Here is a 144,179-nt window from a genome sequence, read left to right on the forward strand (position 1 = left end):
AATTAAAACGCAGTGATATTTATACAATAAAAAAACATGACCATACGGCGAAAAAAGAATGTGTTAAAGGATTTTGTTACATAAAGACGGAGGTTAAAAGGCTCTTGCTTCCTTCGTCATTGTGGACATTCAGCTAACCACAGTTCAACCACAATCGAACGTGTTCACTCCGATTGGCTATTGCAATCGTAAAAGAAATAACACGGTATAGATCAGGGGGTCAAAGTGGCCACACATTAGCGGGAAAGGTGGGCTTGCTGTATCTCTTAAACAAGTGTTGTGTTTCAATGAAGTCACGCTCAGTCTCTTGACATGAGATGATGGAATAATTAGTTTTGAAAAGCCAAACAAAGGAATAAAAGGAATGAAACAATGCAATATCCTAATGCACCCGGCTCTCAGAAGAAGTATCTGATATCTCAGCACAATGGAGATTGGAGCACTAGGTAATAACTCTGAGCAGTTAGGCAGACTAACCACAGTCTTCAGAAAGAAACCACATAACAGGGAATGGAATGTTGAGAGGAGGCCGCATAATTATTCATGATAGATAACTGTATTAAAAATCAAATATAAAATATTGAGGGCATTACGATGCTGGCACTTGATAAAACAAGAGCATTGTATTGCTAGATCTAAGTTACTGTCTTAAAAATTGGCTTTAAAGTAAAAGAGCTGCAGCCAGAGTATATGGAAATCTGTTACTGCTTGAAATATGAATTGTAATAGCGCAGGGATGCAAACACCAATCACGCGGCACAATATAAATAATGTAGGATGAATATTTAAACCAAAGGGATTTTTTTTTCTTTTTAAAAAAAACAAAAACCTGAGTTGATGCCAGGGTTCTCGTAAAGTACTCATGAAAATGTATTTTATCTGCCGCAATCCATTTATAATGCACTGACGGCGGCTGCTCCTTAAGTGACTGGACTTGAAAAATAGATCTCACTTTTCTTTTTTTCTCTCAAAGGCTCATTCAAACACTGGCGTCCATTTTGGACAGACGCAGTGACAGCCATTTGTTTGTTGGTCCAAGGCTAGGAGGGTACATTTTTATTCTACTTAAAAGGACATATTGATTTTTAATTTTCTTTCATTTTATTCTTCCAGGGCTAGTGGAGGCTGCAAATGCAATTAATCTGGGCGGAAATGGAAAATGTTTCACTTGTTGGAACTAAACGAATATGGATGGCCTTATTAAGATTTGGTAGCCAAAATGTCCCTTTAGAGTAGGGCTGGGCAATAAGCGGTCCTCCAGCAGCTGTGGGACTACACATTCCAGCATGCACTGCTACAGTTTTGTTATCAGGGCCTGCTAAAACAGTGGGGGTCATTCCGAGTTGTTCACTCATTGCCGATTTTCGCAACGGAGCGATTAAGGCAAAAATGCGCATGCGCATGGTACGCAGTGCGCATGCGCTAAGTATTTTGGCACAAAACTTAGTAGATTTACTCACGTCCGAACGAAGAATTTTCATTGTTGAAGTGATCGGAGTGTGATTGACAGGAAGTGGGTGTTTCTGTGCGGAAACTGACCGTTTTCTGGGAGTGAGCGGAAAAACGCAGGCATGCCAGGATAAAACGCAGGAGTGTCTGGAGAAACAGGGGAGTGGCTGGCCGAACGCAGGGCGTGTTTGTGACGTCAAACCAGGAACGAAACGGGCTGAGCTGATCACAATGTAGGAGTAACTCTCGAGCTACTCAGAAACTGCTAAGAAAGTTCTATTCGCAATTCTGCTAATCTTCCGTTCGCAATTCTGCTAAGCTAAGATACACTCACAGAGGGCGGCGGCCTAGCGTGCGCAATGCTGCTAAAATCTGCTAGCGAGCGAACAACTCGGAATGAGGGCCAGTGTCAGGGTATGCTGGGATGTGTAGTTCAACAGCAGCTGGAGGGCCGCTTATTGCTCACTCCTGCTTTAACGTACTGTGGGGTTAATTCAAGGTTGCTTGCAAAAGCAAAATCTTCCTCTAATGGGCAAAACCATGTGCACTGTGGGGGGGTGGATGTAACATGTGCGGAGAGAGTTAGATTTGATGGGTTATATTGTTTCTGTGCAGGGTAAATACTGGCTGCTTTATTTTTACACTGCAATTTAGATTTCAGTTTGAACACACCACACCCTAATCTAACTCTCTGCACATGTTACATCTGCCCCACCTGCAGTGCACATGGGGGGTAATTCAGACTGGATCGTTGCAGCGGCAGCGATCGCAGTCTGAATTACTTTGTGGAGTGCCCACACGAAGCGGCCGCACTGCGCGTGCGCACCCCGGGAGCCCAGTGCAATGCTATCAGCATCTCACTGGCTGCGATCGCCTCTGCCTAATTGATAGGCAGAGGCGGTTGCGGGATGGGAGGGAGCGTGCCAACGGCGTTAGGATGTCGTTGGCGGGGTGCAGTCCGGACAACGGAGGACTGTCCGGACCATTGGGAGGGTGTGCTGCGGCGGCTGCGTGACGTCACATGCAGCCGCTGCGACCCGGAACGTGGCGGCTAGCTCTCTGCCAGCGCGCAGGAGCTGCACAGGTAGGGAGCTACTCGCCAGGTACAAAAGCATCGCCACCGTGCGATGCTTTTATACCTGTGCGGGGGAGGCGTGGCCTGACATGCGGGGCGGACTAGCCCTGTGCTGGGTGTCGTCGCGCCCCCCCCCCCCCCCCCCCGCATGCCAGAGTAAATGATCGTAGATGTGCTAAATTTAGCACATCTACGATCAACTCTGAATTACCCCCTTGGTTTTCCCATTAGAGGAAGATTTGTTTTGCGATCACCCTTGAATTAGGCCCTGTATGTATAAAAATGCAGCTAAAAAGAAGGCTTCAGTGGCTGTATTTTCCTGAGTGTGTCTGAAACTTGATGTCCCAAAGATCTCAGAAATGCCGCATTCATCATCAAAGTTTTCTAAATCTGCACCAGGCCTGTGGTAGCTGCAGAGATGTACAGCTTACAAAGGCATCCCTTAAGGGCCGCGTCTCAGTTAAATTTAGAAACATCTCTAAGTCTGTAAGGTTTTATTTCTTGAAATGTCCCTATTTTTCAATATAAGATTGAAATGTCCCTATTTTTAGTTGCCTGCCTTAATTTCTGCAATTCATAACATCTATTCCTGTTTTCCGAGATTATAAGTAGCCAAATATTGGAGGAACATGCAATGAAGTATAAATACATGCAATAACGAGATGTGCGCCGGACCGTTTTTGCTGGATTTGGATTCAGCTCTAATTAGTCGTCCGGCTTTGGGTTTTGATTTGCCAAACTGCTGTGATGGATTTACCTTTTTTTTTTTAAATTGACAAAAAAAAACTAAAATCACAGAATTTGGGCGATTTTTTGTTCCTAGAGTATTATTAACCTCCGTAACATAAATTTTTCAGTCATTTCCAGTCAATTGTGGCCACCTCACAGCTCACAATATTGTCCTAAGGCTGCAGCGAGCTGGCTGGTTACTAAGCAACAGAGCAGCGGCACAAAGTAACACACGGCAGTTTACAGCACATCTAAGAAACATTTCCACACAGCAGTGGCAGAAATGACAAGTGGTGCATGACTGGTGGAAGCAGCTGCAGCGCTAGTATTTGGTTGCTCTTCTCTAAACTGATCGTTATGCATTTTTCAATTTGCAGATCACTGCGTGGATCAAAGGGCTTATAGATGTATGTGAACAAAGTGCAATGTAAAGCACGCCAAACAGTACAATTTACGCAGAGTACAGCACAACGGGGGTCATTTCGAGTTGATCGCTCGCTAGCAGTTTTTAGCAGCCATGCAAACGCTATGCCGCCGCCCACTGGGAGTGTATTTTAGCTCAGCAGAAATGCGAACGTTTTTATCGCAGAGCGCCTGCAAAAAATTTTTGTGTAGTTTCAGAGTAGCTCAAAACCTACTCAGCGCTTGCGATCACTTCAGACTATTCAGTTCCGGATTTGACTTCACACACCCGCCCAGCGTTCGCCCAGCTACGCCTGCGTTTTCCCTGGCACGCCTGTGTTTTTCCGAACACTCCCTGAAAACGGTCAGTTGCCACCCAGAAACGCCCACTTCATGTCAATCACTCTGCGGTAACCAGTGCGATTGAAATGCATCGCTAGACCCTGTACAAAACTGCATCGTTCGTTGTGCCCGTACTTCGTGCGTGTGCATTGCGCCGCATACACATGCGCAGAACTGCCATTTTTAGACTGATCACTGCGCTGCGAACAAATGCGGCTAGCGATCAATTCGGAATGACCACCAACATACAGCAGCGTGCCCCTATACACAGTCAGAAATATAGTGCACACCCACTTGTGAGTCTGGAGTCTCTGGACACAGCACAGTCAATACAGCAGAGTACAGCGCAGCATACAGCAGCGTGCCCCTATATACGGTTTCCATAATATAGAGAGACAATGTCTAGGTCGACAGTCAATAGGTTGACCCCATATTGTCGACATCCATTAGGTCGACACTGACAAAAGATCAACATGGACAAAAGGTCAACCCATGAAAGGTCGCCCCTATAAAAGGTCATCAGGTATAAAAGGTCGTCAGGTTCAAATGGTCAACATGGCAATGGTAGACGCACATATGACGACTCAACTTTGTAAGGGTTTTTTGCATTTTTTACACCTTATTCATACTTTACCATCCACTTGCACTAGGATTGGGAATAGTAACCTGTGCCGAGCGCAGCGGTAGTGGAGTGAGGCACCTTGCCTGCAGCATGGTGAGCAAAGCAAGCATGTGGTACACTAATTGGGGTTCCCTGTGCTCTGACGATGAAAATGACATAAAAAAAAATGTGTTGTCAACCTTCTTTGTGTTGACCATTTCCCGGGTGGACCTTTTCACGTGCTGACCTTTTGTACCTGTCAACCTTTTGTCCATTTTGACCTTTTGTCAGTGTCAACCTAATACATGTCGACCGTATGAGGTTGACCTAATGACTGTCGACCAAGACATTGTAGATCTTCTATACCACACCCCCATATACAGTCACCTATATAGAACAGCCAGAACAGCAGAGTAAAGTGCAGCATACAGAAGCGTGCCCCCTATGCACAGTCACTTATACAGCACAGCCAGAACAGCAGAGTGTAGCGCAGCATACAGCAGCGTGCCCCCTATACACAGTCACTTATACAGCACAGCCAGTACAGCAGAGTATAGTGCAGCATACAGCAGTGTGCCCCCTATGCACAGTCACTTATACAGCACAGCCAGTACAGCAGAGTATAGTGCAGCATACAGCAGCGTGCCCCCTATACACAGTCACTTATACAGCACAGCCAGTACAGCAGAGTATAGTGCAGTATACAGCAGCGTGCCCCCTATGCACAGTCACTTATACAGCACAGCCAGTACAGCAGAGTATAGTGAAGCACACAGCAGCGTGCCCCCTATACACAGTCACTTATACAGTGCAGTCAGTACAGCAGAGTATAGTGCAGCATACAGAAGCGTGCCCCCTATACACAGTCACTTATACAGCACAACCAGTACAGCAGAGAATAGCGCAGCATACAGCAGCGTGCCCCCTATACATAGTGACTTATACAGCACAGCCAGTACAGCAGAGTATAGCGCAGCATACAGCAGTGTGCCCCTATACACAGTCACTTATACAGCACAGCCAGTACAGCAGAGTATAGTGCAGCATACAGCAGCGTGCACCCTATACATAGTGACTTATACAGCACATCCAGTACAGCAGAGAATAGTGCAGCATACAGCAGCGTGCACTCTATGCACAGTCACTTATACAGCACAGCCAGTACAGCAGAGTATAGCACAGCATACAGCAGCGTGCCTCCTATACAAAGTCACTTATACATAGAAACATAGAATTTGTCGGCAGATAAGAACCACTTGGCCCATCTAGTCTGCCCCTATTTTTTTTTTACCATAATTTTATCTCATACCTTATTTGATTCTTCTTTCTTTGTAAGGATATTCATATGCCTATCCTAAGCATGTTTAAACTGCTCTACTGTCTTAGCCTCTACCACCTCTGATGGGAGGCTATTCCACTTGTCCACTACCCTTTCTGTGAAGTAATTTTTCCTCAAATTTCCCCTGAACCTACCCCCCTCCAGTCTCAGTGCATGTCCTCGTGTCCTATTGCTTCTCTTCATTTGGAGAATGTTTCCCTCCTGGACTTTGTTAAAACCCTTGATATATTTGAAACTTTCTATCATGTCCCCCCTTTCCCTTCTCTGCTCCAAACTATACATATTGGGATTTCTTAGTCTTTCTGGGAATGTTGTGTGATGTAGGCCATGCACCATTTTAGTTGCCCTTCTTTGTACAGTCTCTAATGTATTAATATCCTTTTGAAGATATGGCCTCCAGAATTGAACACAGTATTCTAGATGAGGACGTACCAATGACCTATACAGAGGCATTATTACTTCTTTCTTTCTGCTGCTGATTCCTCTCCCAATGCTGCCCATCATCTGACTAGCCTTCCTCATTGCTTTGTTACATTGCTTACCTGCCTTTAAGTCACCTGAAATAGTGACTCCTAGATCCCTTTCCTTCTCAGGGGATATGGTCGACATGTATAAGGTTGACATTGACAAAAGGTCAACATGGACAAAAGGTTGACAGGCACTAAAGGTCAACATGTGAAAAGGCCCACCCAGGAAATGGTCAACACAAAATACAGCGCAGTCAGTACAGCAGAGTATAGCGCAGCATACAGCAGCGTGCCCTCTATACACAGTCACTTATACAGCATAGCCAGTACAGCAGAGCACAGTGCAGCATACAGCAGCTTGCCCCCTATACACAGTCACCTATACAGCACAGCAGAGTATAGCGCAGCATACAGCAGCGTGCCCCCTATACACAGTCACTTACACAGCACAGCCAGTACAGCAGTGTATAGCATGCAATATAGCAGCGTGTATCAAGTCCAGCTATAATCCGACGCTGGTAGGACGATGGTCGGCCTTGACGTGGGATCTGAGTCTCGGGTGGACTCGGATCCCCAGTGGAATCCAGAGCACTCATCTCTAGCAATACCATAATTCAATTCAGTAAACATCACATGATGGGGAGAGTAGAATTATGAGGTCCACAGAGACAGTGGGCCCGAGGCAGAACTAGTAAGAGGTGGGCCCAGGTGCAAAAATATGATTTTGGGGCCCCTGTGATGTGTGCCAAAAATGGCCGCAGTGTCTCCCTGACATGCTCCCAACACAGCAACATATTCCCCATATGCCCCCTCTGTGTGCCCTAAATGCCCTCAGCATCTCCATCACATGCCCCGTGTGCCCCCATACACTGCACTACAATATATCTCCCTATACGCTGAACTGCATCACTACAATATATCCCCCTATATGCAGCACTACATGCCCCCTATGCGCTTCACTACACCACTATACTACATCCCCCTATGTGCTGCACTACAGTACATCCCTCCTATGCGCTGCACTGCTCTCATCCCACTATGTGCTGTACTGCACTACATCCCCCTATACACTGAACTACATACTGCACTACATCTCCCTATACACTGCACTACACTCCTCCTATGCGCTGAACTGCACTCATACCCCTATGCACTGCACTACATTCCCCTATACACTGTAATACATCACTACATTACATCTCCCTATACGCTGAACTTCATCACTACACTACATCCCCCAATACACTGAACTACATACTGTACTAGACTACATCCCTCAATACACTGCACTGCATCCCTCCTATGCGCTGCACTGCTCTCATCCCACTATGCGCTGTACTGCACTACATCCCCCTATACACTGAACTACATCACTACATTAAATCCCCCTATACACCGCACTACATCCCTCCCATGCACTGCACTCATCCCCCTATGGACTGCACTACACTATATCCCCCTATAAGCTGTACTACATCACTACAGTACATCCACCTATACACTGCACTACATCACTACAGTTCAACCCTCCTATACGCTGAACTTCATCACTACACTACATCCCCCTATACACTGCACTACATCCCTCCTCTGGATGCACTACTTCACTACACTACATCCCCCTATATGCTGCACTACATCCCTTACACACTACACTACATCTCCTATACGCTACACTATATCCCCGCTATATGCAGCACTACATGCCCCCTATGCGCTTCACTACACCACTATACTACATCCCCCTATGTGCTGCACTACAGTACATCCCTCCTATGCGCTGCACTGCTCTCATCCCACTATGCGCTGTACTGCACTACATCCCCCTATACACTGAACTACATACTGCACTACATCTCCCTATACACTGCACTACACTCCTCCTATGCGCTGCACTGCACTCATAACCCTATGCACTGCACTACATTCCCCTATACACTGTAATACGTCACTACATTACATCTCCCTATACGCTGAACTTCATCACTACACTACATCCCCCAATACACTGACCTATACATACTGTACTACACTACATCCCTCAATACACTGCACTACATCCCTCCTATGCGCTGCACTGCTTTCATCCCACTATGCGCTGTACTGCACTACATCCCCCTATACACTGAACTACATCACTACATTAAATCCCCCTATACACCGCACTACATCCCTCCCATGCACTGCACTGCACTCATCCCCTTATGGACTGCACTACACTATATCCCCCTATAAGCTGTACTACATCACTACAGTACATCCACCTATACACTAGAGATGAGCGCCTGAAATTTTTCGGGTTTTGTGTTTTGGTTTTGGGTTCGGTTCCGCGGCCGTGTTTTGGGTTCGAACGCGTTTTGGCAAAACCTCACCGAATTATTTTTGTCGGATTCGGGTGTGTTTTGGATTCGGGTGTTTTTTTCAAAAAACCCTAAAAAACAGCTTAAATCATAGAATTTGGGGGTAATTTTGATCCCAAAGTATTATTAACCTCAAAAAACATAATTTACACTCATTTTCAGCCTATTCTGAACACATCACACCTCACAATATTATTTTTAGTCCTAAAATTTGCACCGAGGTCGCTGTGTGAGTAAGATAAGCGACCCTAGTGGCCGACACAAACACCGGGCCCATCTAGGAGTGGCACTGCAGTGTCACGCAGGATGTCCCTTCCAAAAAACCCTCCCCAAACAGCACATGACGCAAAGAAAAAAAGAGGCGCAATGAGGTAGCTGACTGTGTGAGAAAGATAAGCGACCCTAGTGGCCGACACAAACACCGGGCCCATCTAGGAGTGGCACTGCAGTGTCACGCAGGATGTCCCTTCCAAAAAACCCTCCCCAAACAGCACATGACGCAAAGAAAAAAAGAGGCGCAATGAGGTAGCTGTGTGAGAAAGATAAGCGACCCTAGTGGCCGACACAAACACCGGGCCCATCTAGGAGTGGCACTGCAGTGTCACGCAGGATGTCCCTTCCAAAAAACCCTCCCCAAACAGCACATGACGCAAAGAAAAAAAGAGGCGCAATGAGGTAGCTGTGTGAGTAAGATTAGCGACCCTAGTGGCCGACACAAACACCGGGCCCATCTAGGAGTGGCACTGCAGTGTCACGCAGGATGGCCCTTCCAAAAAACCCTCCCCAAACAGCACATGACGCAAAGAAAAAAAGAGGCGCAATGAGGTAGCTGACTGTGTGAGTAAGATTAGCGACCCTAGTGGCCGACACAAACACCGGGCACATCTAGGAGTGGCACTGCAGTGTCACGCAGGATGTCCCTTCCAAAAAACCCTCCCCAAACAGCACATGACGCAAAGAAAAAAAGAGGCGCAATGAGGTAGCTGACTGTGTGAGAAAGATAAGCGACCCTAGTGGCCGACACAAACACCGGGCCCATCTAGGAGTGGCACTGCAGTGTCACGCAGGATGTCCCTTCCAAAAAACCCTCCCCAATCAGCACATGATGCAAAGAAAAAGAAAAGAAAAAAGAGGTGCAAGATGGAATTATCCTTGGGCCCTCCCACCCACCCTTATGTTGTATAAACAAAACAGGACATGCACACTTTAACCAACCCATCATTTCAGTGACAGGGTCTGCCACACGACTGTGACTGATATGACGGGTTGGTTTGGACCCCCCCCAAAAAAGAAGCAATTAATCTCTCCTTGCACAAACTGGCTCTACAGAGGCAAGATGTCCACCTCATCTTCACCCTCCGATATATCACCGTGTACATCCCCCTCCTCACAGATTATCAATTCGTCCCCACTGGAATCCACCATCTCAGCTCCCTGTGTACTTTGTGGAGGCAATTGCTGCTGGTCAATGTCTCCGCGGAGGAATTGATTATAATTCATTTTAATGAACATCATCTTCTCCACATTTTCTGGATGCAACCTCGTACGCCGATTGCTGACAAGGTGAGCGGCGGCACTAAACACTCTTTCGGAGTACACACTTGTGGGAGGGCAACTTAGGTAGAATAAAGCCAGTTTGTGCAAGGGCCTCCAAATTGCCTCTTTTTCCTGCCAGTATAAGTACGGACTGTGTGACGTGCCTACTTGGATGCGGTCACTCATATAATCCTCCACCATTCTATCAATGTTGAGAGAATCATATGCAGTGACAGTAGACGACATGTCCGTAATCGTTGTCAGGTCCTTCAGTCCGGACCAGATGTCAGCATCAGCAGTCGCTCCAGACTGCCCTGCATCACCGCCAGCGGGTGGGCTCGGAATTCTGAGCCTTTTCCTCGCACCCCCAGTTGCGGGAGAATGTGAAGGAGGAGATGTTGACAGGTCGCGTTCCGCTTGACTTGACAATTTTGTCACCAGCAGGTCTTTCAACCCCAGCAGACCTGTGTCTGCCGGAAAGAGAGATCCAAGGTAGGCTTTAAATCTAGGATCGAGCACGGTGGCCAAAATGTAGTGCTCTGATTTCAACAGATTGACCACCCGTGAATCCTTGTTAAGCGAATTAAGGGCTGCATCCACAAGTCCCACATGCCTAGCGGAATCGCTCCGTGTTAGCTCCTTCTTCAATGCCTCCAGCTTCTTCTGCAAAAGCCTGATGAGGGGAATGACCTGACTCAGGCTGGCAGTGTCTGAACTGACTTCACGTGTGGCAAGTTCAAAGGGCATCAGAACCTTGCACAACGTTGAAATCATTCTCCACTGCACTTGAGACAGGTGCATTCCATCTCCTATATCGTGCTCAATTGTATAGGCTTGAATGGCCTTTTGCTGCTCCTCCAACCTCTGAAGCATATAGAGGGTTGAATTCCACCTCGTTACCACTTCTTGCTTCAGATGATGGCAGGGCAGGTTCAGTAGTTTTTGGTGGTGCTCCAGTCTTCTGTACGTGGTGCCTGTACGCCGAAAGTGTCCCGCAATTTTTCTGGCCACCGACAGCATCTCTTGCACGCCCCTGTCGTTTTGTAAAAAATTCTGCACCACCAAATTCAAGGTATGTGCAAAACATGGGACGTGCTGGAATTTGCCCATATTTAATGCACACACAATATTGCTGGCGTTGTCCGATGCCACAAATCCACAGGAGAGTCCAATTGGGGTAAGCCATTCCGCGATGATCTTCCTCAGTTGCCGTAAGAGGTTTTCAGCTGTGTGCGTATTCTGGAAAGCGGTGATACAAAGCGTAGCCTGCCTAGGAAAGAGTTGGCGTTTGCGAGATGCTGCTACTGGTGCCGCCGCTGCTGTTCTTGCGGCGGGAGTCCATACATCTACCCAGTGGGCTGTCACAGTCATATAGTCCTGACCCTGCCCTGCTCCACTTGTCCACATGTCCGTGGTTAAGTGGACATTGGGTACAACTGCATTTTTTAGGACACTGGTGAGTCTTTTTCTGACGTCCGTGTACATTCTCGGTATCGCCTGCCTAGAGAAGTGGAACCTAGATGGTATTTGGTAACGGGGGCACACTGCCTCAATAAATTGTCTAGTTCCCTGTGAACTAACGGCGGATACCGGACGCACGTCTAACACCAACATAGTTGTCAAGGACTCAGTTATCCGCTTTGCAGTAGGATGACTGCTGTGATATTTCATCTTCCTCGCAAAGGACTGTTGAACAGTCAATTGCTTACTGGAAGTAGTACAAGTGGGCTTAAGACTTCCCCTCTGGGATGACCATCGACTCCCAGCGGCAACAACAGCAGCGCCAGCAGCAGTAGGCGTTACACGCAAGGATGCATCGGAGGAATCCCAGGCAGGAGAGGACTCGTCAGACTTGCCAGTGACATGGCCTGCAGGACTATTGGCATTCCTGGGGAAGGAGGAAATTGACACTGAGGGAGTTGGTGGGGTGGTTTGCGTGAGCTTGGTTACAAGAGGAAGGGATTTACTGGTCAGTGGACTGCTTCCGCTGTCACCCAAAGTTTTTGAACTTGTCACTGACTTATTATGAATGCGCTGCAGGTGACGTATAAGGGAGGATGTTCCGAGGTGGTTAACGTCCTTACCCCTACTTATTACAGCTTGACAAAGGGAACACACGGCTTGACACCTGTTGTCCGCATTTCTGGTGAAATACCTCCACACCGAAGAGCTGATTTTTTTGGTATTTTCACCTGGCATGTCAACGGCCATATTCCTCCCACGGACAACAGGTGTCTCCCCGGGTGCCTGACTTAAACAAACCACCTCACCATCAGAATCCTCCTGGTCAATTTCCTCCCCAGCGCCAGCAACACCCATATCCTCCTCATCCTGGTGTACTTCAACACTGACATCTTCAATCTGACTATCAGGAACTGGACTGCGGGTGCTCCTTCCAGCACTTGCAGGGGGCATGCAAATAGTGGAAGGCGCATGCTCTTCACGTCCAGTGTTGGGAAGGTCAGGCATCGCAAACGACACAATTGGACTCTCCTTGTGGATTTGGGATTTCAAAGAACGCACAGTTCTTTGCGGTGCTTTTGCCAGCTTGAGTCTTTTCAGTTTTCTAGCGAGAGGCTGAGTGCTTCCATCCTCATGTGAAGCTGAACCACTAGCCATGAACATAGGCCAGGGCCTCAGCCGTTCCTTGCCACTCCGTGTGGTAAATGGCATATTGGCAAGTTTACGCTTCTCCGACGACAATTTTATTTTAGGTTTTGGAGTCCTTTTTTTTCTGATATTTGGTGTTTTGGATTTGACATGCTCTGTACTATGACATTGGGCATCGGCCTTGGCAGACGACGTTGCTGGCATTTCATCGTCTCGGCCATGACTAGTGGCAGCAGCTTCAGCACGAGGTGGAAGTGGATCTTGATCTTTCCCTAATTTTGGAACCTCAACTTTTTTGTTCTCCATATTTTATAGGCAGAACTAAAAGGCACCTCAGGTAAACAATGGAGATGGATGGATTGGATACTAGTATACAATTATGGACGGACTGCCACGGTTAGGTGGTATAAAAAAACCACGGTTAGGTGGTATATATTATAATAATAATACAATTATGGATGGACGGACTGCCTGCCGACTGCCGACACAGAGGTAGCCACAGCCGTGAACTACCGCACTGTACACTGGTTGATAAAGAGATAGTAGTATACTCGTAACAACTAGTATGACACTATGACGACGGTATAAAGAATGAAAAAAAAACCACGGTTAGGTGGTATATATTATAATAATAATACAATTATGGATGGACGGACTGCCTGCCGACTGCCGACACAGAGGTAGCCACAGCCGTGAACTACCGCACTGTACACTGGTTGATAAAGAGATAGTAGTATACTCGTAACAACTAGTATGACACTATGACGACGGTATAAAGAATGAAAAAAAAACCACGGTTAGGTGGTATATATTATAATAATAATACAATTATGGATGGACGGACTGCCTGCCGACTGCCGACACAGAGGTAGCCACAGCCGTGAACTACCGCACTGTACACTGGTTGATAAAGAGATAGTAGTATACTCGTAACAACTAGTATGACACTATGACGGTATAAAGAATGGAAAAAAAACCACGGTTAGGTGGTATATATTATAATAATAATACAATTATGGATGGACGGACTGCCTGCCGACTGCCGACACAGAGGTAGCCACAGCCGTGAACTACCGCACTGTACACTGGTTGATAAAGAGATAGTAGTATACTCGTAACAACTAGTATGACACTATGACGACGGTATAAAGAAAGAAAAAAAAATACCACGGTTAGGTGGTATATATTGTAATACAATTATGGATGGACGGACTGCCTGCCGAGTTCCGACTGCCGACACAGAGGTAGCCACAGCCGTGAACTACCGCACTGTACACTGGTTGATAAAGAGATAGTAGTATACTCGTAACAACTAGTATGACACTATGACGACGGTATAAAGAATGAAAAAAAAACCACGGTTAGGTGGTATATATTATAATAATAATACAATTATGGATGGACGGACTGCCTGCCGACTGCCGACACAGAGGTAGCCACAGCCGTGAACTACCGCACTGTACACTGGTTGATAAAGAGATAGTAGTATACTCGTAACAACTAGTATGACACTATGACGGTATAAAGAATGAAAAAAAAAACACGGTTAGGTGGTATATATTATAATAATAATACAATTATGGATGGACGGACTGCCTGCCGACTGCCGACACAGAGGTAGCCACAGCCGTGAACTACCGCACTGTACACTGGTTGATAAAGAGATAGTAGTATACTCGTAACAACTAGTATGACACTATGACGGTATAAAGAATGAAAAATAAACCACGGTTAGGTGGTATATATTATAATAATAATACAATTATGGATGGACGGACTGCCTGCCGACTGCCGACACAGAGGTAGCCACAGCCGTGAACTACCGCACTGTACACTGGTTGATAAAGAGATAGTAGTATACTCGTAACAACTAGTATGACACTATGACGACGGTATAAAGAATGAAAAAAAAACCACGGTTAGGTGGTATATATTATAATAATAATACAATTATGGATGGACGGACTGCCTGCCGACTGCCGACACAGAGGTAGCCACAGCCGTGAACTACCGCACTGTACACTGGTTGATAAAGAGATAGTAGTATACTCGTAACAACTAGTATGACACTATGACGACGGTATAAAGAATGAAAAAAAAACCACGGTTAGGTGGTATATATTATAATAATAATACAATTATGGATGGACGGACTGCCTGCCGACTGCCGACACAGAGGTAGCCACAGCCGTGAACTACCGCACTGTACACTGGTTGATAAAGAGATAGTAGTATACTCGTAACAACTAGTATGACACTATGACGGTATAAAGAATGGAAAAAAAACCACGGTTAGGTGGTATATATTATAATAATAATACAATTATGGATGGACGGACTGCCTGCCGACTGCCGACACAGAGGTAGCCACAGCCGTGAACTACCGCACTGTACACTGGTTGATAAAGAGATAGTAGTATACTCGTAACAACTAGTATGACACTATGACGACGGTATAAAGAAAGAAAAAAAAATACCACGGTTAGGTGGTATATATTGTAATACAATTATGGATGGACGGACTGCCTGCCGAGTTCCGACTGCCGACACAGAGGTAGCCACAGCCGTGAACTACCGCACTGTACTGTGTCTGCTGCTAATATAGACTGGTTGATAAAGAGATAGTATACAATACATACAACAATATACTACTATACTGGTGGTCAGGCACTGGTCACCACTAGTCACACTGGCAGTGGCACTCCTGCAGCAAAAGTGTGCACTGTTTAATTTTAAATTAATATAATATTATGTACTCCTGGGGGCTCCTGCTATAACAACCTGCAGTGCTCCCCAGTCTCCCCCACAATTATTATAAGCTTTGCCTTTTATACATTGATGTGCAGCACACTGGGCTGAGCTGAGTGCACACAGACTGAGTCACACTGTGTGACTGGCTGCTGCTGTGTATCGTTTTTTTTCAGGCAGAGAACGGATATAGCAGAGAACGGATATATTATATTAAAATAAATAAAAGTTAACTAACAACAACTGCACTGGTCACTGTGGTAAACTCTGTCTGACTCTGCACAATCTCTCTCTCTCTTCTAATCTAATTTCTAATGGAGAGGACGCCAGCCACGTCCTCTCCCTATCAATCTCAATGCACGTGTGAAAATGGCGGCGACGCGCGGCTCCTTATATAGAATCCGAGTCTCGCGAGAATCCGACAGCGTCATGATGACGTTCGGGCGCGCTCGGGTTAACCGAGCAAGGCGGGAGGATCCGAGTCTGCTCGGACCCGTGAAAAAAACATGAAGTTCGTGCGGGTTCGGTTTCAGAGAAACCGAACCCGCTCATCTCTACTATACACTGCACTACATCACTACAGTTCAACCCTCCTATACGCTGAACTTCATCACTACACTACATCCCCCTATACACTGCACTACATCCCTCCTCTGGATGCACTACTTCACTACACTACATCCCCCTATATGCTGCACTACATCCCTTACACACTACACTACATCACTACACTACATCTCCTATACGCTACACTATATCCCCGCTATATGCTGTACTCAGAGGCGTCACTTGGGTTGGTGTCACCCGGTGTGGTAACTCATGGTGTCACCCCCTATGGACCATACGGCGCGTGCTCGCAAAGTAAGATGCAATCGCATCCATCTTATGCGAACACCTCTGCCTGATTTGACAGGCAGAGGAGTTCACAGGGTGGCGATGCAGCGTTGTGGAGTTATCAACTCGCCATTGTAGGGGAATGCCGTCATAAATGGAGATGAGTTCGGGGCGGCCATGTGACATCACACGCGGACGCTGCGATTGGAAACATGGCGGCGTGCTACCCTAAATCATCGATGCGATCACAATTGTATTGCGATTGCATCACTGGCCGCCAATAGCACACAGAATGAGCCAAAATTCACATTATGCCACACGGAATGTGCCAAAATTCACATTATGCCACATGGAATGAGCCAAAATGAGGCAGCAATTCAGGGACAGGGAGAGTGACAGAGGGACAGGGAGAGTGACAGAGGGACATAGGGACAGGGAGAGTGACATCAGGGACATAGGGACAGGGAGAGCGACAGCAGGGACAGGGAGATAGACAGCAGGGACATAGGGACAGGGAGAGTGACAGAGAGAGGGCCAGCAACGAAATACAGAAGGGAGAGAGAAAGGCAGCAGTGGAAGATTACCTTATCAGCAGCGGCAGTGTGGAGGAGGCAGGTGATTGGCGGCGTAGCATTTGTTACTTTTAACAAATTACAAAATACACTGGTACTTTATGGCCTTTTTTTACTCACAGAGGGATGGGGTAAAAACTAGAGATGAGCGCCGGAAATTTTTCGGGTTTTGTGTTTTGGTTTTGGGTTCGGTTCCGCGGCCGTGTTTTGGGTTCGACCGCGTTTTGGCAAAACCTCACCAAATTTTTTTTGTCGGATTCGGGTGTGTTTTGGATTCGGGTGTTTTTTTCAAAAAACACTAAAAAACAGCTTAAATCATAGAATTTGGGGGTCATTTTGATCCCAAAGTATTATTAACCTCAAAAACCATAACTTCCACTCATTTTCAGTCTATTCTGAATACCTCACACCTCACAATATTATTTTTAGTCCTAAAATTTGCACCGAGGTCGCTGGATGACTAAGCTAAGCGACCCTAGTGGCCGACACAAACACCTGGCCCATCTAGGAGTGGCACTGCAGTGTCACGCAGGATGGCCCTTCCAAAAAACACTCCCCAAACAGCACATGACGCAAAGAAAAAAAGAGGCGCAATGAGGCAGCTGTGTGAGTAAGATAAGCGACCCTAGTGGCCGACACAAACACCGGGCCCATCTAGGAGTGGCACTGCAGTGTCACGCAGGATGGCCCTTCCAAAAAACACTCCCCAAACAGCACATGACGCAAAGAAAAAAAGAGGCGCAATGAGGTAGCTGTGTGAGTAAGCTAAGCGACCCTAGTGGCCGACACAAACACCTGGCCCATCTAGGAGTGGCACTGCAGTGTCACGCAGGATGGCCCTTCCAAAAAACACTCCCCAAACAGCACATGACGCAAAGAAGAAAAAAAGAGGCGCAATGAGGTAGCTGTGTGAGTAAGATAAGCGACCCTAGTGGCCGACACAAACACCGGGCCCATCTAGGAGTGGCACTGCAGTGTCACGCAGGATGGCCCTTCCAAAAAACACTCCCCAAACAGCACATGACGCAAATAAAAATGAAAGAAAAAAGAGGTGCAAGATGGAATTGTCCTTGGGCCCTCCCACCCACCCTTATGTTGTATAAACAGGACATGCACACTTTAACCAACCCATCATTTCAGTGACAGGGTCTGCCACACGACTGTGACTGATATGACGGGTTGGTTTGGACCCCCACCGAAAAAGAAGCAATTAATCTCTCCTTGCACAAACTGGCTCTACAGAGGCAAGATGTCCACCTCATCATCATCCTCCGATATATCACCGTGTACATCCCGCTCCTCACAGATTATCAATTCGTCCCCACTGGAATCCACCATCTCAGCTCCCTGTGTACTTTGTGGAGGCAATTGCTGCTGGTCAATGTCTCCACGGAGGAATTGATTATAATTCATTTTAATGAACATCATCTTCTCCACATTTTCTGGAAGTAACCTCGTACGCCGATTGCTGACAAGGTGAGCGGCGGCACTAAACACTCTTTCGGAGTACACACTTGTGGGAGGGCAACTTAGGTAGAATAAAGCCAGTTTGTGCAAGGGCCTCCAAATTGCCTCTTTTTCCTGCCAGTATAAGTACGGACTGTCTGACGTGCCTACTTGGATGCGGTCACTCATATAATCCTCCACCATTCTTTCAATGGTGACAGAATCATATGCAGTGACAGTAGACGACATGTCCGTAATCATTGTCAGGTCCTTCAGTCCGGACCAGATGTCAGCATCAGCAGTCGCTCCAGACTGCCCTGCATCACCGCCAGCGGGTGGGCTCGGAATTCTGAGCCTTTTCCTCGCACCCCCAGTTGCGGGAGAATGTGAAGGAGGAAATGTTGACAGGTCGCGTTCCGCTTGACTTGACAATTTTGTCACCAGCAGGTCTTTGAACCCCAGCAGACTTGTGTCTGCCGGAAAGAGAGATCCAAGGTAGGTTTTAAATCTAGGATCGAGCACGGTGGCCAAAATGTAGTGCTCTGATTTCAACAGATTGACCACCCGTGAATCCTTGTTAAGCGAATTAAGGGCTGCATCCACAAGTCCCACATGCCTAGCGGAATCGCTCCCTTTTAGCTCCTCCTTCAATGCCTCCAGCTTCTTCTGCAAAAGCCTGATGAGGGGAATGACCTGACTCAGGCTGGCAGTGTCTGAACTGACTTCACGTGTGGCAAGTTCAAAAGGTTGCAGAACCTTGCACAACGTTGAAATCATTCTCCACTGCGCTTGAGACAGGTACATTCCACCTCCTATATCGTGCTCAATTGTATAGGCTTGAATGGCCTTTTGCTGCTCCTCCAACCTCTGAAGCATATAGAGGGTTGAATTCCACCTCGTTACCACTTCTTGCTTCAGATGATGGCAGGGCAGGTTCAGGCGTTTTTGGTGGTGCTCCAGTTTTCTGTACGTGGTGCCTGTACGCCGAAAGTGTCCCGCAATTCTTCTGGCCACCGACAGCATCTCTTGCACGCCCCTCTCGTTTTTTAAAAAATTCTGCACCACCAAATTCAAGGTATGTGCAAAACATGGGACGTGCTGGAATTTGCCCATATTTAATGCACACACAATATTGCTGGCGTTGTCCGATGCCACAAATCCACAGGAGAGTCCAATTGGGGTAAGCCATTCCGCGATGATCTTCCTCAGTTGCCGTAAGAGGTTTTCAGCTGTGTGCGTATTCTGGAAACCGGTGATACAAAGCGTAGCCTGCCTAGGAAAGAGTTGGCGTTTGCGAGATGCTGCTACTGGTGCCGCCGCTGCTGTTCTTGCGGCGGGAGTCCATACATCTACCCAGTGGGCTGTCACAGTCATATAGTCCTGACCCTGCCCTGCTCCACTTGTCCACATGTCCGTGGTTAAGTGGACATTGGGTACAGCTGCATTTTTTAGGACACTGGTGACTCTTTTTCTGAGGTCTGTGTACATTTTCGGTATCGCCTGCCTAGAGAAATGGAACCTAGATGGTATTTGGTACCGGGGACACAGTACCTCCAACAAGTCTCTAGTTGGCTCTGCAGTAATGATGGATACCGGAACCACGTTTCTCACCACCCAGGATGCCAAGGCCTCAGTTATCCGCTTTGCAGCAGGATGACTGCTGTGATATTTCATCTTCCTCGCAAAGGACTGTTGGACAGTCAATTGCTTGGTGGAAGTAGTAAAAGTGGTCTTACGAGTACGACTTCCCCTCTGGGATGACCATCGACTCCCAGCAGCAACAACAGCAGCGCCAGCAGCAGTAGGCGTTACACGCAAGGATGCATCGGAGGAATCCCAGGCAGGAGAGGACTCGTCAGAATTGCCAGTGACATGGCCTGCAGGACTATTGGCATTCCTGGGGAAGGAGGAAATTGACACTGAGGGAGTTGGTGGGGTGGTTTGCGTGAGCTTGGTTACAAGAGGAAGGGATTTACTGGTCAGTGGACTGCTTCCACTGTCGCCCAAAGTTTTTGAACTTGTCACTGACTTATTATGAATGCGCTGCAGGTGACGTATAAGGGAGGATGTTCCGAGGTGGTTAACGTCCTTACCCCTACTTATTACAGCTTGACAAAGGCAACACACGGCTTGACAAATGTTGTCCGCATTTCTGGTGAAATACTTCCACACCGAAGAGCTGATTTTTTTGGTATTTTCACCAGGCATGTCAACGGCCCTATTCCTCCCACGGACAACAGGTGTCTCCCAGGGTGCCTGACTTAAACAAACCACCTCACCATCAGAATCCTCCTTGTCAATTTCCTCCCCAGCGCCAGCAACACCCATATCCTCCTCATCCTGGTGTACTTCAACACTGACATCTTCAATCTGACTATCAGGAACTGGACTGCGGGTGCTCCTTCCAGCACTTGCAGGGGGCGTGCAAATGGTGGAAGGCGCATGCTCTTCACGTCCAGTGTTGGGAAGGTCAGGCATCGCAACCGACACAATTGGAGTCGGACTCTCCTTGTGGATTTGGGATTTCGAAGAACGCACAGTTCTTTGCGGTGCTACTGCTTTTGCCAGCTTGAGTCTTTTCATTTTTCTAGCGAGAGGCTGAGTGCTTCCATCCTCATGTGAAGCTGAACCACTAGCCATGAACATAGGCCAGGGCCTCAGCCGTTCCTTGCCACTCCGTGTGGTAAATGGCATATTGGCAAGTTTACGCTTCTCCTCCGACAATTTTATTTTAGGTTTTGGAGTCCTTTTTTTACTGATATTTGGTGTTTTGGATTTGACATGCTCTGTACTATGACATTGGGCATCGGCCTTGGCAGACGACGTTGCTGGCATTTCATCGTCTCGGCCATGACTAGTGGCAGCAGCTTCAGCACGAGGTGGAAGTGGATCTTGATCTTTCCCTAATTTTGGAACCTCAACATTTTTGTTCTCCATATTTTAATAGGCACAACTAAAAGGCACCTCAGGTAAACAATGGAGATGGATGGATACTAGTATACTTATGGATGGACTGCCGAGTGCCGACACAGAGGTAGCTACAGCCGTGGACTACCGTACTGTGTCTGCTGCTAATATAGACTGGATCATAATGATATGAAATCAATATATATATGTATATATAATATCACTAGTACTGCAGCCGGACAGGTAGATATATATTTATTAGGTAATGATGACTGATGACGGACCTGCTGGACACTGTCAGCTCAGCAGCACCGCAGACTGCTACAGTAAGCTACTATAGTAGTATGTATCAAGAAGAAAGGAAAAAAAAAAACCACGGGTAGGTGGTATACAATTATGGATGGACTGCCGAGTGCCGACACAGAGGTAGCTACAGCCGTGGACTAACGTACTGTGTCTGCTGCTAATATAGACTGGATGATAATGATATGAAATCAATATATATATGTATATATAATATCACTAGTACTGCAGCCGGACAGGTAGATATATATTTATTAGGTAATGATGACTGATGACGGACCTGCTGGACACTGTCAGCTCAGCAGCACCGCAGACTGCTACAGTAAGCTACTATAGTAGTATGTATCAAGAAGAAAGAAAAAAAAAAACCACGGGTAGGTGGTATACAATTATTGATGGACTGCCGAGTGCCGACACAGAGGTAGCTACAGCCGTGGACTAACGTACTGTGTCTGCTGCTAATATAGACTGGATGATAATGATATGAAATCAATATATATATGTATATATAATATCACTAGTACTGCAGCCGGACAGGTAGATATATATTTATTAGGTAATGATGACTGATGACGGACCTGCTGGACACTCAGCTCAGCAGCACTGCAGACTGCTACAGTAAGCTACTATAGTAGTATGTATCAAGAAGAAAGAAAAAAAAAAACCACGGGTAGGTGGTATACAATTATGGATGGACTGCCGAGTGCCGACACAGAGGTAGCTACAGCCGTGGACTAACGTACTGTGTCTGCTGCTAATATAGACTGGATGATAATGATATGAAATCAATATATATATGTATATATAATATCACTAGTACTGCAGCCGGACAGGTATATATATTTATTATGTAATGACTGATGATGGACCTGCTGGACACTGTCAGCTCAGCAGCACCGCAGACTGCTACAGTAAGCTACTATAGTAGTATGTATAAAGAAGAAAGAAAAAAAAAAAAACACGGGTAGGTGGTATACAATTATAATATTATATATATATTAATTATATACAATTATATATATATATATATATATATATATTAATTAAACTGGTGGTGATTATTAAACTGGTGGTCAGGTCACTGGTCACACTATCAGCAACTTGCAAGTAGTACTCCTAAGCATACAATCACAATATATATTATACTGGTGTGGCACTCTGGCAGCAAAAGTGTGCACTGTACGTTATATGTAGTATGTACTCCTGAGTCCTGAGTCCTGCTCTCAGACTCTAACTGCTCCCCACTGTCAGTGTCTCCCCCACAAGTCAGATAATACAATACAGTCACACTATCTATCACTTCACTTCAGCAAGTACTAGTAGTAGTAGTACTCCTCCTAATGCTCCCCAAAATTACTACTGTGTCTCTCTCTAGTGAGACTGTCTCACTCTCTTCTCGAATCTCTATAAACGGAGAGGACGCCAGCCACGTCCTCTCCCTATGAATCTCAATGCACGTGTGAAAAATGGCGGCGACGCGCGGCTCCTTATATAGAATCCGAGCCTCGCGAGAATCCGACAGCGTGATGATGACGTTCGGGCGCGCTCGGGTTAACCGAGCAAGGCGGGAAGATCCGAGTCGCTCGGACCCGTGTAAAAAAACATGAAGTTCGGGCGGGTTCGGATTCCGAGGAACCGAACCCGCTCATCTCTAGTAAAAACGGGAGGACTAGCATGGCATCCAGGGCAGCGGAAGGCTAAAGTAAAAAATGGGAGCATCCCACTAAATGCAGGAGGGTAGGCAAGTCTGGTATAAACATTTAAAAAAAAAAGTCACATATGGAAAAAAAGACAGAGTAAAATACACATACCTATTAAAACTAAACACTAGAGATGTGCACCGGAAATTTTTCGGGTTTTGTGTTTTGGTTTTGGGTTCGGTTCAGCGGCCGTGTTTTGGGTTCGACCGCGTTTTGGCAAAACCTCACCGATTTTTTTTTGTCGGATTCGGGTGTGTTTTGGATTCGGGTGTTTTTTTCAAAAAACACTAAAAAACAGCTTAAATCATAGAATTTGGGGGTCATTTTGATCCCAAAGTATTATTAACCTCAAAAACCATAATTTACACTCATTTTCAGTCTATTCTGAATACCTCACACCTCACAATATTATTTTTAGTCCTAAAATTTGCACCGAGGTCGCTGGATGACTAAGCTAAGCGACCCTAGGGGCCGACACAAACACCGGGCCCATCTAGGAGTGGCACTGCAGTGTCACGCAGGATGTCCCTTCCAAAAAACCCTCCCCAAACAGCACATGACGCAAAGAAAAAAAGAGGCGCAATGAGGTAGCTGTGTGAGTAAGATAAGCGACCCTAGTGGCCGACACAAACACCGGGCCCATCTAGGAGTGGCACTGCAGTGTCACGCAGGATGTCCCTTCCAAAAAACCCTCCCCAAACAGCACATGACGCAAAGAAAAAAAGAGGCGCAATGAGGTAGCTGTGTGAGTAAGATAAGCGACCCTAGTGGCCGACACAAACACCGAGCCCATCTAGGAGTGGCACTGCAGTGGCACGCAGGATGGCCCTTCCAAAAAACCCTCCCCAAACAGCACATGACGCAAAGAAAAAAAGAGGCGCAATGAGGTAGCTGTGTGAGTAAGATAAGCGACCCTAGTGGCCGACACAAACACCGGGCCCATCTAGGAGTGGCACTGCAGTGTCACGCAGGATGTCCCTTCCAAAAAACCCTCCCCAAACAGCACATGACGCAAAGAAAAAAAGAGGCGCAATGAGGTAGCTGTGTGAGTAAGCTAAGCGACCCTAGTGGCCGACACAAACACCGGGCCCATCTAGGAGTGGCACTGCAGTGTCACGCAGGATGTCCCTTCCAAAAAACCCTCCCCAAACAGCACATGACGCAAAGAAAAAAAGAGGCGCAATGAGGTAGCTGTGTGAGTAAGCTAAGCGACCCTAGTGGCCGACACAAACACCGGGCCCATCTAGGAGTGGCACTGCAGTGTCACGCAGGATGTCCCTTCTAAAAAACCCTCCCCAAACAGCACATGACGCAAAGAAAAAAAGAGGCGCAATGAGGTAGCTGTGTGAGTAAGCTAAGCGACCCTAGTGGCCGACACAAACACCGGGCCCATCTAGGAGTGGCACTGCAGTGTCACGCAGGATGTCCCTTCCAAAAAACCCTCCCCAAACAGCACATGACGCAAAGAAAAAAAGAGGCGCAATGAGGTAGCTGTGTGAGTAAGATAAGCGACCCTAGTGGCCGACACAAACACCGGGCCCATCTAGGAGTGGCACTGCAGTGTCACGCAGGATGGCCCTTCCAAAAAACCCTCCCCAAACAGCACATGACGCAAAGAAAAAAAGAGGCGCAATGAGGTAGCTGTGTGAGTAAGATAAGCGACCCTAGTGGCCGACACAAACACCGGGCCCATCTAGGAGTGGCACTGCAGTGTCACGCAGGATGTCCCTTCCAAAAAACCCTCCCCAAACAGCACATGACGCAAAAAATTAAATTAAGAAAAATTAATTAATTAATTAAATTAAGAAAAATTAAAGAAAAAAGAGGTGCAAGATGGAATTGTCCTTGGGCCCTCCCACCCACCCTTATGTTGTATAAACAGGACATGCACACTTTAACCAACCCATCATTTCAGTGACAGGGTCTGCCACACGACTGTGACTGAAATGACGGGTTGGTTTGGACCCCCACCAAAAAAGAAGCAATTAATCGCTCCTTGCACAAACTGGCTCTACAGAGGCACGATCTCCACCTCATCATCATCCTCCGATATATCACCGTGTACATCCCCCTCCTCACAGATTATCAATTCGTCCCCACTGGAATCCACCATCTCAGCTCCCTGTGTACTTTGTGGAGGCAATTGCTGCTGGTGAATGTCTCCACGGAGGAATTGATTATAATTAATTTTAATGAACATCATCTTCTCCACATTTTCTGGATGTAACCTCGTACGCCGATTGCTGACAAGGTGAGCGGCGGCACTAAACACTCTTTCGGAGTACACACTTGTGGGAGGGCAACTTAGGTAGAATAAAGCCAGTTTGTGCAAGGGCCTCCAAATTGCCTCTTTTTCCTGCCAGTATAAGTACGGACTGTGTGACGTGCCTACTTGGATGCGGTCACTCATATAATCCTCCACCATTCTTTCAATGGTGAGAGAATCATATGCAGTGACAGTAGACGACATGTCCGTAATCGTTGTCAGGTCCTTCAGTCCGGACCAGATGTCAGCATCAGCAGTCGCTCCAGACTGCCCTGCATCACCGCCAGCGGGTGGGCTCGGAATTCTGAGCCTTTTCCTCGCACCCCCAGTTGCGGGAGAATGTGAAGGAGGAGATGTTGACAGGTCGCGTTCCGCTTGACTTGACAATTTTGTCACCAGCAGGCAGAGCCGGCCCTAACCAATATGATGCCCTAGGCAAGATTTTGGCAGGTGCCCCCTATCACCGCTGCTAGTTCTGCAGGAAATGCCTGGCATGAGTCAGCTGACAGCTCTGCTAACGTCGGGTGCCTTTTGTTTATGAAAAATCATCTTATTTCCATTGCTATGTCACTAGGATGCACAAGCAGCTTCTGCTGATTAAAGTGATATGCAGCATGCCTAAATTCTGTGTGTGACTGTGGCTGTATCTGCATACAAAATGCTACATTACAGTGATTTCCAGGAATACATGCAACGTAGCATTTCGTATGCAGATACAGCCGCAGTCACACACAGAATATAGGCATGCCGCATATCATTTTAATCAGCAGAAGCTGTTTGTGCCCCTAGGCATACCAAATGCCCTAGGCATTTGCCTAGTTTGCCTATGCCTAAGGCCGGCTCTGCCAGCAGGTCTTTGAACCCCAGCAGACTTGTGTCTGCCGGCAAGAGAGATCCAAGGTAGGCTTTAAATCTAGGATCGAGCACGGTGGCCAAAATGTAGAGCTCTGATTTCAACAGATTGACCACCCGTGAATCCTTGTTAAGCGAATTAAGGGCTCCATCCACAAGTCCCACATACCTAGCGGAATCGCTCCGTGTTAGCTCCTCCTTCAATGTCTCCAGCTTCTTCTGCAAAAGCCTGATGAGGGGAATGACCTGACTCAGGCTGGCAGTGTCTGAACTGACTTCACGTGTGGCAAGTTCAAAGGGCATCAGAACCTTGCACAATGTTGAAATCATTCTCCACTGCGCTTGAGACAGGTGCATTCCACCTCCTATATCGTGCTCAATTGTATAGGCTTGAATGGCCTTTTGCTGCTCCTCCAACCTCTGAAGCATATAGAGGGTTGAATTCCACCTCGTTACCACTTCTTGCTTCAGATGATGGCAGGGCAGGTTCAGTTGTTTTTGGTGGTGCTCCAGTCTTCTGTACGTGGTGCCTGTACGCCGAAAGTGTCCCGCAATTCTTCTGGCCACCGACAGCATCTCTTGCACGCCCCTGTCATTTTTTAAAAAATTCTGCACCACCAAATTCAAGGTATGTGCAAAACATGGGACGTGCTGGAATTTGCCCATATTTAATGCACACACAATATTGCTGCCGTTGTCCGATGCCACAAATCCACAGGAGAGTCCAATTGGGGTAAGCCATTCCGCGATGATCTTCCTCAGTTGCCGTAAGAGGTTTTCAGCTGTGTGCGTATTCTGGAAAGCGGTGATACAAAGCGTAGCCTGCCTAGGAAAGAGTTGGCGTTTGCGAGATGCTGCTACTGGTGCCGCCGCTGCTGTTCTTGCGGCGGGAGTCCATACATCTACCCAGTGGGCTGTCACAGTCATATAGTCCTGACCCTGCCCTGCTCCACTTGTCCACATGTCCGTGGTTAAGTGGACATTGGGTACAACTGCATTTTTTAGGACACTGGTGAGTCTTTTTCTGAGGTCTGTGTACATTATCGGTATCGCCTGCCTAGAGAAGTGGAACCTAGATGGTATTTGGTAACGGGAGCACACTACCTCAAGAAATTGTCTAGTTCCCTGTGAACTAACGGCGGATACCGGACGCACGTCTAACACCAACATAGTTGTCAAGGCCTCAGTTATCCGCTTTGCAGCAGGATGACTGCTGTGATATTTCATCTTCCTCGCAAAGGACTGTTGGACAGTCAATTGCTTACTGGAAGTAGTACAAGTGGGCTTACGACTTCCCCTCTGGGATGACCATCGACTCCCAGCAGCAACAACAGCAGCGCCAGCAGCAGTAGGCGTTACACGCAAGGATGCATCAGAGGAATCCCAGGCAGGAGAGGAATCGTCAGAATTGCCAGTGACATGGCCTGCAGGACTATTGGCATTCCTGGGGAAGGAGGAAATTGACACTGAGGGAGTTGGTGGGGTGGTTTGCGTGAGCTTGGTTACAAGAGGAAGGGATTTACTGGTCAGTGGACTGCTTCCGCTGTCACCCAAAGTTTTTGAACTTGTCACTGACTTATTATGAATGCGCTGCAGGTGACGTATAAGGGAGGATGTTCCGAGGTGGTTAACGTCCTTACCCCTACTTATTACAGCTTGACAAAGGCAACACACGGCTTGACAAATGTTGTCCGCATTTCTGGTGAAATACTTCCACACCGAAGAGCTGATTTTTTTGGTATTTTGACCAGGCATGTCAATGGCCCTATTCCTCCCACGGACAACAGGTGTCTCCCCGGGTGCCTGACTTAAACAAACCACCTCACCATCAGAATCCTCCTGGTCAATTTCCTCCCCAGCGCCAGCAACACCCATATCCTCCTCATCCTGGTGTACTTCAACACTGACATCTTCAATCTGACTATCAGGAACTGGACTGCGGGTGCTCCTTCCAGCACTTGCAGGGGGCGTGCAAATGGTGGAAGGCGCATGCTCTTCACGTCCAGTGTTGGGAAGGTCAGGCATCGCAACCGACACAATTGGAGTCGGACTCTCCTTGTGGATTTGGGATTTCGAAGAACGCACAGTTCTTTGCGGTGCTTTTGCCAGCTTGAGTCTTTTCATTTTTCTAGCGAGAGGCTGAGTGCTTCCATCCTCATGTGAAGCTGAACCACTAGCCATGAACATAGGCCAGGGCCTCAGCCGTTCCTTGCCACTCCGTGTGGTAAATGGCATATTGGCAAGTTTACGCTTCTCCTCCGACAATTTTATTTTAGATTTTGGAGTCCTTTTTTTACTGATATTTGGTGTTTTGGATTTTACATGCTCTGTACTATGACATTGGGCATCGGCCTTGGCAGACGACGTTGCTGGCATTTCATCGTCTCGGCCATGACTAGTGGCAGCAGCTTCAGCACGAGGTGGAAGTGGATCTTGATCTTTCCCTAATTTTGGAACCTCAACATTTTTGTTCTCCATATTTTAATAGGCACAACTAAAAGGCACCTCAGGTAAACAATGGAGATGGATGGATACTAGTATACAATTATGGATGGACTGCCGAGTGCCGACACAGAGGTAGCTACAGCCGTGGACTACCGTACTGTGTCTGCTGCTAATATAGACTGGATGATAATGAGATGAAATCAATATAATATCACTAGTACTGCAGCCGGACAGGTATGTATATTTATTATGTAATGACTGATGACGGACCTGCTGGACACTGTCAGCTCAGCAGCACCGCAGACTGCTACAGTAAGCTACTATACTATAGTAGTATGTACAAAGAAGAAAGAAAAAAAAAAACCACGGGGAGGTGGTATACAATTATGGATGGACTGCCGAGTGCCGACACAGAGGTAGCTACAGCCGTGGACTAACGTACTGTGTCTGCTGCTAATATAGACTGGATGATAATGAGATGAAATCAATATAATATCACTAGTACTGCAGCCGGACAGGTATGTATATTTATTATGTAATGACTGATGACGGACCTGCTGGACACTGTCAGCTCAGCAGCACCGCAGACTGCTACAGTAAGCTACTATACTATAGTAGTATGTACAAAGAAGAAAGAAAAAAAAAAACCACGGGTAGGTGGTATACAATTATGGATGGACTGCCGAGTGCCGACACAGAGGTAGCTACAGCCGTGGACTACCGTACTGTGTCTGCTGCTAATATAGACTGGATGATAATGAGATGAAATCAATATAATATCACTAGTACTGCAGCCGGACAGGTATGTATATTTATTATGTAATGACTGATGACGGACCTGCTGGACACTGTCAGCTCAGCAGCACCGCAGACTGCTACAGTAAGCTACTATACTATAGTAGTATGTACAAAGAAGAAAGAAGAAAAAAAACCACGGGGAGGTGGTATACAATTATGGATGGACTGCCGAGTGCCGACACAGAGGTAGCTACAGCCGTGGACTAACGTACTGTGTCTGCTGCTAATATAGACTGGATGATAATGAGATGAAATCAATATAATATCACTAGTACTGCAGCCGGACAGGTATGTATATTTATTATGTAATGACTGATGACGGACCTGCTGGACACTGTCAGCTCAGCAGCACCGCAGACTGCTACAGTAAGCTACTATACTATAGTAGTATGTACAAAGAAGAAAGAAAAGAAAAAAAAAACACGGGGAGGTGGTATACAATTATGGATGGACTGCCGAGTGCCGACACAGAGGTAGCTACAGCCGTGGACTAACGTACTGTGTCTGCTGCTAATATAGACTGGATGATAATGAGATGAAATCAATATCTATGTATATATAATATCACTAGTACTGCAGCCGGACAGGTATATATATTTATTATGTAATGACTGATGACGGACCTGCTGGACACTGTCAGCTCAGCAGCACCGCAGACTGCTACAGTAAGCTACTATAGTAGTATGTATAAAGAAGAATGAAAAAAAAAAAACCACGGGTAGGTGGTATACAATATTATATATATATATATATATATATATTATATACAATTATATATATATATATATATATATATTAAACTGGTGGTGGTGATTGATTATTAAACTGGTGGTCAGGTCACTGGTCACACTATCAGCAACTTGCAAGTAGTACTCCTAAGCAGACAATCACAAAATATATTATACTGGTCTGGTGGTCAGTGTGGTCACAATGGCAGTGTGGCACTGACTCTGGCAGCAAAAGTGTGCACTGTACGTTATATGTACTCCTGAGTCCTGCTCTCAGACTCTAACTGCTCCCCACTGTCAGTGTCTCCCCCACAAGTCAGATAATTAATACAGTCACACTATCTAATCTATATCACTTCAGCAAGTAGTAGTAGTATAGTAGTACTCCTCCTAATAATGCTCCCCAAAATTACTACTACTGTGTCTCTCTCTACTGTCTCACTCTCTTCTCTAAACGGAGAGGACGCCAGCCACGTCCTCTCCCTATGAATCTCAATGCACGTGTGAAAATGGCGGCGACGCGCGGCTCCTTATATAGAATCCGAGTCTCGCGATAGAATCCGAGCCTCGCGAGAATCCGACAGCGGGATGATGACGTTCGGGCGCGCTCGGGTTAACCGAGCAAGGCGGGAAGATCCGAGTCGCTCGGACCCGTGTAAAAAAACCTGAAGTTCGGGCGGGTTCGGTTTCCGAGGAACCGAACCCGCTCATCTCTACTAGACACCAGATAAAACAAACAAAATAGTTCAGGCAAAATCCCGGCTCTAACCCCCCCCCCCCCCCCCCCCTCTCTCCTGCTTATAATCGATTCACTCACCATGAGACTATGCACTCTTTCTCTTCAGCCTACTCCTCCTAGCTCCCAGCAGTCCAAACTCAATCTTTCTGCGCCAGGTCACCTCACTCCCCCTCCCAACAGCAAGCAGCTCCCAATGTGCTGGGAAACAGGGGGAGGGATCTGTTGCTGCTGTCGCTGCCGCGCCCGCAGTGCACGAAGTCAGCTCTGCTCAGTGCAGCAACGGTGCCCGCGGTACGAGGCCGGCAATCAAGCTCCGCCCCTCATCGCGTCCGGAGTCGGCGGGGGTGAGGGGGCTTGGTGCCGGGAGGGAGGGTCATGCTGCCGCTGCGGATGTGGATGGGATGGGGGTGCGGGGGTGCAGCCCTTTTAGGTGTCACCCTATTGAAGGGTGACACCTGGGTGCGGGCCGCACCCCCCGCACCCCCCTCATGACGCCACTGGCTGTACTACATTCCCCACAATAACAACAGAACATCCCAGCGGGACCCTCCACATGAACTTACCATGAGAAAGATCTCTTAGCTCCTCTGACCTAGGAACCAGTACCTCAGGAATATTAATAAGGCAGTTCCTGAGTGATGCAACTGGTTCCTAGGAACATTACAGTATGTATCCATGCAAAATGGAGGCCTCCTTTGTGGGTATATAATAGAGATGAGCAGGTTCGGTTCCCTGAGAACCGAACCCAACAACCCCCCCCCCCCACTCCCCCCCCGAACTTCTCTACCAGAGCCCAGATCTGAGTCAGGCACGGGTTTTCCCGCCTGACTCGGAAACCAGGACGAGGCAAACCGTCATCATTCCGCTGTTGCAGGGTTTGGATTCCATATAAGGAGCCGGGCGTCACCACTATTTTCACTCCGACATTGGAGAGTGTAGCGAGAGGACATGTCGCCGTCCTCAGTGTACTTCAGTGTCCTGCATCAGTCCAGTGGTAGTGTCTTGTGCTGCATCAGTCCAGTCATAGTGGTGGTGTCCTCTGCTGCCATATGTCCCGTACTGCTGTATAAGTCCAGTCCAGTGGTGCCGTGTTGTGCTGCATCAGTTCAGTGGTGGTGTATTGTGCTGCATCAGTCCAGTCACAGTGGTGGTGTCCTCTGCTGCCATATGTCCAGTGCTGCTGTATAAGTCCAGTCCATTGCTGTGGTGCTGTGTTGTCCTGCATCAGTCAAGTGGTGGTGTCCCTGTGCTGCTGTATATGTCCAGTGGTACTGCCATATATGTCCAGTGATACTGCCGTGTATGTCCAGCGGTACTGCCGTATAAATCCAGTGATACTGCCGTATATGTCCAGTGGTACTGCGGTGTATGTCCAGCGGTACTGCCATATAAATCCAGTGATACTGCCGTATATGTCCAGTGGTACTGCCATATAATTCCAGTGGTACTGCCGTGTATGTCCAGTGGTACTGCCATATAATTCCAGTGATACTGCCGTATATGTCCAGTGGTACTGCCGTATAAATCCAGTGATACTGCCGTATATGTCCAGTGGTACTGCCATATAATTCCAGTGATACTGCTGTATATGTCCAGGGGTACTGCCGTATAAATCTAATGGTACTAGCGTATAAATCCAGTGACCCTGCCGTATAATTTCAGTGATACTGCCGTATAAATCCAGTCCAGTGGTACTGGCGTATAAGTCATGGGGTACTGCCGTATAAATCCAGACCAGTGGTGCTGTCTTGTGCTGCATCAGTCCAGTGGTGGTGTCTTGTGCTGTCATAAGTCCAGTGGTGGTGTCCTGTGCTGTATATTATGTACTCCAAATAAAAGGGTTAGATACATTACTTATATTATTATCCAAATAATTTTTACAGGGTTTGCCCTGTGTGGTGTAGGGGTACGCTCGCCTGTGCTGCATATTATTATAATAGCTCCAAATAAAAGGGTTATTATTATCCAAATTAATTTTACAGTCTTTGCAGTGTGTGTGTGTGGTTTAGGGGTGCGTCCTCCTGTGCCACCAATATTGTGCGTGTATTACATCTGGGCAAATTCCAGCATGTCCCATGTTGTTTGTGCCGCACACTTGTGTCGCTTAGCTTAGTCATACAGCTACCTCATTGCACCTCTTTTTCGTCTTTGCATCATGTGATGTTTGGGGACAAGTTTTTTTAAGTGCCATCCTGTCTGCCATTGCAGTGCCACTCCTAGATGGACCAGGTGTTTGTGCCGCACACTTGTGTAGCTTAGTTTAGCCATCCAGCTACCTAATTGCACCTCTTTTTCTTCTTTACATCATGTGCTGTTTGGGGCCTATTTTTTAAATCTGCCATCCTGTCTGCCACTGCAGTGCCGCTCCTAGACGGGCCAGGTGTTTGTGCCGCACACTTGTGTCCCTTATCTTAGTCATCCAGCCACCTTGGTGCAACCTTTTGGCCTAAAAACAATATTGTGAGGTTTGAGGTGTTCAAAATAGACTGGAAATGAGTGGAAATGAATGTTATTGAGGTCCATAATACCGTAGGAACAAAATTACCCCCAAATTATGTGATACTGATTTTAGCTGTTTTTATGTGTGTTTTTTCCCCAAAAATCATCCAGATCCAAAACCAAAACATGAAAGGGTGGTTTTGGCAAAACTAATCCAGATCCAAAACACGAGCATGGAACCAGAACCAAAACCAAAACACAAAACATGAAAAGTGCCCGCCGCACATCTCTAGATATATAACAGGTTCATTTTAATTCTTGTTTTCCAACAAAATACAGCAAAAAGTGCACTAGAAATGATTTGCTAATTATTTCATTAAATGAGTGATTTGAAGCTTAAATAATAAAATAAATAAGAACAATAGAGAAAAGACTGAGTTATACATTATTCTGGGATACCTCTGTTACAGAACGCATTTTTATTGGCACAATACATGAAAACCTACGCCCATCAAATTCCTTTCTGATACTTGCACATAAATACACAACACCCACACATTACACACAGCGTTCCAATACAATCACGCTGCAGGGAATTCATTAGTAGTGCTTATCTGCCATTCTGCTCACATATAACATAAAAAGAACAATAACGCTATTGATCAATAGGGACAGTAATTAAGTACAAACTAGCCAGAAAGCAGAAATAAAAGCAACACAAATTAGACAAAGGACTTTTCATGTGCGATGCTCTGTGGTGTTTGTTTCTGATGCACTGAATGTAGGTATGAGGCTTACGTGCGATGGAGGCAGACATTTTGTGGCTGAACCAATATCACACGTATAATGTACTTGTTCTCCTGAACTCCCAGGTGAGTAAACAGGCCTACGACATGCAATGGCTGTATGATACCTTTCGCTGGAGATTGCGTCCCATGGCCCTGTGTCATGCTGCTCGATGTTACAAAATGATTGCCTTCAGTGGAATGTAACCTTCAGCGGAACAGGGTGGGGTCAAGATGACACAATTCAAGGCACCACACCGCCTGCTTTGATTTTCCATCCCCAGAATACCAAAAAGTAAGCATTAAATGTCAGCAGGTGTGATTCATGAGCATTTAGCTGTCAATGATCTAGGAAGCAGTACCTCTGTATATTAGTAAGGCCTCATGAATATTAGTCAGGCCTCATGAAAATTAGTTAGGCCTCATGAATATTTGTCAGGCCTCATGAAAATTAGTCTGGTCTCTCATGAATAATAGTCCAGCCTCATGAATATTGGCATAGCCTCAGGAATATTAGCCTGGCCTCATGAATATTAGTCAGCATCATGAATATTAGTCTGGCCTCATGAATATTAGCCTTGCATCAGGAATATTAGTCAGGCCTCATGAATATTTGTCAGGCCTCATGAAAATTAGTCTGGCCTCTCATGAATAATAGTCTAGCCTCATGAATATTGGCATAGGCTCAGGAATATTAGCCTGGCCTCATGAATATTAGTCAGCATCATGAATATTAGTCTGGCCTCAGGAATATTAGTCAAGCATCATGAATATTAGTCTGGCCTTATGAATATTAGTCAGGCCTTGTGAATATTAGTCTAGCCTCATGGATATTAGTCTGGCCTCATGAATATCAGTCTAGCCTCATGAATATCAGTCTAGCCTCATGCATATTAGTCTGGCCTTAGGAATAGTAGTCTGGCCTAAGGAATAGTAGTCTGGCCTCAGGAATATTAGTCTGGCCTCATGAATATTAGTCTGGCCTCATGAATATTAGTCAGGCAACGTGATGCGACCAGGGCGCACTAGAAGATTCTGCTGATTTATTTAATATGTGACACTTGTATATCTGTGTGTGACTAAGACTCTGAATCTTAATACTGTACGAAATGTTGCAATGCAGCCGCCGTGGATTTTTTCCATGTCAAATTCCGTTGTGCCTCATACACAGATACAGTCGCACACAGATATACATGTGTCGCATATCAAATAAATCAACAGAATCTTTTAGTGCGTACTAGGCGCATTTTGGCAAAAAAGACACCTGATGCTAGCGGAGCTGACAGGACCTGTCAGCTCACCCACGCCAGGCATCTCCCGCTGTGTGGGGTATTGAGGCTAGATGGATGAGGACACATCTGTATGTCTGGTTATTGCTAATAGGATAGACTGTATAATGGTGTACCCCAAAATCTGTAGGTATTTCCCACCATTATGATCTGTACATGTCCTTTTGTCAGTTTTGCTAAATACACTGCATTATGTTTCTGTTTTTTCTTTTCCTTTACCAGTGGGAGAAGCCATTTTGCGAACTGTAGCCTATCAATGAACTAGAAGCTAATGATTTGATAGACTGAATGTGAATGCAGGTTCAGCCCACAAAATGGCTGCCTGTTCTGTGTGCATCTAATAATTTTGCGTGCACAGGGCTACCCATGTCCTGTTCGTAATGTGAGACAACTCATACATGCCTTCCCATGTCGCTCTCTCCACATGAAGCAGACAGCAACAATGGTAAATAAATACAGTCTCACCTTGCCATCTTCTATAACACATTGTCCTGCTGTAATATATATACACTGCTCAAAAAAATAAAGGGAACACTAAAATAACACATCCTAGATCTGAATGAATTAAATATTCTTATTAAATACTTTGTTCTTTACATAGTTGAATGTCCTGACAACAAAATCACACAAAAATGATCAATGGAAATCAAATTTATTAACCCACGGAGGTCTGGATTTGGAGTCTCACTCAAAATTAAAGTGGGAAAACACACTACAGGCTGATCCAACTTTGATGTAATGTCCTTAAAACAAGTCAAAATTAGGCTCAGTAGTGTGTGTGGCCTCCACGTGCCTGTATGACCTCCCTACAACGCCTGGGCATGCTCCTGATGAGGTGGCGGATGGTCTCCTGAGGGATCTCCTCCCAGACCTGGACTAAAGCATCCGCCAACTGCTGGACAGTCTGTGGTGCAACGTGGCATTGGTGGATGGAGCGAGACATGATGTCCCAGATGTGCTCAATTGGATTCAGGTCTGGGGAACGGGCGGGCCAGTCCATAGCATTAATGCCTTCGTCTTGCAGGAACTGCTGACACACTCCAGCCACATGAGGTCTAGCATTGTCTTGCATTAGGAGGAACCCAGGGCCAACCGCACCAGCATATGGTCTCACAAGGGGTCTGAGGATCTCATCTCGGTACCTAATGGCAGTCAGGCTACCTCTGGCGAGCACATGGAGGGCTGTGCGGGCCCCCAAAGAAATGCCACCCCACACCATTACTGACCCACTGCTAAACCGGTCATGCTGGAGGATGTTGCAGGCAGCAGAACGTTCTCCTTGGCGTCTCCAGACTCTGTCACGTCTGTCACATGTGCTCAGTGAGAACCTGCTTTCATCTGTGAAGAGCACAGGGTGCCAGTGGCGAATTTGCCAATCTTGGTGTTCTCTGGCAAATGCCAAATGTCCTGCACGGTGTTGGGCTGTAAGCACAACCCCCACCTGTGGACGTCGGGCCCTCATACCACCCTCATGGAGTCTGTTTCTGATCGTTTGAGTAGACACATGCACATTTGTGGCTTGCTGGAGGTCATTTTGCAGGGCTCTGGCAGTGCTCCTCCTGTTCCTCCTTGCACAAAGGCGGAGGTAGCGGTCCTGCTGCTGGGTTGTTGCCCTCCTACGGCCTCCTCCACGTCTCCTGATGTACTGGCCTGTCTCCTGGTAGCGCCTCCATGCTCTGGACACTACGCTGACAGACACAGCAAACCTTTTTGCCACAGCTCGCACTGATGTGCCATCCTGGATGAGCTGCACTACCTGAGCCACTTGTGTGGGTTGTAGACTCCGTCTCATGCTACCACAAGAGTGAAAGCACCGCCAGCTTTCAAAAGTGACCAAAACATCAGCCAGAAAGCATAGGAGCTGAGAAGTGGTCTGTGGTCACCACCTGCAGAACAACTCCTTTATTGGGGGTGTCTTGCTAATTGCCTATAATTTCCACCTGTTGTCTATTCCATTTGTACAACAGCATGTGAAATTGATTGTCAATCAGTGTTGCTTCCGAAGTGGACAGTTTGATTTCACAGAAGTGTGATTGACTTGGAGTTACATTGTATTGTTTAAGTGTTCCCTTTATTTTTTTGAGCAGTGTATATAGCTGACAAGGCTGCTATGTTGAACATTATCATATTCTATTCATTGTCACTGTCTGTTCGAAGGAACTTAGGGGGTAATTCAGACCTGATCGCTAGGGTGCATTTTTTGCATCCCTGCGATCAGGTAGTGGCCGCCTACAGGTGAGGGTATTATCTTTGTGCTGGTGTGCGATCGCATTCGTTTGTGCAGTTTCTGCACTGCCCAGGACTTACTCAGCCGCTGCGATGATCAGGGCCGGAGCTGACGTCAGAAACCCTCCTTCAAAAATGCCTGGTTGTAGGAGTGACCTGCGTTTTCCCGGACACGCCTACAAAATGGTCAGTTGCCACCCACAAACACCCTCTTCCTGACAATCTCCTTGCGCGATTGCTTTTTTCGCACCATCTCGTTGCTATGCACAGATGCCGGGTCCAGTCGTCCGATGCGCCGGCGCATTGCGGTGCATACGCATGCACAGTTCAGACCTGATCGCAGGCTGTGAGAAAACGCAGCCTAGCAATCAGGTCTGAATCGGCCCCTTATTCCTCAATTTTAGGAATGGGACTAGGGAACTGGCAGCATTGCTTATCTGGATTGGGTTCCCAATGATTGCACTAGAAATTCTGATAACCTCAGTCCTAAAGGATATAAGGAACCCACAGTCACACCTGTATAAGGAAAAAGAAATATTTGGACTTGTTAAAAGCAAGAGGAGACACTGTCTGAACACATTTACTAATAGTCACAGGACATTTATACCACAGAGGGCATGATGTACTAAAAGAAAAATGCAGCAAAATAACCAGTTTGGGGGGTTTTACTTCATTTTCATATGTACTAAGGTCCGGTCACCCGCATACAGATGCAGAGGGTAACGCCAGCTTATGACATTACCCTACAAAATGCCTATGGGCTTCTTTCTGCACCCCGTGCCTATCGGCCCAACACCGCTCACTCCGGGCCCCCTCCCCTGTTTGCTGCCAGCGTCCCGTTGCGCTCCCGGATCCACCAACCCCCTTCTCCCCCACAACACAGCTAGCTGTCCTTACGGCTGTAGGGAGGAGGAACCTGTGACTTCCTGCAGATGTCATCTACTAGGGCTAGGTGGTGGAGGAGACCCTCTCACCCGCAGCTGTTATCACTTTGCGATATTAATCGCATATGTTAGTACATAACATATGCGATTAGTACCAATGCCAATTGTGGCGCAATGTATTCCACCTTCTTTGTACATCCCGCCACAGTGAAGAGTTTATAGTGGGTCTCCACCACTAAAGTTCTCAAGGAGCATCAGTGTGTCATCTAGTGCACTTTATGCTATGAGATCTGGTCCACCCTAGTACCGCTCCTCTGCAAGTATGATTTGGAGACATACAGTATAGGGCTGATTCTCAGTTGCACACAATACGCACGCATTGCCAGTGTTCATGTAGTTGAGCAATTTTTTGCAACTGCGCATGCACAATAATTTATGAAGGTGACGAATGATGATGAGGAGGAGAAATGTGGAGGAGGAACGATGATGAGGAATGTGGAGGAGGAATGATGATGAGGAATAATTACGATGATGAGGAGGAGGAGGGGCTTTACTGTGGTGTAACATGTATAATGGGCTCTGCTGTGTGGCGTAATGTTTAAAAGGAGATCTACTGAGATCTACTGTTTTAAAAGGAGATCTACTGTATGTGTATAAGGGGCTCTGCTGTCTGGAGTGACATGTATAAGGGGCTCTACTGTGTGGTGTCATGTGAATAATGGACACTACTGTGTGGTATAATGTGAATAACGGACACTACTGTGCACTGTAATGTGAATAACGGACATTACTGTGCGGTGTAATGTGAATAACAGACACTACTGTGCTGTGTAATGTAAATAACGGACACTACTGTGCGGTGTAATGTGACTAACAGACTCTACTGTGTGGTGTAATGTGAACAGCGGACACTACTGTGCGGTGTAATGTGAATAACGGACACTACTGTGCAGTGTAATGTGAATAACGGACACTACTGTGGCTGTAATGTGAATAATGGACACTACTGCGCGGTGTAATGTGAATAACAGACACTACTGTGCGGTGTAATGTGAATAACGGACACTACTGTGGCTGTAATGTGAATAATGAACACTACTGTGCGGTGTAATGTGAATAGTAGACACTACTGTGCAGTTTAATGTGAATAACAGACAATACTGTGCGGTATAATGTGAATAACGGACACTACTGTGCGCTGTAATGTGAATAACGGACACTACTGTGGCTGTAATGTGAATAATGGACACTACTGTGCGGTGTAATGTGAGTAACAGACACTACTGTGCGGTGTAATGTGAATAACGGACACTACTGTGCGGTGTAATGTGAATAACGGACACTACTGTGCGGTGTAATGTGAGTAACGGACACTACTGTGCGGTGTAATGTGAATAGCGGACACTACTGTGCGATGTAATGTGAATAACGGACACTACTGTGCGCTGTAATGTGAATAACGGACACTACTGTGCGGTGCAATGTGAATAACGGACACTACTGTGGCTGTAATGTGAATAATGGACACTACTGTGCGGTGTAATGTGAATAGCAGACACTACTGTGCAGTTTAATGTGAATAACAGACACTACTGTGCGGTGTAATGTGAATAACGGACACTGCTGTGCGCTGTAATGTGAATAACGGACACTACTGTGGATGTAATGTGAATAATGGACACAACTGTGCGGTGTAATGTGAAGAACAGATACTACTGTGCGGTGTAATGTGAATAACGGACACTACTGTGAGGTGTAATGTGAATAATGGACACTACTGTGCGGTGTAATGTGAGTAACGGACACTACTGTGCGGTGTAATGTGAATAGCGGACACTACTGTGCGATGTAATGTGAATAACGGACATTACTGTGCGCTGTAATGTGAATAACGGACACTGCGTGTGGTGTAATGTGAATAACGGACACTACTGTGTGGTGTAATGTGACTAACGGACACTACTGTGGCTGTAATGTGAATAATGGACACTACTGTGTGGTGTAATGTGACTAACGGACACTGCGTGTGGTGTAATGTGAATAACGGACACTACTGTGGCTGTAATGTGAATAATGGACACTACTGTGTGGTGTAATGGGAATAACGGACACTACTGTGCGGTGTAATATGAATAACGGACACTACTGTGAGGTGTAATGTGAATAACGGACACTACTGTGCGGTGTAATGTGAATAAAGGACACTGCGTGTGGTGTGATGTGAATTGGTACTATTCTGTGGTCACACCCTTCTCCCGCAATGCCACACCACTGTATTTTTGGCACCCTTTTTTTAATATGTACCAATTTTTTAATACCAATTCTTCTTCTGGCACACGGCACCAAAATGTCTAGTTACGGCTCTGTCCAGAGTGACCCTCACCCCTACCCGCATCCTTCATACACTTACTGGCTGGTGATCTGTATGACACCCCGCACCATCCAACCAGTGTAGCTGAGTGAGTACCACTGTACCGATTAAACCAGTTCCACTGGTTAAGCAACTGGGCTTTTCATAGTTTTACGGCATCTGCTGGTGTGTACTGTACATTTACTCTGCTCCATCCTAAGCCTGTACATTCAAAACATTTTCCAACACAGTTCTCTTGGCATGGGCAGGGAAGGGTTTATAATCACAAGTGCAGATGATTGCAAAGCAAAATAAGGAAAGATTTGCAGGTTGGTGGACTATGCAGAAATTAGGTAACTGAGATTATTAATATTTCATGCTCAGAGCCGTGGAGAAATCACAGGATCATGCTGCAGATGTAGCCTCTGGGCACCCTAAGAGCTCAATAGATAATTCAGGGTTCCTGCAAATGGCCTGTCAGATAATATATAGCAAGTTCACATACCCGTGATAACCGGCATTGAACGCCCGTAGGAAAGGAATTCTCCCGTACAGTGTAGGATTATGTCTATCTTGCACTCAAAGGGTGATGTGTACTCAGTCAGCTTGTAGTCTTTCCACTAATAAAGAAAGATATGGTATATATGTAGTGACATACAACTTTTCAACAATGCAGGGCCGTCTTAACAGCAGTGTAGGTCCCTGGGCAAAGCTATGCAATGGTGCTATTCTGATTGGATAGCACCCTCCTGGATGGAAACAGCCACACCAATAGCAAGTCGCTACATCCCCCACCCATCTCCAGCGGATGTTTGGTCTGGGGGGGTGCTATCCGATCAGATTTTCTACTACACGGATGAGAAGCGGGCAAGCGCTCCGTTGCCCAGTATTGTTAGTACAGATTGGGTGCCCATATTAAAAAGGGATGTTGAGTCTTGAATATGTTTGAGCAATGTGTAGAGAGAGTACAGTGCCCTAGTAATTTCAGCTTACCATCTAAAATGCAGAAAGGTAAGAGAGGGCTGCAACTTGAACTGCCTCATACCGGAAGGCGAAATAATGGGTGGTAGATGAGTGGGAGTACAGGAAAGGGGAGGGAGGCATGGGCGTAGCTACCATAGGTGCAGGCAGTGCAGCTGCTATGGGCCCAGAGCTGAGAGGGCCCATCTTCCCTGTCACAGTTAAATGTGTTATATACAAGGGCGTAGCTACCATAGGTGCAGGGAGTGCAGCTGCTATGGGGCCAGAGCTGAGAGGGCCCATCTTCCCTGTCACAGTTACATGTGTTATATACATGGGCGTAGCTACCATAGGTGCAGGCAGTGCAGCTGCTATGGGGCCCAGAGCTGAGAGGGGCCCACCTTCCCTGCCAAAGTTACATGTGTTATATACATTTTTCACCATTGGGTGGTACGTAGGGGTCCTTTCAAACTTTTTCCTTGGGGCCTGCAATATATCTAGGTATGCCCCTGGACCTGCTCATTATAGGGTGGTATAAAATGAACTGGAGGGCATTTCAATGTTATATAATATGAACCAGGGCACTGTAATGAGGCACAATATGAACGGGGAGCACTATATATCATAATGTGAATTGTGGGTACTGTGCGGCATAATGTGTACTGGCCGCTCTGAAATGTGACATAGGGTGAACTTAAGCACTACTGCGATTCATAAAAGAAACTAGGGCACTACTATGGGCATAACAATAAATAAGGCTCTATTGTGGTTCAGAAAATGAACCAGTGCACTATTATAGGGCATAACATTAACAACTGCTGCAGAGAAGTGTCTCTCTAGAAGCATTGGGACGGGGCCCCTTCAAAATGTTGCTATGGGGCCCACAAAGTTCTGGCTACGCCCCTGGAGGGAGGGCCTCTTCTGAGTGACTCTGACTCATTATGCATCCGGGATCCTGCCCAGTAGAATAGAAAGAAGAGCAGAGCCGAACATGCAGCCCTGCCAGAGGAGGAGGAACTCTCCTTCCCCTCTCCTCCGCACTCAGAATCCGGCTGCGGAGTCTGGGGGTGATTCAGACCTGATCGTAGATGTGCTAAATTTAGCACATCTACGATCAGCTTCCCTGACATGCGGGGGGACACCCAGCAAAGGGCTAGTCCGCCCCGCATGTCAGTCCCTGCCCCGTCGTACAAGTATAAAAGCATTGCACAGCTGTGATGCTTTCGTACTGTAGGAGTAGCTCCCAGCCAGCGCAGCTCCTGTGCGCTGGCAGGGAGCTTGTCGTTGCTGCCCGGGTTGCAGCCAGTGGCGGATTTAGCGGGGGGGCGATTAGGGCGAACGCCCCCCCCCCTACACATACCGGCACCGGGATGGATGGCCGGGTCCCGCCACGGTGCTGGACTGGAGAGCGGTGCAGCACGGCGGGGGAAGGGGAGACGAAGAGTGACAGTGTAGGCGTGCGCACAGGGGATGCCTGGTGCGCACAGGGGATGCCTAATGCGCACAGGCATCCCCGCACACACGCCTGCTGCTGCCGCCGCTTCCCGTCACCTTGACGCTGAAGGAAGGAGAGCGCTGCGTGCGCCTCTCCTGCCCACTGTGTCCCCGTCTCCAGCAGTCATTTTACATGTCTGTGGCTGTCAGCCAATCAGAGCTCACGGACCAGCTCTTGATTGGCTGCCGGCCCGTGAGCTTTGATTGGCTCACAAGCCGGCGCTATATTTCAAATGGCCGCCGGAGACATGGACTCAGTGAAAGGAGGCGCAGTAGAGACACGCGGTGCGCTCGCTCCCCCTCAGCATCAGAGACAGGAATCGGTAGCAGTGGCACTGGCAGCAGGAGGGTAAGCACCACTGGGGGAATATGTATCTGGCACCACTGGGGGCATATGTATCTGGCACCACTGGGGGCATATGTATCTGGCACCACTGGGGGCATTTGTATCTGGCACCACTGGGGGTATTTATATCTTGCACCACTGGGGGCATTTGTATTCTGGCACCACTGGCTGGGGGCATTTGTATTCTGGCACCACTGGGGGCATTTCTATTCTGGCACCACTGGGAGCATTTGTATTCTGGCATGACTGGGAGCATTTGTGTATCTGGCACCACTGGGGGCATTTGTGTATCTGGCACCGCTGGGGGCATTTGTGTATCTGACACCGCTTGGGGCATATGTATCTGGCACCACTGGGGGCATATGTATCTGGCACCACTGGGGGCATATGTATCTGGCACCACTGGGGGCATATGTATCTGGCACCACTGGGGACATATGTATCTGGCACCACTGGGGGCATGTGTATCTGGCACCGCTGGGGGCATTTGTGTATCTGGCACCGCTGGGGGCAAGTGTGTATCTGGCACCATGGGTGGCATTTGAGTATCTGGCACCGCTGGGGTCATTTGTGGATCTGATGTGAATTTCAGCTCATTCTATGTGCTATAATGTAAATTTCGGCTCATTTTGTGTGCTATAATGTGAATTTCGGCTCATGTTGTGTGCTATAATGTGAATTTCGGCTCATTCTGTGTGCTATAATGTGAATTTCGGCTCATTTTGTGTGCTATAATGTGAATTTCGGCTCATTCTGTGTGCTATAATGTGAATTTCGGCTCATACCGTGTTGTATAATGTGAATTTCGGCTCATTCTGTGTGCTATGCAGGAATGGTGATTCGCCAGTCTGTATCACCAGTGCGCAGGGTTCTCTCCACTAACTGGCAACATTTTATTAGTAATGGCAACATTAGGACATTTTAGAAGCGAATGGGAAGGGCATCTCTAAGTGGGAGGAGCTATGATTAGGGGGAGGAGTCATAATTCTTAAACCGCCCCCCCTAAAAGTGAAGTCTAGATCCGCCACTGGTTGCAGCGGCTGCGTGTGACGTCACGCAGCCGTCGCGGCCCCCCCGATCTTTCTGGCTTTACCTGTCTGTCACAGCTATTCCCGAAAACCTGGCCTGTCTACCAACTTCTTGCAAGACGAAGTCACAGTTGTTCTCTAAAACCTGGTTTGTCTGCTGACATCCTGCAAGGCCAAGTTATAGCCATTCCCGCACACCTGGCCTGTCTGCTAACAACCTGCAAGACCAAGCTATAGCCATTCCTGCACACCTGGTCTGTCTACTAACCCTAACCTTTTTTTTCTGAAAAAAGGCTATGGTGTCTGGCCAGAGGTGGCAGTCCATAACGTATCTCCCTCTACATATGGTCAACCGACCGTTCTGTGTTTCAGGACCGACTGCAAAACATCCAGTGCCCTGTAGGCAGGGCCGTAACTAGGGTGGTGCGACATGTGCCACTGCACAGGGCATCGCAAGGCAGGGGGTGTTATTCTGCAGAACCTGACAATTTTCTGTTTTGAACAGTCTCACTTGTAACTTCCTCCTCTTTAATCCCTGGAATCACCTGGCCACCCCCATCTCCTCCTCAGGTCCCTGAGCACCTTCAGTCACACACTCTTTTTTTTAATGGCACACATTTCCAAATGCTCTCATGCTTCCCATATAGCTCCATGAGTAAGGTGTGTGACTGCAATATTGAAGACCATGGGTTTGAATCCTGGGTATGACGGAATTTTGAAATGTGTGCTTTAAATAAAGGAGGATGCGACTGAAGGGCCTGGGTGTGACTGCTAAGAAATGTGTGATTTAAAAGAGCTCTCAAATGAAGTGCATAAATGATTGTATAAGAGGACTGGTGTCCAAATCCATTTTCTTGGGAGTGTTCTGTAAGTATAGGTGTCTTATAAATGTATATACATTCATATGGGAAGAGGTATCATAGCAAATGCTTTCACTGGGATCCAGGTCTCGCATTATGGGCCCAATTCAGTAAGGATTACAGAATTTGCAATCCTTTTGAACGCATGCAAGGCCACCCAGCATGCTGACCGCCGCCTCCCCCTCTTTCCCTCCTCTGCCCGCAACACTCCGTCTCCGCCTAGGAAACGGAGTGTTGCCGCCCCCCCCCCCCCCCCGCGCTCTGCGAACGCACAGAGGCGATCGCATTTTCTGCAGCCTACCCACAGATAATGCGGGCCTACTTTTAGCAATTTTTGTGGTCGATCAAACTTGAATCGATCAAACTTGAATCAACCCCTATGTCCCTGTTCGAAAAATATGCTGGAGTGCGCCATTACTTTTTGTGGCCCAGGGCACCAAAATGTCTAGTTACAGCTCTGCCTGTAGGTGAGAGCGGGTGAATTAGGTAAATGCCTACTTTTACCCCTCTGACCCTGTTTATTCGGTGTCAGTGGGGGCAAGGCAAGTAATGCTGTGTTAGTCTGTAATACGGTCGCTGCGCTGTTTGTAGAGCGCGGGCTCTGCGCCTCTGTCCCAGTAATGTTTGCATATAAATTCTCCTGCCTTATCACTGTTACCTCTGTACATGTAATAAATAAACTACCATGCATTAGCAGTGCTCAAAGACACACACATATACAAACAGGAAGCGGTTCATTTACCGGCTGTCAGGATAACGGCGTTCAGGAATGCCGACGGTGCACCAGGGCTTTTCCCACTCGTGGTAAGTGCAGCGAGCCCACAAGGGGACCCTTAGAGCTCGCCCCGCTGCCGGCATTCTGGCGGGCAGGATGCCGCTGTTGGGATATTGACAGCCGGTATCCCGTCCGCCGATATGACATATGTAATCCATACACACTACACATACACAGCAATGACATAACATCTACTCCGCAGAGCAGAACACTGATAAATTTGGCATGTAAATGAGATGTCTCACAATCTTTTTTTAATTCCTCTTTAATTGAATTAATGTCTCCCTCTGTATTCCTCTCCCTTACATTTAGTACATAGGGTATACAACATATAATGTAAAACATCTTTCTAGGAATTTGATGAATGAGGCTCAATAAAATAGTAATTTTCTGAAATGGGTTCCAAGTGATTTCCAGTCCTGAGGTAATACACAGCAATCAGAGAGCCCCATCTATTTCATTCTCTGACAGTTTCCTTGTATGTTTCCCCTTTTCATAATTTTGCTGGAGATCTTCAGTCCAAAATGATAAGTAACCTGACTTCAGTATGTTGCATTTTAGTGCAGAATAGATTAGACATAATACTAAATCACTGTTCTAAAGTCTAACTATAAAGGACCACTAATGTGTATGATAGAGAGCCAGGGAGGAATGCACCTAGCACTGGAGACTACACCACCTGCATTGCTTATCATAACTTACAGAGAACACATTTCCATAAATCATGATTTATTTATTGGCTTAGCAAATGCAGTCATTCCAAGGACCATTTGTTTTCCTGGTAAAAATTATCTTCAACATTATCTGTGACCCTATTCTAAAAACCGTATAGATGTGTCCTTTTCCACAATGGATTCAGCCGCTCCAAACAGCACCTCTCAGCACGACAGGTTCCGGGCAACTTGGCCGCGCAGTACGTTTTCTTTGCTCAAATTGTGCGTCTTTTTCTCTCAAATAAAACAAGGAGGTGATGAAACTACATTGCTAGCACGCACAGACCACCGGTAACGTTTGTACATCTGTGTGCGACTAAGAGGGTCATTCATATCAGATCGCTGGGCTGCGTTTTTTGCTGTCCTGCGTTCAGATAGACGCTGCCTACAGGGGGAGTGTAAATTTGCCGTGCAAGTGTACGATGCTATGTGTTAGCAGAGCAGATAAAATTAAGTGTGTGCAGTTTCTGCGCAGCCCAGGCAGGGCCGGTTCTAGACCTTGTGGCTCCCAGGGCGAAAGTTTCTATTGGCGCCCCCCCACCCCCCACACACACACACACAGGTGAAATAGAGTTAGTGCGCCTCGCAGGCGCGCACCAAAAATAGGGGCGTGGCTTCATAGGGAAGTTGCGTGGTCAGTTTTGCTCCCTGTAGTTTTGCCCCCAGTAGCTGTTGTGCCCCCAGTACTGCACCCTCAGTAGTTGTGCCCCCAGTAGCTGCTATGCCCGTTGCAGCTGTGTGCCCAGTACTGTGCCCTCAGTAATTGTGCCCCCATTAGTTGTGCCCCCAGTAGCTGTTGTGGCCCCCTGCAGCTGTACTCCTAGTAGTTTTGCCCCCAGTACTGCGCCCTCATTAATTGTGCTTCCATTAGTTGTTGTGCTCCCTGCAGCTGTGCCCTCAGTACTGCGCCCTCATTAGTTTTGCCCCCAGTAGCTGTTGTGCCCCCATTAGTTTTGCCCCCATTACTCTGCCCACCAGTAGCTGTGCCCCTAGTAAAAAAAAAAAAATCAAGAATACTCACCAGCCCCGTTCTTGTTTCCCGACCACTGCTGCCGTCCGTCTTCCGCCGCCGCTCCTCGGATCCAAAGGAGCGCATTGGCTAGGGGTGGGCAATTATTTCAGCTGGGGGTCCGCTTAACACTTCCAGCGAATATTCGAGGGCCACACACAAAATACTCAAAAAGAGATCCCTTTTTACACATTACGGCAGACAGCGTGCCCTTTTTACACATTACGGCAGACAGCGTCCCCTTTTTACACATTACGACAGACAGCATCCCCCTTTTTACACATTACGACAGACAGCGTCCCCTTTTTACACATTACGACAGACAGCACCCCCCTTTTTATACATTACGGCAGACAGCGCCCCCCCCCCCCCCCCCCCGTTTTTATACATTACGGCAGACAGCGCCCCCGTTATACATTACGGCAGACAGCGCCCCCGTTTTTACACATTACGGCAGACAGCACCCCCGTTTTTACACATTACGGCAGACAGCGCCCCCGTTTTTACACATTACGGCAGACAGCGCCCCCGTTTTTATACATTACGGCAGACAGCGCCCCTGTTTTTACACATTACGGCAGACAGCGCCCCCTTTTTTACACATTACGGCAGACAGCACCCCCGTTTTTACACATTACGGCAGACAATGCCCCGTTTTTATAATTACGGCAGACAGCGCCCCCGTTTTTATACATTACGGCAGACAGCGCTCCCGTTTTTACACATTACGGCAGACAGGGCCCCCGTTTTTACACATTACGGCAGACAGTCCCTACCCCCCCTTTCCCCCCCCTCCCCTAAACCCATATTGCAGTTTTTAACTCCCCTCCCTCCCTCCCCACCCCTAAACCTATATAGCAGCTTAATCAGTGATCCAGGGGCTGGCTGGACATGGGGTTTACCTGTTTGTCACAGTGGCAGACAATCCCCGCTGTCCGATGATCTGCGCTACTGCCGGCCGGAGTCACTGCTGATGTGGCCTCTCCTGCTCCCGCTCGCTGCCCGCCGCTTCTCCTCACTGGCCACCGCTTCCTCTCCTCACTGGCCGCCGCTTCTCGGCCGCCGCTCCTGCTCACTGCAGTGCCCGCCCCCCCGTGCCACCCAGCGCATGATAACAGAGGAAATCCCGGTCAGCTGACCCTGTGACGTGACCGGGATTTCCTCAGCGGCGCCGCGTCTGAGAGCAGTGCAATGACAAGCGGCATGTCGGGCCGCTTGTCATTGCACTCTGGTGGGTCACAGCGGGCCCGGCAGGATCGTTCTGCGGGCCGCCTGTTGCCCACCCCTAGCATAGACACTAGAGGTCAATTATGACCCCTAGCGTCTATGACTGTCCTAAACTGCCGTGCGGTGCACGATGACGTCAGGCGCACCGCACGGCAGGCTCCAGTAGCAGGAAAAGGTCCTCTCCGCGAAGAGAAACCAGACGCTACCTCACTGCGTGTCTAGTTTCCCTTTGCGGAGAGGACCTTTTCCTAACCACCGCCGCCATCCGCATCTGGGCACAGTACCGCCGCCGCCATCTGGACACAGTAGCGGCTCTTGCCATGGCGGCGGCGCCCTTGGGACAGCAAAAGTCCTGCTTGCCCGTGGCAAGAGCCGTTACTGAGCCCAGGACTTGCTTATCCAGTGCAATCACATCAGGCTGATCGGGGCCGGAGCTGGACGTCACACAACCTCCCTGAAAACGCTTGAGCACGCCTGCGTATTCCCAAACACTCCCAGTAAACGGTCAGTTACCACTCACAAACGGTCTTTTCCTGTCAATTACCTTGCGAACGCCCATGGAAACGCATTTTTCGAACCAGTCCGCCACTGACCAGCAATGCCCTTTGTTGTTGTCCAAAACACGTGCTCATTGCGATGCATACGCATGCGCATTTAGTACCTGGACGCCCGCTGTGCGTAAACACACAGCAGCAATCAGATCTGAATCACCCCCTGAGTCCGGATCTGTGTGTAAAGGGTTACGATCCCAGCAGCCACGGCTTTTCCTCATGCCAAGTTCCGTGTGCTTCGTCAGTGTAAAACCAATACCTGTGTGGTGAATGTCGCGGCCTAGCGTCTAGTCAGTGGATGACGCTTTTGCTGCATTTGTGCTGAGATTTACGGTGCATACACACTGGGGGGTAAATTTACTAAGATGGGAGTTCTATTTAAGATGGGATGTTGCCCATAGCAACCAATCAGATTCTACTTCTCATTTGTCTAGCACCTTCTAGAAGATAATACCTGGAATCTGATTAGTTGCTTTGGGCAGCATCCCATCTTAAACAGAACTCCCATCTTAGTAAATTTACCCCTGGGTGTTTTTGCCCAGTGTGTATGCGCAGCGATGATCATGAACATGGCTGGCAGGAAAACAGCTCAGGGCATACACACACTGAGCTATTTTCCCCATGCCAGTGATGTTCGTGAGGGAGGTGAAGTAAATTCCACAGTAGGAGACTGTGGAAAGTGCTTTACTCGGCTGTTCAAACAGCACGACGGACTGCGGCGGCCAGCGATGATGTGGGAGCGTGCATCAGCGCCCACCGCTCATCACCCGGCCATACACACTGGCTGAGTTTGAGCTTTCAAAATGGCAGAAGTGAGCTACTGTGAGCTCAAACTCGCCCAGTGTGTAGTGATGAGCACCGGAAATTTTTCGGGTTTTGTGTTTTGGTTTTGGGTTCGGTTCAGCGGCCGTGTTTTGGGTTCGAACGCGTTTTGGCAAAACCTCACCGAATTTTTTTTGTCGGATTCGGGTGTGTTTTGGATTCGGTTTTTTTTTTTCAAAAAACCCTAAAAAACAGCTTAAATCATAGAATTTGGAGGTCATTTTGATCCCAAAGTATTATTAACCTCAATAACCATTATTTCCACTCATTTTCAGTCTATTCTGAACACCTCACACCTCACAATATTATTTTTAGTCCTAAAATTTGCACCGAGGTCGCTGGATGACTAAGCTCAGCGACCCAAGTGGCCGACACAAATACCTGGCCCATCTAGGAGTGGCACTGCAGTGTCACGCAGGATGGCCCTTCCAAAAAACACTCCCCAAACAGCACATGACGCAAAGAAAAAAAGAGGCGCAATGAGGTAGCTGTGTGAGTAAGATAAGCGACCCAAGTGGCCGACACAAACACCTGGCCCATCTAGGAGTGGCACTGCAGTGTCACGCAGGATGTCCCTTCCAAAAAACCCTCCCCAAACAGCACATGACGCAAAGAAAAAAAGAGGCGCAATGAGGTAGCTGTGTGAGTAAGATAAGCGACCCAAGTGGCCGACACAAACACCGGGCCCATCTAGGAGTGGCACTGCAGTGTCACGCAGGATGTCCCTTCCAAAAAACACCCCCCAAACAGCACATGACGCAAAGAAAAATGAAAGAAAAAAGAGGTGCAAGATGGAATTGTCCTTGGGCCCTCCCACCCACCCTTATGTTGTATAAACAGGACATGCACACTTTAACCAACCCATCATTTCAGTGACAGGGTCTGCCACACGACTGTGACTGAAATGACGGGTTGGTTTGGACCCTTACCAAAAAAGAAGCAATTAATCTCTCCTTGCACAAACTGGCTCTACAGAGGCAAGATGTCCACCTCATCATCATCCTCCGATATATCACCGTGTACATCCCCCTCCTCACAGATTATCAATTCGTCCCCACTGGAATCCACCATCTCAGCTCCCTGTGTACTTTGTGGAGGCAATTGCTGCTGGTCAATGTCTCCACGGAGGAATTGATTATAATTCATTTTAATGAACATCATCTTCTCCACATTTTCTGGATGTAACCTCGTACGCCGATTGCTGACAAGGTGAGCGGCGGCACTAAACACTCTTTCGGAGTACACACTTGTGGGAGGGCAACTTAGGTAGAATAAAGCCAGTTTGTGCAAGGGCCTCCAAATTGCCTCTTTTTCCTGCCAGTATAAGTACGGACTGTCTGACGTGCCTACTTGGATGCGGTCACTCATATAATCCTCCACCATTCTTTCAATGGGGAGAGAATCATATGCAGTGACAGTAGACGACATGTCCGTAATCGTTGTCAGGTCCTTCAGTCCGGACCAGATGTCAGCATCAGCAGTCGCTCCAGACTGCCCTGCATCACCGCCAGCGGGTGGGCTCGGAATTCTGAGCCTTTTCCTCGCACCCCCAGTTGCGGGAGAATGTGAAGGAGGAGATGTTGACAGGTCGCGTTCCGCTTGACTTGACAATTTTGTCACCAGCAGTTCTTTGAACCCCAGCAGACTTGTGTCTGCCGGAAAGAGAGATCCAAGGTAGGTTTTAAATCTAGGATCGAGCACGGTGGCCAAAATGTAGTGCTCTGATTTCAACAGATTGACCACCCGTGAATCCTTGTTAAGCGAATTAAGGGCTCCATCCACAAGTCCCACATGCCTAGCGGAATCGCTCTGTGTTAGCTCCTCTTTCAATGTCTCCAGCTTCTTCTGCAAAAGCCTGATGAGGGGAATGACCTGACTCAGGCTGGCAGTGTCTGAACTGACTTCACGTGTGGCAAGTTCAAAAGGTTGCAGAACCTTGCACAACGTTGAAATCATTCTCCACTGCGCTTGAGACAGGTGCATTCCACCTCCTATATCGTGCTCAGTTGTATAGGCTTGAATGGCCTTTTGCTGCTCCTCCAACCTCTGAAGCATATAGAGGGTTGAAGTCCACCTCGTTACCACTTCTTGCTTCAGATGATGGCAGGGCAGGTTCAGGCGTTTTTGGTGGTGCTCCAGTCTTCTGTACGTGGTGCCTGTACGCCGAAAGTGTCCCGCAATTCTTCTGGCCACCGACAGCATCTCTTGCACGCCCCTCTCGTTTTTTAAATAATTCTGCACCACCAAATTCAAGGTATGTGCAAAACATGGGACGTGCTGGAATTTGCCCAGATTTAATGCACACACAATATTGCTGGCGTTGTCCGATGCCACAAATCCACAGGAGAGTCCAATTGGGGTAAGCCATTCTGCGATGATCTTCCTCAGTTGCCGTAAGAGGTTTTTAGCTGTGTGCGTATTCTGGAAAGCAGTGATACAAAGCGTAGCCTGCCTAGGAAAGAGTTGGCGTTTGCGAGATGCTGCTACCGGTGCCGCCGCTGCTGTTCTTGCGGCGGGAGTCCATACATCTACCCAGTGGGCTGTCACAGTCATATAGTCCTGAGCCTGCCCTGCTCCACTTGTCCACATGTCCGTGGTTAAGTGGACATTGGGTACAACTGCATTTTTTAGGACACTGGTGAGTCTTTTTCTGAGGTCTGTGTACATTTTCGGTATCGCCTGCCTAGAGAAATGGAACCTAGATGGTATTTGGTACCGGGGACACAGTACCTCCAACAAGTCTCTAGTTGGCTCTGCAGTAATGATGGATGCCGGAACCACGTTTCTCACCGCCCAGGATGCCAAGGCCTCAGTTATCCGCTTTGCAGCAGGATGACTGCTGTGATATTTCATCTTCCTCGCAAAGGACTGTTGGACAGTCAATTGCTTGGTGGAAGTAGTAAAAGTGGTCTTACGAGTAGTACGACTTCCCCTCTGGGATGACCATCGACTCCCAGCAGCAACAACAGCAGCGCCAGCAGCAGTAGGCGTTACACTCAAGGATGCATCGGAGGAATCCCAGGCAGGAGAGGACTCGTCAGAATTGCCAGTGACATGGCCTGCAGGACTATTGGCATTCCTGCGGAAGGAGGAAATTGACACTGAGGGAGTTGGTGGGGTGGTTTGCGTGAGCTTGGTTACAAGAGGAAGGGATTTACTGGTCAGTGGACTGCTTCCGCTGTCGCCCAAAGTTTTTGAACTTGTCACTGACTTATGATGAATGCGCTGCAGGTGACGTATAAGGGAGGATGTTCCGAGGTGGTTAACGTCCTTACCCCTACTTATTACAGCTTGACAAAGGCAACACACGGCTTGACAAATGTTGTCCGCATTTCTGTTGAAATACTTCCACACCGAAGAGCTGATTTTTTTGGTATTTTCACCAGGCATGTCAATGGCCCTATTCCTCCCACGGACAACAGGTGTCTCCCCGGGTGCCTGACTTAAACAAACCACCTCACCCTCAGAATCCTCCTGGTCAATTTCCTCCCCAGCACCAGCAACACCCATATCCTCCTCATCCTGGTGTACTTCAACACTGACATCTTCAATCTGACTATCAGGAACTGGACTGCGGGTGCTCCTTCCAGCACTTGCAGGGGGCGTGCAAATGGTGGAAGGCGCATGCTCTTCACGTCCAGTGTTGGGAAGGTCAGGCATCGCAAACGACACAATTGGACTCTCCTTGTGGATTTGTGATTTCGAAGAACGCACAGTTCTTTGCTGTGCTTTTGCCAGCTTGAGTCTTTTCATTTTTCTAGCGAGAGGCTGAGTGCTTCCATCCTCATGTGAAGCTGAACCACTAGCAATGAACATAGGCCAGGGCCTCAGCCGTTCCTTGCCACTCCGTGTGGTAAATGGCATATTGGCAAGTTTACGCTTCTCCTCCGACAATTTTATTTTAGATTTTTGAGTCCTTTTTTTACTGATATTTGGTGTTTTGGATTTTACATGCTCTGTACTATGACATTGGGCATCGGCCTTGGCAGACGACGTTGCTGGCATTTCATCGTCTTGGCCATGACTAGTGGCAGCAGCTTCAGCACGAGGTGGAAGTCAATCTTGATCTTTCCCTATTTTTGTTCTCCATATTTTAATAGGCACAACTAAAAGGCACCTCAGGTAAACAATGGAGATGGATGGATACTAGTATACTTATGGATGAACGAGCGACTGCCGACACAGAGGTAGCTACAGCCGTGGACTACCGTACTGCGTCTGCTGCTAATATAGACTGGATGATAATGATATAAAAATATATATATATCACTACTGCAGCCGGACAGGTATATATTATATAATGACGGACCTGCTGGACACTGTCAGCACTGCAGACTCCTAAAGTAAGCTACTAGTATCAAGAAGATAGAAAAAAAAAAAACACCACAGGTAGGTGGTATACAATTATGGATGAACGAGCGACTGCCGACACAGAGGTAGCTACAGCCGTGGACTACCGTACTGCGTCTGCTGCTAATATAGACTGGATGATAATGATATAAAAAATATATATATATATCACTACTGCAGCCGGACAGGTATATATTATATAATGACGGACCTGCTGGACACTGTCAGCACTGCAGACTCCTAAAGTAAGCTACTAGTATCAAGAAGATAGAAAAAAAAAACACCACAGGTAGGTGGTATACAATTATGGATGGACGAGCGACTGCCGACACAGAGGTAGCTACAGCCGTGGACTACCGTACTGCGTCTGCTGCTAATATAGACTGGATGATAATGATATAAAAAATATATATATATCACTACTGCAGCCGGACAGGTATATATTATATAATGACGGACCTGCTGGACACTGTCAGCACTGCAGACTCCTAAAGTAAGCTACTAGTATCAAGAAGATAGAAAAAAAAAAAAACACCACAGGTAGGTGGTATACAATTATGGATGGACGAGCGACTGCCAACACAGAGGTAGCTACAGCCGTGGACTACCGTACTGCGTCTGCTGCTAATATAGACTGGATGATAATGATATAAAAAATATATATATATCACTACTGCAGCCGGACAGGTATATATTATATAATGACGGACCTGCTGGACACTGTCAGCACTGCAGACTCCTAAAGTAAGCTACTAGTATCAAGAAGATAAAAAAAAAAAAAAACACCACAGGTAGGTGGTATACAATTATGGATGGACGAGCGACTGCCGACACAGAGGTAGCTACAGCCGTGGACTACCGTACTGCGTCTGCTGCTAATATAGACTGGATGATAATGATATAAAAAATATATATATATCACTACTGCAGCCGGACAGGTATATATTATATAATGACGGACCTGCTGGACACTGTCAGCACTGCAGACTCCTAAAGTAAGCTACTAGTATCAAGAAGATAGAAAAAAAAAAAAACACCACAGGTAGGTGGTATACAATTATGGATGGACGAGCGACTGCCAACACAGAGGTAGCTACAGCCGTGGACTACCGTACTGCGTCTGCTGCTAATATAGACTGGATGATAATGATATAAAAAATATATATATATCACTACTGCAGCCGGACAGGTATATATTATATAATGACGGACCTGCTGGACACTGTCAGCACTGCAGACTCCTAAAGTAAGCTACTAGTATCAAGAAGATAGAAAAAAAAAAAACACCACAGGTAGGTGGTATACAATTATGGATGGACGAGCGACTGCCGACACAGAGGTAGCTACAGCCGTGGACTACCGTACTGCGTCTGCTGCTAATATAGACTGGATGATAATGATATAAAAAATATATATATATCACTACTGCAGCCGGACAGGTATATATTATATAATGACGGACCTGCTGGACACTGTCAGCACTGCAGACTCCTAAAGTAAGCTACTAGTATCAAGAAGATAGAAAAAAAAAAAAACACCACAGGTAGGTGGTATACAATTATGGATGGACGAGCGACTGCCAACACAGAGGTAGCTACAGCCGTGGACTACCGTACTGCGTCTGCTGCTAATATAGACTGGATGATAATGATATAAAAAATATATATATATCACTACTGCAGCCGGACAGGTATATATTATATAATGACGGACCTGCTGGACACTGTCAGCACTGCAGACTCCTAAAGTAAGCTACTAGTATCAAGAAGATAGAAAAAAAAAAAACACCACAGGTAGGTGGTATACAATTATGGATGGACGAGCGACTGCCGACACAGAGGTAGCTACAGCCGTGGACTACCGTACTGCGTCTGCTGCTAATATAGACTGGATGATAATGATATAAAAAATATATATATATCACTACTGCAGCCGGACAGGTATATATTATATAATGACGGACCTGCTGGACACTGTCAGCACTGCAGACTCCTAAAGTAAGCTACTAGTATCAAGAAGATAGAAAAAAAAAAAAACACCACAGGTAGGTGGTATACAATTATGGATGGACGAGCGACTGCCAACACAGAGGTAGCTACAGCCGTGGACTACCGTACTGCGTCTGCTGCTAATATAGACTGGATGATAATGATATAAAAAATATATATATATCACTACTGCAGCCGGACAGGTATATATTATATAATGACGGACCTGCTGGACACTGTCAGCACTGCAGACTCCTAAAGTAAGCTACTAGTATCAAGAAGATAAAAAAAAAAAACACCACAGGTAGGTGGTATACAATTATGGATGGACGAGCGACTGCCGACACAGAGGTAGCTACAGCCGTGGACTACCGTATTGCGTCTGCTGCTAATATAGACTGGATGATAATGATATAAAAAATATATATATATCACTACTGCAGCCGGACAGGTATATATTATATAATGACGGACCTGCTGGACACTGTCAGCACTGCAGACTCCTAAAGTAAGCTACTAGTATCAAGAAGATAGAAAAAAAAAAAACACCACAGGTAGGTGGTATACAATTATGGATGGACGAGCGACTGCCGACACAGAGGTAGCTACAGCCGTGGACTACCGTACTGCGTCTGCTGCTAATATAGACTGGATGATAATGATATAAAAAATATATATATATCACTACTGCAGCCGGACAGGTATATATTATATAATGACGGACCTGCTGGACACTGTCAGCACTGCAGACTCCTAAAGTAAGCTACTAGTATCAAGAAGATAGAAAAAAAAAAAAACACCACAGGTAGGTGGTATACAATTATGGATGGACGAGCGACTGCCGACACAGAGGTAGCTACAGCCGTGGACTACCGTACTGCGTCTGCTGCTAATATAGACTGGATGATAATGATATAAAAAATATATATATATCACTACTGCAGCCGGACAGGTATATATTATATAATGACGGACCTGCTGGACACTGTCAGCACTGCAGACTCCTAAAGTAAGCTACTAGTATCAAGAAGATAGAAGAAAAAAAAAACATCACAGGTAGGTGGTATACAATTATGGATGGACGAGCGACTGCCGACACAGAGGTAGCTACAGCCGTGGACTACCGTACTGCGTCTGCTGCTAATATAGACTGGATGATAATGATATAAAAAATATATATATATCACTACTGCAGCCGGACAGGTATATATTATATAATGACGGACCTGCTGGACACTGTCAGCACTGCAGACTCCTAAAGTAAGCTACTAGTATCAAGAAGATAAAAAAAAAAAACACCACAGGTAGGTGGTATACAATTATGGATGGACGAGCGACTGCCGACACAGAGGTAGCTACAGCCGTGGACTACCGTACTGCGTCTGCTGCTAATATAGACTGGATGATAATGAAAAAAAATATATATATATATCACTACTGCAGCCGGACAGGTATATATTATATAATGACGGACCTGCTGGACACTGTCAGCACTGCAGACTCCTAAAGTAAGCTACTAGTATCAAGAAGATAGAAAAAAAAAAACACCACAGGTAGGTGGTATACAATTATGGATGGACGAGCGACTGCCGACACAGAGGTAGCTACAGCCGTGGACTACCGTACTGCGTCTGCTGCTAATATAGACTGGATGATAATGATATAAAAAATATATATATATCACTACTGCAGCCGGACAGGTATATATTATATAATGACGGACCTGCTGGACACTGTCAGCACTGCAGACTCCTAAAGTAAGCTACTAGTATCAAGAAGATAGAAAAAAAAAAACACCACAGGTAGGTGGTATACAATTATGGATGGACGAGCGACTGCCGACACAGAGGTAGCTACAGCCGTGGACTACCGTACTGCGTCTGCTGCTAATATAGACTGGATGATAATGATATAAAAAATATATATATATCACTACTGCAGCCGGACAGGTATATATTATATAATGACGGACCTGTTGGACACTGTCAGCACTGCAGACTCCTAAAGTAAGCTACTAGTAGTATCAAGAAGATAGAGAAAAAAAAAAACACCACAGGTAGGTGGTATACAATTATGGATGGACGAGCGACTGCCGACACAGAGGTAGCTACAGCCGTGGACTACCGTACTGCGTCTGCTGCTAATATAGACTGGATGATAATGATATAAAAAATATATATATATCACTACTGCAGCCGGACAGGTATATATTATAATGACGGACCTGCTGGACACTGTCAGCACTGCAGACTCCTATAGTAAGCTACTAGTATCAAGAAGATAGAAAAAAAAAAAACACCACAGGTAGATGGTATACAATTATGGATGGACGAGCGACTGCCGACACAGAGGTAGCTACAGCCGTGGACTACCGTACTGCGTCTGCTGCTAATATAGACTGGATGATAATGATATAAAAAATATATATATATATATCACTACTGCAGCCAGACAGGTATATATTATATAATTAATGACGGACCTGCTGGACACTGTCAGCAGAATGCGTTTATAGAATAAAAACACCACAAGACGAGTGTTTAACTTTTTCAGGCAGACAATCAGAGCCGGCCTTAGGCATAGGCAAACTAGGCAAATGCCTAGGGCATTTGATATGCTTAGGGGCACCAGCAGCTTCTGCTGATTAAAATGATATGCGGCATGCCTATATTCTGTGTGTGACTGCGGCTGTATCTGCATACGAAATGCTACGTTGCAGTGTATTCCTGGAAATCACTGTAATGTAGCATTTTGTATGCAGATACAGCCGCAGTCACACATAGAATACAGGCATGCTGTATATCATTTTAATCAGCAGAAGCTGCATGTGCATCCTAGCCACATAGTAATGCAAATAAGATTCATTTTCATAAACAAAAGGCGCCCAACGTTAGCAGAGCTGCCAGCTGACTCATGCCAGGCATCTCCTGCACAACTAGCGGTGGTGCTAGGGGGCACCAGCCAAAATCTTGCCTAGGGCATCATATTGGTTAGGGCCGGCTCTGCAGACAATCACAGTATACTGGTGGTCAGATAGTGGTCACTGGTCAGTCACACTGGCAGTGGCACTCTGGCAGCAAAAGTGTGCACTGTTAAATAATATGTACTCCTGCTATAACTGCACCCCAGTCTCCCCCACAATTAAGCTGTGTGAGCACTGAGCACTCAGCACAGTCAGATATACATAGATGATGCAGCACACTGAGGCTGAGCACAGATATGGTATACTGTTACTGTGTCACTGTGTATCATTTTTTTTCAGGCAGAGAACGGATTATATTAAATAATAATAAAACTGCACTGGTGGTCACTGGTCAGTCGCTAGTAAACTCTGCACTCTCTGAGTACTCCTAAGCTCCAGTAAATCAAGTGTCTCACTCTCACTCTCTCTCTTCTAATCTAAATGGAGAGGACGCCAGCCACGTCCTCTCCCTATCAATCTCAATGCACGTGTGAAAATGGCGGCGACGCGCGGCTCCTTATATAGAATCCGAGTCTCGCGATAGAATCCGAGCCTCGCGAGAATCCGACAGCGGGATGATGACGTTCGGGCGCGCTTGGGTTAGCCGAGCAAGGCGGGAAGATCCGAGTCTGCCTCGGATCCGTGTAAAAAGGCTGAAGTTCGGGGGGGTTCGGATTCCGAGGAACCGAACCCGCTCATCACTAGTGTGTATGGGCCTTAAGATGCAGAATGCAGTATGCTACTCCTCTCAGAGCGTCTCAGGAGTGTTGGGCATTTCACACTGTATGGTGTAAAGGTGCCCAGTGTATGAGGTCACATCTGTAGCTAATAGTTCTACATACGTATAGGCTTTACCCAGTCCGCTTTATACAGTACATCCTACTCTGCAACTACGTCTTATTCAGCTCTGCCATGGGTGTAGGTAAGGCCTGTTCTTTGAGGTAATTCAGACCTCGGACACAGGGCAGCTAGTGTGGACAGCCGGTAGGATTCCCATAGTGTCTCTTTCCATATTTATATTTATATGAGTAGGTTACCAGGTGTCTTGCAAGAAACCTGCAGCCATACTTCATGAAATTATTGGTCTGGCCCACAAGCCAGGCTTGAAATTTCAGATCTGCCCATTTCTCAGCCTCCCCCACCCACTTCAAAACTAAGGGGTCTATATTTACTAAGCCTCAGGTGGAGATAAAGTTGACGGAGATAAAGTACCGGCCAATCACCTCCTAGCTGCCATGTCACAGGCTGGGTTTAAAATATGACAGTTAGGAGCTGATTGGCTGGTACTTTATCTTCAGCCACTTTATCTCCACCTGAGGCTTAGTAAATAGACCCCTAAGAAACATATAGGCACAGTTGCCTACTTTCTGTCTGCAACCTCTGGGAGAGGGCAGCCAGGTTGGCACAGCACGGATCAGTGCAGGGCGCGGCAAGTCAAAGGAGGCTGTACCGTTAGCGTGGTTTCCCCAATCCCCTCATCGTGATCACACCTCCCGCTGTACAATGCCGAGATTACCAGCATTGCCCAGCAGCGGGGGGGAGGCGTGGCTGCGATGATGCGATTCAGTGCGAAACGCTTAGTCGTCGGCGTTAGTGGTGGGGGTGACCAGGTTCCAGGAGACTTGCCCACTTTACTGAGCAGCCGGGAAGACTACACGATTTTTTCGGGACCCTCCCGGCCATTCCGGGGGAGTAGACAGGTATGCATATGTGTGTATGGGACGTGAAGAATGATAATGAAACAGGTACTGAGGACGCCATTTTATCCGATGCTCGCAGTCGAAAACTTGGGCTGTGTGAGTCTGCAGAGTGCGGTGTGAGCAGGAAGGCTGACCACAAGAAATGGAAATATTTGTTTCCAATACCCCTTTTCCGCCGCCGCTACAAACCCGGGTAATTGCCGTGATGGTATCCGGTCTCTAGGTAAACCACACTTAAGTCGACAGTCATTAGGTCGACCACTATTGGTCAACATGCATTAGGTCGACATGGTTTCTAGGTCGACATGGTCACTAGGTTGACATGTTCTAGGTCGACATGACAAAAGGTCGACATGAGTTTTTCACAATTTTTTCCATTTTTTAAAACTTTTTTATACTTTACGATCCACGTGGACTACGATTGGGAACGGTAACCTGTGCCGAGTGCCGCAATAGTGGGGCAAGGCATCTTGCCCCAAGCATGGCGAGCGAAGCGACCCATGCGAGGAGACATGGTGCACTAATTGGGGTTCCGGGTCACTCTACGAAGAAAAAGACACATTTTTTTTAAAAAAACTCAAGTCGACCTTTTGTCATGTCGACCTTGCTCATGTCAACCTAATGTTTGTGTCTACCTATTTTGGGTGTCGACTTAGTCAGTGTCGACCAATAGTGGTCAACCTAAATGTGGTCGACCCTGTGAACCGCACCGCCATGATAACTCGGGAGCTGCTCAGTGGAAAAGAACCCGGGTCGCGGTGCAGTGTAAACGGGTAAGCCGGGTCGATGCGACCAGATACCCGTTTACTGAATAGGGAGAGCCGGCGCTAGGAGATGATCTCATCTCCTAGCGCCGGCACTGCGCGTGACGGCTGACATCAGTAACCCGTCAATAAGCCGGGTCTTGCCGCCAGTCTGATCAGGGTCTCAGCTGGATTGCATCCGGCTACAAAATCCCAGGTACGACCCAGCAGTTAGATGTAAAAGCGGTATTATTATGACGTTGGATTTTGATTGATTGATGGGTTTATTAATCACTTTGGGGTGGGTGTGTTTATGTTTATTTATAAACAATAGTTTGGGGTAACTCCCCCTCTGTTTCTTCTGGTAATCAATCTGTCTTGCATTCTCTGTTCATTTCATTGTTCTTATGTTCTCCAAGGTGGCTGTAGAACGGCCGCATGTTCTTTTTGATTGGTTACTTTGATTAGCGTGTGCGCTCTCCTATGTTTCTTATTATGGCCAGTCCAATGGTGGTCATTCCGAGTTGATTGCAGCCTGTAACTTTTAGCTGCTGCTGCGATCAATAGTCCACGCCTATGGGGGAGTGTATTTTAGCTTAGCAGGGCTGCGATCGCTTGTGCAGCCCTGCTAAGCAAAAAGAATTTCAAGCAAAACTAGACTAGGCCTGAACATAATCACCCTGTGCGTTGGATCCAGCAATGATGAGCTCGTCTTTGACGTCACTTCTCCGCCCTCCGTTATGCTGGACACGCCTGCGTTATACTCCCCACACCCCAAAAACGGCTCCAAACGGTCCGGATCCGCCTATGTCCTGTCAATCTTCTTTGCGGTCCGTCCTGCGACCGCTTTCTTCTTTAGACGTGACATAACCTGGCAACCTCTGTCGCCGGGCAACGTGGCGCACGTGCACAGCGCCCGCCACGCATGCGCATTCCGCACGCGTTCGCACCGCAGCGATAAACCGCTGCATGCGAACGGGTTGGAATGACCCCCAATGTTCCTGCTGGGAATTTAACACAAGGCCGTCCGGGTGTATTAAGGTTGTTTTGAAGGTGGTGGTGGTGGGGGTAAGTACTATGCTGGGCAGTAACTGATAAGGGGTTTAAGCGTGGGAGTGCGGGGGACGGAGCTGGGGGGGGGTGATCAGTTGTACAGCTGATGGGGGGGCAGCAGTCAGAGCAGGTGATGGAGCTGCGGAAAGAGTGGGTGGCACTGAATATAGCTGGGAACGGGGTCATATGCCAGGTACCTTTGCTAGTTTAGAAATATTGATCTCACACATATTTGTGAGTTTGTTAGATAAGTGATATAAGTTTCAGTGTTATTATTTTACAATAGTTTTTTTTACATTTAGGCGTTAGACTATTATTCAGTCACGCATTAATATGTGACACAGAAATCAAGCGCACAACATAGATTCCACCAATCGTATCACTGCTATACCTATGGCCAACAGGTGGAGCTGGAGAAGTCATCTCGACAACTTTAATCAGGAGTTTACTTACTACACTTTTGGACAGGTTCCCTTTAAATATAAAAGAAAATCAGAAATCCCAATCATTTGAGATGAGGTGGTGGCTGTGAAACACAGCATTAGGTCATTCTTACTTTTTGCAGTACTGTGGAAGGGCAAAGCAATAATACAGGCGAAAAGAACCAGAATTGAATAAATGTTCTACGTGGGGGGGAGAAGAACTGATTAAATATTTAGAGAGAGGAGGGAATCCATCCGAGGGAAAGTGCAATAGTGATGGATTGCATGAAAAAGCTCAGCCGTTAGCACTAAAGCACGCTACACACGCGATCCAATTACCACCTTATTGACGTGACACCCATTAGTGTCTGACAATGCTACGCAACTGCTTCTCCTGTCTGTGATCATTTCCTAAAAAAATACAACAACAAAAAAAACCTCTATCAGCATGCAGAGGGATCAGTGAGATAATGCACCAAGTAAATGCTGCAATTACAGCCTTACTTGTCATACAAAATTGATGTCACTTCCTGCAAAGGTAATCTGCCGCTGAGGAAACCCTTCTAAGCAGATGCCGAGGCCCAGGTAATGTTCCATTACAAACCTCAGAATATCTGTCCAAGTCATTATGGACAATTATCACCTCCCTTCCTAATGGGGCTGTTTAAGCTTATAGGTTGTGCTGGTGTTGCTGCAAAGTGCATTTCTTAGCAATGGGGCAATTAAATGCTTTTAACAATGGTGTAAACTGGATGCCAAAGTGAGCCCATGGTCTATAGGTTTAACTCGTTTCCTTCCGCTGCATTATGGATCACTCCAGTGTATGATGGAACGACGCAGCAGGTTCATCAAAGGAAAATGTCTTGTTTGCAAGGGTTTATTTAATTTCTATATAAAGTGTTTTACTGTATAACAGGGTAGAGAAGCAGCATGGCAGCCAGTCGGGGTGCCTGCTGCGCAGTGTCAGGTTACACGGGCGCACTGCACGTTGATCCCTGTCTCAGCCTTACAGGTGCAGATTCAACAAAATAACTCTTTTCATATAGAGACTTAGGCCCTCATTCCGAGTTGATCGCTAGCTGCTTTCGGTCGCAGCGCGGCGATTAGTTGAAAAAGCGGCACTTCTGCGCATGCGTACGGGCCGCAGTACTTCAAAAAGGGAATTGATAGCAGCCTTGCGCTTGTTAATTGCTGCTAGTTCTAATGCAGTGGAGGAAACACCCAATACCTCCTATTTACCACAGATTATCACAAAGAAAAAAATTGCTTAAAACTAGCGCTCTCTCTACACAAATAAAGGATCTTTAATATTGACACGCAGAAATCCCCTGTGTATTCTCTCTTCTGGAAAAACACTTACAGGTGGTTTCTTTCACGTGTATCCATAAAGGTATCTTTAAACGGCTTAACGATTTCACCCACTGGTATCACAGTATTCTTTCAATATTTATCTTGACAGTATGTAACTTACATTAAAATTCTGTCCCGCGTTCCCATAAAGGTATCTTTATCCTCTCAGTATGTTGGTGTCCAATAGGGATTCCCAGCAGAACACACTTGTTTTCCAAAAAAGGATTTTTATTTAAAATGCAAAAAAGTCATAAAAAATAATAATAGGTAAGTCCGCATACATGCATTGGAACTGGGTGTCGGCAGTTGATGTAAAACCCCGTGAAGAGACGCACCGGCTGCAGACAGGTAAGCGTACCGCACGGAATCTGAATCACCGATCTCCAGGACCTTCTGTATGCAGACACAGGACGGCTTCGACGCGTTTCCGGGAGTCCACTCCCCTTTTTCAAGGGCCGCAGTACGCACGCGCGAAGTACTTTCACACAAAACTATGCAGTTTTACACAAGGGCGAGCGACGCTTTTCTGTCGCTCTGTTGATCGGTGAGTGATTGACAGGAAGTGGGTGTTTCTGGGTGGTAACTGGCCGTTTTCAGGGTGTGTGCTAAAAAACGCAGGCGTGACAGGCAAAAACGCAGGCGTACCTGAGGAAACGGGGGAGTGGCTGGCCGAACGCAGGGCGTGTTTGTGACGTCAAAGCAGGAACTAAACTGACTGAAGTGATTGCAAGGTAGGAGTAGATCTGGAGCTGCTCAGAAACTGCATGAAATTTTTTACGAGCAGTTCTGCTAACCTTTCGTTCGCACTTCCGCTAAGCTAAGATACACTCCCAGAGGGCAACGGCCTAGCGTTTGCACTGCTGCTAAAAGCAGCTAGCGAGCGATCAACTCAGAATAAGGGCCATAGAGAGAGTCCCTGGAACAACTTTGCAGTTGGAGGCTCTCAGACCTGCCTGGTGGTCCCATTGCCTCAGGGCCGGATTAACCCTTGGGGGACCCCGGTGGAAGGGGGGGAGGGGGCTGTGTATAAAATTGTGCATACCTCCCAATATGACCTATTCCAGGAGGAACAACATGCTCTTTACATAGACTACCCTCTTAGTATATGATTGTAGTCACCTGTGTTCATGTAGAGATTTTCAACCTTTTACAACTCGCGGCACACTGAACAAGATGAAATTATTGCCAAGGTACATTCAAATATAATGGTGATGCAGTGGCATCACAAGCGGGGTGCGGGGGGTGCGGCCCGCAAACGGGTGTCACCCGCCGAGTGGTGACACCAAAATGACGGCTCCTGCTCAGTGACAGGAGCCGAGTGCTGCACTGTTACATTATGTGCAGCACTCGGCTCCTGTCACTGAGCAGGAGCCGGCACTGCACAAAAAGCACTCCACGGGAGACAGCACGCACCTCCCAAACCCCACAAGTGACGAAAAACGGGGGTCGGGAAGCAAAGCCCCGCCCCCTCACAAAGCCACGCCCCCTCTGCAAAGCCACGCCTTGTTTCCTGGTGCCGCCGCACCGGGTGCACAAGGCGTAAGTGACGCCTCTGTGGTGATGCATGGTGCAGTTGCATGTCCTAGGATGTCATGTTGCAGCTTCTCCATAGGTAACGCCTGAGCCACATCTGAGAAAGCCAGAAGAGCCCAACACTGCCCGGGTCCAAAATAAGAACTGGCTCTGCAACCACTAAACCCACCAGTATTGATCGTTCCAGGGCCTCAGTAGCGGCAAAACACTGATGGGCCTGGCTCTGCTTCTATGGCGGCACACCTGGAGACTGCTCAGGGCACACTAGTGTGCCACGGCACAGTGGTTGAAAAACACTGATTTAATTGATGAGAAAGGTGTTTCAACACAGGTGATTGCAATCATAACTTAAGAAGGAAGTCCAGGTAGAGAGCATTTTGTCCCTCCTGGAATGGGTCATGGTGGGATGTATGGGTTGTGTATATTTAAATAATGCCTGGGTAATGTTTATAACTCAACCTAATTTCAAAGACAACTATTTTATAAAATGTACTTATAGTGGAACAAAGACAACTTAAACAACCTTAAAATACACATAGAAAAATAAAATCTATAATTTATCTTGTCACATGCAAAAATAGTAGCAGTCTCTCTACTACTTACACAGTGGGACAGGGCTCAGGAGGACTGTGTGTGTGTGTGTGTGTGTGTGTGTGTGTGTGTGTGTGTGTGTGTGTGTGTGTGTGTGTGTGTCTCTCTAGACCCTCATTAGCTAACAAGTTAGACAGGGCTCCCACCCAGGTGCGGAGAGAACTGTAAGTGACACAGGGATCCCACCCAGGTGCGGAGAGAACTGTAAGTGACACAGGGATCCCACCCTGTGTCACTTACAGCTCTCTCCACCCTCCTATCTCTGCTCTGGTTGGGAAGCTCCATCCATAGTTCTTGAAATCTGATACTCCTGTGTCTCAGCTGCACTGCATACTGTCCTGCTTGCATTCTGGCTGTATGGTTCTGCTGCTGCATAAGAGGGAAAGCTAGTGATGTCAGTGTGCTCTGGCCGGAGGCCCGGGGTACAGTATGCCCTGCATAATCCTTAATCTGGCTATGCATTGTCTTATACGTAGGAAGAAAAAGGTTCAGGTTAAAACCTCTCATGAGTACCTAACAGCATACACAGCAACAGCTACATGAGTATCTACCAACATACACGGGCACAGCAACAGCTACATGAGTATCTACCAACATACACAGGCATAGCAACAGTTACATGAGTAGGCCTATCTGCCAACATACACAGGCAAAGCAATAGTTGCATGAGTATTAGAGATGAGCGGGTTCGGTTCTCAGAGAACCGAACCCTACCGGACTTCACGTCACGAGCCCAGATCCGAGTCAGGCGGGAAAACCTGAACCAGAACGGGGCAAATTTGAGCGCCTGAAATTTTTCGGGTTTTGTGTTTTGGTTTTGGGTTCGGTTCCGCGGCCGTGTTTTGGGTTCGAACGCGTTTTGGCAAAACCTCACCGAATTTTTTTTGTCGGATTCGGGTGTGTTTTGGATTCGGGTGTTTTTTTCAAAAAACACTAAAAAACAGCTTAAATCATAGAATTTGGGGGTCATTTTGATCCCAAAGTATTATTAACCTCAAAAACCATAATTTACACTCATTTTCAGTCTATTCTGAATACCTCACACCTCACAATATTATTTTTAGTCCTAAAATTTGCACCGAGGTCGCTGTGTGAGTAAGATAAGCGACCCTAGTGGCCGACACAAACACCGGGCCCATCTAGGAGTGGCACTGCAGTGTCACGCAGGATGTCCCTTTCAAAAAACCCTCCCCAAACAGCACATGACGCAAAGAAAAAAAGAGGCGCAATGAGGTAGCTGTGTGAGTAAGATTAGCGACCCTAGTGGCCGACACAAACACCGGGCCCATCTAGGAGTGGCACTGCAGTGTCACGCAGGATGTCCCTTCCAAAAAACCCTCCCCAAACAGCACATGACGCAAAGAAAAAAAGAGGCGCAATGAGGTAGCTGACTGTGTGAGTAAGATTAGCGACCCTAGTGGCCGACACAAACACCGGGCCCATTTAGGAGTGGCACTGCAGTGTCACGCAGGATGTCCCTTCCAAAAAACCCTCCCCAATCAGCACATGATGCAAAGAAAAAGAAAAGAAAAAAGAGGTGCAAGATGGAATTGTCCTTGGGCCCTCCCACCCACCCTTATGTTGTATAAACAAAACAGGACATGCACACTTTAACCAACCCATCATTTCAGTGACAGGGTCTGCCACACGACTGTGACTGATATGACGGGTTGGTTTGGACCCCCCCCAAAAAAGAAGCAATTAATCTCTCCTTGCACAAACTGGCTCTACAGAGGCAAGATGTCCACCTCATCATCACCCTCCGATATATCACCGTGTACATCCCCCTCCTCACAGATTATCAATTCGTCCCCACTGGAATCCACCATCTCAGCTCCCTGTGTACTTTGTGGAGGCAATTGCTGCTGGTCAATGTCTCCGCGGAGGAATTGATTATAATTCATTTTAATGAACATCATCTTCTCCACATTTTCTGGATGTAACCTCGTACGCCGATTGCTGACAAGGTGAGCGGCGGCACTAAACACTCTTTCGGAGTACACACTTGTGGGAGGGCAACTTAGGTAGAATAAAGCCAGTTTGTGCAAGGGCCTCCAAATTGCCTCTTTTTCCTGCCAGTATAAGTACGGACTGTGTGACGTGCCTACTTGGATGCGGTCACTCATATAATCCTCCACCATTCTATCAATGTTGAGAGAATCATATGCAGTGACAGTAGACGACATGTCCGTAATCGTTGTCAGGTCCTTCAGTCCGGACCAGATGTCAGCATCAGCAGTCGCTCCAGACTGCCCTGCATCACCGCCAGCGGGTGGGCTCGGAATTCTGAGCCTTTTCCTCGCACCCCCAGTTGCGGGAGAATGTGAAGGAGGAGATGTTGACAGGTCGCGTTCCGCTTGACTTGACAATTTTGTCACCAGCAGGTCTTTCAACCCCAGCAGACTTGTGTCTGCCGGAAAGAGAGATCCAAGGTAGGCTTTAAATCTAGGATCGAGCACGGTGGCCAAAATGTAGTGCTCTGATTTCAACAGATTGACCACCCGTGAATCCTTGTTAAGCGAATTAAGGGCTCCATCCACAAGTCCCACATGCCTAGCGGAATCGCTCCGTGTTAGCTCCTCCTTCAATGTCTCCAGCTTCTTCTGCAAAAGCCTGATGAGGGGAATGACCTGACTCAGGCTGGCAGAGTCTGAACTGACTTCACGTGTGGCAAGTTCAAAGGGCATCAGAACCTTGCACAACGTTGAAATCATTCTCCACTGCGCTTGAGACAGGTGCATTCCACCTACTATATCGTGCTCAATTGTATAGGCTTGAATGGCCTTTTGCTGCTCCTCCAACCTCTGAAGCATATAGAGGGTTGAATTCCACCTCGTTACCACTTCTTGCTTCAGATGATGGCAGGGCAGGTTCAGTAGTTTTTGGTGGTGCTCCAGTCTTCTGTACATGGTGCCTGTACGCCGAAAGTGTCCCGCAATTCTTCTGGCCACCGACAGCATCTCTTGCACGCCCCTGTCGTTTTTTAAAAAATTCTGCACCACCAAATTCAAGGTATGTGCAAAACATGGGACGTGCTGGAATTTGCCCATATTTAATGCACACACAATATTGCTGGCGTTGTCCGATGCCACAAATCCACAGGAGAGTCCAATTGGGGTAAGCCATTCCGCGATGATCTTCCTCAGTTGCCGTAAGAGGTTTTCAGCTGTGTGCGTATTCTGGAAAGCGGTGATACAAAGCGTAGCCTGCCTAGGAAAGAGTTGGCGTTTGCGAGATGCTGCTACTGGTGCCGCCGCTGCTGTTCTTGCGGCGGGAGTCCATACATCTACCCAGTGGGCTGTCACAGTCATATAGTCCTGACCCTGCCCTGCTCCACTTGTCCACATGTCCGTGGTTAAGTGGACATTGGGTACAACTGCATTTTTTAGGACACTGGTGAGTCTTTTTCTGACGTCCGTGTACATTCTCGGTATCGCCTGCCTAGAGAAGTGGAACCTAGATGGTATTTGGTAACGGGGGCACACTGCCTCAATAAATTGTCTAGTTCCCTGTGAACTAACGGCGGATACCGGACGCACGTCTAACACCAACATAGTTGTCAAGGCCTCAGTTATCCGCTTTGCAGCAGGATGACTGCTGTGATATTTCATCTTCCTCGCAAAGGACTGTTGAACAGTCAATTGCTTACTGGAAGTAGTACAAGTGGGCTTACGACTTCCCCTCTGGGATGACCATCGACTCCCAGCAGCAACAACAGCAGCGCCAGCAGCAGTAGGCGTTACACGCAAGGATGCATCGGAGGAATCCCAGGCAGGAGAGGAATCGTCAGAATTGCCAGTGACATGGCCTGCAGGACTATTGGCATTCCTGGGGAAGGAGGAAATTGACACTGAGGGAGTTGGTGGGGTGGTTTGCGTGAGCTTGGTTACAAGAGAAAGGGATTTACTGGTCAGTGGACTGCTTCCGCTGTCACCCAAAGTTTTTGAACTTGTCACTGACTTATTATGAATGCGCTGCAGGTGACGTATAAGGGAGGATGTTCCGAGGTGGTTAACGTCCTTACCCCTACTTATTACAGCTTGACAAAGGGAACACACGGCTTGACACCTGTTGTCCGCATTTCTGGTGAAATACCTCCACACCGAAGAGCTGATTTTTTTGGTATTTTCACCTGGCATGTCAACGGCCATATTCCTCCCACGGACAACAGGTGTCTCCCCGGGTGCCTGACTTAAACAAACCACCTCACCATCAGAATCCTCCTGGTCAATTTCCTCCCCAGCGCCAGCAACACCCATATCCTCCTCATCCTGGTGTACTTCAACACTGACATCTTCAATCTGACTATCAGGAACTGGACTGCGGGTGCTCCTTCCAGCACTTGCAGGGGGCGTGCAAATGGTGGAAGGCGCATGCTCTTCACGTCCAGTGTTGGGAAGGTCAGGCATCGCAACCGACACAATTGGACTCTCCTTGTGGATTTGGGATTTCGAAGAATGCACAGTTCTTTGCTGTGCTGCTTTTGCCAGCTTGAGTCTTTTCATTTTTCTAGCGAGAGGCTGAGTGCTTCCATCCTCATGTGAAGCTGAACCACTAGCCATGAACATAGGCCAGGGCCTCAGCCGTTCCTTGCCACTCCGTGTCGTAAATGGCATATTGGCAAGTTTACGCTTCTCCTCCGACAATTTTATTTTAGGTTTTGGAGTCCTTTTTTTTCTGATATTTGGTGTTTTGGATTTGACATGCTCTGTACTATGACATTGGGCATCGGCCTTGGCAGACGACGTTGCTGGCATTTCATCGTCTCGGCCATGACTAGTGGCAGCAGCTTCAGCACGAGGTGGAAGTGGATCTTGATCTTTCCCTAATTTTGGAACCTCAACATTTTTGTTCTCCATATTTTAATAGGCACAACTAAAAGGCACCTCAGGTAAACAATGGAGATGGATACTAGTATACAATTATGGACTGCCTGCCGAGTGCAGACACAGAGGTAGCCACAGCCGTGAACTACCGTACTGTACTGTGTCTGCTGCTAATATAGACTGGTTGATAAAGAGATGTCTATGTAACTATGTATGTATAAAGAAGAAAGAAAAAAAAACCACGGTTAGGTGGTATACAATTATGGACAGACTGCCTGCCGAGTGCAGACACAGAGGTAGCCACAGCCGTGAACTACCGTACTGTACTGTGTCTGCTGCTAATAATATAGACTGGTTGATAAAGAGATGTCGTAGTAGTATGTATGTATAAAGAAGAAAGAAAAAAAAACCACGGTTAGGTGGTATACAATTATGGACGGACTGCCTGCCGAGTGCAGACACAGAGGTAGCCACAGCCGTGAACTACCGTACTGTACTGTGTCTGCTGCTAATATAGACTGGTTGATAAAGAGATGTCTATGTAACTATGTATGTATAAAGAAGAAAGAAAAAAAAACCACGGTTAGGTGGTATACAATTATGGACGGACTGCCTGCCGAGTGCAGACACAGAGGTAGCCACAGCCGTGAACTACCGTACTGTACTGTGTCTGCTGCTAATATAGACTGATTGATAAAGAGATGTCTATGTAACTATGTATGTATAAAGAAGAAAGAAAAAAAAAACACGGTTAGGTGGTATACAATTATGGACGGACTGCCTGCCGAGTGCAGACACAGAGGTAGCCACAGCCGTGAACTACCGTACTGTACTGTGTCTGCTGCTAATATAGACTGGTTGATAAAGAGATGTCTATGTAACTATGTATGTATAAAGAAGAAAGAAAAAAAACCACGGTTAGGTGGTATACAATTATGGACGGACTGCCTGCCGAGTGCAGACACAGAGGTAGCCACAGCCGTGAACTACCGTACTGTACTGTGTCTGCTGCTAATATAGACTGGTTGATAAAGAGATGTCTATGTAACTATGTATGTATAAAGAAGAAAGAAAAAAAAACCACGGTTAGGTGGTATACAATTATGGACGGACTGCCTGCCGAGTGCAGACACAGAGGTAGCCACAGCCGTGAACTACCGTACTGTACTGTGTCTGCTGCTAATATAGACTGGTTGATAAAGAGATGTCTATGTAACTATGTATGTATAAAGAAGAAAGAAAAAAAAAACCACGGTTAGGTGGTATACAATTATGGACGGACTGCCTGCCGAGTGCAGACACAGAGGTAGCCACAGCCGTGAACTACCGTACTGTACTGTGTCTGCTGCTAATATAGACTGGTTGATAAAGAGATGTCGTAGTAGTATGTATGTATAAAGAAGAAAAAAAAACCACGGTTAGGTGGTATACAATTATGGACGGACTGCCTGCCGAGTGCAGACACAGAGGTAGCCACAGCCGTGAACTACCGTACTGTGTCTGCTGCGACTGGATGATAAATGATATAAAAAATATATATATATCACTACTGCAGCCGGACAGGTATATATTATATATTATATAATGACGGACCTGCTGGACACTGTCTGTCAGCAGAATGAGTTTTATTTTTATAGAATAAAAAAAACAACAACACACAAGTGAAGTCACACGACGAGTGTTTAACTTTTTCAGGCAATCACAATATAAGTATACTACTAACTATACTGGTGGTCAGTGTGGTCAGGTCACTGGTCAGTCACACTGGCAGTGGCACTCCTGCAGCAAAAGTGTGCACTGTTTAATTTTAATATAATATTATGTACTCCTGGCTCCTGCTATAACCTATAACTGGCACTGCAGTGCTCCCCAGTCTCCCCCACAATTATAAGCTGTGTGAGCTGAGCAGTCAGACAGATATATAATATATATATAGATGATGCAGCACACTGGGCTGAGCCTGAGCAGTGCACACAGATATGGTATGTGACTGAGTCACTGTGTGTATCGCTTTTTTCAGGCAGAGAACGGATATATTAAATAAACTGCACTGTCTGGTGGTCACTCACTATATAATATTATGTACTCCTGGCTCCTGCTATAACCTATAACTGGCACTGCAGTGCTCCCCAGTCTCCCCCACAATTATAAGCTGTGTGAGCTGAGCAGTCAGACAGATATATAATATATATAGATGATGCAGCACACTGGGCTGAGCCTGAGCAGTGCACACAGATATGGTATGTGACTGAGTCACTGTGTGTATCGCTTTTTTCAGGCAGAGAACGGATATATTAAATAAACTGCACTGTCTGGTGGTCACTCACTAGTAAACTCTCTGCACTCTCTACACTTCTACAGTACTCCTCCTAGTCCTAAGCTCCAGTAAATCTCTCTCTCTTATAATCTAAATGGAGAGGACGCCAGCCACGTCCTCTCACTATCAATCTCAATGCACGTGTGAAAATGGCGGCGACGCGCGGCTCCTTATATAGAATCCGAGTCTCGCGAGAATCCGACAGCGTCATGATGACGTTCGGGCGCGCTCGGGTTAACCGAGCAAGGCGGGAGGATCCGAGTCTGCTCGGACCCGTGAAAAAAACCATGAAGTTCGGGCGGGTTCGGATTCAGAGAAACCGAACCCGCTCATCTCTAGGCAAAACGTCATCATCCCGCTGTCAGATTCTCGTGGGGTTTGGATTCCATATAAGGAGCCGCGCGTTTCCTCCATTTTCACTCCGGCATTGGAGAGCGTAGAGAGAGGGCGTGTCTCCGTCCTCAGTATCCTCAGTGTCCATGTCTTGTGCTGCATCTGTCCAGTCACAGTGGTTGTGTCCTCTGCTGCCATATCTCCAGTGCTGTCCAGTGGTGCTGTGGTGCTGCATCAGTCCAGTCACAGTGGTGGAGTCCTCTGCTGCCATATCTCCAGTGCTGTCCAGTGGTGCTGTGGTGCTGCATCAGTCCAGTCACAGTGGTGGAGTCCTCTGCTGCCATATCTCCAGTGCTGTCCAGTGGTGCTGTGGTGCTGCATCAGTCCAGTCACAGTGGTGGAGTCCTCTGCTGCCATATGTCCAGTGCTGCTGTATAAGTCTAGTCCATTGCAGTGGTGCTGTTTTGTCCTGCATCAGTCCAGTGGTGGTGTCCCTGTGCTGCTGTATATGTCCAGTGGTACTGCCGTATATGTCCAGTGATACTGCCGTGTATGTCCACTGATACTGCCATATATGTCCACTGATACTGCCATATATGTCCAGCGGTACTGCATAAATCCAGTGATCCTGCCGTATAAATCCAGTGATCCTGCCGTATAATTACAGTGGTATTGGCGTATAAATCCAGTCCAGTGATACTGCCATATATGTCCAGTGATACTGCCGTGTATGTCCACTGATACTGCAGTATATGTCCAGTGATCCTGCCGTATAATCCCAGTGATCCTGCCGTATAAATCCAGTGATCCTGCCATATAAATCCAGTGATCCTGCGTATAAATCCAGTGATCCTGCCGTATAAATCCATTGATCCTGCCTTATAATCCCAGTGATCCTGCTGTATAAATCCAGTGATCCTGCAGTATAAATCCAGTGATCCTGCCCTATAATTCCAGTGATCCTGCCGTATAATTACAGTGATCCTGCTGTATAATTACAGTGATCCTGCCGTATAATTCCATATAAATCCATATAATTCCGTATAAGTCCAGTCCAGTGGTGCTGCCATATATGTTCAGTGGTACCGTCCTGTGCTGTATATTATTAATTTCCAATAAAGAGGTTATTAATATTTAATCCAAATAATTTTCACAGGGTTTGCCCTGTGTGGTGTAAAGGTACGCTCTCCTGTAACACATATTGGTTGTCATTCCGAGTTGTTCGCTCGCTAGCAGTTTTCAGCAGCCATGCAAACGCTATGCCGCCGCCCACTGGGAGTGTATTTTAGCTTAGCAGAAGTGTGAACGAATGTATCGCAGAGCGGCTACAAAGTTGTTTTGTGCAGTTTCAGAGAAGCTCAAAACCTACCCAGCGCTTGCGATCACTTCAGACTGTTTAGTTCCTGTTTTGACGTCAAAAACCCGCACAGCGTTTGCCCAGCCACACCTGTGTTTTTCCCAACACTCCCTGAAAATGGTCAGTTGACACCCAGAAACGCCCACTTCATGTCAATCACACTGCGGCCACCAGTGCGACTGAAATGTTTCGCTAGACCCTGTGCAAAACTACATCATTCGTTGTGCCCGTACGATGCTTGTGCGCATTGTGCCGCATACGCATGCGCAGAACTGCTGTTTTTTAGCCTGATCGTTGCGCTGCGAACGAATGCAGCTAGCGATCAACTCGGAATGACCACCATTGTTATATAACTCCAGAAAAATAATGGAGAACAAAAATTTGGAGGATAATATAGGGAAAGATCAAGAAGAACCACTTCCTCCTAGTGCTGAAGCTGCTGCCACTAGTCATGACATAGACGATGAAATGCCATCAACGTCGTCTGCCAAGGCAGATGCCCAATGTGATAGTAGAGGGCATGTAAAATCCAAAAAGCCAAAGTTCAGTAAAAAGACCCAAAAAAAGAAATTTAACTGGTTTGAGGAGAAACGTAAACTTGCCAATATGCCATTTACAACACAGAGTGGCAAGGAACGGCTGAGGCCCTGGCCTATGGTTATGACTAGTGGTTCAGCTTCACATGACGATAGAAGCCCTCATCCTCCCGCTAGAAAAATGAAAAGAGTTAAGTTGGAAAAAGTACAGCAAAGAACTGTGCGTTCTAAGATGGTATCTCAAATCCCCAAGGAGAGTCCAAGTGTGTCGGCGATAGCGATGCCTGACCTTCCCAACACTGGACGGGAAGAGGTGGCTCCTTCCACCATTTGCATGCCCCCTGCAAGTGCTGGAAGGAGCACCCACAGTCCAGTTCCTGATATTCAAATTGAAGATGTCACTGTTGAAGTACACCAGGATGTGGGTGTTGCTGGCGCTGAGGAGGAAGTTGAGAATGAGGATTCTGATGGTGATGTGGGAGACACCTGTTTTTCATGGGATGAAGAAGCCCATTGTGATGCCTGGGCAAAATACCAAAAAAGCCACCTCCTCGGTGTGGAATTATTTCTCCACAAATCCGGACAACGGGTGTCAAGCCGTGTGTTGCTTCTGTCAATCTGTAATAAGTAGGGGTAAGGATGTTAACCACCTAGGAACATCCTCCCTTATACGTCACCTGCAGCGCATTCATCAGAAGTCAGTGTCAAGTTGTGAAACTTTCGGTAAGAGCGTAAGCAGTCCACTGACACCTAAATCCCTTCTTCTTCTTGTACCCAAGCTCCTGCAAGCCACACCACAAACTCCCTCAATGTCAACTTCCTCCTCAGTCAGGAACGTCAGTAGTCCTGCGGCCATATAACTGGCAAGACTGAGGAGTCCTCTCCTAACCGGGATCCCTCCGGAGGATCCGTGAGGGGTACGCCTGCTGTTGCTGCCGCTGCTGTTGTTGCTGCTGGGAGTCGATCGTCATCCCAGAGGGGAAGTCAGAAGACCACTTGTACTACTTCCAGTAAGCAATTGACTGTCCAACAGTCCTTTGTGAGGAAGATGAAATATGACAGCAGTCATCCTTTTGCAAAGCGGATAACTGAGGCCTTGACAGCTATGTTGGTGTTAGACGTGCGTCCGGTATCCGCCATTAGTTCAGTAGGACTTAGAGAATTGTTTGAGGTACTGTGTCCCCCGGTATCAAATCCCATCTAGGTTCCACTTCACTAGGCAGGCGATGCCGAGAATGTACAGAGACGTCAGAAAAAGTGTCCTCTGTGTCCTACAAAATGCAGTTGTTCCCACTGTCCACTTAACCACGGACATGTGGACAAGTGGAACAGGGCAGACTAAGGACTATATGACTGTGACAGCCCACTGGGTAGATTTATTGCCTACCGCAGCAACAACAGCAGTGGCACCAGTAGCAGCATCTCACAAATGCCAACTCGTTCCTAGGCAGGCTACGCTATGTTTCTCTACGCTTTCCGTAAGTGGCACACCGCTGACCACCTCCAGCACGTCCCATGTTTTGCACATACAATTAATTTGGTGGTGCAGAATTTTTTTAAATATAACAGGGGCGTGCAGGAGATGCTGTCGGTGGCCCGAAAAATTGCGGTCGACTTTCGACATTCAGCCACCGCGTGCCAAAGACTGGAGCGCCAGCAAACACTCCTGAACCTGTTCTGCCATCACCTGAAGCAAGAGGTGGTAATGAGGTAGAATTCAACACTCTATATGCTTCAGAGGATGGAGGAGCAGCAAAGGGCCATTCAAACCTATACATCCACCTACGATATAGGCAAAGGAGGGGTAATGCACCTGACTCAAGCACAGTGGAGAATGATTTCCGTCTTGTGCAAGGTTCTGCAACCTTTCGAACTTGCCACACGTGAAGTTAGTTCAGACACTGCCAGCTTGAGTCAGGTCATTCCCCTCATCAGGCCTTTGCAGAAGCAGCTGGAGAAATTGAAGGAGGAGCTAAGACTGAGTGATTCTGCAAAGTATGTGGGACTTGTGGATGGAGCCCTTCATTCGCTTTGCCAGGATTCAAGGGTGGTCAATCTGTTAAAATCAGAGCACTACATTTTGGCCACCGTGCTCGATCCTAGGTTTAAAGCCTACGTTGTATCTCTCTTTCTGGCAGACAAGTCTGCAGAGGTTCAAAGACCTGCTGGTGAGAAAATTGTCAACTCAAGCAGAACGTGACCCGTCATCAGCTCCTCCTTCATTTTCTCCCGCAACTGGGGCTGCGAGGAAAAGGATAAGATTTCCTAGCCCACCCGCTGGTGGTGATGCAGGGCAGTCAGGAGCGAGTGCTGACATCTGGTCCGGACTGAAGGACCTGCCAACGATTACTGAGATGTCTACTGTCACTGCATATGATTCTGTCACCATTGAAAGAATTATTATATGAGTGACAGCATCCAAGTAGGCACGTCAGACAGTCCGTACGTATACTGGCAGGAAAAAGAGGCAATTTGGATGCCCTTGCACCAACTGGCTTTATTTTACTTAAGTTGCCCCTCCCCCTCCAGTGTGTACTCCGAAAGAGTGTTTAGTGCAGCCGGTACAGTACAGCGATCGGCGTAGGAGTTTACTTCCACAAAATGTGGAGAAGATGAAGTTCATCAAAATGAATTATACATTCCTCCGGGAAGACCTTTACCAGCAATTGTCTCCAGAAAGTACACAGGGACCTGTGATGGTGGATTCCAGTGGGGACAAATTAATACTCTGTGAGGAGGAGGATGTACACAGTGAAAGGGGTGAGGAATCGGAGGATGAGGATGAGGCTGACATCTTGCCTCTGTAGAGCCAGTTTGTGCAAGGAGAGATTGGTTGCTTCTTTTTTGTTGGGGGCCCAAACAAACCAGTCATTTCAGCCACAGTCGTGTGGCAGACCCTGTCGCTGAAATGATTGGTTTGTTAAAGTGTGCATGTCCTGTTTATACAACATAAGGGTGGGTGGGAGGGCCCAAGTACAATTCCATCTTGCACCTCTTTTTCTTCTTATCATCATGTGCTGTTTGGGGACTAGTTTTTTTAAGTGTCATCCTGTCTGCAACTGCAGTGCCACTCCTAGATCAGCCAGGTGTTTGTGCTGCACACTTGTGTCGCTTAGCTTAGTCATACAGCTACCTCATTGCACCTCTTTTTCTTCTTTGCATGATGTGCAGTTTGGGGCCTAGTTTTTGAATAGTGCCATCCTGTCTGCCACTGCAGTGCTACTCCTAAATGGGCCAGGTGTTTGTGCCGCACACTTGTGGCGCTTAGCCATCCAGCTACCTCATTGCACCTCTATTTCTTCTTTGCATCATGTGCTGTTTGGGGCCTTTTTTTATTTTATCTGCCATCCTGTCTGCCACTGCAGTGCCACTCCTAGATGGGCCAGGTGTTTGTGCCGCACACTTGTGTCGCTTAGCTTAGTCATACAACCACCTTGGTGTAACCTTTTGGCTTAAAAACAATATTGTGAGGTGTGAGGTGTTCAGAATAGACTGAAAATTAGTGAAAATTAATGTTATTGAGGTTAATAATACCGTAGGATCAAAATTACACCCAAATTCTGTGATTTTAGCTGTTTTTATGGTTTTTTCAAAAATCGTCCAGATCCAAAACCAAAACACGAGTGGGGAATTAGAACCAACACCAAAACTCAAAACACGAAAAGTGCCCGCCGTACATCTCTAATGAGTATCTACCAGCATACACAGGCACAGCAAAACTCACTCTACCAATATACACAGGCATAGCAACAGTTACATGAGTATCTACCAACATACACAGGCATAGCAACAGTTACATGAGTATCTACCAACATACACAGGCACAGCAACAGTTACATGAGTATCTACCAACATACACAGTAATAGCAACAGTCACATGAGTATCTACCAATATACACAGGCACAGCAAAACTCACATGAGTATCTACCAACATACACAGGCATAGCAACAGTTACATGAGTATCTACCAACATACACAGTAATAGCAACAGTCACATGAGTATCTACCAATATACACAGGCACAGCAAAACTCACATGAGTATCTACCAACATACACAGGCACAGCAAAACTCACTCTACCAACATACACAGGCACAGCAACAGTTACATGAGTATCTACCAACATACACAGGCATAGCAACAGTTACATGAGTAGCTACCAACATACACAGGCATAGCAACAGTTACATGAGTATCTACCAACATACACAGGCATAGCAACAGTTACATGAGTAGCTACCAACATACACAAGCATAGCAACAGTTACATGAGTATCTACCAACATACACAGGCACAGCAACAGTTACATGAGTATCTACCAACATACACAGGCATAGCAACAGTCACATGAGTGTACCAACATACACAGGCATAGCAACAGTTACATGAATATCTACCAACATACACAGGCATAGCAACAGTTACATGAGTATCTACCAACATACACAGGCATAGCAACAGTTACTTGAGTATCTCCCAACATACACAGGCATAGCAATAGTTACATGAGTATCTACTAACATACACAGGCATAGCGACAGTTACATGAGTTTCTACCAATATACACAGGCATAGCGACAGTTACACAAGTATCTACCAACATACACAGTCACAGCAACAGCTACCTGAATGTCTACCTACCAACATACACAGGCACAGCAACAGCTACATGAGTCTCTACCAACATACACAGGCACAGCAATAGCTACATAAGTATCTACCAACATACACAGGCATAGCAACAGTTACCTGAGTCACTACCAACATACACAGGCACAGCAACAGCTACCTGAATGTCTACCTACCAACATACACAGGCACAGCAACAGCTACCTGAATGTCTACCTACCAACATACACAGGCACAGCAACAGCTACATGAGTCTCTACCAACATACACAGGCACAGCAATAGCTACATAAGTATCTACCAACATACACAGGCATAGCAACAGTTACCTGAGTCACTACCAACATACACAGGCACAGCAACAGCTACCTGAGTACAGTATCTACCAACATACACAGTCACAGCAAAGGTTACATGGTTACCTAAAGACATACACAGGCATAGCAACAGTCACATGAGTGTACCAACATACACAGGCATAGCAACAGTTACATGAATATCTACCAACATACACAGGCATAGCAACAGTTACATGAGTATCTACCAACATACACAGGCATAGCAACAGTTACTTGAGTATCTCCCAACATACACAGGCATAGCAATAGTTACATGAGTATCTACTAACATACACAGGCACAGCAACAGCTACATGAGTCTCTACCAACATACACAGGCACAGCAACAGTTACCTGAGTCACTACCAACATACACAGGCACAGCAACAGCTACCTGAATGTCTACCTACCAACATACACAGGCACAGCAATAGCTACATAAGTATCTACCAACATACACAGGCACAGCAACAGTTACCTGAGTCACTACCAACATACACAGGCACAGCAACAGCTACCTGAATGTCTACCTACCAACATACACAGGCACAGCAACAGCTACATGAGTCTCTACCAACATACACAGGCACAGCAATAGCTACATAAGTATCTACCAACATACACAGGCACAGCAACAGTTACCTGAGTCACTACCAACATACACAGGCACAGCAACAGCTACCTGAATGTCTACCTACCAACATACACAGGCACAGCAACAGCTACATGAGTCTCTACCAACATACACAGGCACAGCAATAGCTACATAAGTATCTACCAACATACACAGGCACAGCAACAGTTACCTGAGTCACTACCAACATACACAGGCACAGCAACAGCTACCTGAGTACAGTATCTACCAACATACACAGTCACAGCAAAGGTTACATGGTTACCTAAAGACATACACAGGCATAGCAACAGTCACATGAATACTTGATGATATACATAGGTACAGCAACAGTTACATGGTTACTTAACCTAATGATATACACAGGTACAGCAACAGTTACATGATTATCTAACAAATATACACAGGTACAGCAACAGTTACATGATTATCTAACAAATATACACAGGTACAGCAACAGTTACATGATTATCTAACAATATACACAGGTACAGCAACAGGTACATGATTACCTAATTATATACACAGGTACAGCAACAACTACATGATTACATAACAATATACACAGGTACAGCAACAACTACATGATTACATAACAATATACACAGGTACAGCAACAGTTACATGATTATCTAACAAATATACACAGGTACAGCAACAGGTATATGATTACATAACTATATACACAGGTACAGCAACAGTTACATGATTACCTAATTATATACACAGGTACAGCAACAGTTACATGATTACATAACAATATACACAGGTACAGCAACAGGTACATGATTACATAACAATATACACAGGTACAGCAACAGGTACATGATTACATAACAATATACACAGGTACAGCAACAGGTACATGATTACATAACAATATACACAGGTACAGCAACAGGTACATGATTACATAACAATATACACAGGTACAGCAACAGGTACATGATTACATAACAATATACACAGGTACAGCAACAGGTACATGATTACATAACAATATACACAGGTACAGCAACAGGTACATGATTACATAACAATATACACAGGTACAGCAACAGTTACATGATTACATAACAATATACACAGGTACAGCAACAGTTACATGATTACATAACAATATACACAGGTACAGCAACAGGTACATGATTACATAACAATATACACAGGTACAGCAACAGGTACATGATTACATAACAATATACACAGGTACAGCAACAGTTATATGATTACATAACAATATACACAGGTACAGCAACAGGTACATGATTACATAACAATATACACAGGTACAGCAACAGGTATATGATTACATAACAATATACACAGGTACAGCAACAGTTATATGATTACATAACAATATACACAGGTACAGCAACAGTTATATGATTACATAACAATATACACAGGTACAGCAACAGGTACATGATTACATAACAATATACACAGGTACAGCAACAGTTACATGATTACATAACAATATACACAGGTACAGCAACAGTTATATGATTACATAACTATATACACAGGTACAGCAACAGGTACATGATTACATAACAATATACACAGGTACAGCAACAGTTACATGATTACATAACAATATACACAGGTACAGCAACAGTTACATGATTACATAACAATATACACAGGTACAGCAACAGGTACATGATTACATAACAATATACACAGGTACAGCAACAGGTACATGATTACATAACAATATACACAGGTACAGCAACAACTACATGATTACATAACAATATACACAGGTACAGCAACAGGTACATGATTACCTAATTATATACACAGGTACAGCAACAGGTACATGATTACATAACAATATACACAGGTACAGCAACAGGTACATGATTACATAACAATATACACAGGTACAGCAACAGGTACATGATTACATAACAATATACACAGGTACAGCAACAGTTACATGATTACATAACAATATACACAGGTACAGCAACAGGTACATGATTACCTAATGATATACACAGGTACAGCAACAGTTACATGATTATCTAACAAATATACACAGGTACAGCAACAGTTACATGATTACCTAATTATATACACAGGTACAGCAACAGTTACATGATTACCTAATTATATACACAGGTACAGCAACAGTTACATGATTACATAACAATATACACAGGTACAGCAACAGGTACATGATTACATAACAATATACACAGGTACAGCAACAGGTACATGATTACATAACAATATACACAGGTACAGCAACAGGTACATGATTACATAACAATATACACAGGTACAGCAACAGGTACATGATTACATAACAATATACACAGGTACAGCAACAGGTACATGATTACATAACAATATACACAGGTACAGCAACAGGTACATGATTACATAACAATATACACAGGTACAGCAACAGGTACATGATTACATAACAATATACACAGGTACAGCAACAGTTACATGATTACATAACAATATACACAGGTACAGCAACAGGTACATGATTACATAACAATATACACAGGTACAGCAACAGTTACATGATTACATAACAATATACACAGGTACAGCAACAGTTACATGATTACATAACAATATACACAGGTACAGCAACAGGTACATGATTACATAACAATATACACAGGTACAGCAACAGGTACATGATTACATAACAATATACACAGGTACAGCAACAGTTATATGATTACATAACAATATACACAGGTACAGCAACAGGTACATGATTACATAACAATATACACAGGTACAGCAACAGGTATATGATTACATAACAATATACACAGGTACAGCAACAGTTATATGATTACATAACAATATACACAGGTACAGCAACAGGTACATGATTACATAACAATATACACAGGTACAGCAACAGGTATATGATTACATAACAATATACACAGGTACAGCAACAGGTATATGATTACATAACAATATACACAGGTACAGCAACAGTTATATGATTACATAACAATATACACAGGTACAGCAACAGGTACATGATTACATAACAATATACACAGGTACAGCAACAGGTACATGATTACATAACAATATACACAGGTACAGCAACAGGTACATGATTACATAACAATATACACAGGTACAGCAACAGTTACATGATTACATAACAATATACACAGGTACAGCAACAGTTACATGATTACATAACAATATACACAGGTACAGCAACAGTTACATGATTACATAACAATATACACAGGTACAGCAACAGTTATATGATTACATAACAATATACACAGGTACAGCAACAGGTACATGATTACATAACAATATACACAGGTACAGCAACAGGTATATGATTACATAACAATATACACAGGTACAGCAACAGGTACATGATTACATAACAATATACACAGGTACAGCAACAGGTACATGATTACATAACAATATACACAGGTACAGCAACAGTTACATGATTACATAACAATATACACAGGTACAGCAACAGGTACATGATTACATAACAATATACACAGGTACAGCAACAGTTACATGATTACATAACAATATACACAGGTACAGCAACAGGTACATGATTACCTAATTATATACACAGGTACAGCAACAGTTACATGATTACATAACAATATACACAGGTACAGCAACAGTTACATGATTACATAACAATATACACAGGTACAGCAACAGGTACATGATTACATAACAATATACACAGGTACAGCAACAGTTACATGATTACATAACAATATACACAGGTACAGCAACAGTTACATGATTACATAACAATATACACAGGTACAGCAACAGGTATATGATTACATAACAATATACACAGGTACAGCAACAGGTATATGATTACATAACAATATACACAGGTACAGCAACAGGTACATGATTACATAACAATATACACAGGTACAGCAACAGTTATATGATTACATAACAATATACACAGGTACAGCAACAGGTATATGATTACATAACAATATACACAGGTACAGCAACAGGTACATGATTACATAACTATATACACAGGTACAGCAACAGGTATATGATTACATAACAATATACACAGGTACAGCAACAGTTACATGATTACCTAATTATATACACAGGTACAGCAACAGTTACATGATTACATAACAATATACACAGGTACAGCAACAGTTACATGATTACATAACAATATACACAGGTACAGCAACAGTTACATGATTACATAACAATATACACAGGTACAGCAACAGTTACATGATTACATAACAATATACACAGGTACAGCAACAGTTATATGATTACATAACAATATACACAGGTACAGCAACAGGTACATGATTACATAACAATATACACAGGTACAGCAACAGTTACATGATTACATAACAATATACACAGGTACAGCAACAACTACATGATTACATAACAATATACACAGGTACAGCAACAGTTACATGATTACATAACAATATACACAGGTACAGCAACAGGTACATGATTACATAACAATATACACAGGTACAGCAACAGTTACATGATTACATAACAATATACACAGGTACAGCAACAGGTACATGATTACATAACAATATACACAGGTACAGCAACAGGTACATGATTACATAACAATATACACAGGTACAGCAACAGGTACATGATTACATAACAATATACACAGGTACAGCAACAGTTATATGATTACATAACAATATACACAGGTACAGCAACAGGTACATGATTACATAACAATATACACAGGTACAGCAACAGTTACATGATTACATAACAATATACACAGGTACAGCAACAACTACATGATTACATAACAATATACACAGGTACAGCAACAGTTACATGATTACATAACAATATACACAGGTACAGCAACAGGTATATGATTACATAACAATATACACAGGTACAGCAACAGGTATATGATTACATAACAATATACACAGGTACAGCAACAGGTACATGATTACATAACAATATACACAGGTACAGCAACAGTTATATGATTACATAACAATATACACAGGTACAGCAACAACTACATGATTACATAACAATATACACAGGTACAGCAACAGTTACATGATTACATAACAATATACACAGGTACAGCAACAACTACATGATTACATAACAATATACACAGGTACAGCAACAGGTACATGATTACATAACAATATACACAGGTACAGCAACAGTTATATGATTACATAACAATATACACAGGTACAGCAACAGGTATATGATTACATAACAATATACACAGGTACAGCAACAGGTACATGATTACATAACTATATACACAGGTACAGCAACAGGTATATGATTACATAACAATATACACAGGTACAGCAACAGTTACATGATTACCTAATTATATACACAGGTACAGCAACAGTTACATGATTACATAACAATATACACAGGTACAGCAACAGTTACATGATTACATAACAATATACACAGGTACAGCAACAGTTACATGATTACATAACAATATACACAGGTACAGCAACAGTTATATGATTACATAACAATATACACAGGTACAGCAACAGGTACATGATTACATAACAATATACACAGGTACAGCAACAGTTACATGATTACATAACAATATACACAGGTACAGCAACAGGTATATGATTACATAACAATATACACAGGTACAGCAACAGGTACATGATTACATAACAATATACACAGGTACAGCAACAGGTACATGATTACATAACAATATACACAGGTACAGCAACAGGTACATGATTACATAACAATATACACAGGTACAGCAACAGTTACATGATTACATAACAATATACACAGGTACAGCAACAGGTACATGGTTACATAACAATATACACAGGTACAGCAACAGTTACATGATTACATAACAATATACACAGGTACAGCAACAGTTACATGATTACATAACAATATACACAGGTACAGCAACAGGTACATGATTACATAACAATATACACAGGTACAGCAACAGTTACATGATTACTTAACAATATACACAGGTACAGCAACAGTTACATGATTACATAACAATATACACAGGTACAGCAACAGTTACATGATTACATAACAATATACACAGGTACAGCAACAGGTACATGATTACATAACAATATACACAGGTACAGCAACAGTTACATGATTACATAACAATATACACAGGTACAGCAACAGGTACATGATTACCTAATTATATACACAGGTACAGCAACAGGTACATGATTACATAACAATATACACAGGTACAGCAACAGGTACATGATTACATAACAATATACACAGGTACAGCAACAGGTACATGATTACATAACAATATACACAGGTACAGCAACAGGTACATGATTACATAACAATATACACAGGTACAGCAACAGTTACATGATTACATAACAATATACACAGGTACAGCAACAGTTACATGATTACATAACAATATACACAGGTACAGCAACAGGTACATGATTACATAACAATATACACAGGTACAGCAACAGTTACATGATTACATAACAATATACACAGGTACAGCAACAGTTACATGATTACATAACAATATACACAGGTACAGCAACAGTTACATGATTACCTAACAATATACACAGGTACAGCAACAGTTACATGATTACATAACAATATACACAGGTACAGCAACAGGTACATGGTTACATAACAATATACACAGGTACAGCAACAGTTACATGATTACATAACAATATACACAGGTACAGCAACAGTTATATGATTACCTAATTATATACACAGGTACAGCAACAGTTACATGATTACATAACAATATACACAGGTACAGCAACAGGTACATGATTACATAACAATATACACAGGTACAGCAACAGTTACATGATTACTTAACAATATACACAGGTACAGCAACAGGTACATGATTACATAACAATATACACAGGTACAGCAACAGTTACATGATTACCTAATTATATACACAGGTACAGCAACAGTTACATGATTACATAACAATATACACAGGTACAGCAACAGGTACATGATTACATAACAATATACACAGGTACAGCAACAGTTACATGATTACATAACAATATACACAGGTACAGCAACAGGTACATGATTACCTAATTATATACACAGGTACAGCAACAGGTACATGATTACATAACAATATACACAGGTACAGCAACAGGTACATGATTACATAACAATATACACAGGTACAGCAACAGGTACATGATTACATAACAATATACACAGGTACAGCAACAGGTACATGATTACATAACAATATACACAGGTACAGCAACAACTACATGATTACATAACAATATACACAGGTACAGCAACAGGTACATGATTACATAACAATATACACAGGTACAGCAACAGGTACATGATTACATAACAATATACACGGGTAACAATAATATACATAGGGAAAAACTTGAAAATATATCATTATCAACTCACAGTAACAAACACGAATATATAAGAATTTCAAAGTGAGATAAATATACAGAACACAGCTTTGTTTGTCATTTTTTTAACCTGTACTGAAAGGCACAGCATACAATGTAATATACACGCAATGATGAACATACAGTACACATATTATTCTTTTACCCACTATTATATAATTAGGAGAGACAAAGCCCCCATACACATTTGGATCACCTTAAGGTCTTGTTAAATTGCTAAATAAACAAAACAAAAAGCTGTGTCGACCATAAGTGTGTCAACCATGTTTGTCGACCTTTTGTACCTGTCTACCTTTCACATGTCGATCTATAGTCCATGTTCACCTTTTCACCATGTCAACCTACTGCGTGTCGACCATTAGCGGTCAACCTAATGGCTGTCGGTCTTTACATGGTCGACCTAGAGCCCGGATACCACCCCAACTACAGCACCATGCAGTACTAATGGACTGATATCCTCTCTATTCATAGACTGAAACTGTTGTGGAAATGTTACAAATGCAGAGAGGAACGGTGACACAAAAGCGAAATTGGGCTCTTGCTTTGTTGCAACCTGTGTGAAATCCTGTAATCCACTGCAGAATGTAACTCACGTGAACTTTTGCAGCATTTTATTTTATTGATTTCTAGCGCCAGAGGGGTCAGACGTTTTTAGGTTGGGGGGGGGGGGGGGGGGCAAGATATAATTTTGGCACTCTTAAATTGCTGAAAGACCACCACAGGGGCAGCTGTAGTGACATGCCACTGCACCTATCTCACCAGTCGGAGCAACAGTGGCAGTCTGGAGAATACCGAGTTTGCTGGGCATTGTAGTTCGGCTAGAGCAAAAAGCACCATCAGGCTCTAAACTCAGTGTGAAGGCAGTAGGGTGCATAGGCACCTAAGTCGTGATTGGGTATATAGCGATGGTTCTATATAGGGCCAGCATCGGGGGAAGGGGGGGGGGGGACTGGCGGGACTGGAGTCCTGGCCAAGAATGGGGCCCACCCCTGGCTCCTACCACCAGGGCCCCCATTTCACAGCCATACTTGCCACAGGAATCGCTGAGCTGGTCGGTGAAGTGTGTTCCAGTTCATATAGAGGATACTGAGAGCTGTGGAGTATGTGTGAGTAGGGCCGGAACTAGACCTTGTGGCGCCCAGGGCAAAAAAATATGGGTGTGGCTTCACGGAGAAGGGGCGTGGTCAGTTATGCCCCCTGTAGCTGTGCCCTCAGTAGTTGTGCCCCCAGTACTGTGCCCCCTGTAGCTGTGCCCACAGTAGTATTGCCCCCGCCCCCAGTACTGTACCTCTTGTAGCTGTTCCCTCAGTAGTATTGCCCCCAGTACTGTGCCCCCTGTAGAGTTGTGCTCCCAGTAGTATTGCCCCCAGTACTGTGCCCCCTGTAGAGTTGTGCTCCCAGTAGTATTGCCCCAGTAGTGTGCCCCCTGTAGAGTTGTACCCCCTGTAGTATTGCCCCCAGTACTGTGCCCCCTGAAGAGTTGTGCCCCCAGTAGTATTGCCCCCAGTACTGTGCCCCCTGTAGAGTTGTGCCACATAGTTGCGCCGCTTACAAAAAATAAATAAATTAATTAATACTTACAATCGCCGCTCCTGCTTCCCGACCGCTGCTGCCCGCCGTCCCCGGCTGCCGGCGCCGCCCTTTGGATCTATGGGAGAGACGTCATGACGTCTCTCCCATAGCACCGCATAGACAGTAGAGGTAAGTTATGACCTCTAGCGTCTATGTGCTGCTCCCACAATGCAGTGCGGGTGCGCGATGACTTAATCGCGCTCCGCACAGCACCGTTCAGCTCCACACAGCATCAGCACCAGTAGCGGATCCTGCCACAGTGGCCGCGCCCTCCGGAAGACGGGCCCTCCGGAAGACGGGCCCTCCGGAAGACGGTGCCCCGGGCAAAAATCCTGGTTGCCCGTAGCAAGATCCGCTACTGCATGTGAGCATAGGCGTTTCTATAATGGGTGCAGTGTGTGCGGTGCACATGGACCCCTGGGTCCAGGGGGGCACACGCTGCACCCCTATATTATTCTTACCCCTCCTGAGTCCCGCGCCATTTCTGAGTGATTTGCGCATGTGCACTGGAGGTGTCTCTGGGACACGGGTGCCATGTTCCCGGAGACCTATGCATGTGCAGTAGACTCTGGCAGTAGACTCTGGAGTTAGGGTTAGGCTGCGGAAAGGGGGGGTTAGGTTTAGGCACTAAGGGGAGAGGTTAGGGTTAGGCACTAAGGGGGTAGGTTAGGGTTAGGCTGCGGTAAGGGAGGGTTAGGGGTTGGACTTTGAATACTTACCTCTCCCCTGTCGGGATCATGACCATCAGGATGCAGGTGTCGCAGAGCTGGCCCTAAGCAATATGATGCCCATGGCAAGATTTTGGCTGGTGCCCCCTAGCACCACTGCTAGTTCCACCTCTGACCCTGCACCCTTTTGCCATCACTATCACCCCTGTCGAAGTCGGAAAATATTACAGTACACACATCACATACAAACACCACATAGATGGCCTCTGTGCGCGTACTTAGTTGGCCGTGCGTGCACATATTCGCAAATTGCGTATGATCGCTCACGCGGTCGTGCATGTTAGCGCGTGGTATGGGTAATTACGGAAGCATTTGTACTCGCTTGGAAAAGCCACAAAGACATATCATATATTTAATCCATATATTGCATAAATCACCCACTGTCTGCTCACCTTTCTAATAGCATGAAGATGGTTCGCACATAAATTATCCTCCCAGGGACTCAAATACAATGTACCAGATGGCCTTATTTACGCAAAGCTTTGAAATCCTATGAAGAAGGCAAATACCTTTGTTGACCCCTATTGTTCTAGAGTTGTCCAGTATCTGTCGAAAACAATAAATACTGGATTGTCATTGTCTTATCTGAAGACAGGACAAACAGAAAGACAATATCCAGGAACCTAGGTTGACTGAAGAGAAACTCAATTAGCAATAGCTAACAAATTACAAACCAGACATTTAGAAATCTGAGGTAATAACATTCATAGTCTAAACTCTTAGATATATATATATATATATATATATATATATATATTATGTATTTCCTAACAAATTGTAATAGCAGGAGTGTGTGTGTGTGTGTGTGTGTGTGTATGTGTGTGTATATATATATATATATATATATATATATATGGATATATGTATATCTTGATGATGGAAATAGATAATCATATCATGTGTGGGATCATTGTTAGGCGCCGCGGTCCGGGACTTCCTCCCGGCCCAGCGCCTAGCAACTAGGGACGCCGAGCGCGCTGAGCCGCCGGGTCCCTAGCAACGCTAGGACGCCGGCTCCCTAGCAACGCTAGGACGCCGGGCGCGCCGAGCCGCCGGGACCCTAGCAATGGGGACGCCACGGATGGACCGCGTTCCCCGCTGCTGGGTTGATTATTTAACTGTGCACACATGTTTTCTGGTCGTGCAGCAAGGCAGCTGCACGACATTCATTGTAATCAGGCTCTGGACTCTGATTGGAGGATTCCCTGCTAAATACCTTCTCAGTGCCTCACACAGACGCCGGTGATAGTTTCCTGCATGCTGCTCATGTTGGTGAACGCCCTTCAAACGCGGCTGCCATGGGCCCAAGCAACCATAGTCTCGCAAGAGTGTACTGACAGCACGGGCGAGACAACGGAGATAGGGCGCCAGGGGCTATTCCCATTCCTTTCCCCTTTCCCAGCATTACGTTCTGGTATTCAGGTCCTTTCATATAAGATCACCCCAGACCTGAGTATTAGAATCATAACATTATCACCGGCCCAAAAACTTAAAAAAAAAAAAAAAAGGGGTTTTAAATTTTTTCCCATTCAGTTTTGGTAAGAGTTAACCGGCTTCATGAATCCGGCAGGGTTAGGACCAAATCCCGGTCAGCTTTTAGTTAACCAAATTCAAGAACTTACTCAGATGGTTCAGGACCTTTCTCTTCAGGTGAGATCGCAGGAAGATCTTTTGCGAGCCTCCCCGAGGGTGGTCCCAGAACCAAAGATGCATTTACCCGACCGTTTTTCGGGTAACCGAAAAGATTTTTTTAATTTTAAAGAAGCTTGTAAGCTATATTTTCGTTTAAGGCCTAGTTCCTCTGGTACTGAATCTCAGCGGGTTGGGATTATTATGTCGTTACTCCAGGGGGATCCACAGACCTGGGCGTTTGGGTTAAAAGCTGAAGATCCTGCTTTGTTATCTGTAGACGCCTTTTTTAAATCATTAGATCTGTTGTATGATGACCCAGATAGAGAGGCGTCAGCTGAGAGTCACCTGCGTGCTCTCAAACAAGGTAAAAATCCAGCAGAAGTGTATTGTACCGAATTTCGCCGCTGGTCGAACGACTGTGGCTCTGACCAAGTGAATTGTGAGGGGGTTCACTTAGGTCTGCAGCTTATCTCCTCAAATGACTCTCTCTTAGTCCCTGTTAAGATTTCCTTTGGCAGCCTCAGTTCATTGGTGTCGGCCTTTGTCGACAGTGGAGCTGCAGGAAATTTTATGGATTTAACTTGGGCTAAGGCCTTAGGCATTCCACAGATACCGTTGGATAAACGTATCACCATGCACGGGTTAGATGGGGGTCCGCTTTCCAATGGGATAATTACTCACCGCACACCTCCAGTATTACTTACAGTAGGAGCCTTACATTCTGAAGATATAGAATTCTACCTTACACATTGTCCGTCAGTTCCTGTAGTTTTGGGTCACCCTTGGCTTGCCTTTCATAATCCCACCATTGATTGGCGGTCCGGGGAGATTTCCCAATGGGGTCCTTTTTGTGTTAAGGAATGTATTTCTTATCCAGTCCGGGTTGCAGCAATCGTCCCAGAGCTTATTCCTGTGGAATATCAAGATTTTGCCGATGTGTTCTCCAAAGGCAATGTGGACATTCTGCCTCCCCATCGGTCCTACGATTGTGCAATTGAGTTAGTACCTTGTGCCACTTTGCCTAAGGGGAGATTATATGCCCTGTCCGGGCCAGAAACCACGGTCATGAATAATTACATTCAGGAAAGCCTTAAAAAAGGTTTTATTAGGCCTTCAAAATCTCCGTTGAGTGCAGGATTTTTCTTTGTTGAGAAAAAAGATGGGTCACTTAGACCATGTATTGATTTTAGGGCTCTGAATAAGATCTCTGTGAAAAACACCTATCCTTTGCCATTAATTTCAGTGCTTTTTGATCAGTTACGCTCCGCCGTGATCTTTTCGAAAATTGATCTTAGGGGAGCTTACAACCTCATCCGAATAAAATCTGGGGATGAGTGGAAGACGGCTTTCAGCGCTCAGTCGGGTCACTATGAATACCTGGTGATGCCGTTCGGCCTGCCAAATGCTCCAGCGGTTTTTCAAGACCTCATTAACGATGTTCTCCGTGACTTCCTTGGGAAGTTCGTGGTCGTTTATCTTGACGACATTTTTATATACTCTGAGTCTATGGAACAACATGTTACCCAGGTGCGTCTGGTTCTTCAAAAATTACGAGAGAATCATTTATATGCCAAGCTTGAGAAGTGTGATTTTCACATCACAGAGGTGTCTTTCTTGGGGTACATTATTTCTCCCCAGGGATTTTTCATGGAACCGAAAAAACTCCAGGCCATCCTTAATTGGGCGCAACCCACTAATTTAAAAGCAATTCAGCGCTTTTTAGGGTTTGCTAATTATTATAGGCGGTTCATTCATACTTTTTCTGACCTGGTCGCTCCCATAGTATCTTTGACTAAAAAAGGAGCAGATCCCTCCAATTGGTCGCTTGAAGCTGAGTTAGCCTTCCGGGCCTTGAAGCAGGCCTTTGTCTCAGCTCCTGTCCTCAGACATCCTAATCCGGAACTTCCCTTTATTGTGGAGGTTGATGCCTCAGAGGTTGGAGTGGGGGCTATCCTTTCTCAGGAAGATCCGGAGTCTCAGGAGTTACATCCTTGTGCCTTCATGTCCAGGAAATTCTCCTCCGCTGAATCCAACTATGACGTTGGTAATCGGGAATTACTGGCAGTAAAATGGGCTTTCGGGGAATGGAGGCATTGGCTGGAGGGAGCTAGGCATACTATTACTGTTTTTACGGACCATAAGAACCTGCAATATATTGAATCAGCTAAACGGCTTAATGCTCGGCAGGCACGTTGGGCATTGTTTTTTACTCGTTTCAGGTTTATAATCACCTTCAGGCCTGGTTCCAAGAATACGAAAGCTGATGCCCTGTCACGTTGCTTTCTTCCGGTTCACAATAGCAATCTTGTTACTACCCCCATAGTTCCATCTTCAGTCATCCGGGCAGGCCTCACACAGGATTTATTTACTCAGTTAAACCAGCTTCAACACCAAGCTCCTAGACTTACTCCTGCTGGTCGTCTTTTTGTCCCTGAATTTTTGAGAGGCACTGTTTTAACTGAGTTTCATGACAACAAAGTCTCGAGGCATCCGGGTATCACTAACACCTTGGAGTTAGTCTCTCGCTCAGTGTGGTGGCCTAGTCTTTCTAAAGATGTTAAGGAATTCGTCCATTCCTGTCAGGTTTGTGCACAGCATAAGGTTCCTCGTTCGTTGCCTATCGGGCAACTTATGCCTTTAGCCGTTCCTCTCAGGCCATGGTCTCATATTTCCTGGATTTCGTGGTGGACCTTCCCCTTTCAGCCGGATTGCGAGTCATTTGGGTGGTAGTGGACCGTTTTAGTAAAATGGCTCATTTCATTGCTCTTCCCCGTTTACCCTCTGCTCAAGGGTTGGCAGTTTTGTTCCTCCGCCATGTGTTCAGGCTCCATGGTTTGCCCACTGATGTTGTCTCTGATCGGGGTCCACAATTCATCGCACGATTCTGGAAACGTTTTTGTGCCTCTTTGAAGATGAAACTGTCTTTAACATCGGGTTACCATCCACAGTCTAACGGGCAAACCGAACGAGTCAACCAGTCATTAAAACAGTACTTACGCTTGTATTCGGCCAAACTCCAGAATGATTGGTCCGAGTTTCTTCCTTTGGCCGAATTTGCTTATAATAACTCTTGTCATTCCTCCACCAAGGAGTCCCCATTCTTTTCAGTCTTTGGTTTTCATCCTAGAGCCAACTCTTTTTTCCATCATTCTCCAGTTTCCTCGTTGACCTTAACCTCCCATCTCAGAGCAATTTGGAGAAAAGTGCACCTTGCCCTCAGAAAAGCGGCCTTCCGAGAAAAGAAATTTTCTGATAGGCTCCGACGTCCTTGCACTTTTAAGGTGGGAGATAAGGTATGGTTGTCAACTCGCAAACATCAAGCTTCGACAACCCTCGGCTACACTGGGACCCAAATTTATTGGACCGTTTCTTAACATTAAGAAGGTCAACCCAGTTGCTTTTCGGCTACGCTTGCCAAGATCTCTCAGAATTGGGAATACTTTCCATTGTTCCCTTTTGAAACAATATGTTTCTTCCAGCAGATTTCCTCGGAGTACCTCCCAGGGTAGATCTCCAGTGGATGTGCAGGGACAACAGGAGTTCTTGGTAGAGAAGGTGTTAGATTCAAAAGTTTCCCGGGGCCGGCTTTATTTTTTGGTTCACTGGAAAGGCTATGGTCCGGAGGAAAGGTCTTGGATAAGGATCTACATGCCCCTAAACTCAAGAGATTATTCTTTCAGGAATTTCCTCAGAAACCTGGCTTTAGGGGTTCGTTGACCCCTCCTCAAGGGGGGGGGGGGGTACTGTTAGGCGCCGCGGTCCGGGACTTCCTCCTAGCCCGGCGCCTAGCAACTAGGGACGCCGAGCGCGCTGAGCCGCCGGGTCCCTAGCAACGCTAGGACGCCGTGTGCGCTGAGCCGCCGGCTCCCTAGCAACGCTAGGACGCCGGACGCGCCGAGCCGCCGGGACCCTAGCAAAGGGGATGCCACGGACGGACCGCGTTCCCCGTTGCTGGGTTGATTATTTAACTGTGCACACATGTTTTCTGGTCGTGCAGCAAGGCAGCTGCACGACATTCATTGTAATCAGGCTCTGGACTCTGATTGGAGGATTCCCTGCTAAATACCTTCTCAGGCGAAACTGACTGCGCAGGGTTTCGCCTCGGTTTATCTGAACTTATTAAAGACAGTCTCCTCCAGTACCCCGCTCCTGAGACTCTCGATAAACTCATGGAGCTTGCTATAAAAATAGATCGTCGTCTCCGAGAGCGGAGGGCTGAAAGAGGAACAACTGTTAGGCCTAGTCCTTGTGTTTATACCTTTCCAGAGGACGTCGAGGAGCCCATGCAGATGGGTCTCTTCCGGCTGTCCCCAGAGGAAAGAACCAGAAGATTAAGTTCTGGTCTTTGTTTGTACTGTGGTGGTAAGGGACATATTGCTCGCAACTGCCCGAACAAGTCGGGAAACGCTCTGACCAAGTGAATTGTGAGGGGGTTCACTTAGGTCTGCAGCTTATCTCCTCAAATGACTCTCTCTTAGTCCCTGTTAAGATTTCCTTTGGCAGCCTCAGTTCATTGGTGTCGGCCTTTGTCGACAGTGGAGCTGCAGGAAATTTTATGGATTTAACTTGGGCTAAGGCCTTTGGCATTCCACAGATACCGTTGGATAAACGTATCACCATGCACGGGTTAGATGGGGGTCCGCTTTCCAATGGGATAATTACTCACCGCACACCTCCAGTATTACTTACAGTAGGAGCCTTACATTCTGAAGATATAGAATTCTACCTTACACATTGTCCGGCAGTTCCTGTAGTTTTGGGTCACCCTTGGCTTGCCTTTCATAATCCCACCATTGATTGGCGGTCAGGGGAGATTTCCCAATGGGGTCCTTTTTGTGTTAAGGAATGTATTTCTTATCCAGTCCGGGTTGCAGCAATCGTCCCAGAGCTTATTCCTGTGGAATATCAGGATTTTGCCGATGTGTTCTCCAAAGGCAATGCGGACATTCTGCCTCCCCATCGGTCCTACGATTGTGCAATTGAGTTAGTACCAGGTGCCACTTTGCCTAAAGGGAGATTATATGCCCTGTCCGGGCCAGAAACCACGGCCATGAATAATTACATTCAGGAAAGCCTTAAAAAAGGTTTTATTAGGAATTCAAAATCTCCATTGAGTGCAGGATTTTTCTTTGTTGAGAAAAAAGATGGGTCACTTAGACCATGTATTGATTTTAGGGCTCTGAATAAGATCTCTGTGAAAAACACCTATCCTTTGCCATTAATTTCAATGCTTTATGATCAGTTACGCTCCGCCGTGATCTTTTCGAAAATTGATCTTAGGGGAGCTTACAACCTCATCCGAATAAAATCTGGGGATGAGTGGAAGACGGCTTTCAGCACTCAGTCGGGTCACTATGAATACCTGGTGATGCCGTTCGGCCTGCCAAATGCTCCGGCGGTTTTTCAAGACCTCATTAACGATGTTCTCCGTGACTTCCTTGGGAAGTTCATGGTCGTTTATCTTGACGACATTTTGATATACTCTGAGTCTATGGAACAACATGTTACCCAGGTGCGTCTGGTTCTTCAAAAATTACGAGAGAATCATTTATATGCCAAGCTTGAGAAGTGTGATTTTCACATCACAGAGGTGTCTTTCTTGGGGTACATTATTTCTCCCCAGGGATTTTTCATGGAACCGAAAAAACTCCAGGCCATCCTTAATTGGGCGCAACCCACTAATTTAAAAGCAATTCAGCGCTTTTTAGGGTTTGCTAATTATTATAGGCGGTTCATTCATACTTTTTCTGACCTGGTCGCTCCCATAGTAGCTTTGACTAAAAAAGGAGCAGATCCCTCCAATTGGTCGCTTGAAGTTGAGTTAGCCTTCCGGGCCTTGAAGCAGGCCTTTGTCTCAGCTCCTGTCCTCAGACATCCTAATCCGGAACTTCCCTTTATTGTGGAGGTTGATGCCTCAGAGGTTGGAGTGGGGGCTATCCTTTCTCAGGAAGATCCGGAGTCTCAGGAGTTACATCCTTGTGCCTTCATGTCCAGGAAATTCTCCTCCGCTGAATCCAACTATGACGTTGGTAATTGGGAATTACTGGCAGTAAAATGGGCTTTCGAGGAATGGAGGCATTGGCTGAAGGGAGCTAGGCATACTATTACTGTTTTTACGGACCATAAGAACCTGCAATATATTGAATCAGCTAAACGGCTTAATGCTCGGCAGGCACGTTGGGCATTGTTTTTTACTCGTTTCAGGTTTATAATCACCTTCAGGCCTGGTTCCAAGAATACGAAAGCTGATGCCCTGTCACGTTGCTTTCTTCCGGTTCACAATAGCAATCCTGTTACTACCCCCATAGTTCCATCTTCAGTCATCCGGGCAGGCCTCACACAGGATTTATTTACTCAGTTAAACCAGCTTCAACACCAAGCTCCTAGACTTACTCCTGCTGGTCGTCTTTTTGTCCCTGAATTTTTGAGAGGCACTGTTTTAACTGAGTTTCATGACAACAAAGTCTCGGGGCATCCGGGTATCACTAAGACCTTGGAGTTAGTCTCTCGCTCAGTGTGGTGGCCTAGTCTTTCTAAAGATGTTAAGGAATTCGTCCATTCCTGTCAGGTTTGTGCACAGCATAAGGTTCCTCGTTCGTTGCCTATCAGGCAACTTATGCCTTTAGCCGTTCCTCTCAGGCCATGGTCTCATATTTCCATGGATTTCGTGGTGGACCTTCCCCTTTCAGCCGGATTGCGAGTCATTTGGGTGGTAGTGGACCGTTTTAGTAAAATGGCTCATTTCATTGCTCTTCCCCGTTTACCCTCTGCTCAAGGGTTGGCAGTTTTGTTCCTCCGCCATGTGTTCAGGCTCCATGGTTTGCCCACTGATGTTGTCTCTGATCGGGGTCCACAATTCATCGCACGATTCTGGAAACGTTTTTGTGCCTCTTTGAAGATGAAACTGTCTTTAACATCGGGTTACCATCCACAGTCTAACGGGCAAACCGAACGAGTCAACCAGTCATTAAAACAGTACTTACGCTTGTATTCGGCCAAACTCCAGAATGATTGGTCCGAGTTTCTTCCTTTGGCCGAATTTGCTTATAATAACTCTTGTCATTCCTCCACCAAGGAGTCCCCATTCTTTTCAGTCTTTGGTTTTCATCCTAGAGCCAACTCTTTTTTCCATCATTCTCCAGTTTCCTCGTTGACCTTAACCTCCCATCTCAGAGCAATTTGGAGAAAAGTGCACCTTGCCCTCAGAAAAGCGGCCTTCCGAGAAAAGAAATTTTCTGATAGGCTCCGACGTCCTTGCACTTTTAAGGTGGGAGATAAGGTATGGTTGTCAACTCGCAAACATCAAGCTTCGACAACCCTCGGCTAGACTGGGACCCAAATTTATTGGACCGTTTCTTAACATTAAGAAGGTCAACCCAGTTGCTTTTCGGCTACGCTTGCCAAGATCTCTCAGAATTGGGAATACTTTCCATTGTTCCCTGTTGAAACAATATGTTTCTTCCAGCAGATTTCCTCGGAGGACCTCCCAGGGTAGATCTCCAGTGGATGTGCAGGGACAACAGGAGTTCTTGGTAGAGAAGGTGTTAAATTCAAAAGTTTCCCGGGGCCGGCTTTATTTTTTGGTTCACTGGAAAGGCTATGGTCCGGAGGAAAGGTCTTGGGTCTTGGATAAGGATCTACATGCCCCTAAACTCAAGAGATTATTCTTTCAGGAATTTCCTCAGAAACCTGGCTTTAGGGGTTCGTTGACCCCTCCTCAAGGGGGGGGGGTACTGTTAGGCGCCGCGGTCCGGGACTTCCTCCCAGCCCGGCGCCTAGCAACTAGGGACGCCGTGCGCGCTGAGCCGCCGGGTCCCTAGCAACGCTAGGACGCCGTGCGCGCTGAGCCGCCGGCTCCTTAGCAACGCTAGGACGCCGGGCGCGCCGAGCCGCTTGGACCCTAGCAACGGGGACGCAACGGACGGACCGCGTTCCCCGTTGCTGGGTTGATTATTTAACTGTGCACACATGTTTTCTGGTCGTGCAGCAAGGCAGCTGCACGACATTCATTGTAATCAGGCTCTGGACTCTGGAGGATTCCCTGCTAAATACCTTCTCAGTGCCTCACACAGACGCCGGTGATAGTTTCCTGCATGCTGCTCATGTTGGTGAACGTCTGTTCCTGGTCTGCTGTGCCTGGTCATTCCAGTCCTCTGAGTTCCTGAGTCTTGGTGTTTGTCATCTCATCCCAAGGAGTCCTCCTGGTCCTCATTTACGTGTGACAGTCTTTAGAGGATCTCGTTTGGTTTCGTGAGTGGCGGCTCTGCCACGTGCTGCGGCCTAGGCCGCTTTATAATGTGTTCTGGTTTTGGAGCATTTGCGGAGGTATCCGCTTCCACAGTCCTCTCCGGAACTCGGCGGTGCCGTGTAAGAGAGTGGACAAGTGGAGTATTTTGGTTGTTCTTTTCCCTGGCGATAATCCGCGCATACTTTAGTTTTAGGTTTGTTAGTAGCCCCTGGCCTTGTTGTTTAGTTAGAGGGCCCCTTGTTATCACCCTGTCTCGGTTCACTCTTTGTCTCTCATTAAGACCTGAGGGGGCATCGGAGTTGGGCAGACGTAATCCGCCCTTCAAACGTGGCTGCCATGGGCCCAAGCAACCATAGTCTCGCAAGAGTGTACTGACAGCACGGGCGAGACAACGGAGATAGGGCGCCAGGGGCTATTCCCATTCCTTTCCCCTTTCCTAGCATTACGTTCTGGTATTCAGGTCCTTTCATACAAGATCACCCCAGACCTGAGTATTAGAATCATAACAATCATATTGTTCAGAGTCACGTAAACATTAATCTGCTTGGTATAAGAATATTATCATATATTGCAACATTAAGTTATTAATAATACCAGATTTATGTATGATTAATGTGATGGGTTTAACTGGTCATGGGGCGGGAACTCAGATGCAAACAACAGAAATCACATCTCAAGTCTTAGCCATCGCCCACCTCTTGAGCTGACCAATGATCCCCGGTGCACAGGATATGTCCCTCCCCCGAACCAATGGAAGAAGAGCACACAGTGTCTATTGTATTATGTTTTGATCCACTGTATAAAAAGCCAGCTGCAGGCCAGGTCACTATCACAGACTCTGAAGGTCATCTACCTTGATGACTGAGGACCAGACTGGGAAGCGCAGGCGAAACTAAAACGTATGTACCATTGACTGTAGCCATTTTTCTATTGTATTGTATTGTATTGTTTATATTGTAACCCCCTGCAAGTAAAGAACCGTTGGTGGGTTAGACCCCAACATAGTTTTGAATTACAATTGGTGTTGTGTCCCATTTCCTTGCTAAGGTTTAAAGTGTATTTACAGCCACTTGGGCTGCTGCATTGTGCTAACAGCGTATAATCCTGTGTACGCAAACTGTGTAGTCACTACGCTCTTTCGGCGTACGTACGCAGAGTGCGTACACTGTATGATCTTGTGTACGTAAGGTTTGTGAACAAAATAACGGTGAAAGGTTAATTACAGCGGCTGCAGTGGCTCAATATTAAAGTGTATTTAGTGTGTTTAAAGTATAGCTTTTAGTCCTGTATGTAAATCAACGTTTACACCCCCTCAGTTCTAGCAGTCCTCATTTTGGTGCTCCTATCCCCTATATTTTAAATAGAAACAGTGCGCAAATTCGTTTCGCAGCCCAAAAAGGGGCATGTTCTTTTGGAAAAGGGCATGGCCACACAATAATGCCCCCAATTCAAATTACGCCACACAGTAGTGCAACTTTATTCACATTATATCATGCAATAGTGTCCCTTATTCAAGTTACATCACACAGTAGTACCACTTTAACATGTACACGTTACTCCTCGCAGTAGTGCTCCTTATTCACATTATATCACACTGAATTGATCCTTATTCATATTAGACCACACAGTAGTGCCCTTTCTATACATTATGCCACACAGTAGAGCACCTTATACACAGAATGCCACACATTAGTAATGCCTTTATACACATAATACCACAAAGTAATGCCCCTTACACATATGACACACATTATTAATGTCCTTATAAAAATAATGCACCTTACACACTTTGCCAACCTGTATTAATGCCCTTATTCACATAATGCCCCTTACACATGTTGCACATTATTAATGCAGTAATACACATGACACACATAATGCCCGTTACACATATGCCGAACACTATTGCACAAGGAACCTACCCACACACACCACTCACACAGCCGCTAACACTGTAACCTCTGCCTCTGCTTGGATGCAGATGTGTCCTCATACATCTTGCCTCAACATGCCATGCATCTCGCGTCCAGCTCTGCTAACGTTTGGTGCCTTTTTTGCAGAAAATGCATCTTTCTATCATTGCTATGTGACTAGGATGCACAAGCAGCTTCTGCTGATTAAAATTATATATTAGCATGCCTATATTATGTGTGCAACTGTAGCTGTATCTGCATACGAAATGCTACGTTACAGTGATTTCCAGGAATACACTGTAACGTAGCATTTCATATGCATATACAGCCACAGTCACACACAGAATATAGGCATGTTGCATATAATTTCAATCAGCAGAATGCCCCTAGACACTCCAAATGCCCTAGGCATTTGCCTAGTTTGCCTATGCCTAGGACCGACTTTGAGGTGTCGATATAGTGACCGCCGGCAACACATACCGATCCCCCCTGAATTTACCAGATAGTCTCCTATTGGTCTGGTGTTGCTATTTTAGAACTGCGCACACTGCCACCATTTCACAAGACTTATCCAAGGGGGTAATTCCAAGTTGATCGCAGCAGGAATTTTGTTAGCAGTTGGGCAAAACCAGGGCCGGCTCCAGGCCTACTAGCACCCTGAGCGAGAAAATGTAAAAGTGCCCCCCCCCCATGCGCGCGCCGAAGGCGCGCGCGCTCTTGGAAAAGTAGGCGTGGCCTCCTGAAAAAGTGGGCGTGGTCTCGTCCCCCAGCAGTGCCAGCTACACATGACATGCCCTCCAGCAGTGCCAGCTACACGTGCTAGTGTTCACTTTTTAGGGCAGGTTGCTGATCACAGGGAGGGCACATTTTTAAGTTAGGTGGGCAAAATGATGTACATACTGTAATGCTTGTTGTTCCCATTTCCACACGCTAAAGCATGGACAATGCGCGCCGAAGGCGCGCAGCAAAAATTTAGGGGAGTTACTTCGTGGGGAAGGTGTGTAGCCACATTATAGTGGCAATTCACATTACACCACACAGTAGTGCAGCTAATACACATTGCACCAGGTAGAACCTCCTATAAGAGCACGTTAGACACATTGCGCCAGGTAGAGCACTGAGACACACTGCCCAGCCACAGACGCCTAGCGGGAACACTACATGATATGCCCCCCAGCAGTGCCAGCTACACATGACATGCCCCCCAGCAGTGCCAGCTACACGTGACATGCCCCCCAGCAGTGCCAGCTACATAAATGGCCACACAGTTCCAGATGGATAAATGCCCCCACAGCGCAGATATGCCCCCACAGTGCCACATACATTAATGCCCTCACAGTGCAAGATATGCCCCCACAGTGCAAGAAATGTCCCCACAGTGCAAGAAATGCCCCCACAGTGCCAGATACATAAATGCCCCCACGGTGCCAGATACATAAATGCCCCCACGGTGCCAGATACATAAATGCCCCCACGGTGCCAGATACATAAATGCCCCCACGGTGCCAGATACATAAATGTCCCCACGGTGCCTGATACATGAATGCCCCCACGGTGCATGATACATAAATGCCCCCACGGTGCAGGATACATAAATGCCCCCACGATGCCAGATACATAAATGCCCCCACGGTGCCTGATACATAAATGCCCCCACGGTGCCTGATACATAAATGCCCCCACGGTGCCTGATACATAAATGCCCCCACGGTGCCTGATACATAAATGCCCCCACAGTGCCAGATAAATGCCCCCACAGAGCCAGATAAATGCCCCCACAGTGCCAGAAATGCCCCTACAGTGCCAGATATGTCCCCACAGTGCCAGATATGCCCCCACAGTGCCAGATATGCCCCCACAGTGCCTGATATGTCCCCACAGTGCCTGATATGCCCCCACAGTGCCAGAAATGCCCCCACAGTGCCAGAAATGCCCCCACAGTGCCAGATAAATGCCCCCACAGAGCCAGATAAATGCCCCCACAGTGCCAGAAATGCCCCCACAGTGCCAGATATGTCCCCACAGTGCCAGATATGTCCCCACAGTGCCAGATATGCCCCCACAGTGCCAGATATGTCCCCACAGTGCCTGATATGCCCCCACAGTGCCAGAAATGCCCCCACAGTGCCAGAAATGCCCCCACAGTGCCAGATAAATGCCCCCACAGAGCCAGATAAATGCCCCCACAGAGCCAGATAAATGCCCCCACAGTGCCAGAAATGCCCCCACAGTGCCAGAAATGCCCCCACAGTGCCAGATATGTCCCCACAGTGCCTGATATGCCCCCACAGGGCCAGATATGTCCCCACAGTGCCAAATATGCCCCCACAGAGCCAGATATGCAATGCCCCCACAGTGCCAGAAATGCCCCCACAGTGCCAGAAATGCCCCCCACAGAGCCAGAAATGCCCCCACAGTGCCAGAAATGCCCCCACATAACCAAAAATGCCCCCTGTGTGCCAGAAATGCCCCCACAGTGCGGATCTCCCCCCCCCCCCCAAAAAAAAAATACCTGCGGCGCTGGGGAGGAGTACTGCTGTCCGCCTGTGTGGGAGCGCTGGCGGGCGGGCGGGAGGCCGGGCGAGTGAGCCTGAGCCTGGGTCCGGGCTGGCGGGCGGGCGGGCGGGCGGCCACTTGTGCAGGCGGGCTATGCGCGGCGCCGGCGTCTGACGTTAGATACCGGCGCCGCGCAGCGCGCATACACAGCGCGACCGCCAAATGCTGCAGCAGCACACACACAGGGCCGGCTCCAGCATCGAATATGGCGGCGCCAGCGCGTGGCGCCCATTAAGGGTGGCGCCCTGCGCGGCCGCTCTATTCGAACATGCCTAGAGCCGGCCCTGGGCAAAACCATGTGCACTGCAGGGGAGGCAGATTTAACATGTGCAGAGAGAGTTAGATTTGGGTGTGGTGTGTTCAATCTGCAATCTAATTTGCAGTGTAAAAATAAAGCAGCCAGTATTTACCCTGCACAGAAACAAAATAACCCACCCAAATCTAACTCTTTCTGCACATGTTATATCTGCCTCCCCTGCAGTACACATGGTTTTGCCCAACTGCTAACAAAATTCCTGCTGCGTTCAACTTGGAATTACCCCCCATGTACCATATTTAAGGTCTTTTTTCTTTGTCTTTGTCCTCGTTATTTACTCACAAGCAGATTATCACTCTTACTCCCAATGTAACAACGCAGGCAGTCTGCATCCATGTTACACGCTGACAGATGCACTTTCTGTTCCTATTCCCACTTAAACAGGGAAGTGAGAATTTACAGCCCCAGAGAGGGATTTTGCAGTTAGTGTTTTAGCCCTCATTAACAGAAGATGTGTCATTTCTTTACCATTGCCGTGAGTCTGACTGACAGTTTTATTAGGTAATTGCGTGTCACTTATGCAGAAGTGATTTAAATGGCAGTTTAGCTTCCTGAGCGCTGACAGTTACTGTCTAAAATAAAGCAGTAGCCTGGCCAAACCACTAGGTGGCGACTTAATTTATCTATATGAACTGCAGTGTAAACACAATTAAGTTTAGCAAAGCAGGATACTATTGTATGTTGTAGAAGTAGTCAGTGCTAAAAATGGGTACAAATACATATTTCAATAGGAGAAAGGACAAGCATTTTTGATAAAGAGGCAGCTCCATTACTGAATCCACCCTGCCTTGTACTTTAGGCCTGGTAGGATGTCTGTAACATATGGGTTGGACACCTACCCACTGTTGTGGGCAGAGGAAGGGTTGCAGAAGGGATATGTGATCGGTGTTGCCACCCAGGGTGCAAACCCAAGGGGGAGCATGCCACTATGGCACCATGGAGTGGCAGCCCTTTTCCACCTTGCAGAGAGCTTTCTCAGTCTATGTAGTGCCCGATCTAGCCACCCAGAGGATGGTCAGGTGTAAGGGTTGTCTGAACAGTTCAGGCTGGTGTTTTAAGCTGATGCATTTTTGCAATGGTATGCGTGACCCTCTTGGTGGGGATAAGGTGCTAGATATTTCCAATGATTAAAGATCTGCAAACCCAAATGGGTTAAGAGTTCACCTATGCAGATCCAGCAAGTGTTCCGCCGGTGCTCCCAATTCACATGAACATGCCACAAATTAATGTCCAGTTTCCTCATTGGCAGCTAACACTGACATGATCACCCTGCTGGGAGAGGTTATATCCATAGCCAGATTAAGGGGTGGATGCAGGGCAAACTGTACCCCGAGTCCCCCTTTGTCATGGGGCCCCCGGGCCAGAGCATACTGACATCACTAGCTTTCCCTCTTAAGCAGCAGCAAAACCAGCAGCCAGAATATGAGAAGGACAGTATGCAGTGAAGGCAAAGACACAGGATTATCATGTTTCATGAGCTACCGATAGAGCTTTCCGACCAGAGGAGAGATAGGAGGGTGGAGAGAGCTGTAAGTGACACAGGGATCCCAGCTTTCCTCTTCCTTGCTTGGGTGTCTGAGTCTAGTGTAAACTGTTATGCAACTAAATCATTTGGGTCTAGAGATAGAGACACACACAGAGAGTCCTCCTGAGTCCTGTCCCAGTGTGTAAGTAATACAGAGGCTGCTGCTATTCTTGCATATGACGAGATAAATTATTTTATTTTTCTACGTGTATTTTAAGGTTAAGATTTCTGAAAATGTTATATAATAGTTGTCTTTCAATTAGGTGGAGCTATAAACAGTACCCAGCCATTATTAAACTATTACTTTAAAACTAATATACACCATTGGTTTAAATTTAATATACACAATCTATACCTCCCACCATGACCCTTTCCAGGAGGAACAAAATGCTCTCTACCTGGACTTCCTTCTTAATTTATGATTGCCATTACCTGTGGTGAAGTACCTTTCTTATCAATTAAATAGTTCAACACAGGTGACGCCAATCATATATTAAGTGGGAAGTACAGGTAGAGAGCATTTTGTCCCTCCTGGTATGGGACATGTTGGGAGGTATGCACAATCTAATTTACACCCCCACCTTCCACCGGGGGCCCCCCTTGCTTAAGTGTCCCGGGCACCCCCAAGGCTTAATCCGGCCCTGGTTATATCCTATGCCATCTCTCCTCACTGACACTGACGTGGTGGAGAGATGTACAGAGGAGCCGCCACGACAATGCCAAAGCGGGCTCACCGTGTCTGCTGGCTAACATCCGCCCCCAAACACACACTGGAGCAAATGCCTATATGGCCTGTGCCCAGGACCAGCTCTGCATCCATGATTAAGAGTTTGACAGATTAAAACTCTAAAGTTGTATGGTGACCTTGCACCAACCAGTTTCAAATATTTCTTAATAAAGGGCTGGATTTAATATATTCCATCCTGTGAGGGCCCTGATACTTTTACAGTGAGCAGTAGAGTTTTAGTAAGCACCGTAATGTCTGGAGGTATGGTAGGACCTTCACCTTCTTCATTCCTAGTTGAAGGTGAGTTATAGGGAAAGTACTGGATGTCCATTCCTAGGCTTCTTTGACTCCTCTTCTTCATGTAACATAAATGTACTGGTGTATTTACAGCAATTATAAAGAAAATATAGCACATTGTTATAACATATAGTGATACTTGTTAATATTTCTGGCTTAACGTTAACCCTCAACATTGTGTCAAACTTCAGGTCGTCTACTGATCTGAATGTGGTCAATACTTGTGGAAAAATCTCTCTCTTTTGGGATTAGTCCAAAAGATATGGTTATGAGTTCATAGAGCTTTATATAAATTGCTTTAAGCTGATCCCATAAAAAAACAATTCTCATAAAGCTGATTTCTTAGACAGAAGCTTGCAAAATGTAAGTCTATCTGGACCGATCTGTCTTAATGCTCTCTTTATGGCCAGCTGTAGTGTATCTGTCTAGCAGATGTGTGAGAATTATTCATTTTTTTTGCTGATATTTAAGTTGTGTACATAGGATTATAGAAGCTAGATCTGTTTGTACAGTGTCTTGCAATTCATGCATTGGTACATGCAGAGGGGGCTTCCAGTTGTCTGGAAACTCCTCAGCCAGCAGCTCAAATCATGACCATAAACATGCAGTATAAGGGAGTGAATATAGCTGCTGCGCATGCCCAGTGGCAGTAGCATCTCTGCTGTGTGTGTGGATCTGAGCGCTCAACCAGCACGCCATAACAGAGAGACTAGAGAGGAGCTGCCAGCAAGAAAGGACAGGTATCTTACCATGAGGTGGGAGAATGTGTGCTTAGAAAGATCAGTTCTGTGTCCTACTGGTTATACTATGTATGTATATTTATTATGGGATATCAAACCTTTAACTGACCACTTACATTGTTTATGTAAATCACCTACATCGCTCAGTGTGTACGGTGATTGTGCGCTCCCGCGTTTGCTAGTAACGGACGCTAGGTTTGATATGCAGTGACCTTGTTTATGCATATAAGGGACAGAACATGATCGTTCTGTCCTTTATAAAACTCGTTCCAGTGTGTATACAGAATTTGGGCTCAAGGGCATACATTCCAATGTCGGAATGAATGCCTGTCGCTCCGGTATGTACCCAGCTTAACAATTACAAGTACTGTAGGCACAATTTACTTAATTTCATTGTTTTTCCAAATGTATCAATAAAAAACTTTTAACCTAGTGGTGCCATGAAAAAAAATAGGATTTTAATGACCTACTGGTAAATCCTTTTCCTCGTAGTCCGTAGAGGATACTGGGTTCCATTTAGTACCATGGGGTATAGACGGGACCACTAGGAGCCATGGGCACTTTAAGAATTTGAGAGTGTGGGCTGGCTCCTCCCTTTATGCCACTCCTACCAGACTCAGTCTAGAAAACTGTGCCCGAGGAGACGGACATACTTCGTGAGAAGGATAGATAAGGATAGTGGTGATATTCCGAACCAGCACACACAAGAGGAAAGCCAAGCTAACCAAACTTGAAACAGGAACAGCAACGGCTCAACCAACATTATGGGATAATCATGTTTGATACAGGAAGTTATTTTTTTTAGATTCTCTCCCCCTACAGCCTGTAGTACAGACCATCTAGAATGTAATTATTAATACTGTATTACATAGTGTATGCTATTCACTGTATAAGGAGACCAATGTGTACATATATGTCAGGGATTCTTGTCTCGCCCAGACTCCAGGGCAAACGCAGGATTTACCGTGGGGGGTTTATATATATATATATATATATATATATATATATATATACATAGGGGCCGGATTGCCCATCTGTCCTCTTCCAGAGGGGCCGATGGGAAGGTGGGCCAGTCCGGTCACAGAGAAGCCCGTCTCTCCATTTGTGCCCCCCACCGCCCGAAAATAGGGGCATGCCATGAGTCCAAACCCCCTGGCTCGAGGCATGACCCGTGCGCCGCGTCCGCACGCCCACAGCCCCCCGCGCATACTGTGCTAATCAATAAAAATGAGGGCATGCCGCAAGTCCATGCCCACCATCACTCACGGCACGCCCCCGTGCGCTGAGCCCGTGCGCCCCTCCGCCGAGGATGCCAGGGACGAATTCCGTCCCCAATCCGTCCCTCGGGGGCTCCTGGCCATTCCGTAAGGCTGGGCAAGTATGGCATAACAGGTCTGGCGAGGATATGGGGACCTGCAGCTCCATGGAGAGGTTGAGGACAGTCTGGACAGCGGACACTCACTCCGCTTTAGTAATGGCGATAAGTAAGTAAGGCTAAAATAAATAAGCAGCTCCTAACAATAATAATTGCATCTAACTTATAGTTTGAATTGCTAAAAGTATCCAAGTTTTTATAGGTTTTATAGAGACAGACAACTACTTGATAATTGGAATTATGTCGTTTTAATATTTATTATGAAACGGTGCTAGCACAGAGCTTTATTTTCCCAGTTACTGATGTACAGTGTGTGACATCATATTCTCTTTTATGTAATCCCATCAGATGTATTTACATGGTCCCCTACAACTACAATGGCTACTTCCATGTTATTTCACACACTAGTTTCTAACCTGCATCATCACTATATATATGTGATACCCCTGAAGAGTGAGCAGAGAATGAGAGCGGAAAGAGTGGGACATTAGGGCCCTGCGGGCACCGGGGGGGGCACCATGGTAAAAGAGAGAGACTGTAGGACCCAGCGCACACCCAGGAAGCTGGTCTTTTCGTGGGAAACTACTGGGGGTGCAGCCGGAATCAGAGTGCATCAAGGATACACTGGCTGCTAGTGTGCGGCGGTTGGGAGACGCACTGGGCATCGCTGAGCAAGGGTGGCCATAGAAAGGTGGCAGCAGTGAGGAGTGCTGGAGAGTGTGGGGCAAAAGCTGCATGGCGGCCATTGGGTTGAACTGGCAGAACCATGGAGTCTTCATGGTAGATGCTAGAATCAAGTGGGCTAAGGGACCTTTTCCGTAAGGGGGAGGAGTTACGACGCAAGGGGGAGGAGCTAGGCCAGCGGGATAGTTCCTCTACTATCCACGCCACCAACTATTACCTTTAGTAATTAGGTGGTGAGCGAAGCGAGCCACCGTGCCCGAAGCGTGGCGAGCGTACTTTTCGGGTACCCTGTTCGCCCGTAGCTCCTCCCCCTGGTGACGTAGCTCCTCCCCTCAATACGTCACAAGGTCCCTTCAGCCCCTCCGATATAGAACCAACCATGGAGAGACCCATTCCTAGGGACAGCACTGGAGAGAGGTAAAGCTGCAAGGGGCCTGATATAGCAGCATGGAACAGGTCTGCTACATATGACTATCTAAGCCCATACATAATAAGGGCTACAGCTATACGCTCAAATCTCCTGCACCGTTGGAATTCCTGTACTCAGAGACTTTTTGTGTGACTAGCGTTTATTTTGCGAAGTGCTGACGAAGTGTACACAATAATTTTGAAGCAATAGCTCACAGCCTAAATATTGGTTGAAGCTACCCAAAGACATTCTTCGCAATATTTATGGGACATACTGTAGCACTGTAAAGACAGCCAGAGGTTGACCTGATAAACTACTACAAGTGAACTGCAGCAAGTAGGATCACGTGTAGACCCTGATGCTGCCTACATGCAACCTAAAGCAAGCCCTAGCCGTAATCTTCCAGGTATTACACTTCAAGGGACAGCTTCACCATTTCTACAGTATAAAGATATTCTTTCCAGCATTAAGTATCCACAACCACTATGGGGGTCATTCCGAGTTGATCGCTAGCTGCTTTCGATCGCAGCGCAGCGATTAGGTGAAAAAGCTGCATTTCTGCGCATGCGTACGGGCCGCAGTGCGCACGCGCGAAGTACTTTCACACAAAACTATGCAGTTTTACACAAGGTCGAGCGACTCTTTTCAGTCGCTCGGCTGATCGGTGAGTGATTGACATGAATGGGGCGTTTCTGGGAGGTAACTGACCGTTTTCCGGGAGTGTGCTAAAAAAGGCAGGCGTGTCAGCAGATAACGCAGGCGTGCCTGGAGAAACGGGGGAGTGGCTGGCCGAACGCAGGGCGTGTTTGTGACGTCAAAACAGGAACTAAACTGACTGAGGTGATCGCAAGGTAGGAGTAGGTCTGGAGCTACTCAGAAACTGCAGGAAAATATTTAATAGCAGAACTGCTAATCTTTCGGTCGCACTTCTGCTAAGCTAAGATACACTCCCAGAGGGCGGCGGCAGCTAGCGAGCGATCAACTCGGAATGAGGGCCTATGTACAGTAGTGCTTTACTTTATGGGACAGCAACACCCTTATGGGCCCTACAGACATGCCGATCCGCCGCCGAGCTGCCCGACGGCGGATACGGTCGACGGGGGGGCAGTGACGGGGGAGTGAAGTTTCTTCACTCCCCCCGTCACGCGGCTCCATTGAAGTGCAGGCAAATATGGACGAGATCGTCCATATTGGCCTGCATGCACAGCCGACGGGGGACCAGCGATGAACGAGCGCGGGGCCGCGCATCGTTCATCGCTGGAGCCTCCACACTGAAAGATATGAACGAGTTCTCGTTCATTTATGAACGAGATCGTTCATATATTTCAAAAAAATCGGCATGTGTGTAGGGCCTATTAGTCCTCACGGTATTATCATGATTTCATTAACCCTTTCAGTACAGGAAATTACAGTGACACTCTGCAACCCCTGAGGATAATGGGGGTCATTCCGAGTTCGCTCGTTGACGATTTTCGCTATACTGCGATTTGTTGCTAATTGCGCATGCGCTTAGTTATTTAACACAAAACTTAGTAGATTTAAACAAGCTCGAGAGACATTTTTTCATCGCTCGAGTGATTGGAGTGTGATTGACAGGAAGTGGGTGTTTCTGGGCGGAATCTGGCCGTTTTCAGGGAGTGTGCTGAAAAACACAGGCGTTCCACGTAAAAACGCAGGAGTGTCTGGAGAAATGGGGGAGTGGCTGGCCGAACACAGGGCGTGTTTGTGACGTCAAACCAGGAACTAAACGGACTGAAGTGATCGCAATCTAGGAGTAGGTCTGGAGCTACTCAGAAACTACAAAGAATTATTTAGTAGCAATTCTGCTAATCTTTTGTTCGCTATTCTGCTAAGCTAAGATACACTCCCAGAGGGCAGCGGCCTAGCGTGTGCAATGCTGCTAAAAGCAGCTAGCGAGCGAACAACTCAAAATGACCCCCCCCCCCCCATAATGTGTAAAACTGTGTCTCTCTACACCTTCTCTCTCCCTCTCTGCAAATTATGTGCACCAACGAAAGCCTGACCAGGGAAGATGTGAAAGTTATTCTTCTATATTACGGGACTCTTCATTTAAAAGGTTGCATATATATTGCAGGGCTCTTTGCTCATACGGTTACTTATATATTGAGGACTCACTGTTTTCAATTGATTCTTATTTTCTATACACTATTACAAAAGTACATGGTCTAAGTTGAAATGTGATAGATAGATAGATAGATAGATAGATAGATAGATAGATAGATAGATAGATAGATAGATAGATAGATAGATAGATAGATAGATAGATAGATATTTTCTAGAGATGTGCACCGGAAATTTTTCGGGTTTTGTGTTTTGGTTTTGGATTCGGTTCCGCGGCCGTGTTTTGGATTCGGACGCGTTTTGCCAAAACCTCCCTGAAAATGTTTTGCCGGATTCGGGTGTGTTTTGGATTCGGGTGTTTTTTACAAAAAACCCTCAAAAACAGCTTAAATCATAGAATTTGGGGGTCATTTTGATCCCATAGTATTATTAACCTCAATAACCATAATTTACACTCATTTTCAGTCTATTCTGAACACCTCACACCTCACAATATTATTTTTAGTCCTAAAATTTGCACCGAGGTCACTGGATGGCTAAGCTAAGCGACACAAGTGGCCGACACAAACACCTGGCCCATCTAGGAGTGGCACTGCAGTGTCAGGCAGGATGGCACTTCAAAAAAATAGTCCCCAAACAGCACATGATGCAAAGAAAAAAAGAGGCGCACCAAGGTCGCTGTGTGACTAAGCTAAGCGACACAAGTGGCCGACACAAACATCTGGCCCATCTAGGAGTGGCACTGCAGTGTCAGACAGGATGGCACTTCAAAAAAATAGTCCCCAAACAGCACATGATGCAGAGAAAAAAAGAGGCGCAATGAGGTAGCTGTGTGACTAAGCTAAGCGACCCAAGTGGCCGACACAAACACCTGGCCCATCTAGGAGTGGCACTGCAGTGTCAGACAGGATGGCACTTCAAAAAAATAGTCCCCAAACAGCACATGATGCAAAGAAAAAAAGAGGTGCAATGAGGTAGCTGTGTGACTAAGCTAAGCGACCCAAGTGGCCGACACAAACACCTGGCCCATCTAGGAGTGGCACTGCAGTTTTCTAGCAAGAGGATGAGTGCTTCCATCCTCATGTGAAGCTGAACCACTAGCCATGAACATAGGCCAGGGCCTCAGCCGTTCCTTGCCACTCCGTGTCGTAAATGGCATATTGGCAAGTTTACGCTTCTCATCAGACGCTTTCAATTTTGATTTTTGGGTCATTTTACTGAACTTTTGTTTTTTGGATTTTACATGCTCTCTACTATGACATTGGGCATTAGCCTTGGCAGACGACGTTGATGGCATTTCATCGTCTCGGCCATGACTAGTGGCAGCAGCTTCAGCACGAGGTGGAAGTGGATCTTGATCTTTCCCTATTTTAACCTCCACATTTTTGTTCTCCATTTTTTAATGTGTGGAATTATATGCCAGTATCAATAGCAATGGCCTACTACTATATATACTGCGCACAACTGAAATGCACCACAGGTATGGATGGATAGTATACTTGACGACACAGAGGTAGGTAGAGCAGTGGCCTTCCGTACCGTACTGCTATATATACTGATGGTCACTGTCAGCAAACTGCAAAACTAAAATGCACCACAGGTATAGAATCTAGATGGATAGTATACTTGACGACACAGAGGTAGGTAGAGCAGTGGCCTTCCGTACCGTACTGCTATATATACTGGTGGTCACTGTCAGCAAACTGCAAAACTAAAATGCACCACAGGTATAGAATCTAGATGAATAGTATACTTGACGACACAGAGATAGGTAGAGCAGTGGCCTTCCGTACCGTACTGCTATATATACTGGTGGTTACTGTCAGCAAACTGCAAAACTAAAATGCACCACAGGTATAGAATCTAGATGGATAGTATACTTGACGACACAGAGGTAGGTAGAGCAGTGGCCTTCCGTACCTTACTGCTATAGATACTGGTGGTCACTGTGTCAGCAAACTGCAAAACTAAAATGCACCACAGGTATAGAATCTAGATGGATAGTATACTTGACGACACAGAGGTAGGTAGAGCAGTGGCCTTCCGTACCGTACTGCTATATATACTGGTGGTTACTGTCAGCAAACTGCAAAACTAAAATGCACCACAGGTATAGAATCTAGATGGATAGTATACTTGACGACATAGAGGTAGGTAGAGCAGTGGCCTTCCGTACCGTACTGCTATATATACTGGTGGTCACTGGTCAGCAAAACTCTGCACTGTACTCCTCCTATATAATATACTGGTGGTCCCCAGTACCCACAATAAAGCAGTGTGAGCACAGATATGTGCAGCATACTCAGCACAGATATGGAGTGTTTTTCAGGCAGACAACGTATACTGGTGGTCACTGGTCAGCAGAACTCTGCACTGTACTCCTCCTATATAATATACTGGTGGTCCCCAGTACCCACAGTGTGAGCACAGATATATGCAGCACACTGAGCACAGAGATATGGAGTGTTTTTCAGGCAGACAACATATACTGGTGGTCACTGGTCAGCAAAACTCTGCACTGTACTCCTCCTATATAATACTGCTGGTCCCCAGTCCCCACAATAAAGCAGTGTGAGCACAGATATATGCAGCACACTGAGCACAGATATGGAGCGTTTTTCAGGCAGACAACGTATACTGGTGGTCACTGGTCAGCAGAACTCTGCACTGTACTCCTCCTATATAATATACTGGTGGTCCCCAGTACCCACAGTGTGAGCACAGATATATGCAGCACACTGAGCACAGAGATATGGAGTGTTTTTCAGGCAGACAACATATACTGGTGGTCACTGGTCAGCAAAACTCTGCACTGTACTCCTCCTATATAATACTGCTGGTCCCCAGTCCCCACAATAAAGCAGTGTGAGCACAGATATATGCAGCACACTGAGCACAGATATGGAGCGTTTTTCAGGCAGAGAACGGAAAAAAATGGTGGTCACTGATCAGCAAAACTCTGCACTGTACTCCTCCTATATAATACAGCTGCTCCCCAGTCCCCACAATTAAGCAATAAGCACAAACGGAGAGGACGCCAGCCACGTCCTCTCCCTAACATTTCCAATGCACGAGTGAAAATGGCGGCGACGCGCGGCTCCTTATATAGAATCCGAATCTCGCAAGAATCCGACAGCGGGATGATGACGTTCGGGCGGGCTCGGATTAACCGAGCCATACGGGAGAATCCGAGTATGCCTCGGACCCATGTAAAATGAGTGAAGTTCGGGGGGGTTCGGTTTCCGAGGAACCGAACCCGCTCATCACTAATGTTTTCCACTGTTGTTATTGAGGTCACAAGACTAAGGGATAAATGTATGAAGCAGTGATAAGAGTGGAGAAGTGAGCCAGTGGAGGAGTTGCCCATGGCAACCAATCAGCTGCTCTGTATTATTTTATAGTATGCAAATTATAAATGTTACTTCAATGCTGATTGGTTGCCATTGGCAACTTCTCTACTGGCTCACTTCTCCACTGTTATCATTGCTTGGTCTTCAGCTTGCCGGCTGTCAGGGTCCCGGCGCACAGTATACCGGCGCCGGAATCCCAACAGCCGGCATACCAACACCGTTTCTCCCTCTTGGGGGTCCACGACCCCCCTGGAGGGAGAATAGATAGCGTGGTACCGTGCCTACAAGGGGCTCATCTGCGCTCGCCACGCTTTCGGTATGCTGGCGGTCGGGATTCCAGCGCCGGTATGCTGTGCGCCGGGACCCCGACAGCCGGCATATCATACTACACCTCTCATACATTTACCCTTAATTGAGTTGCTAAGGGCAACAGCCATGGTACAAATATTGTGTTGAGATATAATTTTTATACTGTAACGTACCTTGTGTGAAGATATCCGGTATATTTATTTATTAACAGTTTCTTATATAGCGCAGCATATTCCGTTGCGCTTTACAATTAGAACAACAGTAATAGAACAAAACTGGGTAAAAAACAGACAGACGTAGAGGTAGGAAGTGTTGTACCATGTTTTGTTACCCTGCTTTTATTTAAGATAGTCCAGGAGTGACAGAGTAGTCCATAGAAATAATAAAATAAACCAGTTGCCAGTGCCACCTCATCAATTCTGTCATCATTGTATTGGGAACTAGGGGAGTCTCCTGTCTCTCTGCTGTGGTGTGGGGAGTACTGAAGAGAACAGGTACAGTCCACACTAACCAATAGGAGCATTATATATACACTTACATAATTAATGCATAGTTTCCAGCTGACACTGATTTTCATTAATATAGCCAATCTTTGAAGGCTGTTCACAGAAATTCCCCATGGGGCTGGGTCTCTGATATGGATGAGGTGTAATGCATATAAAGGGCATGATGGGGATCTGGAATATACAGGGGCATATGGGGGTCTGAAATCTGAATCGTTATAATTAGTGATGAGCGGGTTCGGTTCCTCGGGATCCGAACCCCCCCGAACTTCACCCATTTTACACGGTTCCGAGGCAGCCTCGGATCTTCCCGCCTTGCTCGGTTAACCCGAGCGCACCCGAACGTCATCATACCGCTGTCGGATTCTCGCGAGATTCATATTCTATATAAGGAGCCGCGCGTCGCCACCATTTTCACTCGTGCTTTGGCGATGATAGCGAGAGTACATGGCTGCGATCTCTCAGTTTCTGTGTTCAGTGTGCTGCAAATATCTGTGCTCAGTGTGCTTGCAAATATCTGTGCTCAGTGTGCTGCAAATATCTGTGCTCAGTGTGCTGCCAATATCTACGTTCTCTGCCTGAAAAATGCTCCATATCTGTGCTGCATTGTAGTATATACTGTAGTAGGAGGACAGTGCAGAATTTTGCTGTGACCACCAGTATATATATAGCAGTACGGTACAGTAGTCCACTGCTCTACCTCTGTGTAGTCAAGTATACTATGCATCCACACCTGTGCTGCATTTTAGTTGTGCGCAGTATATAGTAGGAGGACAGTGCAGCATTTTGCTGACCACCAGTATATATATAGCAGTACGGTACAGTAGTCCACTGCTCTACCTCGGTGTCGTCAAGTATACTATGCATCCATACCTGTGCTGCATTTTCGTTGTGCGCAGTATATAGTAGGAGGACAGTGCAGAATTTTGCTGACCACCAGTATATATATAGCAGTACGGTACAGTAGTCCACTGCTCTACCTCTGTGTCGTCAAGTAAACTATGCATCCATACCTTTGCTGCATTTTAGTTGTGCGAAGTATATAGTAGGAGGACAGTGCAGAATTTTGCTGACCACCAGTATATATATAGCAGTACGGTACAGTAGTCCACTGCTCTACCTCTGTGTCGTCAAGTATACTATGCATCCATACCTGTGCTGCATTTTAGTTGTGCGCAGTATATAGTAGGAGGACAGTGCATAATTTTGCTGACCACCAGTATATATATATATATATATATATATATAGCAGTACGGTACAGTAGTACACTGCTCTACCTCTGTGTCGTCAAGTATACTATGCATCCATACCTGTGCTGCATTTTAGTTGTGCGCAGTATATAGTAGGAGGACAGTGCAGAATTTTCCTGACCACCAGTATATATATATATAGCAGTACGGTACAGTAGTCCACTGCTCTACCTCTGTGTCGTCAAGTATACTATGCATCCATACCTGTGCTGCATTTTAGTTGTGCGCAGTATATAGTAGGAGGACAGTGCAGAATTTTCCTGACCACCAGTATATATATATATAGCAGTACGGTACAGTAGTCCACTGCTCTACCTCTGTGTCGTCAAGTATACTACAAAAGTTCAGTAAAATGACCCAAAAATCAAAATTAAAAGCGTCTGATGAGAAGCGTAAACTTGCCAATATGCCATTTACGACACGGAGTGGCAAGGAACGGCTGAGGCCCTGGCCTATGTTCATGGCTAGTGGTTCAGATTCACATGAGGATGGAAGCACTCATCCTCTCGCTAGAAAACTGCAGTGCCACTCCTAGATGGGCCAGGTGTTTGTGTCGGCCACTTGGGTCGCTTAGCTTAGTCACACAGCTACGTCATTGCACCTCTTTTTTTCTTTGCATCATGTGCTGTTTGGGGACTATTTTTTAAATCTGCCATCCTGTCTGACACTGCAGTGCCACTCCTAGATGGGCCAGGTGTTTGTGTCGGCCACTTGGGTCGCTTAGCTTAGTCACACAGCTACCTCATTGCACCTCTTTTTTTCTTTGTATCATGTGCTGTTTGGGGACTATTTTTTAAATCTGCCATCCTGTCTGACCCTGCAGTGCCACTCCTAGAGAGGCCAGGTGTTTGTGTCGGCCACTTGGGCCGCTTAGCTTAGTCACACAGCTACCTCATTGCACCTCTTTTTTTATTTGCATAATGTGCTGTTTGGGGACTATTTTTTAACTCTGCCATCCTGTCTGACACTGCAGTGCCACTCCTAGATGGGCCAGGCGTTTGTGTCGGCCACTTGGCTCACTTAGCTTAGTCACACAGCTACCTCATTGCACCTCTTTTTTTCTTTGCATCATGTGCTGTTTGGGGACTATTTTTTAAATCTTCCATCCTGTCTGACACTGCAGTGCCACTCCTATATGGGCCAGGTGTTTGTGTCGGCCACTTGGGTCGCTTAGCTTAGTCACACAGCTACCTCATTGCACCTCTTTTTTTCTTTGCATCATGTGCTGTTTGGGGACTATTTTTTAATCTGCCATCCTGTCTGACACTGCAGTGCCACTCCTAGATGGGCCAGGTGTTTGTGTCGGCCACTTGGGTCGCTTAGCTTAGTCACACAGCTACCTCATTGCACCTCTTTTTTTCTTTGCATCATGTGCTGTTTGGGGACTATTTTTTAAATCTGCCATCCTGTCTGACACTGCAGTGCCACTCCTAGATGGGCCAGGTGTTTGTGTCGGCCACTTGGGTCGCTTAGCTTAGTCACGCAGCTACCTCATTGCACCTCTTTTTTTCTTTGCATCATGTGCTGTTTGGGGACTATTTTTTAAATCTGCCATCCTGTCTGACACTGCAGTGCCACTCCTAGATGGGCCAGGTGTTTGTGTCGGCCACTTGGGTCGCTTAGCTTAGTCACGCAGCTACCTCATTGCACCTCTTTTTTTCTTTGCATCATGTGCTGTTTGGGGACTATTTTTTAAATCTGCCATCCTGTCTGACACTGCAGTGCCACTCCTAGATGGGCCAGGTGTTTGTGTTGGCCACTTGGGTCGCTTAGCTTAGTCACACAGCTACCTCATTGCACCTCTTTTTTCCTTTGCATCATGTGCTGTTTGGGGACTATTTTTTAAATCTGCCATTCTGTCTGAGATTGCAGTGCCACTCCTAGATGGGCCAGGTGTTTGTGTCGGCCACTTGGGTCGCTTAGCTTAGTCACACAGCTACCTCATTGCACCTCTTTTTTTCTTTGCATCATGTGCTGTTTGGGGACTATTTTTTAAATCTGCCATCCTGTCTGGCACTGTAGTGCCACTCCTAGATGGGCCAGGTGTTTGTGTCGGCCACTTGGGTCGCTTAGCTTAGTCACACAGCTACCTCATTGCACCTCTTTTTTTCTTTGCATTATGTGCTGTTTGGGGACTATTTTTTAAATCTGCCATCCTGTCTGACACTGCAGTGCCACTCCTAGATGGGCTAGGTGTTTGTGTCGGCCACTTGGGTCGCTTAGCTTAGTCACACAGCTACCTCATTGCACCTCTTTTTTTCTTTGCATCATGTGCTGTTTGGGGACTATTTTTTAAATCTGCCATCCTGTCTGACACTGCAGTGCCACTCCTAGATGGGCCAGGCGTTTGTGTCGGCCACTTGGGTCGCTTAGCTTAGTCACACATCTACCTCATTGCACCTCTTTTTTTCTTTGCATCATGTGCTGTTTGGGGACTATTTTTTAAATCTTCCATCCTGTTTGACACTGCAGTGCCACTCCTAGATGGGCCAGGTGTTTGTGTCGGCCACTTGGGTCGCTTAGCTTAGTCACACAGCTACCTCATTGCACCTCTTTTTTTCTTTGCATCATGTGCTGTTTGGGGACTATTTTTTTGAATCTGCCATCCTGTCTGACATTGCAGTGCCACTCCTAGATGGGCCAGGTGTTTGTGTCGGCCACTTGGGTCGCTTAGCTTAGTCACACAGCTACCTCATTGCACCTCTTTTTTTCTTTGCATCATGTGCTGTTTGGGGACTATTTTTTAAATCTGCCATCCTGTCTGACACTGCAGTGCCACTCCTAGATGGGCCAGGCATTTGGTCGGCCACTTGGGTCGCTTAGCTTAGTCACACAGCTACCTCATTGCACCTCTTTTTTTCTTTGCATCATGTGCTGTTTGGGGACTATTTTTTAAATCTGCCATCCTGTCTGACATTGCAGTGCCACTCCTAGATGGGCCAGGTGTTTGTGTCGGCCACTTGGGTCGCTTAGCTTAGTCACACATCTACCTCATTGCACCTCTTTTTTTCTTTGCATCATGTGCTGTTTGGGGACTATTTTTTAAATCTTCCATCCTGTTTGACACTGCAGTGCCACTCCTAGATGGGCCAGGTGTTTGTGTCGGCCACTTGGGTCGCTTAGCTTAGTCACACAGCTACCTCATTGCACCTCTTTTTTTCTTTGCATCATGTGCTGTTTGGGGACTATTTTTTAAATCTGCCATCCTGTCTGACACTGCAGTGCCACTCCTAGATGGGCCAGGCATTTGGTCGGCCACTTGGGTCGCTTAGCTTAGTCACACAGCTACCTCATTGCACCTCTTTTTTTCTTTGCATCATGTGCTGTTTGGGGACTATTTTTTTGAATCTGCCATCCTGTCTGACATTGCAGTGCCACTCCTAGATGGGCCAGGTGTTTGTGTCGGCCACTTGGGTCGCTTAGCTTAGTCACACAGCTACCTCATTGCACCTCTTTTTTTCTTTGCATCATGTGCTGTTTGGGGACTATTTTTTAAATCTGCCATCCTGTCTGACACTGCAGTGCCACTCCTAGATGGGCCAGGCATTTGGTCGGCCACTTGGGTCGCTTAGCTTAGTCACACAGCTACCTCATTGCACCTCTTTTTTTCTTTGCATCATGTGCTGTTTGGGGACTATTTTTTAAATCTTCCATCCTGTCTGACACTGCAGTGCCACTCCTATATGGGCCAGGTGTTTGTGTCGGCCACTTGGGTCGCTTAGCTTAGTCACACAGCTACCTCATTGCACCTCTTTTTTTCTTTGCATCATGTGCTGTTTGGGGACTATTTTTTAATCTGCCATCCTGTCTGACACTGCAGTGCCACTCCTAGATGGGCCAGGTGTTTGTGTCGGCCACTTGGGTCGCTTAGCTTAGTCACACAGCTACCTCATTGCACCTCTTTTTTTCTTTGCATCATGTGCTGTTTGGGGACTATTTTTTAAATCTGCCATCCTGTCTGACACTGCAGTGCCACTCCTAGATGGGCCAGGTGTTTGTGTCGGCCACTTGGGTCGCTTAGCTTAGTCACACAGCTACCTCATTGCACCTCTTTTTTTCTTTGCATCATGTGCTGTTTGGGGACTATTTTTTAAATCTGCCATCCTGTCTGACACTGCAGTGCCACTCCTAGATGGGCCAGGTGTTTGTGTCGGCCACTTGTGCCGCTTAGCTTAGTCACACAGCTACCTCATTGCACCTTTTTTTTTCTTTGCATCATGTGCTGTTTGGGAACTATTTTTTAATCTGCCATCCTGTCTGACACTGCAGTGCCACTCCTAGATGGGCCAGGTGTTTGTGTTGGCCACTTGGGTCGCTTAGCTTAGTCACACAGCTACCTCATTGCACCTCTTTTTTCCTTTGCATCATGTGCTGTTTGGGGACTATTTTTTAAATCTGCCATCCTGTCTGAGATTGCAGTGCCACTCCTAGATGGGCCAGGTGTTTGTGTCGGCCACTTGGGTCGCTTAGCTTAGTCACACAGCTACCTCATTGCACCTCTTTTTTTCTTTGCATCATGTGCTGTTTGGGGACTATTTTTTAAATCTGCCATCCTGTCTGACACTGCAGTGCCACTCCTAGATGGGCCAGGTGTTTGTGTCGGCCACTTGGGTCGCTTAGCTAAGTCACACAGCTACCTCATTGCACCTCTTTTTTTCTTTGCATCATGTGCTGTTTGGGGACTATTTTTTAAATCTGCCATCCTGTCTGACACTGCAGTGCCACTCCTAGATGGGCCAGGCGTTTGTGTCGGCCACTTGGGTCGCTTAGCTTAGTCACACATCTACCTCATTGCACCTCTTTTTTTCTTTGCATCATGTGCTGTTTGGGGACTATTTTTTAAATCTTCCATCCTGTTTGGCACTGCAGTGCCACTCCTAGATGGGCCAGGTGTTTGTGTCGGCCACTTGGGTCGCTTAGCTTAGTCACACAGCTACCTCATTGCACCTCTTTTTTTCTTTGCATCATGTGCTGTTTGGGGACTATTTTTTTGAATCTGCCATCCTGTCTGACATTGCAGTGCCACTCCTAGATGGGCCAGGTCTTTGTGTCGGCCACTTGGGTCGCTTAGCTTAGTCACACAGCTACCTCATTGCACCTCTTTTTTTCTTTGCATCATGTGCTGTTTGGGGACTATTTTTTAAATCTGCCATCCTGTCTGACACTGCAGTGCCACTCCTAGATGGGCCAGGTGTTTGTGTCAGCCACTTGGGTCGCTTAGCTTAGTCACACAGCTACCTCATTGCACCTCTTTTTTTCTTTGCATCATGTGCTGTTTGGGGACTATTTTTTAAATCTGCCATCCTGTCTGACACTGCAGTGCCACTCCTAGATGGGCCAGGTGTTTGTGTCGGCCACTTGGGTCGCTTAGCTTAGTCACACAACTACCTCATTGCACCTCTTTTTTTCTTTGTATCATGTGCTGTTTGGGGACTATTTTTTAAATCTGCCATCCTGTCTGACCCTGCAGTGCCACTCCTAGAGAGGCCAGGTGTTTGTGTCGGCCACTTGGGCCGCTTAGCTTAGTCACACAGCTACCTCATTGCACCTCTTTTTTTCTTTGCATCATGTGCTGTTTGGTGACTATTTTTTAAATCTGCCATCCTGTCTGACACTGCAGTGCCACTCCTAGATGGGCCAGGTGTTTGTGTCGGCCACTTGGGTCGCTTAGCTTAGTCACACAGCTACCTCATTGCACCTCTTTTTTTCTTTGCATCATGTGCTGTTTGGGGACTATTTTTTAAATCTGCCATCCTGTCTGACACTGCAGTGCCACTCCTAGATGGGCCAGGCATTTGGTCGGCCACTTGGGTCGCTTAGCTTAGTCACACAGCTACCTCATTGCACCTCTTTTTTTCTTTGCATCATGTGCTGTTTGGGGACTATTTTTTAAATCTGCCATCCTGTCTGACATTGCAGTGCCACTCCTAGATGGGCTAGGTGTTTGTGTCGGCCACTTGGGTCGCTTAGCTTAGTCACACAGCCACCTCATTGCACCTCTTTTTTTCTTTGCATCATGTGCTGTTTGGTGACTATTTTTTAAATCTTCCATCCTGTCTGACACTGCAGTGCCACTCCTATATGGGCCAGGTGTTTGTGTCGGCCACTTGGGTCGCTTAGCTTAGTCACACAGCTACCTCATTGCACCTCTTTTTTTCTTTGCATCATGTGCTGTTTGGGGACTATTTTTTAATCTGCCATCCTGTCTGACACTGCAGTGCCACTCCTAGATGGGCCAGGTGTTTGTGTCGGCCACTTGGGTCGCTTAGCTTAGTCACACAGCTACCTCATTGCACCTCTTTTTTTCTTTGCATCATGTGCTGTTTGGGGACTATTTTTTAAATCTGCCATCCTGTCTGACACTGCAGTGCCACTCCTAGATGGGCCAGGTGTTTGTGTCGGCCACTTGGGTCGCTTAGCTTAGTCACACAGCTACCTCATTGCACCTCTTTTTTTCTTTGCATCATGTGCTGTTTGGGGACTATTTTTTAAATCTACCATCCTGTCTGACACTGCAGTGCCACTCCTAGATGGGCCAGGTGTTTGTGTCGGCCACTTGGGCCGCTTAGCTTAGTCACACAGCTACCTCATTGCACCTTTTTTTTTTCTTTGCATCATGTGCTGTTTGGGAACTATTTTTTAATCTGCCATCCTGTCTGACACTGCAGTGCCACTCCTAGATGGGCCAGGTGTTTGTGTTGGCCACTTGGGTCGCTTAGCTTAGTCACACAGCTACCTCATTGCACCTCTTTTTTCCTTTGCATCATGTGCTGTTTGGGGACTATTTTTTAAATCTGCCATCCTGTCTGAGATTGCAGTGCCACTCCTAGATGGGCCAGGTGTTTGTGTTGGCCACTTGGGTCGCTTAGCTTAGTCACACAGCTACCTCATTGCACCTCTTTTTTTCTTTGCATCATGTGCTGTTTGGGGACTAATTTTTTAAATCTGCCATCCTGTCTGACACTGCAGTGCCACTCCTAGATGGGCCAGGTGTTTGCGTCGGCCACTTGGGTCGCTTAGCTAAGTCACACAGCTACCTCATTGCACCTCTTTTTTTCTTTGCATCATGTGCTGTTTGGGGACTATTTTTTAAATCTGCCATCCTGTCTGACACTGCAGTGCCACTCCTAGATGGGCCAGGCGTTTGTGTCGGCCACTTGGGTCGCTTAGCTTAGTCACACATCTACCTCATTGCACCTCTTTTTTCTTTGCATCATGTGCTGTTTGGGGACTATTTTTTAAATCTTCCATCCTGTTTGACACTGCAGTGCCACTCCTAGATGGGCCAGGTGTTTGTGTCGGCCACTTGGGTCGCTTAGCTTAGACACACAGCTACCTCATTGCACCTCTTTTTTTCTTTGCATCATGTGCTGTTTGGGGACTATTTTTTTGAATCTGCCATCCTGTCTGACATTGCAGTGCCACTCCTAGATGGGCCAGGTCTTTGTGTCGGCCACTTGGGTCGCTTAGCTTAGTCACACAGCTACCTCATTGCACCTCTTTTTTTCTTTGCATCATGTGCTGTTTGGGGACTATTTTTTAAATCTTCCATCCTGTCTGACACTGCAGTGCCACTCCTATATGGGCCAGGTGTTTGTGTCGGCCACTTGGGTCGCTTAGCTTAGTCACACAGCTACCTCATTGCACCTCTTTTTTTCTTTGCATCATGTGCTGTTTGGGGACTATTTTTTAATCTGCCATCCTGTCTGACACTGCAGTGCCACTCCTAGATGGGCCAGGTGTTTGTGTCGGCCACTTGGGTCGCTTAGCTTAGTCACACAGCTACCTCATTGCACCTCTTTTTTTCTTTGCATCATGTGCTGTTTGGGGACTATTTTTTAAATCTGCCATCCTGTCTGACACTGCAGTGCCACTCCTAGATAGGCCAGGTGTTTGTGTCGGCCACTTGGGTCGCTTAGCTTAGTCACACAGCTACCTCATTGCACCTCTTTTTTTCTTTGCATCATGTGCTGTTTGGGGACTATTTTTTAAATCTGCCATCCTGTCTGACACTGCAGTGCCACTCCTAGATGGGCCAGGTGTTTGTGTCGGCCACTTGGGCCGCTTAGCTTAGTCACACAGCTACCTCATTGCACCTTTTTTTTTTCTTTGCATCATGTGCTGTTTGGGAACTATTTTTTAATCTGCCATCCTGTCTGACACTGCAGTGCCACTCCTAGATGGGCCAGGTGTTTGTGTTGGCCACTTGGGTCGCTTAGCTTAGTCACACAGCTACCTCATTGCACCTCTTTTTTCCTTTGCATCATGTGCTGTTTGGGGACTATTTTTTAAATCTGCCATCCTGTCTGAGATTGCAGTGCCACTCCTAGATGGGCCAGGTGTTTGTGTCGGCCACTTGGGTCGCTTAGCTTAGTCACACAGCTACCTCATTGCACCTCTTTTTTTCTTTGCATCATGTGCTGTTTGGGGACTATTTTTTAAATCTGCCATCCTGTCTGACACTGCAGTGCCACTCCTAGATGGGCCAGGTGTTTGTGTCGGCCACTTGGGTCGCTTAGCTAAGTCACACAGCTACCTCATTGCACCTCTTTTTTTCTTTGCATCATGTGCTGTTTGGGGACTATTTTTTAAATCTGCCATCCTGTCTGACACTGCAGTGCCACTCCTAGATGGGCCAGGCGTTTGTGTCGGCCACTTGGGTCGCTTAGCTTAGTCACACATCTACCTCATTGCACCTCTTTTTTTCTTTGCATCATGTGCTGTTTGGGGACTATTTTTTAAATCTTCCATCCTGTTTGGCACTGCAGTGCCACTCCTAGATGGGCCAGGTGTTTGTGTCGGCCACTTGGGTCGCTTAGCTTAGTCACACAGCTACCTCATTGCACCTCTTTTTTTCTTTGCATCATGTGCTGTTTGGGGACTATTTTTTTGAATCTGCCATCCTGTCTGACATTGCAGTGCCACTCCTAGATGGGCCAGGTCTTTGTGTCGGCCACTTGGGTCGCTTAGCTTAGTCACACAGCTACCTCATTGCACCTCTTTTTTTCTTTGCATCATGTGCTGTTTGGGGACTATTTTTTAAATCTGCCATCCTGTCTGACACTGCAGTGCCACTCCTAGATGGGCCAGGTGTTTGTGTCAGCCACTTGGGTCGCTTAGCTTAGTCACACAGCTACCTCATTGCACCTCTTTTTTTCTTTGCATCATGTGCTGTTTGGGGACTATTTTTTAAATCTGCCATCCTGTCTGACACTGCAGTGCCACTCCTAGATGGGCCAGGTGTTTGTGTCGGCCACTTGGGTCGCTTAGCTTAGTCACACAGCTACCTCATTGCACCTCTTTTTTTCTTTGTATCATGTGCTGTTTGGGGACTATTTTTTAAATCTGCCATCCTGTCTGACCCTGCAGTGCCACTCCTAGAGAGGCCAGGTGTTTGTGTCGGCCACCTGGGCCGCTTAGCTTAGTCACACAGCTACCTCATTGCACCTCTTTTTTTCTTTGCATCATGTGCTGTTTGGTGACTATTTTTTAAATCTGCCATCCTGTCTGACACTGCAGTGCCACTCCTAGATGGGCCAGGTGTTTGTGTCGGCCACTTGGGTCGCTTAGCTTAGTCACACATCTACCTCATTGCACCTCTTTTTTTCTTTGCATCATGTGCTGTTTGGGGACTATTTTTTAAATCTTCCATCCTGTTTGACACTGCAGTGCCACTCCTAGATGGGCCAGGTGTTTGTGTCGGCCACTTGGGTCGCTTAGCTTAGTCACACAGCTACCTCATTGCACCTCTTTTTTTCTTTGCATCATGTGCTGTTTGGGGACTATTTTTTTGAATCTGCCATCCTGTCTGACATTGCAGTGCCACTCCTAGATGGGCCAGGTGTTTGTGTCGGCCACTTGGGTCGCTTAGCTTAGTCACACAGCTACCTCATTGCACCTCTTTTTTTCTTTGCATCATGTGCTGTTTGGGGACTATTTTTTAAATCTGCCATCCTGTCTGACACTGCAGTGCCACTCCTAGATGGGCCAGGCATTTGGTCGGCCACTTGGGTCGCTTAGCTTAGTCACACAGCTACCTCATTGCACCTCTTTTTTTCTTTGCATCATGTGCTGTTTGGGGACTATTTTTTAAATCTGCCATCCTGTCTGACATTGCAGTGCCACTCCTAGATGGGCTAGGTGTTTGTGTCGGCCACTTGGGTCGCTTAGCTTACTCACACAGCCACCTCATTGCACCTCTTTTTTTCTTTGCATCATGTGCTGTTTGGTGACTATTTTTTAAATCTGCCATCCTGTCTGACACTGCAGTGCCACTCCTAGATGGGCCAGGTGTTTGTGTCGGCCACTTGGGTCGCTTAGCTTAGTCACACAGCTACCTCATTGCACCTCTTTTTTTCTTTGCATCATGTGCTGTTTGGGGACTATTTTTTAAATCTGCCATCCTGTCTGACACTGCAGTGCCACTCCTAGATGGGCCAGGTGTTTGTGTTGGCCACTTGGGTCGCTTAGCTTAGTCACACAGCTACCTCATTGCACCTCTTTTTTTCTTTGCATCATGTGCTGTTTGGGGACTATTTTTTAAATCTTCCATCCTGTCTGACACTGCAGTGCCACTCCTATATGGGCCAGGTGTTTGTGTCGGCCACTTGGGTCGCTTAGCTTAGTCACACAGCTACCTCACTGCACCTCTTTTTTTCTTTGCATCATGTGCTGTTTGGGGACTATTTTTTAATCTGCCATCCTGTCTGACACTGCAGTGCCACTCCTAGATGGGCCAGGTGTTTGTGTCGGCCACTTGGGTCGCTTAGCTTAGTCACACAGCTACCTCATTGCACCTCTTTTTTTCTTTGCATCATGTGCTGTTTGGGGACTATTTTTTAAATCTGCCATCCTGTCTGACACTGCAGTGCCACTCCTAGATGGGCCAGGTGTTCGTGTCGGCCACTTGGGTCGCTTAGCTTAGTCACACAGCTACCTCATTGCACCTCTTTTTTTCTTTGCATCATGTGCTGTTTGGGGACTATTTTTTAAATCTGCCATCCTGTCTGACACTGCAGTGCCACTCCTAGATGGGCCAGGTGTTTGTGTCGGCCACTTGGGCCGCTTAGCTTAGTCACACAGCTACCTCATTGCACCTTTTTTTTTTCTTTGCATCATGTGCTGTTTGGGAACTATTTTTTAATCTGCCATCCTGTCTGACACTGCAGTGCCACTCCTAGATGGGCCAGGTGTTTGTGTTGGCCACTTGGGTCGCTTAGCTTAGTCACACAGCTACCTCATTGCACCTCTTTTTTCCTTTGCATCATGTGCTGTTTGGGGACTATTTTTTAAATCTGCCATCCTGTCTGAGATTGCAGTGCCACTCCTAGATGGGCCAGGTGTTTGTGTCGGCCACTTGGGTCGCTTAGCTTAGTCACACAGCTACCTCATTGCACCTCTTTTTTTCTTTGCATCATGTGCTGTTTGGGGACTATTTTTTAAATCTGCCATCCTGTCTGACACTGCAGTGCCACTCCTAGATGGGCCAGGTGTTTGTGTCGGCCACTTGGGTCGCTTAGCTAAGTCACACAGCTACCTCATTGCACCTCTTTTTTTCTTTGCATCATGTGCTGTTTGGGGACTATTTTTTAAATCTGCCATCCTGTCTGACACTGCAGTGCCACTCCTAGATGGGCCAGGCGTTTGTGTCGGCCACTTGGGTCGCTTAGCTTAGTCACACATCTACCTCATTGCACCTCTTTTTTTCTTTGCATCATGTGCTGTTTGGGGACTATTTTTTAAATCTTCCATCCTGTTTGACACTGCAGTGCCACTCCTAGATGGGCCAGGTGTTTGTGTCGGCCACTTGGGTCGCTTAGCTTAGTCACACAGCTACCTCATTGCACCTCTTTTTTTCTTTGCATCATGTGCTGTTTGGGGACTATTTTTTTGATTCTGCCATCCTGTCTGACATTGCAGTGCCACTCCTAGATGGGCCAGGTCTTTGTGTCGGCCACTTGGGTCGCTTAGCTTAGTCACACAGCTACCTCATTGCACCTCTTTTTTTCTTTGCATCATGTGCTGTTTGGGGACTATTTTTTAAATCTGCCATCCTGTCTGACACTGCAGTGCCACTCCTAGATGGGCCAGGTGTTTGTGTCAGCCACTTGGGTCGCTTAGCTTAGTCACACAGCTACCTCATTGCACCTCTTTTTTTCTTTGCATCATGTGCTGTTTGGGGACTATTTTTTAAATCTGCCATCCTGTCTGACACTGCAGTGCCACTCCTAGATGGGCCAGGTGTTTGTGTCGGCCACTTGGGTCGCTTAGCTTAGTCACACAGCTACCTCATTGCACCTCTTTTTTTCTTTGCATCATGTGCTGTTTGGGGACTATTTTTTAAATCTTCCATCCTGTCTGACACTGCAGTGCCACTCCTAGATGGGCCAGGTGTTTGTGTCGGCCACTTGGGTCGCTTAGCTTAGCCATCCAGCGACCTTGGTGCAAAGTTTAGGACTAAAAATAATATTGTGAGGTGTTCAGAATAGACTGGAAATAAGTGGAAATTATGGTTATTGAGGTTAATAATACTATGGGATCAAAATGACCCCCATATTCTATGATTTAAGCTGTTTTTGAGTTTTTTTTTGTAAAAAAACACCCAAATCCAAAACACACCCGAATCCGACAAAAAAATTTCAGGGAGGTTTTGCCAAAACGCGTCCGAATCCAAAACATGGCCGCGGAACCGAATCCAAAACCAAAACACAAAACCCGAAAAATTTCCGGTGCACATCACTAGTTATAATGCTATTACGGTTTTTGCAACACACTCTTGCCACGGCCCCTGTCCGGGAATCTGAAAATAAAAAGGTGGTAACCCTGCTTAATAGAATTCATCCTCCAAGGTAAAAATTTTGATCAAGATATACAGTAAACTTGCAACATCACATGACATGCAAGTGAGATCAGCAATAATCGCACCTAAATCTATGACCATCCCAATTGTAGGCACTTACTGTATGTCCCACCCCTTCCCTCTAGATAAGAAGTCAAATTACACTTACTACAGCACACATTTCTATCTGCAGGGGAGTTTAGCTACTGAAACAAACAAGAGAAATGTAGGTGAGACCATTTTCTACAAATATGGCAGTATGAAGTTAGCAACTTTTACATCACGCTCTTAGTAAACAGAGTTGTCCTGGCAAACTGTACAGTGCATGCTCTACTAGACCCTATCTACATTATTTTATTTTTTTGTTTAAATACATTATTTAACATTTTTTTAAAAAATTACAAAAACATTAAAAAATATAGAATTTAATTTTTTGCCATGCTACAGTTTAGAATCGCAGTGAGCAACGATCAGTCGTCATTGATAAATGCGTACGCTTCACTTAGTGTTCAATGTGCTGCTACAATGACTAATTTACAATGCTGATCTATAGGATGCACTTAGCGTTAATACACCAACGTTATGTCTTTAAGGCCTCCCTAAAGATTTCCAAAGATCCCTCCTGGGATTGAAGCCTCACCCGGGGAAATCCTTAAGATTACTCTCTGTTTTTAAAATCAGTTCCAAGTCCTCTCCATCGATAGTTTGTTTTCAGTTTGTTAACTATATTTAATTAAGGATGATGAATATTGTACAATGCTTTCAGCTAATTCAATAAGTACAGTAGCTTCAGTGAGGCAATATGTATGGACTATAATGAGGAGCGTTGTGTGTTACTTCTATCTGATAAACTGTCCTCCTCCAGAAAAAAAAAATATTAGGACGGATCTAATTGAAATAGGAAGAAAGTATGGCCCTCATTCCGAGTTGTTCGCTCGGTATTTTTCATCGCATCGCAGTGAGAATTCTCTTAGTGCGCATGCGTAATGTTCGCACTGCGCATGCGCCAAGTAACTTTACTATGAAGAAAGTAATTTTACTCACGGCTTTTTCATCGCTCCGGCGATCGCATTGTGATTGACAGGAAATGGGTGTTACTGGGCGGATACACGGCGTTTCAGGGGCGTGTGGCTGAAAACGCTACCGTTTCCGGAAAAAACGCAGGAGTGGCCGGGGAAACGGTGGGAGTGCCTGGGCGAACGCTGGGTGTGTTTGTGACGTCAACCAGGAACGACAAGCACTGAAATGATCGCACAGGCAGAGTAAGTCTGGAGCTACTCTGAAACTGCTAACTCGTTTGTAATCGCAATATTGCGCGTACGTCGGTCGCAATTTTAAGAAGCTAAGATTCACTCCCAGTAGGCGGCGGCTTAGCGTGTGTAACTCTGCTACATTCGCCTTGCGAGCGAACAACTCGGAATGAGGGCCCATATTCCAAACTTCACAATACAATAGTAGGATTTTATCCTAAAGGGCCCTACACACTTACCGATCCGCCGCCGAGCTGGCCGACGGCAGATACGGCCGACGGGCGACCCGGCGGTGGGGGGGTAGGTGACGGGGGGAGTGAAGTTTCTTCACTCCCTCCGTCACCCGGCTCCATAGCACTGCATGCTAATATAGACAATCTCGTCCATATTGGCCTGATGCATAAGCCACGGGGCACCAACGATTAACGAGCGCGGGGCCACGCATCGTTAATCATTGGTGCCTACACACTGCACCATATAAACGAGTTCTCGTTCATTAATGAATGAGAACGTTCATATTGTGCTTTTTATCTGACAGTGTATAGGGCCCATAAGAGTAATAGTGACACTATATAGACTTGTGGCGTAATTTACAAATAAGTACAGAAAAGGGAATGATTGAATCCTGTTATAATCTAATTTGTCCACTGGGGGCAGTGTTTCATTGGCGCCTGTAATTAGTGTATACAGTAATGTTACAATGGTGATTTGTATTATTTTTATTTGTGCCCCCAATTACGGTACAGAGAATATGTCCGTACTTGTGCTTGAAGGGCACAAACAACATTTGGGCGCAGCAGCCAATGAAGCTACAGTACTAGTATATTTTGGAATTATTGGAGGACACCCACACAATCACAAGGAGAACATACAAACTCCACGCATACACAGGGCTGTTGTTGGGAACCAAGGAGTTGTGGTTAATGGCTGAGTTATAACATACCTCCAAACTTTTTGTAAGCTAGGGCCGGGATGTTTGCGCGGCGTAGCTGTGCGTGACCCGAAGAGGGGTGTGGCTCAGGGTTGGAGGGTGTGGCCTTGGCTGAGTGGGCGTGGCCAAGTGCCACGGACCGTTTTTGACATTTTGGGGGCGTGCCCAGCGTGCCCCAAGCAGCTGGGCAGCCTCTGCTCCTCTCCCAGCATTGAATAGATGCCGTGCGCATGGCATCTTTTTAGAGATCTCTCGCTGCTTTGCAGAGGAGCGGGTGATCAAAGCCTCCTCCAACTGCCACATCGCCCGCAGGACACTGCAACCCGCAGGAGAGACAGTGTCCGAATAGCGGGACTGTCCTGCTGAAATCGGGACAGTTGGAAGGTATGGTTATGATGTTATATATGAGCATTAGTAATGAGCTAGTCTTATTAACAGCGTACAACAAGGTTGCATTGCTGCACAAGTGGTATTTTACTTATCTACAGGAATATGGGTGCACTATGTAAAAGGCCATGGGGGAATGTAAAATAGTGTGAGAATCAGAAAGTGAGAGATTTTGTGAGAGTTTCTGGGGGGGTTTTTTAAGCGGCAATCGTTTACACAGCAAAATCAACCTGGTTTTGCTGTGTAAATGATTGCTGCTTTAAAAAACACAGAAAACTCTCACAAAATCTTTCACTTTCTGATTCCACACTCTATTACATTCCCCCTTGTATTAAAATCCTGGTGCATTAGTGGTTACCACTGCGCTATTGGGGCACAGCATATTCTGTGTGTATTACATAATCCAGACATGCAGTATGATAACACTAGTCATTCCATTTACAATCAAATCAGTTGTTATGTCCTAGGTTTTCGGTCATCTACAATAATACGGCTAATGCAGACTAGGGAGAAAATAGAGTGTATGTTGCAAAATGTGTATATTCACCTTTCTATGTGTGATCCTCATTGGCTTCTATTCATCGTCATCAGTGCGTGATTGCACTTGTCTTGTACTAGGTGCAAAAGATACAGTATGCCTCTTAGCAGGTGTATTTCCACTTACATCCAGGTCTGTAGTCAATTCACAGGTCCGTAGACGATCCATACTGTAGAACCATAGCTCGTTCCATAGGTCCTTAGTCCGTATATAGGTCCATAGACCATTCACAGGTCCTTAGCCCATTCACACGCCCTTTGCCCATTCACAGGTCCTTTGCCTATTCACAGGTCCATAGTCCATTTACAGGTCCATTTGCCCACACATAGCTCCTTACCCCGTCCATAGGTCCAGTGGCGGAACTAGCGAGCGGTGGGCCCAGGTGCAACAAAATGCTTTACCCCCCTCCCTCTCATCCCGTCCAAGTCCACCCCATCACCCCTGGAGAGGATCTGGTGAGGGGGACCTGCTCAGGGCCAGGAAAATGGATACCTAGCAACAGTGCCGTAACTAGACATTTTAGCGCTGTGTGCAAGAAACGACATCGGAGACCCCCCCTCTATGTAAAACAGGGGCAGTGCACGCCGTAGGTGCGCGAAAAAAATATAGGGGCGTGACTTCATGGGGAAGGGGTGTGGCCACAAAATAATCGCAATTCATATAACGGTGCACAGTAGTCTCCATTATTCAAATTACGCCGCACAGTAGCACCACTACACCAGATAGAGCGCCTTTTACACATTACGGCGGACAGATACCCCTTTTCACACATTACGGCAGACAGCGTCCCCTTACACATTACGGCAGACAGATTCCACCTTTTACACATTACGGCAGACAGCGTCCCCGTTTTCACAGATTAAGGCAGACAGCGTCCCCTTACACAATACGGCAGACAGAGTCCACCTTTTACACATTACGGCAGACAGCGTCCCCTTTTTACACATTACGGCAGACAGCATCCCCTTACACATTACGGCAGACAGCGTCCACGTTTTCACACATTACGGCAGACACCGTCCCCTTTTTTACATATTACGGCAGACAGCGTCCCCTTTTTACACATTACAGCAGACAGCGTCTCCTTTTTACACATTACGGCAGACACCGTCCCCTTATTTACACATTACGGCAGACAGCGTCCCCGTTTTACACATTACGGCAGACAGAGTCCCCTTTTTTACACATTACGGCAGATAGTCTTCCTTTTTACACATTACAGCAGACAGCGCCTCCTTTTTACACATTACGGCAGACAGCGCCCCCCTTTTTACACATTACGGCAGACAGAGTCCCCTTTTCACACATTACGGCAGACAGCGTCCCCTTACACATTACGGCAGACAGAGTCCACCTTTTACACATTACGGCAGACAGCATCCCCGTTTTCACACATTACGGCAGACAGCGTCCCCTTACACATTACGGCAGACAGAGTCCACCTTTTACACATTACGGCAGACAGCGTTTCTTTTTTACACATTACGGCAGACAGCGTCCCCTTACACATTACGGCAGACAGCGTCCCCGTTTTCACACATTACGGCAGACACCATCCCCTTTTTTACATATTACGGCAGACAGCGTCCCGTTTTTACACACTACGGCAGACACCGTCCCCTTTTTTACACATTACGGCAGACAGCGTCCCCTTTTTACACATTACGGCAGATAGAGTCCCCTTTTTTACACATATCGGCAGATAGTCCCCCTTTTTACACATTACGGCAGACAGCGCCTCCTTTTTACACATTACGGCAGACAGCGCCCCCCTTTTTACACATTACGGCAGACAGAGTCCCCTTTTTTACACATTACGGCAGACAGTCCCCCTTTTTGCACATTACGGCAGACAGCGTCCCCTTTTTTACACATTAAGGCAGACAGACAGAATAGATAGATAGATAGATAGATAGATAGATAGATAGATAGATAGATAGATAGATAGTCACTGTCAGGCAGCCGCAGATCACGGGCAGAGGAGAAGGAGGAGGAGGAGGAGGAGGGAGCCGCAGCAGTGCAGTGTAATTGGTGGAGGCGCCGCTGCAGCTGTCCCTCTCCTTTCACATAGGCTGCCCGCCGCTACTGTGATGAGGGAAGCGCATCCCAGCATTCACAGTGGCGGAAGACAGCCTAAGTGGAAGGAGAGGGACAGCAGCAGAGCCTCCACCAATTACACTGTGCTGCCGCGGCTCACTCCTCCACCTGCCTCTTCCTCCTCCCGTCCCCCCCCCCCTCTCCCCTGTGGTGGCTGCATCCCTGCTGCTCCTCTCCTCGGCGGGTGGCGGTGGCCCGCAGCACACAGCGGCATGTAATGATTCAGTTTGACTCATTACATGCCGCGCTGGCTTTGGGCCCCTTGACAGTGGCAGGCCCCAGTGCAAGGCACCGCTTGCACTGGTGGTAGTAGACCCATACTGTAGGTCCATAGCCCACCCAAAGGTCCTTAGGCCATCCTTTACCTGTCCATGGGTCAGTAGCCTGACTATACTGTAGGTCCAGTACCCGAAATTCCATCTCTGCACTTTCAATGAATCACTTAACCTTGTCTACATGAAAACATCCCATTTGCAACCCAGTCCCGCCTCTTCAGCTGTACTTGTTGTTTTGACTGAAATATGTACAGTTCTGCATCACCCTTACTTGCTTACGGCCATTAACGTAGAACGCCAAGTTACGCCCTACAAATGGGTCTACGTTCACCTACACATCATCCCCAATGAATGCAACCATTGTGTGGGTCGAACCACGCGTGCCTATGAAACCACTAAGAACCAGTGACATAACTGAGTCACTTGTGTCCACCCCCCCTCCAACACCCCCTCACACCATCCAGTGTATTAAGATTTACAAGTTATGATGTCATCAGAGGTGCACAAGTCTGATCCCCAGCAGTGCAGGTAATCACCTCTCAAAGTAATTTTGAAATAATGGAATTGTTTTTAACTTTTTTCAATGTGCAGATGTTTTTCTGTAATCATCAGTTACTATATATCGCTGTCCAGACATTTTACTGACATATCTACTTGCTGCGTTTATTCCTTATAGCTGGACATTACATATCAGTTAGTATAGTAAAGTCTGGGATACCGCTGTATTATATATTGGACATTTGACAGTCTGGTCGGTATTGTCTGTGGAAACAATTCTTCACGCTGCAACAGAAAAGGTACAATAACACCCACTTGAGTAGTAATAGCAGAACGCAGCTCTCTGCATGTGGTTTGGCCGTGGCTGTAAATCCTGTAATGTTATTTATATTGAGTTGGAAAATGTAACGGGGAGAGATACAATTACTGCCGTGTTTAGAGCCTCTGCACTTTCATATAACACTTCACCATTAACGCTATGACTTTTAAATCCCCCACTTTACTTACAGCCTCGTTATTGGCATCATACCACGCTCATCCTGTAATAGAACAATAGGTTTTACATTCTCATATCCATTTTGTCAGATGTACCTCCAGCGTGCTCACTGGCGTGGAGACTGTAAAACATGCCGGTGTATAGTAATGCTCTCAGGGACTGTCATGTACATTACACTGTTTATATGGTTTGTGGCATTTACAAGCTATTTATGATCTGTTTATCCATCTGGATGGTGTTTTCGTGGTTGACATGAGAAAGTTTCTCTCACTACAGAGTGCAAGTTTGTGAACTAATATTTCAGCCGGCATTTCTCTATGGGGCTAATCTGTAGCAAGAACAGGCTCAGTTATTATTTATTAACCCCATCAGTGGTAGGCCCGGAAATCTTCCGGGGTAGCCAGCGCTGTCAGTGCTTTCTACCCCAGAAGATTTTCGGGCATGCTACTGAATGATTCCCCGGGGACAGCCGTTCAGAGTGACGGCGCCCGGGAATCAGCATTAGCTATTGTGGCGTTAAGCCCGCCTTCCTGGCTCTTATTGGCCAGGCGGCGTGCTTAACAGTGTAATAGCTTTCCCGGGCACTGCTATGCGGCCGGGAATCAGCGCTGACGCGACTCACGCGAGTGATCCCCGCGGTGCTCACCCTGCCTGCTCACCCCTCCCTTGCACATGCTCACCCCCCCCCCTGCTCTTAGCCCCTGCATGCCGGGAATTTAGGGGCATAGCCAGAAATGGGTGGGCCCCATAGCAACATTTTGAAGGGGCCCCTGTCACAATGCTTCTAGAGAGACACCTCTCCACAGCAGTTGTACATTTTAACAACTGCCCTAAGAGTGCCCTAGTTATTTTTCTGAACCACAGTAGGACCTTATTTAATGTTATGCCCCATAGTGGTGCCCTATTTCATTTTGTGAACCATAGTAGTGCCATACTGTAGTTCACATTATGTACCATTATAGAGCTGTCAATACACATCATGCCACATAGTACCCCAATACACATTATGACATATAGTGTCTCCACCTTATATTCTGCCATATTACTGTCAAAGTCAGAAAAATATCTCTATGCACACTACCATATTTGCACCTCACACAGGTCCGTGCTGCGCATGCGTACGCTCTCCCGTACGTGCGCATACTCACAGTCGCGGGCACCCGCAGGCGCATGGTATGCGTATTTACGGTAGAGTTTATGTGATCGTAGCGTGCGACTCAATCGTTACATATTTTCACTATATAATGTATTTTATAGATCATGGTCCCTTTGATAGATTCTGAAAGTTTGGTTAATATAGAATGTTCGTGAACAGAGAAATCCCTCTTTGTTTGATACGAAGGGTCAGACAGGAGTAATACAGTGGTGTTTAGTACCCATCGGAAGAGTATTTAATTAGCAATATTCCGGTGTTGGTTTGAAGCGGATTAATCGCTCGTGCGAATAGTTATGGACATAAGAAGTTTATGAACATTTACTGTATTTGCACTTACTTATCCATGCGGCGGGAAACCCAGTTTCCCTCCCACCTGAGCTGTTGGAAATAGTCACGGCCCACCTGTATGAATCAACCTATGACCTTTTGTTATAATGCGAGGAGGAATTCCTGTGTCCAATGAACAATGAGATTGTAGGGACCATTGAATTGTATTGTGTGTGGGGCATAAATAGACAGGCCGATCACATCCAGCTCTCACTCTTCAACGGTTATCATTGCTGAAAATCGGGAGCTGGATGTCCAGAGGCGCATGCGATCGTTTCCCCTTGTGCGTAAGTGTTTCTCCGCAACTATATTGATCTTCTTGTTATTGTGGGCCAATTTCTCTCTCTCTCTCTCTTCTCCTCTTTCTCTCTTATTTTCCCTTAAATAGTAATTGTATTATATTTCCTGTGTAGTTATCTGGTTAGGTAGTCTATGTTATATTGTAGTGTATGATTTGTATTTGTATTAATTCTTTTGCAAGTATATCATTCATAATATATATATATTAGGCGTTGGACCCTAAGCCCAGGTATCTGTGTATTTCTTATAGTGTTAAGTATTCTCAGAGCGTCGGTGACGCTCAAACAGCTTTTGAGTTAATAAGGTTACACTGTGTTGCATCTACACCCTATCTCTACACTAAGGTTTTACAGCATATTACATTGTTTATGGTTTAGATATAAAGGTTTAACATTGTGAGCGTCAGCGCCGCTGGTGATCTCCTCGTGGTCCCGAGCGTCCGCTACGCTATAGCGAATCATTACGTTAGTCGGCAGCCAATAGCGTGCCTGCCTGTGATCTCTTGGCCGTGAGCGAACGTGACGCTTGAGCGTCTCGACCACGGCTAAGCGATCGTTACGCAACGAGCGTACCCTTACGGTACTCCATACGTAAATAGCGTACAGTGTTCTTAGACCTCATAAAGGGTTTTATATACGATAAATATTCAGTTTTATCAATTGGCGGCTCGCCCGTCCTTCACATATCTGCACTAGGTAATTTCAGCAGACATTATCCAGCAGCAAAGGGCGGGAGATCATATTCCTCGTAGTGCTGTTTGGATAAGCGTCTGCTTCGCTTAGTAAAGGGTGCTGAAGGAATCCGGGACCGGAGGTAAGAACAAAACGATAGTGTCCTTTTAAAACTGTTTATTTCTGTCTTGCGTACACACGCACGCATATCTGCATTTCTTTTCATTCGTGTATTTTCATATATCACTCTCCTGTTTGCCATTGTATAATTGATAAACGTACTAAGAGAGATTTGTCGCTATTTCATAGTTAGAGTGTAAAAGTAAAGGTAATACAGTTAAGGTATAGAAATACACGCAACTCTACCTAAAGGTATAAGGAGAGATTGGTGTGGTGCTTGGTAGATGATCGAGGATCATCTACATTGATAAAACGTGTTAGTTGTGTTACGGTAGACAAAGACTGGTGTACACGTGTCTCTAACAAAGGGAGAGACTCGCGTACGCAAAGGCCGACGCACACAGCGTAAATTACGCAACGGAGCGTCTGGGTACGCCCACGTAACTCAAACAACAGGCGATAAATAGCGCAACAGGCGATAAATAGCGCAATAGGCGATAAATAGCGAAAATTTATTTTAACATTCAAAATTTAAATTAATAGATCCTTCTCCTAATTTGTAACACATCTGGTCTAAAGAGAAATTTCTGCGCAGAAATAGAAATAGAAACAAAAGTGTACATGTGGTGAGTGAGTGTTTTTACATACAATTTTGAGGTTGAACCAAAAGAAATCATCGAGTTCTCGTGAGGTACATACGTGTAAGTGACATGCACGGTGGCTAGGGAGGCATCCTTGGTTAAACATAAAATTTGAGCATTAGAGTATAGCAGACCAGGAGGTCATACTGTAACAGACCAGGAGGTCATAGCAGACCAGCAGGTTCAGGTACAGCAGACAAGGAAGTCCGCTATACAGTCCACAGGCACAACACCTAAAAGGGTTGGTGCAACACCCATATAGGCCATACAAGCTCTTGCTGAAGGAATTCGCAGCCGCAATTTTCGATTCCACTGGTCGCTCCGTACATAAGATTAGTTGCTTATGTGCTGAACGATTGTACCGCACGTAATTGTGTGCATTAGTAAACCTGACCGGTACTATTTGTGTACGAAGGTCATAAACGCTATTTGTACATTCTGACGTGATTTGTGTAATTTTTTATTTTTACAAAGGGAAGTTCGCTGGTCACTCAGGAATTGTCCAACAACCTCACCTTTACTGGAAAGAGTAAGTGTTCTGCGGATATCCCTCGCATGTTCCAGTAAACAAAGGTTAAATAGGTGCCCTGGGTCGAGTACGCCAGCACCATATCGGTGTGATCAGGTCGTATTGGTCGGCGTGGGCAGAGTGAGTAAGGTGCTCGGTAAACCTTACCGTCAACCTATCGTGAATATCTTGGTTTTTTGTAAGGGTCCGTAACACCTGCAAATTATGGGGGCCAGTTGTTCAGGAAGGGGGCGATCAACCTCGGTTCGGGTTGATTCCATAAACCGTCCAGTTGGGTCGGCAAGGTACGTAATGTGTGAAAAGTACGGAAGTCACACAGAAGCTTTATGTGATGAATGGGAGAGAATGACAGTACATGACGGGGAGAAATTCCCAAGAGTAGGTAGCTTCAGCACAGAAGTGTTAACGAATTTAAGGAGAAGGATATGTCTCATTAAATCAGCAAAGAGACGAATCAAGCATTATGATTATTTGCAGTTGTGGCAACAGGAGGGTGACATACAGAGAGGATTGGCTCAGGCGGCGGGATCTGGCTCGATCAGAAAACTGATAGCCACGGCCCCACCGCCACCATACATATCAGGAGAGAAATTGGTTGCGGAGAATGACGCACTAAGGTGTAACAAACAAACACTTAGCAACTGTGTAAATGTTAAAGATAATGGGGGTAATTCCAAGTTGACCGCAGCAGGATTTTTGATAGCAATTGGGCAAAACCATGTGCACT

Source organism: Pseudophryne corroboree, chromosome 2 (genome assembly GCF_028390025.1).
Source record: "Pseudophryne corroboree isolate aPseCor3 chromosome 2, aPseCor3.hap2, whole genome shotgun sequence".
Classification (NCBI taxonomy): domain Eukaryota; kingdom Metazoa; phylum Chordata; class Amphibia; order Anura; family Myobatrachidae; genus Pseudophryne; species Pseudophryne corroboree.